The 144179-nt window shown below is 34.0% G+C and overlaps 1 protein-coding gene across 1 annotated transcript; it reads right to left on the bottom strand.

Annotated features, from left to right (window-relative positions):
- Nucleotides 1–126605: 126605 nt before the first annotated feature.
- Nucleotides 126606–128733, bottom strand: PABPC4L (poly(A) binding protein cytoplasmic 4 like). The gene has a single exon (XM_010338347.3). The coding sequence runs from the start codon at nucleotides 128642–128644 to the stop codon at nucleotides 127532–127534; it is 1113 nt and encodes a 370-aa protein (XP_010336649.2). The 5' UTR covers nucleotides 128645–128733; the 3' UTR covers nucleotides 126606–127531.
- Nucleotides 128734–144179: the final 15446 nt, after the last annotated feature.

Here is a 144179-nt window from a genome sequence, read left to right as displayed (position 1 = left end):
TTAATACTTTCTTCCACTTAGAGAAGAATCCTAACATTAGATTTACCTTATTAATTTTGCTTAATAAACATTTTTATTCATAGATAAAAAAATATAAAGGTTGAGTTTAGTTCAAACTGGTTTAATTAAAGGAAGTAATGAAAACTTGTCTATAAAATTCCAGGTAAAAACCATCGTACGGTGAACATTAAAGTAGGAGTATTGCTCCTATTTGGAACAGGAGTCAAACGTAAGATTATTAAATTCACCGAGCACCTTCTGTTTGCCAAGTATTATTATACATTGTTTTTTTAGCAACAGCCTTTTTTGGTAGATAGCACCTATATAATTTCTGGTATGTAGAAACAGAATATCTAATTAATCAATAATTTCCTCAAGATAGATTTGTTTATAAATGGAAGAGTTTAAATTCAACTATCTCTTTATCACAAGCTCATAATTTGAGACATCATTATGCCTTCTCAATTCCAGGTGCTTAATTAGTAAGATTTATTTTCTCATTTTAAATATTCTTAACACTAGATATTAAATGATTTTTATCTAGATATATCATCTAATGCTTTTTATATTCTTTGTAGACCCAAAGACATATATAATTTGATTCTATCCATTTTTGAACTCACGCTTTTAAAGTAACAGATAAATGACATAAAAATCTATTATATTAAAGACTGAGACAAATTTAGATATTTTAAATAAAAAATAGACCATTTAATATATACTTATAAATTTTCAAGTCTATTAAGGAATAAACAATAATTTAATTGTATTCAGAAAGATGGGCAATGAAATTGCTATTTATATTTCCTGATATCCCTTATTTATGAAATACAGATAAAGATACATATATACATATGCACACATGTAGACTGACATATTACAGCCCTAGTCTCATAATTGTGATGTCACGTAATGGCTGTGATAAAAATGTTCCATACTTCAGGTAACTAAAATTACATGACAAAGTCAAAATAACACTAGTGTTACTTCTAATTTTGTGTTGTATTGAGTCATGTTTTAAGAAAATTGAAAAGCTTTTGCTCTTTTATTTATGGTTGACACTGGCAAAAGCCTCTACTCAAGTGTAATGAAAATGGTAACCTAATAAAATTGAACAGAAAATTGAACTCTTAGGTCTGACATTACTTGCACTGATCTCCAGCATAGCTGGCATCTGACCAATTTAAGAATAAGAATGAAGGAGTGCAGAGTCCACAACTGATATTGATGCATATATTTAATAATTCCCCTCAAGAGCATATAAACTCAGGCATTAGACAAATGTGTGCTTTGTCTTCTTGGATCTTCATTTTTACAATTTATGATTTTAATCATGATTTCCATGTATAAATTTTGATGTTCATTGACTCTCCCTTGGTTTTAGAGGTTTCTAGGTCTCCTCAGTTTTCCAGTGCAAAATATATAACCTGGACCTTTATTTTTTTCTTAATTTGGAGATGATGTTCTCATTCTATAAAAGCAGACAATTTTGACACAACCAGTTTTGTACAACTATAAAGACAGTAAGGAGGACATTTTTGTATGGTGTTTATATACAATGTTTTAACTGCCTAATAATGTGTTCAGAAGAAATATTTGACTGACTTCCAATCTATTTCTAAACTTTATCCAGCTGGTGTTTCTGCTTCTGTTTCTCTCTCTTCTCTTGTCTACCACCATGTGAGACATGCTTTCACCTTCCTCCATGATTGTGAGGCCTCCCTAGCCACGTGGAACTGTAAGCCCAATAAACCTCCTTCTTTGTAAATTGTCCAGTCTCAGGTGTGTATTTATCATCATTGCATGGACTAATATACAAGATTTTATTATCCAAATTTTTATAGAATTTTGATAATTAGTAAAAAGTAACCAGAAAATCTTGATGGTTTGGGAACTATAAAACAAGGAAGATCAAAAAGAAAATCAAATATGAAATATAAAACTATATAAGAAGTAATAAAATTGCTATTTCGTATAAAATAATGACAGTAAAATCCATACTCAGAAGAAAAAATACACATTGCAATGTAGTCATTAGTAAAGAAAACAGAATAAAATAGTTTAACAATGGGTTATAATATTTAGAAAACTACAAAGTACCAAATGAAATTAGGTAGGCTAATGATATTATAAAGATAAAAGCTAAAATAAGTGAAATAAATAAATATGCAAAGTATGCATACATTCAAACTCTGATTTAAAAAAAATACTACTTAAAAAGTGGTTTGCATTTCATCTCATAACAGTTTCACCTTCTTTGTAAGAGTAATGTATTTTACAGGTGATTTTGCTATTGTCTCCTTCTTCACTTCTGTCTTCCATACATTGACATACTCTGGTAAGTTTTCTCTGATTTTAGATTATACACAATCCACTGACCAGTTTGAAGTTATCTACTCAGCTTAGAATAATCCTTTCTCTTTAATAGAGTTGTAACTGCAAACAACAACTGGATTCCATTTAGATAATTACTATGCTCTAGGTAATTATCTATCTATCTATCATCTATCGAGCTATATTTATGCATATATACACACCTGTGTGTGTATGTATGTGTGTGTGTGTATGTATATATATATATATATATATATATATATATATTCTACTCTACATATAATGGTTAACATATATGTATGTGTGTGTATATACGTGTATACATATATGTGTAGGTGATTTTACCGTTCTACATTTTATAGAATAGTCTACTATTTTTCTATAGTATAAATCACACAAATAAACCCTGGCAGGTTCATTAGGAGATGTTCCAGAAGAAGGCATTATCATAGAAGATGGCAGCTAAATGTGTGTTACTGCTTCTGAAGACCTTTCAGTGGGACAAGCCATGGAGGTGGAAGACAGTGATATTGATGAAACTGACCCTGTGTAGGTCTAGGCTAATATGTGTATGTTTAAGTTTTTAGCACAAAAATTTAAAAAGAAAAACAAATGGAAAATTTTTAAAATAGAAAAAAATTATAGAATAAGGCTATAAAGGAAGTATTTTTATACATCTATATAGTGTGATTGTGTTTTAAGCTAAGTGTTCTTACAAAGGAATCAAAAAGTTCAAAATGTTTAAGAGTTTAGAAAGTAAAAAAGTTACAGTCAGCTAAAGTTAAATGTAGATTAAGTATGCAATGTTTGTAAAGTCTACAGTAGGTTACAATAATGTCATAGACCTTTATATTCACTCACCAGTCACTCACTGACTTATCCAGAGAAACTTTCAATCCTGCAAATTCTATTCATGGTAAGTGTCCTAAACCAGTATGCCATTATGTTTTCTTTTATGTCGTATTTCTACTCTACTTTTTCTGAGTAACACAAACACCATTGTGTTACAACTGTCTACAGTATTTACTACATTCTGTATAGGTTTTTAACCTAGAAACAATAGCTATACTATATAACCTAGATGTGTAGTAGGCTATACCGTCAGGTTTGTGTAAGTACACTCTATGATATTTGTACAAGAATAAAATTGCCTAACATTGCATTTCTCAGAACCTATCCCCACTGTTAAGAAACACATGATCATATTACAATACAAGATATAATAAACATTTTGGAAAATTAGAGAAATAGAGGTAACCAATTCAGTTTCAGGGGTTAAAAAAAGACTACTGAGCTGATGCCTGAACTGTGTGGTTGAACATAAGTAGCATTTAATCAAGCGCAAAATATGGGAGAAAGTCATGCTAGACAGCATAAACCTGTATAAAGGCCCAGAGGAATGAGAGAGAAGGTCATTTTCAAGCACCTATAAATAATCAAAAGTGTAGAGAGAAGAGGGTGCCATAATGGAAAAGGGAATATAAATAAGACAGGCAACAAATTATACTCAACCTTTTGCTGTGTGTAATAGGAAGTCACAGAAAGATTTAAATCTGATGTTATGATAAGTTTTAAATTTAGAAGAACACTTTGGAAGTACTTTGGAGGACATGGAGTGGGCAAGAAGCAAGTGGAAGCCATTTGAAGTTTCTACTTGAAACAAGGTGAATAGCTGAGTTAAGCAGGGGAAAATGGTAACAGGAGCAAGAGGATGGATTTTGGAGGTCACCAGGAGTGGTTCTTCACAAGGACAAGTTGGATTCACTTTCAGAGACTCTCTTCACACCTATCACACAGGTAAAAAATGTGAAATATTTTAATGGTCCATTATCAAGGTGCGATAAACATAAATACTGGCAATCAGCCTGGGGATGTAACAAACCATACCACTCATGCACCTAGAAGGTCATAATACGCAAACTAAATGTAGAGGAAGGGTCAGCCCATAAAAGGAAATAAAGTTTCATTTTTGTGAAATCAAACTTAAGCAGGGAAGGGGACAGGGTATAACCTTATAAGGGAGGTGGTGAAACATCTGGCAAGATTGTATTCCCATGATACTCAACTAATGGGGAACTAGGAGGGACTTGGGTGTTAGGAGATAAATTACCTGCTGTAACTGCCACCAGTGTGCCTGCCTACCAGATATCCAATCTTGAAAGAATATCATTAAAATTCTCACTTCCACTGTTCTTTATGTCTCCAAGTACATTCTTTGGGTTTGGATGGGTGAATATGTGTTTCTCACAAAACCCGTTCAAACTTTTATGGGAAGACAAACTAGCTAATATGTGTCAAAGCACAATAAGAAATTTAAAACTATAAATATCTTTGGTATTGATCTTATTAAAGTTACACTAATTAAGGTTAGTCATTAAAATGAATTATCATCTCTGCCTTTTATAATGCAAATGATATCCATCCTTTGTTATCAAAGAATTTTATAAAATTTTAGATAGAAGACAGTTGCCTGCATATCAGAAATTGAACATTCCTTTTGATCACTTCAATTAGAGCTCCTTTCCATTATATTGGGAATGAACCACTGTGTACTCTGCTTCAAAATTAATCATTTCTACTTTCTTGCTGACGTCTCCTTTCTTTCTCCACTTTCCCTTTGTATTTTCAGCTCCTCTTTCCCTTCTTTCCCAAAGAACGTTTTCAAAGGAGTGATACAGACTAAGAATAGGGACGAATACAATTACTCAGAAATCAAAATGTATTTATTCATTGTTTACTTGATACTTACAATAGGCTAGGCACTGTGTAAGGTCATAGTGATCAAATAGTGATGAGGTAAACTTGGCTTCTGTCCTCATTAAGCTTATAGTCTACTATAAAAGGTAGTCAATTAAATAAGTGGTGATCTGATTGCATGTACCTGTGTTTAAGTAGAGAGAGGAGGAAAATGAAAGGAAGAAAAAGAGATAAGAAAGCCAGAGACTTTGAGAGGGTCTTTGAAATTCTATGGAATCATGTAATAGGAACCAGACAGCTGTGTCAACCATCACAGAAGAAATTTTGTTCAGAAGGAGATCTGGAATAAGAGAATTTATTCAGATACCAGTGAGAGTCAGAGGGATGAAAATTTCTCCAGAATAAGGGAATAGCTTTCTTGAATATCATGCAGAAGAGAAAATAACAGCTTCCAAGAATAAAGAACTCCAATTTGGCTGAAATACAGCGTGAAGGCAGAAATAGTAAGGTTTTGCTACTGGATGTCAAAATTAGTATTGTGATACTACACGAAGAATACTGCCAGAAGAATAACATAGGGATACCAAGATACACTTTAAAGCAAAACTTCACCTTATTAAAAAACATCTGAGTAAGAAAAATATTTTCAATTATTATCACATCTGTGAATCTAGGGAGTATGAAACTGATTGGAAGAGGAAGGAGAAAATGGTATTTTTATAGAATTAAGTAAATATTTATACCAAAGAATATATTTGATTAGATAAAAAGATAATGTGCTGACTGAAAACTAACTTTAAATGCTTGCATATAAAGGGAACATACTATACTTGAAAAATAAACATATAATTGTAGCATAAGTGTATTATCTGCTCATATACAGAGGGTTCCACCCTCAGCAATAAAGACAGAAAGTGCAATTAATAGGCAGAAGTGGCGTCAAGCACTGCAAAGCAGAAGCACATCATTTCCACATGGCAGGACCTCCATTATCTGCAGACCTGTCATTCACGCCCACTCAGGAAGTTAACTGGTAATGTTCAGAGAAGTTTACAATTTTAGGGCCAAGTGGAAGAGTCACATTACATGTAAGTAAATTGCCTATCAGCTTACAATGTTACAAACTCTTCAAGAAATGATGCAAAGGGCAAAGGAAAAGTGACTAAAAGCCCATTGACCAACCATGCTCTAAGACACAGTATCTATTTTTAAGTTACAGCTCTTTAATGTTTTTCAAGTACTTAAAAAATGTGTTAGAAAATCCACACACTCCTTTGTTCAGAATAAAGCAACTGGAATCAGTAGAATCCTTTAAAGCATAAGAGAAAATACCTAACCTACTGACCAACTGAAATTTAAGTTTGTGTGGACCTATCTATTTTAGTTACTTCCTTATTTCTATCTATGCTTCTAATAAATTGGCTATTTCTGTTGTGCTCAAACTACTATTTGGTGTCAAGAAGTGTTAGGCAAGAACAAAATAATGCTGTACTTTTAACAATAAAAGTAAAACATAATAATAGTAATAAGATGCACAAATTTATTTTCAAATTAAGAAATATATCTTACTTTTATTTTTAAAGCACCCAACCAGATCTCAATAAAATTTCAGTATTTTTTCCAATTATCTATTCATCCAGTAGTTCTTCATTTGATATACCTTTTCTCTGTTAGATTGCTTTAGGAATTTCTTCCTCCATGGTCAGCAGCCTACTCAGATACAACAGGGAGAACACAGGACTCATCTCATTATGGCAGGAGTGTCAAGATTACATTTTAAGATGGAATAAGAGATATTGGAGGAAGAAATTCCTAAAGCAAGCTAACAGAGAAAAGGTATTACTCTGTCTTACTTTCTGGAACATTCACCTTTAGAGCTCTGAATCTAAGTACCTCAAAGAAGTTAAAACTGCAAATTTACTCATAAGGAGAGACCACATGTGAAAGCCAGAATAACTATATGAAATGATAAAAATGCCCAGGCAGCTCCCAAACCCCATCTTCTCCAATTTTCCAGAGTTTCAGCTGCAGCAGCCATATATCTGCAACCATGTGAGAGATCCTGAGCCAGAACTGCTCAGACAAGCTCTTTTTTTTTTTTTTATTACCTGACCATAGAAACCATGGCAGTTAATAACACTATTGTTGGTTTAAACTATTAAATTGGGGATGAGTCATTATGCATCACTAAAGAAGCAGAGAAAACACTGAGTTGATGTCAGTGTTCATAGATGCTAAGGTCATAAGCAGGAATGGTTTCTCTCAGTATTTTTACAATTTAGTTGGAGGAAAAAAGTCAATAGATATTTTTAAATGACAATACAATGCAAAGAATACAACATCAAAGTTAAGCCCATCATGCTGTGAGATTTCTAAACAATTGTAGGGAGAGGCAATGGCCCCTGAGCATCCCTGCACATTCTTGCTGTATATGCCAGAAATACATTTTCTGGAGTTGGGTTTACAGCCAACAATGATCAGGGATGAAGTAATAACTCTTCTCAAAATAAAAGGCAGCTTTGCTTTTACTTCCTATAAAACATTCCAAGCTCAGCATTTTCCTCCTGTAATATAGCCCATTACAGGTGCAGGCCATCATCTAGGCCAACCTGTGTTCCCCTACTGGGACTTAGAAGGCCTAAGGATAATGGTGTCAGCAACATGAAAGTCATGCTGCTTTCTCCACCATGAGTAATAAACTCCTTTGCCCCTGACCCTGTAGTGTAAGTGTCCTGCCTTCTGCCAGTACTCATGAGACAGTGACAATCTAGCCTGTTAGTTTGTAAGTAGGTTAAAATTCCAGACCTTGTGGAGTTCCTGTAAAGGATATCTCAACTTTCCTTGGAAAGTCATAGAACAATTCAGCAAGCAGTCATAGTTGAACGTTACAGCTTTTCAGGTCTATGTGTGACAGCACACTCCATTTTCATGGTTACATAGGCTGCCTTTTGATTAAAGAGAAACTAAAGCTAACTGATTTAAAATGTAATTTTATAAATGATATTTTATGATAATACAAGGTCATGATTGGAGTAATTAACAGTCTAGGACAACACTTAGGTTGACAAATTTTTTAAATTAATTTTTATCCTGGTTAAAAAAATTAAATTTTCCCTTACTGCCAATATTTTTAAATTTAACTTATGCAGCTAGATTTCATTTGTTGGCATTAGATTTCACAGGGAGATTTCTCCTTTTTCTTCACTTGCTTAAGTTCACCTTCCATTTGAAAAGTATATTCCCTAGTTTTTTTTTCAGTGGAATAGCATGTTCTCAATTAGTAATTGACAATTATCATCAGCTTTTAAAGGAATGTGGCTGTCTCTTAGGAATTGTAATATGATTCATCAACTTAAATGTAGACTGGGGCAAAGTGGTTAAAGCAATTATATAAAGCAAATTATTGGCATCTTAAAACAATATAATAGTTTCTCGTATAGCATGCTTTTTTTCTAAAATAGTTTAAATTCCTCACAATTGAGGTATTATAGGTATTGATCGACTTACAACCTATGCAACTTATGACCATTCGACTTTACGACCACAATCACTAGCCACTATTGCTCCGCATCTGGCAGTGCAAACGTTGCCCAGCTGGGCCTATGACAGTGTGGACCAGCTTCTGGCAGCACTACCATCTCCACATGCACCATTTCAACGGTTATCCCAGACTTGGTACAGCAATTTGTGTTTTGTGTCTTGGATATTTTTCATCAAACCCCTCCCAAGATGTCTACCAAGAGGAAATTGTCTTTGTCTACGCCTCAGCCTGCCAAGAAGGAAAGAAAGGCCATCGATCTCGACACAAAAATGAAGGTAATTAAGCAGTACGAAGGAGGAAAGAAAGTGAATGTGATCGCACGTGATACAAAGTTATCACACTCGACTGTGTCGACAATTTTGAAAGATAAAGAAAGAATTTGTGAAGCTGTGAAAGATTCTGCACCCATGCGATCAACAGTTATAGCAAAGCAACGAAGCGGGCCCATCTCACAAAATGGAGAAATTGCTATATATTTGGATGGAAGATCAAATTCAAAAATGGACACCATTAAGTCTTTTTACTGTGCAGATGAAGGCGAGAAGTCTATTTCAGACTCTGAAGGAGCGTGCTGGAGAAGATTACAGTCAAGAATTTGTAGCAAGCACTGGCTGGTTCCAGAGATTCAAGAAAAGATTCCAAATGCATAGTGTTTGAGTGACTGGAGAAGCAGAGAGTGTGGATGAGGAAGGAACACGTAAGTTTGTTGATGGTCTGGATGAATTAATTACAGATGAGGGATATCTAGCAGAACAGATTTTCAATGTTGTTGTAACTGAATTATTTTGGAAATGGATGCCAGCATGCACTTATATTCACAAAGAGGCCAAAAGCATGCTGGGATTTAAAGCATTTAAGGATAGGCTAACTCTGCTGCTTGGTGGACACATCGCAGGGTTTAAGCTGAAGCCGTTCTTAGTTTATCACTCAGACAACCCGCGTGCATTCAAGAATGTTAACAAGCACACACTGCCCATCTACTTTCATTCTCAACATAAAGCATGGATGACACAAGGATTGTTTGAAGACTGGTTTATGAACTGTTTTATTCCTCAAGTTCGAGAATATTGTTTGGAGAAAGATATTCCTTTCAAGATTTTATTGCTACTCGATAATGCGCCTGGACACCCACCACATCTAGGTGATCTCCATCCAGATGTAAAATTTGTTTTTCTTCTGCCAAACACGACTCCACTCATCCAGCCTATGGACCAAGGTTCGATTGCTACATTAAAGGACAACTATCTCTGAACCACCTTTGCTCAAGCAATATCCGCTATAGATGCTGACTCAGAATTAACATTGTGAGATTTTTGGAAACACTACAACATTTTGATATGTATCAAGAATATCACTACCACCTGGGAGGCTGTGACGACAAAGTGAATGAATGGCATCTGGAAAAATTGTGTTAAGCACTATGTTAATGATTTTGATGGATTTGACAGTGAACCTAAAACGATTTGGGAAAAAAATAGTAAAACTCGCTAAAGACCTTTCTTTGGAATGTGAAATGGAAGATATCGAAGAGTTGCTAGACAAAGAATGCAGAGAACTTACAAATGAAGAGCTAATCGAACTGGAAGAAGAAAGAGTGCAGAAGAAGAAAGAAGAGAAGCAGAGAAAGAAGAGGAGGAGCTAGAAAGAAAGTTCACCACTAAGGGATTATCAGACGGTTTATCTTTACTGAATAAACTTCTTACACATTTTGAAGCAATGGACCCAAACTACGAACAATTTGCAAGGATTGAACGGATGGCGCATGATGTGTTTCGTTCGTATCGTGAAATTTATGAAGAAAAAAAACACAATTTAGACAAAGCTCATCATGTTTATGAAAAAACCAACTCCAGTAACCCCAACTGCTGCCTCAGATGACGCCATCAATGATCCGCACCCAAGCACCAGCGGCCAATAAAATGTTTCATACATGTTTATATATTTTGATATGTTTTGCAATTGGGAAAATGTTTCCTATGGTATTTTTTACACCTCTATTTTGTATTTTTGTATGCACCTTTATTTTGTAATTTTGTATGGTTTGCAAATATTAAACCAGTTGTACTAGTAATGCAGTGTTTTACTTAAACCTGACAAATGTAAAAATAAGAAACAAAATGATGTAGAGATGATACAAATGGCATAAAATGAACAAAGAAAATTATACATAATAATGAAGAAATATGATAAAATATGACTTAAAGATTTTTATAACATCATTTCACAGTACCGTACATATAGCCTACTCAACTTACGACCAAATCGTGTTATAACCGGTCTGTCGGAACCAATCGTGGTTGTAAGTCGAGCACTTGCTGTAGATATAAATGCAATATTTGTTATCAGTGATGAGTCTTAATATTATTACTGTATAGTAACACTATGTTTTATGCTTGAATTCTCAACTACATGCTTATGAAATTTGATATATGTTTCTTAAACTAGTATTGTCACATAATCACATGGAAAATGTTAATGTAAAAGTTTTAAAGCAAGTAGAGAACTGTGCAATTTCATAGCACCAATCTACATTTTACAAATTAAAAACAAGTAATAGTGATTGGTCTCCCAATATCACACAGCAAGTTAAAGGAAGATCTACATTTATAACATGTTTTCTGACTGCAAACTGACATAATTTTAAGTGATTTTTTTTTAAAGAGAAGTAGATATGTTCTTCCTGCTCTTGCACATATCTTATACATTGGTCTCATGTAATTATAACTGATCATTTCATTTAAAAAAAAAATAATAGTTGCCTTCCAGGTGTAGGGGAAGTAATAAAGGAATGAAGAGATAATAATGTTTTATTTTTTATAAAATATTTGACTGGAGCATATAAAGTTATTTAGTCACAATACTATGCCAGTGTATTTTTATGTAACCTTTTTATATTAAAATTTAAAGAAGAAAAGTACACAAGTCTTACAAGTCAATACATTTTACCCTGCAAACACACCTAGTAGGCATCACACCAATCAACGTGTCAAACATTACCAAGCACCCAGAAACACCCCGTGTACCCTCTCTTTATGTTCCCCAAAATATATTCTCCACTCTGACTTCTGTTACCAGAGATTAGTTGTACTCTTTATATTTTTGAGGACTATTATCTAAATAATTTCATATAAAGTATCCTCTTTTATGTTTTGTTTCTTTCTTTTAACATTATGTTTTTGGAGATATGTACATCTAGTTCTTGTAGCAGTATTTTGTAAACATCTATTGTGGCATTCTGAGGGACTAGATCACATATTTAATCCTTTAATTCATTCTAACATTAGTTGTAATGATTTGAATTTGGAATGTTTTAAATACTGCTCTGGGCATTCCTTCACATATTGTCTACTACATATATACATTTATGCACTTCTGTTGGCATTGATCTTGGAGTAGAATTTCTAGGACACAGGATATACATAAACTCACTATCGTTTAATACTAACAGTTTTAGGAACTAGTATAGCAATTTGTACTGCAATCAGAATTATGTGAAGGATCCCCTAGCTCCAAACCCTAACCAACACTTGCTATTGTATTTTTGTTTTTAATTTTTTTATTTTTCATTTTAATTATTCTAATGAACTAGAGTGATTTTTTACCATGGTTTTAATTTTAAATTATCTTCCATATATGGGCTATTAATGATAATTAATATTATATGCATTTAATACTTCTAAAATTATTGCTAATATTATAAGCTGTAAATATTCATTTATATTTAATCACTTATTTATATATTATAGAGTTCTTCATTCCTTCTACTTGTAGGTCCTTCCAAGATCCTTCTATTTATGCCTTAAAAATTGTTTTATGAAGGGCCACTGGAGAGCAAACTTATTTGTTGGTTTGAAATGTCTTCATTTTAACATCATTTGAGAAGAATGATTTTATCAGGTATATACTTCTATCTTCTTTCAAGATTTTAAACACACTATTACATAATCTGCTTTTGTCATTCTCATTATAAAGTCAGCTGCCAGTCTAATATTTACTTCTTTGAAAGTCATGTGTCTTTTACTTTCATTTAGGTGACTTTGAATATATCTGTTTATGTTTGTTTTTTGCTGTTTTACTGAGTGTCTAGGGTTTGTGTGTGGGCAAGTGTGTGTTTTGTATTTATTCTTTTTGGCATCTGTAGGGGCTTGATACATTTTAAAATCTTTTTAAATGTATTTTTTTCAAATTGTTTCTCTCCTGTCTCATCCATACAGCTATATTTATATTTATATTTATTCCAAACTTTTTCACATTTCTAAATATGTCTTATATTCTTTTTGTGCTTTATTTCCATTCATTTTGTCTCTTATGTTTTTAATTCTGTAAATTTTCTACAGTTCTATGTTCTATTTATTAACTCTCTATCCAACTAACATAATATGCTGATAAACCGATATGTTAAGTTCTTAATTTCAACTATTAATTCAAAGAATTTTAGGATTCTCAATTCTTTATGATTCTTTATAAATATCAACTCTCATAAAAGTCTCGACTTTGTCATCTCTTTTAAAAACATATTAATTATAATTATTTTGTGGGTCTATGATAACCAATATCAAGATTACCTGTGGATCTGTTTATATTATCTTCTTTTTATTATTTACTTATTTATTTTCAGTTCATGTCTTCTGTCAAGTTTTGTAACATTTTAGTGAATGTTGGACATTTTGACAATAAGTTATAGAGATTCTGAATGATGTTGCCATTACCCAGAATATATACATATATTTTTTTAATAGAAATTTTTCTCTACAGTTAGAGTAGGGGCAGATGATATTTATTCAAACAGATTGAGATGGTGTAAAGATAAATTTAAAGTTTGTAAATATGACTCTATTAGCAGTTATCAATTTCCCTAGAATATAGCTTCCCATATGTCTCAATTAAATACCTGAGATGTTCAGCATCCATTCTCCAAGTGAAGCCCTATTCTCCTTTTTGTTTGTTTCCCACAATTCATTGAACCTGTCCACCCATGCTCAACTTCCAGCTCCTACGCAAGTTAGAATTCAACAATTTCAGGCCGGGCGTGGTGGCTCAAGCCTGTAATCCCAGCTACTCAGGAGGCTGAGGCAGGAGAATTGCCTGAACCCGGGAGGTGGAGGTTGCGATGAGCCGAGACCGTGCCATGGCACTCCAGCCTGCGTAACAAGAGTGAAACTCCATCTCAAAAAATAATAATAATAATAATTCAACAATTTCTTGAGGACTAAAGCCATGCTGAATATCAGTGTTATTTCTTTGTGGTTCCCTTTACTCCAGGATTATGAGCCTTTATTATTAATGCATCTCTGAACACCAATATTTGTTTCAAAATTTTATTTATTTCTGTTTAGTATCAATGCACTGTGTGGCAAATCAACAAATATCCTGTGAGGAAAAAACAAAAGGCAAGTTCGCCATGATGTGTTTCCTTTAATTGTGAAATCTTGGCTTCCATGTCCTGTCTTGGTTACCCCATACTAACTTCAAACTTATAATTTTTAATTTTGTAATATTTTCATCAATTTTCATAGTAATTCTCAAGAAAAATGTTTCAGTTGACACAACTGCACTACTTATATAAAGAAGTAAAAATCAGATTCACTTGTGTTTGGTCAACAAAGGCAGCTGTCATTTTTTATTATTTCTTGGTTTAGCTTCAAGATCCAATCTTGAAATGTCAATTGAGTAAGAGCAAATATAATTACACTATCAAATCAACTTTCAATTTAAGTTTTCTTATTCCATTATACTAAAATAATGATTTTCTTATATATGATATAAATAAAATAATGATATCCTATATATATATGACTCTATTGCCTTAAAGAATATCTGCCATCTGGGGCCACCATTGCCGAGACAGTTCTAACTATGCCCATATAAACAGGACTGCAGGGAAGAGCACAGGGCAGCTGGATGGAGCCCACAGCAGCTCAGGAAAGCCTCTGCAGGCAGACAGTGGCTAGGTGGGCTGCTAGCTGGGTGGGGCGGACCTGAAAGAAAAAACAAAAAAGGCAGTAGCGCAATGGAAACTCATAAAACCCCAACTCCCCAGGACAGAGCACCTGGGAACAAAAAGCTGTTTATGAGTTCAGCTGCAGCAGATCTAAACGTACCTGCCCAGCAGCTCTGAATGAACAACGGAGCTCACAGCTCAGGACTTAAGCCCCAATAAAAGATAGACTGTCTCTTCAAGTAGCTCCCTGACCCCCATAGATCCAAAGAGTCACCTCATAAAGGAGAGAACAGACTGACAGATTGTGAGCATCCTTCTGGGACAAAGATAGCAGAAGAGGAAACTGGCAGCAACCCTTACTGTTCTGCAGCTGCTGCAGGTGATCCCCAGGCAAGCAGGGCCTGGAGAGGACCTCAGCAGTCCTACAGCAGAGGGGCCAGACTGTTAGAAGGAAAGATTAAAAAAAAGAAGAAGTAACTTCAGCATCCACGAACTAGAAGCTCACTCAGAGACCCAATCTGAAAGACAGCAACTACAAAGACAACAGGTGGATAAACCCACAAAGATGGGAAGAAACGAGCACAAAAAGGATGAAAACTCCCGAAACCGAACACCTCTCCTCCTAAAAGGGATCACAACTCCTCACCAGCAAGGGAACCAGACCGGATGGAGAAGGAGTGTAATGAAATGACAGAATCAGACTTCAGAAGGTGGATAGTAAGAAACTACAGTGAGCTAAAAGAACATGTTCTAACCCAAGGTAAAGAAACTAGGAACCTTGGAAAAAGGTTGGAAGGAATGCTAATGAGAATGGACAGCATAGAGAGGATTGTAAGTGAATTGATGGAGCTGAAAACACAAAATGAGAACTTCATGAAGCATGTACAAGTTTCAACAGCCAAATTGACCAAGCAGAAGAAAGGATATCAGAGGTCGAAGATCAACTCAATGAAATAAAAAGAAAAGGCAAGAACAGAGAAAAAAGCGCAAAAAGGAATGAATGAAATCTTCAAGAAATGTGGCACTATGTGAAAAGACCTAATCTACATTTGATAGGTGTACCTGAATGTGATGAAGAGAATGAATCCAAGTTGGAAAATACTCTTTAGGATATTATCCAAGAAAATTTCCCCAACCTAGCAAGGCAGGCCAATATTCAAATCCAGGAAATACAGAGAACACCACAAAGATATTCTTCAAGAAGAGTAACTCCAAAGGACATAATCGTCAGATTCACCAGGGTTGAAATGAAAGAGAAAATGCTAAGGGCAGCCAGAGAGAAAGGTCAGGTTACCCACAAAGGGAAGCCCATTAGACTCATAGCAGATCTCTCAGCAGAAACCCTACAAGCCAGAAGAGATTGGGGGCCAATATTCAACATCCTTAAAGAAAAGAACTTTCAACACAGAATCTCCTATCCAGCCAAACCAAACTTCATAAGTGAAGGAAAAATAAAATCCTTTGTGAACAAGCAAGTACTCAGAGATTTTATCACCACCAAACCTGCTCTACAAGAACTCCTGAAAGAGGCTTTACACATATAAAGGAACAACCAGCACCAGCCACTCCAAAAACATACCAAATGGTAAAAGAGCATCAACACAATGAAGAATCTGCAACAACTAACCAACAAAACAGCCAGGTAGCATCAAAATGACAGTATCAAATTCACACATAACAATACTATCCCTAAATGTCAATGGACTAAATGTCCCAATCAAAAGACATAGAGTGGCAAATTGGATAAAAAGCCAAAATCCATCAGTGTGCTGTACCCAGGAAACCCATCTTACATGCAAGGATACACAAAGGCTCAAAATAAAGGGATGGAGGAAGATCTACCAAGCAAATGGAGAGCAAAAAAAGCAGGAGTTGCAATTCTCATCTCTGATAAAATAGACTTTAAAGCAACAAAGATCAAAAGAGACAAAGAAGGTCATTACATAATGGTAAAAGGATCACTGCAACAAGAAGAGCTAACGATCCCAAATATATACGCACCCAATACAGGAGCACCCAGATACATAAGGCAAGTTCTTAATGACTTACAAAGAGACTTAGACTCCCACACAATAATAGTGGGAGACTTTAACACCCCATTGTCAATATTAGACAGATCAACCAGACAGAAAATCAACAAGGATATCCAAGACATGAACTCAGACCTGGAATAAGCAAACTTAATAGACATTTACAGAACTCTCCACCCCAAATCCACAGAATATACATTCTTCTCAGCACCACATCACACCTACTCTAAAATTGACCAAATAATTGGCAATAAATCACTCCTCAACAAATGCAAAAGAACGGAAATCATAACAAACAGTCTCTCAGATCACAGTGCAATCGAGTTAGAACTCAGAATGCAGAAACTAACTCAGAACTGCACAGCTTCATGGAAACTGAACAACTTGCTCTTGAATGTTGACTGGATAAACAATGAAATGAAGGCAGAAATAAAGATGTTCTTCGAAACCAATGAGAACGAAGACACAACATACCAGAATCTCTGGGACACATTTAAAGCAGTCTCTAGAGGAAAATATATAGGAATGAGTGCCCACATGAGAAGAAAGGAGAGATCTAAAATTGACACCCTATCATCAAAATTGAAAGAGCTAGAGGAGCAAGATCAAAAAAAACCTCAAAACCTAGCAGAAGACAGGAAATAACTAAGATCAGAGCAGAACTGAAGGAAATAGAGACACAAAAAACTCTTCAAAAAATCAATAAATCCAGGAGCTGGTTTTTCGAAAAGACAAACAAAATAGACAGACTACTAGCCAGATTAATAAAAAAGGAAAGAGAGAATAACCAAATTGATGCAATAAAAAACGATAAAGGGGATATCACCACAGATTCCACAGAAATCCAAACCATCATCAGAGATTATTACAAACAACTCTATGCACATAAACTAGTAAACCTGGAAGAAATGGATAAATTCCTGGACACCTGCATCCTCCCAAGCCTAATCCCAAAAGAAGCCAAAACCTTGAATAGACCAATAACAAGGTCTGAAGTCGAGGAAGCAATTAAGAGGCTACTACCCAAAAAAAGCCGAGGTCCAGATGGGTTCACAGCCGAATTCTACCAGACATACAAAGAGGAGCTGGTACCATTCCTTCTGAAACTCTTTCAGACAATCCAAAAAGAGGGAATCCTTCCCAAATCATTTTATGAGACCAACATCATCCTGATACCAAAACCTGGCAGAGATTCAACAAGAAAAGAAAACTTCAGGCCAATATCCATGATGAACATAGATGCAAAAATCTTCAATAAAATACTGGCAAGCCAATTGCAACAGCATATCAAAAAGCTTATCCACCATGATCAAGTAGGATTTATCCCAGGGATGCAAATCTGGTTCAACATACACAGGTCCATAAATGTAATTCACCACATAAACAGAACCAAAGACAAAAACCACATGATTATCTCAATTGATGCAGAGAAGGCCTTTGACAAAATTCAACAGCCCTTTATGCTAAAAACCCTCAATAAACTAGGTATCGACGGAACGTATCTCAAAATAATAAAAGCTATTTACGACAAACCAACAGCCAATATCATACTGAATGGGCAAAAACTGGAAGTATTCCCTTTGAAATCTGGCACTAGACAAGGATGCCCTCTCTCACCACTCCTATTCAATATAGTACTGGAAGTTCTAGCCAGAGCAATCAGGCAAGAAAAAGAAATAAAGGGTATTCAAATTGGAAAGGAGGAAATCAAATTGTCTCTATTTGCAGATGACATGATTGTATATCTAGAAGACCCCATTGTCTCAGCCCAAAATCTCCTGAAACTGATAAACAACTTCAGCAGAATCTCAGGATACAAAATCAACATGCAAAAATCACAGGCATTTCTATACACCAGTAACAGACTTAAAGAGAGCCAAATCAAGAACGAACTGCCATTCACAATTGCTACAAAGAGAATAAAATATCTAGGAATACAACTAACAAGGAACATAAAGGACCTCTTCAAGGAGAACTACAAGCCACTGCTCAACGAAATAAGAGAGGACACAAACAGATGGAGAAACATTCCATGTTCATGGTTAGGAAGAATCAACATCGTGAAAATAGCCATATTGCCCAAAGTAATTTACAAATTCAACGCTATTCCCATCAAGCTACCAATGACCTTCTTCACAGAACTAGAAAAAACCACCTTAAACTTCATATGGAACCAAAAGAGAGCCTGCATTGCCAAGTCAATTCTAAGCAAAAAGAACAAAGCAGGAGGCATCACACTACCGGACTTCAAACTATACTGCAAGGCTACAGTAATCAAAACAGCATCGTACTGGTACCAAAACAGAGATATAGACCAATGGAACAGAACAGAGGCCTCAGAGGAAATACAACGTATCTACAACCATCCAATCTTTGACAAACCTGACAAAAACAAGCAATGGGGAAAGGAGTCCCTGTTTAATAAATGGTGTTGGAAAAACTGGCTAGCCATTTGCAGAAAGCAGAAACAGGACCCCTTCCTGACATCTTACACCAAAATTAACTCCAGATGGATTAAAGACTTAAACATCAGACCAAACACCATAAAAACCCTAGAAGAAAATCTAGGCAAAACCATTCAGGACATAGGCGTAGGCAAGGACTTCATGACCAAAACGCCAAAAGCAATGGCAAAAAAAAAAAAAAAAAAAGCCAAAATAGACAAATCGGACCTAATCAAACTCCATAGCTTCTGCACGGCAAAAGAAACAAACAGTCAGTAGAGTGAATCAGCAACCAACAGAATGGGAAAAAAATTTTGCAATCTACCCATCTGACAAGGGGCTGATATACAGAATTTACAAAGAACTAAAACAGATCTACAAGAAAAAAACAAACAAGCCCATTCAAAAATGGGTGAAGGTTATGAACAGACACTTTACAAAAAAAGACATACAGGAGGCCAACAAACATATGAAAAAATGCTCATCATCACTGGTCATCAGAGAAATGCAAATCAAAACCACATTGAGATACCATTTCACACCAGTTAGAATGGCAATCATTAAAAAATCTGGAGACAACAGATGCCGGAGAGGATGTGGACAAATAGGAACACTTTTATACTGTTGGTGGGAGTGTAAATTAGTTCAACCATTGTGGAAGACAGTGTGGCGATTCCTCAATGACCTAAAAATAGAAATCGCATTTGACCCAGCAATCCCATTACTGGGTATATATCCAAAGGATTATAAATCATTCTACTATAAGGACACATGCACATGAATGGTCATTGCAGCACTGTTTACAATAGCAAAGACCTGGAACTAACCCAAATGCCCATCAATGATAGACTGGATAGGGAAAATGTGGTACATATACACCATAGAATATTATGCAGCCATCAAAAATGATGAGTTCGTGTCCTCTGTAGGGACATGGATGAACCTGGAAACCATCATTCTCAGCAAACTGACACAAGAGCAGAAAATCAAACACTGCATGCTCTCATTCATAGGCGGGTGTTGAACAATGAGAACACATGGAGATAGGGAGGGGAGCACTACATGCTAGGGTCCATTGGGGGGAAATGGAGGAGGGACGGGAGGTGGGAAGAGATAGCATGGGGAGAAATGACAGATACAGGTGAGGAGAAGAAAGGCAGCAAACCACACTGCCATGTGTGTACCTATGTAACAATCTTGCATGTCCTTCACATGTACCCCAAAACCTAAAATGCAATTAAAAAAATATATATCTGTCATCATGTACCATGATTTTATCACTTAATTTTTTTTCATAAGCATTTACATATTTTCAGAACTTGAAAATTATTTTAGAGACTTAAAAATTATGCAATATGCTTATTAATCATTATTTTTAAAGCAATTTTTAAATATTAAATTTTATAGTCCTTAACCATAACGATGAGCATCTTAAGTTAGAGACTTCTCTCACTTACTTTTATAGTTTTGTACACCACAGTCTTAAAAATATGGAAATTAGATCAAAAGAAGTGAACATTTTAAAAATTTTCTATATAATATCAAATGCATTCAAAAATGTTGTAAAACAGTTTCTGGTTCCATCACCAGCAAATATTTCACAATTTTAAAGCAAACTTGATAGCATTAGTTTCAATCATTAAAAGGGAACTCAATTTAAAATGTTATCCAAAGTCTCTCTAATTTGCTTCTCTTTTGTTATTAATACAGATAAAAATATTTCTACATTTTTTTCAATTTCTATATCTTCTTTCCATCAATTGTTTATTTACATACTTTTTCTACTTATATATTGATGATATTATTGTCTTCTTTTAGTTTAAGCTGTTTTGTTTATGTCAATATTTATATATACATATATTAAGTCTTCATCATAATTTTCCAAATATTTACTCAGATAGTTACTAAAACTTCTTAGTGTTTGTGCAATTAGAAATACAGACAATTCTTATCATTTATAGGAGTTATATTCTATAAAGCTGTCACATACACTAAACTATACAAAACATTGCTCCTAGAGGAAATACAGGGTTAGGTCCCTGTGAGCCTCTGGTCACAACATTTTTATCACTATTGACTTGTATTATGTGTGTGTCTATTAAAGGTATCTCATTTAATATATATTGTTGATTTATTAACATTAAAGTTCATGGCTTACAGCACTATCACTCTTGCTTGAATAAAAGTAACTCAACACACATGTTTTCTCCATAAGTTACCTTGTAAGCTTTATGTGTTTAGAGAAGTACTAGACAGCAACTCAGAACTATGCTTAGACACCATTTTAATTGGAATAATTACCAACAAAAAGCATGCAAATGAAAAAAAAAATGTGGCACTAAGTAGATTACCAAAAGGATAACTGTTTATAATCTGAGAGCTGAAACAATAACTCAGGAAATCACCTTATTAAACCTCAGCCAGAAAGATGCCTGTCAGATGACTTGAATGTTTGGTGTGCTGCACAGTTTCAAACAACTGTGAATGTGCCATGAGCATTGATTTACTGGTTACAAATAAATTTTAGCTAGTATACAGATTTACAAATGTTGAATCCATGAATAATAAGAATAGACTGTAGACTGTACAGAAATTCCTGTTATGTATTTAAATACAAAAAGCTGCAAGGCAAATACAGAGAGAGAGAGAAAAAAAAAAATCTTAGTATCTTGTGACTTGTGAAGAAAGCCTGACTAACGTTATTTTAAATCATTATGATAAGTTTAATTTTTAAAAAATGCCTAAGAGAAAGGCATAGAATAATCTCAGATGTAAGCTTATTTAATATTTGGTAGTTCTTAAAAAAAAAAAAGAAAAAGAAAAGAAAAGAAAGAAAGAAACTGTCAAAAGAGGTGTAATGATCTCCAGCCAGACTACCAGATGCAGAGCTGTAATTGAAAAAAAAAAAAAAAAAGTTGGGTTTATTGACTATTGCAGTGAGAGTGAACACACACTATTGGGAATTTTGTGATGTCTCAGAAAGAAGTGTTCAAAAGTACTTACAAGATTTGACCTAATGTTAGATAATTTTTGGAGAGAGTTCAAAGTGATACGTTCTTCTGGATTGAATGCAATCAGAAATCAGAGGTAATTCTATGGTTGACCATCTTAGTAAATATTATCTAAATCATGGTAGGAGTATTGTGAGCCTATAGCTGTAATAAGTACTGTGAAAGTTGATCACGTACTTGTCTTTTTTTTTTTTCTTTTTTTTTGTCATATCCAACTAAAACAGAGTCAAGAGTCCAAGAGAAAAAAGCACACAGTGTACATAAGATCTCCTTGAATGTAATTCTCTGCAAGCCTGGCTCCTAAAGCTGTCTGCTCTAGTTGGAAGTCAGTTTTATCTAACAGCTACTGAAACAACCTGCTGCTACTCTATTCTTTTTTTTTTTTTTTTTTTTTTTTGAGATTGAATCTCACTCTATTGTCCAGGCTGGAGTGCAGTGGCGTGACCTTGGCTCACTGCAACCTCCACCTCCTGGGTTCAAGCGATTTTCCTGCCTCAGCCTCCTGAGTAACTGGGACTACAGGCATGTGCCACAACACCCAGTTAATTTTTCTATTTTTAGTAGAGACAGGGTTTCACTATGTTGGCCAGTATGGCCTCAATCTCTTGACCTCATGATCCACCAGCCTCGGCATCCCAAAGTGCTGGGATTACAGGTGTGAGCCACCACACTGGCCTCCTGCTACTACTCTAAAACTAGTTTTACCCACTTCCTTCACTTACCAATCGAAGCTTGCCAAGTCCCGAAAACTTTACTGGTACAAATTAAATTTCTTATAAATATTATACAACATTTCTCTTTTTAATAAAACCTCTAACCTTCTCTTTGTTCTTCAGACACATGGAAGATCATTCCAGTCTGTGTGCATGCTCCAAATTGCAATTTTTGCTTTTCAAATAAAATGTTGTAAATTTAGATTTCTTTCTATATTTTGACTTCAGTGGTACACAGGCAGCAGCCATTCTTCCTGGATAAGGAGATGCATGGTTATGTTTATGGCTTGAACAATTTTCTTTCCCTTATCTAGGTTCAGTCATAATGATAAAGTAGCCTTACTTTTGATGTATCAAATTCACAGAGTGGCCTGGTGCTATTATGGCATTTTTACAAAATTCACATATTCAACAGGAGAGGACAAAGACCTCGCTGTGAGCACCAAGCCATCTCCTAGCAACACCAAGCCTCATGGATGCGAATGGCAGGTAGGTACTGATGGTGAAGGGCTGTTATGTCTTCTTTCTCAAGGATACAAAGCACTAAAAGCACTCCCAATAACTTACTGTGTCATCTTTACTATAATATTATATGTTATTGAAGACCAAACAAGTAATCTGATCTGTGTATATAGGAGCTGGTAGTAGAAAGACGAAAGGACACAACCTGTATTAAGATAGATTCCTAAGCAAGAAACAGCATTTTGAAAAAAAAATTGCAAAATCATAAACTATTCACAAAGTCCTTTTGCACAATTTTCTTACATCAATGTAAAACATTTTTTGAAAAGAAAAAGAAAAAACATACTTACGGAAAAAAACAAGAGCTCTATATTGAACCTGGGTACTCCTCCTTTTATTTAGCCAATTGCCTGCTTTAATTTCTGTACATGTTTCCTTCAAAAATCACCATCCTCCTCTTAAAAGGATAGTATGAATTCTATTGTGTGGAAGTTAATTTTCCAAATTCTTGGATGTACATTTTGCTATAAACTGTTGCCTGGTTTAAGAAACTATGTATGGAGGCAGTAGTTTATGGTGAAAATTAAATAATTAAAAAAAATTTTTCTTATACAAAATAATAAACAAAGAGTCATGTTGATATATATCAGTGGCCAAAATATTTTTATTAAAAAGCAGATATTGTTATTTTGAAATATGTGAATATATATCTGTTATTGTAATAGTCATATCCAAAAATGTGTCTTTAAAATGTACATTAGTAAAAAAATGAAGTCTTCGATAGTGCTCCCTAAAAAGTAAGAAAATCACAAGTTTCAAAATTAAAAGCTAAATTGATAAAGACATTCATTTGAAGTTTTAAAAAACTGTTGAATTGCATGTGTATTCACCCCCCCACACACACACATACACATTCACACCTAGCACTATTAACACTTAGAAGTGCACACCAGGCTAAACACACATACTCTAGAGCTAAAGGGTACAGTGCCTCGGTGAATAGTAGGTAACTTTCAAGTCAGTAGGACTTGATGACATTTGAGTAGATTTCTGATTATTAAAACTATTTGATATTTGTAGGTCTTATAGTCTAAGTAAATCGATAACATTGTTTTATTTCCTATGCACTCAAATACAGGAGAGTGTGGGAGAGAGAGAAAATGCGTAATGTGACAGTCTCATATTTCCTGCTTCATATCATTTACCTACATACAAACATTAGAGCTGAATTAGAAGTGCCCCTGGGCACATGTGAAAATTCAACTTGAACTTACATATCTATCCCTACTGTCAAACCACTGAGCTTCCATGGCTAAGTCTCAACTTCCAGACCTGGAATGACCACAGAGACTAGTTCTTAGCCTCAGCTGATAGAATCAACATCCTCACTTATCAGGGTTCTTTTGAATATGCTTTCTGACACTAAATTGTGAACTTCCTCAAAGTTTGTTGTTACTTCCTATGCTTATTAAAGAGGCCCTGGTGGATATTTTGTTACCAGAGGCATTTAGACATATTTTACTGAATTTCTAGTCTTATCAGTCACACTTCCCTTCAGGTTTTTTCCTCCCTGTAGCCTATACAATTTCAAAATTTCAATATATATATATTTTTTCCTTAAAACAACTCCCATTCAGATAGACAGAGTAGTGTAAGGAGACCCACACTGTGAACTTTTGCTCCAAGAACTGCCACAGAAACATAAGAGGAAAGCCCAGAGACCCCACAGACCCTTTGAAGAAGTTAGATTGCCACTGCAGGCTCTGTGGGACAGCTAAGGAACTATGAATTGGCTTGCTTTCTAAGCTAGGAGGCTTGTAATCTGGGGCAAGTTCTCAGCCTTGCTCACTGGCTGCATGAAAATAAAATCGATGTTGTTGGGGGCATGGTGGGCGTGAGACTGGCCTTTCGGGCTGAGGGCTGCACGGGAGCAGGGTGAGGTCTGTGGCTGCTGACTTTCCCTGATTTCCCTGGTGACCTAGCTGACACAGCAGAGGCAGCCATAATCCCCTTGGGGACATAACTCCATTGGCCTGGGAACCACACCCCTATCTCAAAGTAGCAGCAGCAAGCCCCACTCAAAAGGAGTCTGAGCTCAGACAGTCCTAAACTTGCCCCCACCTGAGGGTCCTTCTCTACCTGCCCTGGTAGCCAAAGACAAAGGACATAATCTCTTGGAAGCTCAATGGCCCTGCCCACCACTTAACCCTAGGGCAACCTTGTATCTTCCCTATACAACTGTAGCTGATGTGCTCTTCAAAGCCCCAATTCCTGGCTAGAGAACAATTAACATAAAACCAGTGTAATAAACAAAAATACAACTGAAGACCCTCGAAGAGTCCACTTCACTCCCCTGCTACCTCCACCAGAGTAGGTCATGGTATCCATGGGTGAATAGGTGAGAGGCCTGAAGATGGCTCACATCACAGGACTCTTTGCACATACTCCCCAGTATAACTTCAGAGCCCAGAGACTCTGCTGAGTGGTCAGATCCAGAAGAGAAATAACAATCACTGCAGTATAGCTCTCAGGAAGCCCCATTCCTAGAAAAAAGGGTGCATCAAAAGAGCACCCATGGGACAAAAGAATCTGAACAGCAGCCCTTGAGTCCCAGACCTTTCCTCTGACATAGTCTACCCAAATGAGAAAGAACAAAGAAAATAATTCTGCTAATATGATAAAACAAGCTTCATTAACACCCACCAAGAGATCACACTAGCTCATCAGCAATTGATTCAAATCAAGATGAAATCTCTAAATTGCCAGAAAAAGAATTCAAAAGGTCTATTATTAAGCTAATCAAAGAGGCACTAGAGAAAAGTAAAGTCCAACTCCAAATTAAAAAAAAAAAAAAAAAAAAAAGAATTGGTACAGGATATAAATAGAAAAATCTCCAATGAAACAAAAAGCATAAATAATCACAACTTCTGAAAATCAAGGACACACTTAGAGAAATGCAAAATACACCGGAAAATCTCAATAGAATCAAACAAGCAGAAGAAAGAACTTCAGAGCTCAAAGGTAAGGCTTTTGAATTAACCCAATTTGACAAAGACAAAGAAAAAAGAATTTTAAGAAATGAACAAAGCCTACAAGAAATTTGGAATTATGTTAAATGACCCACCTAAGAATAACTGTTGTTCCCAGGGAAGAAAAGAAATCTAAAAGTATGGAAAATATATTTGAGGGAATAATTGTGGAAACCTTCCCTGGTCTTGTTAGAGATCTAGACATTCAAATTAAAAAGAAGTTAAAAGAACACACTGGAAATTCATGGCAGAAAGATCATTGCCTAGGTACATAGTCATAAGGTTATCTAAATTCAAGACAAAGGAAAGAATATTAAGAGCTATGAGGCAAAAGTGTCAAGTAACCTATAAAGGAAAATCAACAGCAGATTTCTCAGCAGAAACCTTGCAAGCTGGAAGAGACTGGGGTCCTATCTTTAGTCTCTTTAAATAAAACAATAATCAGCCAAAACTTTTGTATCCAGCAAAACTAAGCTTCATAAATGAAGGAAAGATAACAATTGTTTTCTGACTAAAAAAAAAAAAAAAAAAAAAAAAAAAAGTGCTGAAAGAATTCAGCACTACCAAGCCAGCACTAGGAGAACTGCTAAAAGGAGCTCTAAGTTCTGAAACAAATCCTTGAAATACACAAAACTAGAATCTCATTAAAGCATAAATTTCACAGGCATAGAGAACCAGCCCTGTATCCCCCTTGTGTACCCTGTGTTAGGTGGCAACAAAGGAATGAGAAAAAGACAGATTAAGAGAGATAGTGGGTCCAGGGGGCCATCACTCATTACTTTGGAGGAGACAGTGAAGGCCCCAAGCTCTGATCATCCACACTACTTATTGGTTACAGTCACTTTGATCTATAGTGTAGGGGTGGAGTGATAGTGGGGAGAGGATGATGTGATGTGGATTGAATCAGTGAGCCAGAACTGAATCAGTGAGCCAGAACTGGTGTGTCATCCTAAGGACCGGTAACAGTGGTGGTTTAGGAGTTTCACAAAACAAGAACACATGTGGTTATCTTATTATCTATATGTACTTATTATCTATGTGCAGCTGATGAAACTCAGGCCTTACAAGGAGCCTACAAGTCTGGCTATGTCATAGTGCTACAAAGGGGTTTCACATCCTTGAGCACAATGTTTATGGTAACAGAGTCTAGGTCAACCTGCACTGGAACATGAGGCATGGAGAGGCTTTCCTCCTCAGAGGGCCTCCTGCAGGCTTCCACAGTTTGTTTCTCCTTGTTTACATGTTACTCATAATCAATTTATGTAGGCACTCTGTAAGTACTTTCTCCTTTCTGCTTTTCCCAACAATAGGATGTACAAGAAAAAATAAAATAAAATAAAAGTCCCACATACAAGATGGAAAAAGATACAAGGCATTCAGGAAATAAATAACAGGATGAATAGAAGATAATCTCATTAAACATCTCAATAATATTGTTTAATGTAAATAACATAAATACTTCACTTAAAAGATGCAGAATGGCAGAAGGAATAAGAATTCACCAAACCAAGTGCCTGCTGTCTTCAAGAGACTCACTTGACACATAAGGACTGAACTCACCAAACCAAGTATCTGCTGATTTCAAGAGACTTGTCTGACACATAAGGACTCATAAACTTAAGATAAAAAGGTGAGAAAAGACTTTCTATATAAAGGGACACCAAAAGCAGCCCAAATTACAATTCTTATATCAGACAAAACAAACTTTAAAGCAACAGACATTAAAAAAGACAAAAACAGACATTGTATAATAATAAAAGACTAGTCCAACAGGAAAATATCACAATCCTAAATATATATGCACCTAACACTGGAGCTCCCAAATTTATGAAATAATTACTAATAGACCTAAGAAATGAGATAGGCAGCAACACAATAGTAGTGGTGGACTTCAATACTCCACTGTCTGCTCTAGACATGTCATCAAGACAGAAAGTCAACAAACAAACAATAGACTTAGACTATACCCTAGAATAAATAGATTTAACAGATATTTACAGAACATTCTACCTAACAACTGCAGAACATACATTCTATTCATCAGCACACAGAACATTCTCCAAGACTGACCATATGATAGGCTACAGTACAAGTCTCAACAAATTTATGAACATCAAAATTATAACAAGTATTCTCTCAGATCATAATGGAATAAAACTGGACATCAACTATAAAAGGACACCTCACAACCATTCAAATATGTGGAAATGAAATAATCCGCTTCTGAATGATTGTTGGGTCAACAAAGAAATCAAGATGGAAATTTTAAATGTTTTTGAACTAATGATAATAATGACACAACCTATCAAAACCTCTGGGATACAGCAAAAGTGGTGCTAAGAGGAAAGTTTGTAGCGTTAAATGCCTACATCAAAAAGTTTGAGGCCAGGTACGGTGGCTCATGCCTGTAATTCCAGCACTTTGGGAAGGTGAGGTGGGCAGATCATAAGGTCAGGAGTTCAAGACCAGCCTGACAAAAGTGGTGAAACCCTGTCTCCACTAAAAATACAAAAATTAGCCTGGCATGCTGGTGCCAGAACCACTTGAACCCAGGAAGCAGAGGTTGCACTGAGCTGAGATTGCACCACTAAACTCCAGCCTGAGTGACAGAGCAAGAATTTGAAAGAGGGCAAATAGACAATCCAATCTCAGGTCATACGCAAATAAACTAGAGAAAAATAAATGAAATACAAACCTAGCAGAAGAAAAGAAATAACCAAGCTCAGAGCAGAACTAAATGAAATTAAAACAAACAAAAGATAAATGAAACAAAAAGTTGGCTATTTGAAAAGATAATTAAAATAGATAGACCATTAGTGAGATTAACCAAGAAAAGAAGAAAGAATATCCAAATAAACTCAATTAGAAATAAAATGGGAGACATAACAATGGATACCACAGAAATACAAAAGATCATTCAAGGCTACTATGAACACTTTGACGCAGATAAACTAGCAAGCATAGAGAAGAGGGATAAATTCCTGGAAATACGAAATGCTCCTGGATTAAACCAGGAAGAAATAAAAACTCTGAGCAGACAAGTAATAAGTAGCAAGATAGAAATGTTAATTAAAAAGTTAACGACTTAAAAAAAAAAAAAAGGGCTAGGAGCAGACAGATTCACAGCTGAATTCTATCAGATATTCGAATAGTTGGTACCGATCCTATTGACACCATTACAGATATAGAGAAAGTGGGAATAATTCCTAAATCATTCTATGAAGTATTACCCTAATACCAAAACCAGGAAAAGGCATAAGAAAAAAAGAAAACTATAGCCTGCATAGCCAAACAAGACTAAGCATAAAGAACAAATCTTGATGCATTACATTCATCAACTTCAAACTATACTATAAGGTTATAGTGGTAAAAACACCATAGTACTGGTGTACAAATAGGCATATATACCAATGGAACAGATTAAAAAACCCAGAAGTAAACTTAAATACTTAGAGCTAACTCATCTTCAACAAAGCAAATAAAAACAAAATTGTGAAAAGACACCCTATTCAACAAATGGTGCTGGGATAATTGGCAAGCCACATGTAGAAGAATGAACTTATAGCTACACCTCTTGCCTTGTGCAAAAATCAACTCAAGATGGATCAAGGATTTAAATCTAAGATCTGAACCCATTAAAATTCTAGAAGATAACATTAGGAAAAACCCTTCTAGACACTGACTTAGGCAGTGGCTTTATGAGCAAGAACACCAAAGTAAATTCAAGAAAAACAAAGGTAAATAGATGGAACTAAATTAAACTAAAAACTTCTGCACAGCAAAAGAAACAATCAACAGAGTAAAACAGGCAACCCACAGTGGGAGAAAATCTTTGCAATCTATACATCCAACAAAGGGTAAATATCCAGAATTAACAAGGAACTCCAACAAATCAGCAAGAACCAAACAATCTTATCAAAAAGGGGGCTAAGGACATGAAGAGTAAATTCTCAAAAGAAGACCAACAAATGGCCAAAAAACACATGAAGATATGCTCAACATTACTAATGATCAGGGAAGTGTAAAACAAAACCATAATGTGATACCACCTCACTCCAGCAAGAATAGTCATAAACAAAAAAAATTAAAAAATAATAAATGTTGGCTTAGATGTGGTGAAAAGAGAACACTTTTACCCTAATGGAGGGAATATAAACTAGTAAAACCACTATAGAAAAAAGTGTGTCTATTCTTTAAAGAATTAAAAGTAGATCTATCATTTGATCCCGCAATCCCACTATTGGGTATTTACTCAGAGGAAAATAAATTATTATACAAAAAAGATACTTGCACATACATTATAGCAGTACTGTTTGCAATTCCAAAAATTTAGAACTAGCGCAAATGCTCAACCAATGAATGATTAAAGAAAATGTGATATATACATACACATATATGTGAGATATATATATATATATATATATATATATATATATATATATATACACCATGGAATACTACTCAGCCATAAAAAGGAATGAAATAATATCATTTGTAGCAACTTAGATGGAATTGGAGACTATTATTCTAAGAGAAGTACCTTGAGAATGGAAAACCAAATATCAACATCATATATTCTCACTCAAAAGAAGGAAGTAAGCTATGAGGACCCACTGACATAAGGATGATACAATGGACTTTGGGGACTCTGGAGAAAGGTTGGAAGGGGGTAAAGGATAAAAGACTATACACTGGGTACAGGGATGGGTGCACCAAAATCTCAGAAGTGACCACTAAAGAACTTATTTATGTAATGAAACACAACCTTTTCTGCAAAACATATTAAAATAATTTTTTAATTAGAATTTCTTTGACTGTGACTAAGTCACTGATAATATGAGAATCTGAATATAAATTTTTGTTGTGCCTTTTATTAAAGTGGTCAGACTGACTTTTTAAAAATCGTGTTTGCTTAACAATATAAAAGATACTATTCTCAACTTTTAATTTAAATATTACATTGAAAGAAAAAAACTATTCTGCCTATTTGAGCCATTACATATACTATTTAATAAAGTCAAATTGTGGCATATGTTTAGGTAACTAAAATAGAGGATGTTAGCTAAAGTGAGCTGTAAATTTATATATTACAATCCATTTCATCTTCATTTTTATGATCTAGCTAGCCAAAATAGCAATCATAAATATATATAAATAATTATATAATATGCATTTTATATGTAAAATATATTTAATATATTATATATTTTAACATATAAAATATAATGTAAATATAATATACTTATGTATAGATACTAAAACAAACAGAATGTGGTTCTTGTGCTCTGACTGACAGAAACTGGATTGCGAGTGAGCTGAATAAATTGGCTGAAAAGTCAGTATAACAGAGTGGGATTAAATTCAATGGCATAACTTGGAATTTCAAGTATGGGAACCAGAAATCAATATAAGAAAGATCTGTGTTTTAAATTGTATAAACAGTTATTGAAGCAAAGAAGAGCATCCAGAAAGAAATCAGAACTAGCAAATTAATACAGATACTAAACAATAAAATGTTTGCCGAAAGGTAATTTGTCCTCTTGAATCTCAATAGATTAGGCTAATCATTGGTAAGACACCACTAATTAATAAAAAAAAAAAAAAGAAATACATTGTCTTGATGTAGAAAATACATTACATTAGAAAAAGAAGCTGCTCTGCTATCTGTTATTATTTTGTTGTTGTTGTTCATGATTTTAAGGGGTAAGTAAGCAAGTTTTCTGATATTTTCTCATTTTTCTCTACCATCTGCTTCTTAAATGCAGCAATGACCTCGGTCTCTCTCCTCAAATACACAAATTGTACTTTGTTGGTACTTTCTGAAACAGTCTGTACTCCCTTGCTTCCATTTATCACTTTCAGTCAAATGTTTATCAAACCTGCATCTCACATCTTGAACTTCAGTTCATGTTCCCAAATGCCTGATAAACATCTACATTAAAGTATATTAAAGATAACTCAATCTTCACATATCCTCCACCAATTTTTGAAAAAAAATTTCGATGTTCTTAAAAATAAAATACAGCAGAAAAGTAAAATACCCACATTCCCTATCATTTGATTGAATCTCAACAAGTATTGTGGTATGGGTTTTACCACTTTTTATTTTTAAGCAAAATTCTGAAATTATTTTTTTATAAAAATAGCATGTTTCCATAATAAATATTTCAAGCATTTCAAAAAGTATGAAATAAAAGTGAAATATCAAACCAAATCCCATGACCCAAATCAGGAACACTGAGCACCATTGCAGAGAAATAGTATAGATTCCAACCTTACCACTCTTTATTTAACACAATGACACCTTTACCAAATTCAATACTTAATCATCTTCTATCTGAATAGATGTAGTGGTTAGGTAGACAATCTCCCGTCCCACCCAGAAGAGCACAAAGGTGCTTTATTTATTGAGCTCGTTCACGTTGAGCCAGTCTTTTGGTCAGTTCTATTCCTGCATGGCCCATATGCTGGTTATAAACTTCTCAAGGTATTTTCTCCTTCAGATTTGGTAGGCTTGTCACATTGTCTTCTGACATTCATTCTGTTAATCTGTTTGGTTTTGTTTTTAAAGAGAGATTTGAAACAATTATGACAATTTTTACCTGTGGAACAATTTGTTTTCCCACCTAGATTGCCAAATATTTATCTTTTTATTTTCTTTCTCCAATCTCAGTTTCGTTAAAGTTTTTAAAAATTTAACTTTCTTTATCTTTGTTAAATTTCTCAGTTTTATTAAATTCCTTAGGACTCTTTTAAATTATTTAGATGCAGTTATTTTCATTTTAAGAAAATACTTTTTATTTATTTATTTTTTTATTTTGGATATCTGCATTCTAGAAACGTATGATGATATTCCTTTATTTGTTCCAAATGTTTTGCTTTTAAATGTATTTGCAACAACTGTGATCATCTTAAGCCTTTCCACTCTGACAGTGACTTGATTTTTAGTGGCTTATCTTCTCATTATTTTCCTTTCTAATTTTGAAGTTCAAATTCTCTGACACTGAGATTTGCTATGATGACTATGTAAGAATTCTTGTCATCCTTCCCATTGAGGAGTTTATTTTCTCCTCTGAGCCATACTTTGAGGCTAAGTATGCTTTAGAATGGATGATGAGAGGAGGCAAAAATTTTAGTTGAGTTGATAAAGCTGTGGTCTATTTTAGAATAAATGGGTTATGCTTTTTCTTCTGGTAGTTTTAAAATTATCTGTACTAAAGTTCATTCTCATAAATGTCAAGAGCAAGGAAGGAAGACCAATTTTTATGTGATCCCAATTATTTACCCAGTTTAAGAATAGCCCTTAAGTATTGACTTTCTTCAGAAAAAAACAAAAATTTCCTTCATTTGCTTTCCCCGTTATGCAGACATATTTGCAGAAGTTCTTTCCACTAATTCTTAAACAAAAATGAAAAAGCAAATAATATGTTTATCTCCAGATTTAGAGAAAATATTAATAAGAATATTTAGGATACTATTCAATTATGCATTAACAAGGAGTAGAGAATATACTTCTCCTCTACTCAAGGATCTTCTACAATGAAATCCAATGTTTAATAGTGTAAGACATTAGCATATTCTCCTTTTTAAAATTATCACTTGAGTTGCTTTATATCATTTGATCTTATCTTGTTTAGCTTATTTCACTGGGATTCAGGAAGGTCAAATCCCAAGACATAGTTTCAAATAACATTCTTAGCCTGGATTTTCAAACTTTAATTATTATTTATTCCAAGCAGTTTTCCATTTATGCTGATCTGAAGATATCACTGTTCTTCTAGTCACAAAAGTCAAAAACCCTGGAGGGAGTTCTTTTTTATTACTTTTTCTTGTTCCTTTACAAATCCAATCAGCCATCAAAGTACATCAATTCTAAGCCTGATAAAACCTTGATGGCTCTTGATATTTTTTTGTCTCTGAACTATATGTTCATAATTCAATCCTATATTCTATTTATAATGGACTATTATGCAAACCTCCTAACTAGAATTTCAACCCTGACCTTCTAAAATAATGTAAAAATAAGCCTGCATTGATACCCATTATGTAAAATTTATCTTATTTCTCTGTCTAATTATAAAATCTTTCATGGCTTTTGTGTTAATAAGAACATTTCACAAATTACACACCTAATCAGGGACAGAACTGGGATTTGAGCCCATATGTGAGAAATTTGATTTCTGTTCCCATTTCCATTTATTTATGTAATATAAGCCAATATATGCATAGTGGATGCTTCTGTTTTTAAACAGTTACAAATAAAAATGCTTTATGAAAATCTATACCTAAAACAGCATTCAAGACAATTTATTTTTAAAATCCAGCTTTTAAAATTAGATGCCTTAATTATAGTGTTGCTCTGTCTGCTTTCTGACTTACTACCAAAGCCTAGTAAAAATATTTTGTATTAGAATTTTAATGAGAATAACTATGCTTATTCATTACACATTTAGTAATGTTGAGAACCCTGATCAATTGGGAAGAAAAATAAAATGAAATTATTCATTTTCTCACAACTCAGTAGTCTCACTGGAAGCCAAATTATTAGGATATCTAAGTGTTATATTGCATAAAACACTCTGTCTTGTTTCTCTCAATCAGTAACTCTAGTGATTACTTAATAATTTTATGCACCAAAAAAGTAAGACTGTTTTTATTTATTGGTTCATTTTAGTATAGGTGAAGCACTTCAGAATTTTTTCACCTAATATTTTCTTTTGATATAAATGCTTTTTCAGTGGTAGGGGATCTAGAATTTACTGCTTTAGAGTTGCATGTATTTTCCAGTGGACAAATGGTATTCAATTTTATTATGCATTCTAATTTTAAATTTTCTTTTGAAATTATAAAGCTACATTTGGACCAATATGTGTGTAAGTAACGTGTTCTATAACCTATTATGTATATTCAATAATGTATGTCCTTTAAAATAAATAATAAAAACATCTTGCCCTTTGAATAGCTATAATTCTCTTTCAAGGAAGATATAAATTTCTAAATCAGCTTTATGTTTACATTATAACTAACTTTGCTGCAGACATTGGATTTTCAATACCAAATCTCTATTGTCTAAATATTCAAACTGACTAATATCAGATAGTAAAGGATAATAAGGAAATAGGTTTTACTAAGAACCCAATACATGGCAAACTGTATGTCAAGCCTATTTCATTTATAATATCATTAAATCCTAAAAAAAGAAAAAAATCCTGTAGATAAATACTTCATAAATGAGGTTGTTGAAATTCATACAGAGAATTAGAAATGAATGCAGCTAATAAATGACGAAGGAAGAACTGCAACTCATGTCTCAAAGATTCCAAAGCACAAGTTATCTGCATGACTTAGTGAAACAAGAAAGGTTCCCTTGTCCCCCTGGCAAGGCATGCAATGGGGGTGTGACTTGCTTCTTTAATGTCCCACTGCTCAGATCTGTAAAGGAGCATGCAGACTGACAGGCTGTGGGGCTTCCATCAAATTACAATGTCTAGATGTGAACATTTACTGCTCCTGGAGCCCCAGTGGGCGTGTGTTACAGGGTGCTCCCTTAAGTTTGCCAAATATAGGCAGCTCGTGTTACTAGCTCAGTTAGACCCTCTATCTTGTTGCAAGGACAGAGGGCTTTCTGTATCCAGGGTTCCTGCCTTGGTGTACCTGAAGAATTGGATCACACGTGGGCTTGGAGAATGAATGCAGTTTTATTGAGTGGAATTAGCTCTCCCCTAATGGGGGAGACAGAAGGAAAATGGGTTCCCCTGGAGTTGGGCCACTTGGTGACCCGGCTCTCCTCTGACTGCCCTGGACAACTCTGCCTCCTCCCGCAGGTCTATGACCTGCTAGAGTGCCAGTGCCTGTCGCTGTGCTCTTCTGCCGGCCTCCTCCTCTAGAAGTCCTCTCCACTACCTGCTGCTTGTGTCTTCTTCTGCTGATGTGTTCCTCAAGACGTCCAGCCACTTGTCTGTCTGCTAGCTAGGGTCTTAGGTTTTATAGGCCCAGGATGGGGGTCTGGCAGGCTAGGGTGGTCATGGAAAATGCAACATTTAGGTGGGAAAGCAGGAGTACCTGTCCTCACTTACCTCGGTGGGGGTGGAGCCCTAGCCAGCGGCCCACCTTTCCCCTTACTCCCTTCTGTATCATTTAAAAGGACCACTATCTTCATCTTCCCTTCACATTAGTACATGGTCATGTGGTATAAACAAGCAAAAATGTTATCATCCATAGATGTACAAGCAGACTGCTGATCTTGAGAGCTTAGGAAAAGTATACAAAGAAAGCAAGTGGCTCAACACAAAGGCTAATAAATACACTCTTCTCAGAATATGTTTCATACATTCAACTAAAGTTTGCTAACTATCCAATATTTAGTTTTGAAAATATGAATTTTAAAGCTACTTACTTTAGATCCCTAACCTTGAAGTGATATTTGCTCAATCTCAGATCAAATGAGTTAGATAATGGTTGGCTCATGATAATAGAATTTTCAAGCAACCACCTTCTGGTAGACAGGGGAAATCAAGTAAATATATACTGATTTGTGACATGAAGCAACGAAGCATTGTTGCTGATGCTAGAAATTGACAACAATCAATCAAAGTGACATGTAGCAATTAGAAACAAGGTAGTTGTAATTGAACAAATGTGTCAACCAGCTTATAAATGAATGGGCAGTCACAAATAGCTACAAGACCTAAAACACTGCATCTATTCATTAATCAAAGGACAGATTTCATAACTATACTCTGTAATAAGCCTTACAAATAAGGTCTACTTTATTATTCAAGTATTATCTAGGTAAAATAAAATAGATATATGTAGTCATACATAATTAATGTGCAAAGCTATGTTTTATAGGAGATGTTCTAATGGACTAAATAAAATTAATATTTATTTATAATAAAATAACATTCTTTTATTTATTTATTTTTATTTGTAGAGACAAGCCTAGCTATGCCCAGGCTGGTCTCAATTGCTTGTGATTCTTCCACCTAGGCCCAAACAAAGTTGCCATGGTGTGAAAAGTTTCAAACAATTTTATCTAGCATTTTTGCAGCATGGAATATTGGATTTCTTGAAAATAAAGGATGTTTCCTATAAAATAGTGCATTTTCAATCATAATAGCAGGACAATCAGCAATTGCTTATGGTGATACATTTAAATAGGAAACATACAAACTAATACCTTTTTCATTGTGTTAATTTTATTATTTAGTTCATAAGAGAGTTTAAAAATGACAGATAATGTTAGTAGCAAAACCAATTCTAGGCTATTTTGGTGCTTTTTCTTAAGTGCTATTCAGACCTCCGTGGTCAAAGAATACACAGCTTTAGTTATGTAGAATAAATAAACTGAAATATCTAACTTAAAGCATTAGGACTATGGCTAATAGTATTGGATGGTATTCTAGAAATTTACTATGAGAATATATTTTAAGTACTTTTTCCACACACACAAAGTAACTATATAAGAAGATGGATATGGTAATTTGCTTGACTTTAGTAATTATTTCAGTATGTACACATATATCAAAACATCATGATGTATACCTTAAATATATACAATAAAAATAAATTAAAAAATAACTTTGGAGACAGGTCCAAGGGGAAATTAAAATATTTGTATAATAAATAATTGTCAATGAATTTCTCTCTCTCTCTTTTTTTTTTTTTTAAGATGGGGTTTCACCATGATGGCCAGGCTGGTCTTGAACTCCTGACCTCAGGTGATCCACCCACCTTGGCCTCCCAAAGTGCTAGGATTACAGGTGTGAACCACCGCGCCCGGCCCTGTTAATGAATTTCTCATCATACAATTTCATATGATATACCTCTACAACCATTTAAACATTTAAAATATGATGGTGTGCAGCACACAATGATGGCTATCAGTCATATTGGCTTTACTGCTTTTATTACTATAATGCATAATAATGTAGGGTAGAGTTAATGTTAGTAAAATGTTGCTTAATTCATTGTTTCACATAAGAGTAGAGAAATAGACTCTAACTATGAATTTTTAAGCAAAAATTTTCATCAAATATTTTCAAACCCTGATCTACATTGTTTATTTATAGGAGACACAATGTGTATATGCTTTTATTTATTTGTAATGATATTTAGGTGTTTGGACTAGTTTGATTATGTTGAGCATAGTTTTGGACAATGGAATGCACTTGCAAGGTGACTCGATGGTATTAGTGGATATGTGACCATTGATTGTTGGAAATAAGTAAGTCCTTAGGAAAAAAAAAATGTAGATTAAACTAGAACATGACCCAGAATTCCTATATCTTTTTAGAGCTCATTCTGCTTCAGTGTATAATACTTGATTCTATCATAAATATTAGAATTTGGTAATAAAACAAATATGTATAGATTTGAAATTAGGATGTGCAAATTTTATTCATGAGGAAGAAAATTGGAATAAAATTATTCACTTCATCTTTCATACAAGCAGAGAATGAGCTAATGGAAAACAACATTGTACAATCAGTGCAAAGTAACTCTTAGAAAGAGATACTTTTCCTGAAAATGAGCGACTATGAAACCACTACAACTGTAGATAACCCAAGTCATGCAGCTCTTAAACAGCCAGCACTGCCACCTCTGTGGAAAAAGAATTCAAACTACTCCCTATGGCTTTTTTTGAACTGTGTCTGGTAGAAAGAGGAAACTGATAAGCAAAATGTATTCCCAGTAATAATCCTACCAAACATTAAAAGTACAAACTTGGATAGAAAGTTAAAAACATCTATGCTTCCTTTCATCACCTTGATGAACTATAGTTTTCAAAGATGAGAAAAAGAAAGTAAATAGATCTCTCTCTCTCTCTCTCTCTCTCTCTCTCTCTCTATATATATATATATATATATATACACATACATATATATACACACATATATATATATACACACACACATATAACTATATATTATAATTATTATATGTAATTATAACATTTTAATGTCTACTGAATTTAGAGGCAAGTAGTCTGTATGTTTCAGGCAATTAATGTTGCGTTATTGTTAAATTTTTACAGGTTTCCTAACCAATGTTTAGATCTTAACTCAAAGCAATTAAGCCTTATTTATTCATTTTATCTTCCTTTTCCAAAATTCACTGCACGTAATCTTAATTTGCACTTTTACTTTTTCTTTATTTTCATATATTTATAAATGTCAGCCACTAAGGTAATGAAGAAGTTGAGAGCCTTTCCTTTAATCACATAGAGGCCATGTTAAAAGGTCATCAAGAATGGAAAATCCAGGCACATTCTGAAACATTGAGCACTGTGCTGCTAACTAGGTCTGATAGACACATAAAAAAAAAAAAATCTCATAAATGCAAAAAAGCATTCCAGAACAAAAGATTGTCACTTATTTCTTTGAAAAATAACTGTCTGGCTTATCTGTCTTTCCTCACACTGACAATTGCGTTCGTAAAAGCAAAAGATATACAATATGGATTGAAAGGTGTATTTCATGTTTATGCAAAAAAAAAGTGAATTTATAATAAATGAATAGTGTGATGTAAATGAGAAAAAATACCTATATGCCACAGGAAGCTCTAAGAACTAACAAGTGAACTAAGTAGTCCCAAGTTTTTCAAAGATTAGCAGTTCTTGTGCAGTAGCAACAACAGATCATTGATTTAGAAAACACTGTAAAGTTTTTTTTTAAACCTATAACCACAATACCTATTTTTGCATATCTTTTAAAAAAGATCTCTTTTGGTTAGTCACATGTAAAGCTGAACGTATCAGAAGAAAAGGCTGTCATCCAGCAGAGGGCAATGAAAGGGAAAAGGCACATTTTATCCAGGTAAAACATAATCAAACCTTATAAATCTATGTGAATTCTTTGAAGGATATTCATAAACATATTAATTAGTTGGCAGTTATCAAAAGTGACAAATTTACTCGATGTCTTTAGGATTCACATGTAAAAATAGCACAACTAAAGAAACATCTATTGATCTTATATTATTTATAAGAAAATATTCTTTTTTTGATATGTAAAACTGTAATTTTTTTTTATACTTTAAGTTCTAGGGTACATATGCAGATTATGATTCTATGCCCCATTTCAATTTTTTAAAATATGTAATATAATACCACATGTTCCCTGTTGTCAAGAAATATAATCGAACGAGACACATAGGACATATCCACAACTAAAAATACTGCCTGCCAAATGATTATTAGAATAATTAAGGGATATATAAACTGAAGGAGTACTTAGAAGAAGAAGGAATTTACAGTGTTTCTAATATGAAGACTCAAACAATACCTCTTATTGAGTCAGAAAGAATTCCTTTAGTAGGAAGTTTTGGTGCAAACAGAAAAAAATTAATAATGAAAAGACACTTATATAAAAGAAATGACAAGCTAGCATAAAGCTTTTGCAATAGCTATTAACATATTTTTTCCCAGTTCGTTCTACTTCTATTATCACAGTCCTTAAGGAGCTGTGGATATGGGCCTTTGTCTAGTCTAGTCAGTGGCTCTCTCTTCATCAATTTGACATACTTTTTTTGGCACAATGCTTGATTTCACTGAACTCTTTACATGAGAGTCAGAGAATCTTTCACCATAAAATACTACAAACCTCCTGATATTTCAGAAACTATACATATGAATGAATGAAATGCATGAAGACTATCTCCCTCAAAATATATATTATAAAACGTCAGAGTTTGTATGACAAGCTCTATTGTACTATTTTACTATCATGTAATAATTCTACTAGATTGATGTTATAAATACTGAGAAGATATATATCCTAATAACATATAATAAATATATGTATGTACATATGTAAATGTATGACATTTACTATGTCTGTACCACAAATATACTGTATATTATATAATATCTATATGCACATAATTGTGTATATATTTATATATAATATTCATATATATATATATGAGACTTGTGCCTGCAATACTCCTCTGTGAACTGAAAATACATTTATTTCTTATGGAGCTATAGCAGTTACAAGTGAATATGAATTACTTTAAATGAATAATATTGACTCACCTTCCATAGCTACATGACACTAGAAAATACCAATGCTTGATTTCTTTAATATTTAATAAATAACAACATATAAATCTTCAATATATAGTTGGATCATGTATTGTTCTGTTTTACCAACTCTGTCAACTTTAGTTCATGTATATTCAGAATGATCATTTGTATAGTTCGTTTAATATCAACCATGTTTATAATTGGTTTGTATTTGTTGTACTTGTTCCTGCTTTTTTAAATTATCTTATTCTCATTTCCTGTTCCTCTTTGATTTTCACTGCAAACTGCCTCTCCAGTTTTAATTAACCATTTTTCTTCTCCCTATCATATCAATATATCTTTTTATATAGTTTTTTACTTGCTGCCCCTAGAATGTGAAACATACATGTACAAGCAATCTAACTCTACTTTTAAATAAAACTACACCATTTTACATATAGTCCAGTCACTTATTACAGGGTATTTCCAATTCTTCTATTCAGACTAAGTTTCTACTTGTTTTTTAGCTTCCCTTATAATTGTTTTGCTGAAAGCTGCACATAGTTTATCAGAGAATAGAAACCAAGTAAAGTAGGCCTTTAATGTGAAATTTTACATTAATCTGACTAGGGCTTGGGCTGTGTTTAATATTTACTGTGGCTGTAGGTGGCAGAAGTTTAGTTTTCTCTTGTGTCTTAGATATTTTTTCTCCTCTGTTGTCTTTGAGTTTCCTTTAGAACTCCTGTAGTGCAAATCCATTGTTATGGCATTGGAGCCTTGCTGATGTTGTGGTATGGGGAGGGCAAGTGTTTTATAATCATATGTTTAACTCTCAGTCTTTTAGAAGACCAACCAGCCTTACTAATGTTTTTTTTTTGTTTGTTTTGTTTTGTTTTGTTTTGTTTTTTGTTTTTTTTTTTTTAACTGCCAGATGAAACAGGAAGGCTAGGAATGATGCTGGCTGAGTGCTGCTCTCTCAGATCCGTAAGGCTCTAATAGAGATTTTCTTCCTGCAGAGTAGGTCTTTGTTATGGAGAAAATTTGCCATATTTCAAAGTAGTTATGTTCCCCGGGCCCTGCCAAAACTATTAGGGTATATCGCTTGGCTTTTCATTTGCAGGATCTGGTATGGTTCCTGAAGGAAAAACTCCACAAAAGTTTATTTCCCTATCCAGTCCCCAATACCAGACACATACAAGACCACAGTTCCCAGGCATTTCTTTCTTTTATTCTAGTCCACACTTACTCCCAACAATTCATCAAAATTAATATTCAAGTTTTCTGTCTCTTCATGGTTCCTTTGGTTTCTGCTCCATTAAATCTGACCTCAGTTCTGTCTCTCTAGAACTGCTTGTATGTCTACTTTCCAGGGGACTAGTCTTCCCTGTGACTTGAATTGCCTGGTAATTCTAAGAAATGTCATTGATTTTTAATTTGTTTAGCTTTTCTCTTGTTGTAAGGTTGGGTGTGATAACATCCATTCTCTTTACATGTTGTAGAAAAGCAGAAGTCCTGAAGTCCTGTGATTTTTAAGTTGTGTGTGTGTGTGTGAGATGGAGAGCGAGCGAGTGAGCAATAAGAAAATTTTAAGCATAAGTCCAATGATAGAGCATCTTTCTCAGGTCTAAGAATGATGCTGAATATTAGAAATGAAGACATTTTCAGTTGGGAAAATATTAGCTCAGTATATATCCTTAAGGGTATGCTTATATGCAGACCTTGTGAGGACAATAAATCACTGTCAACCTCCAATATTATTTGGTAGCAGAAAGCACATAGTATTTATAGATAGGGTTTTGGGTAAAAAAATAGTTCTCAAGGTTCTGAAATATCACTAAACAATGCAGAAATGAGATGAAGACATGGCAATATTAAAGTTTTCAACTTTTTTAAAAATAAGGCACAACAATTTATTGTTAAGAATAGGCAATTTCTTTCAGATAAAACTACGGTAATGGGTCTTTTAGTTACCCAAAGGTCCACAAATATGATTTAATTGAAATTGTGAGATCTAGAGACACAGAAGTTTCAAAGAGCTGGGAAATCATTGCTTTGAGGAAAACTGAGGCATGTGGAAAAACTGAATTGTATTTAAAAAACATGCGGCCAAGTGCAGTGGCTCATGCCAGTAATCCCAGCACTTTGGGAGGGTAATGTGGGTGGATCACGAAGTCAGGAATTCGAGACCAGCCTGGCCAACATGGTGAATCCCCATCTCTACTAAAAATACAAAAAAAAAAAAAATTAGCCAGGCATTCTGACAGGTGCCTGTAACCCCAGCTACTCAGGAGGCTGAGGCAGGAAAATCACTTAAACCTTGGAGGTGGAGGTTGCAATAAGCTGAGACCCCACCACTGCACTCCAACCTGGGCAACAGAGCATGACTTTGTCTAAAAAAAAAAAAAAAAAAAGAGAGAGAGAGACAGAAAAACATGCTATTCTTAGAATTAAGAAACACTGTTGGAAGAGATGGAATAATATGCAACACCTTAATTTCAATTGTTCTAGTTTGGTTAAAGAAGTCATGAATAGATGTTCTCAAAGACTCTAGGCTAGTGAAACCTGTGGTCTCAGGCATATACCAAATTACAATTTACTTGTTGCAGAAAATTTAGGATGCTTCCAAGATTTCACTATAATTAACAGCACACTGATAAAGTGTGTGTGTGTGTGTGTGTGTGTGTGTGTGTGTGTGTGTGTATTCATCTTTTCTCAGAACACGTGTATAGACGTTTATTAACTAGAACAAGTAATGTGTTGTCAGAGACATTTTGTGCTCCTGGATATAATATAATTGTCCATTGTGAGTGTAATTTGACAACAAGAATGTACAAAAGGCAATATCGGTTTCTCAAACTTATTCAGCCGTAAAGAGAACAGTCAGATAATATATGTTAACACAGAATGCTCAGAGTCTTAAACTTTTCATCTTTTCTAACTTTTTTGATCATTTCTTTTTTAAACTGATTGTTTTTGGTTACTAAAAGGTTGCACATACAAAGGTTATTTTATGCTTTCTTTTATAAAATTATTATTCTTTCTCAGGCCAAACTTAATATTAGGGTATATAAGTCTTATTTGTTGTTCAATACATTGAGATGATTTGTTACTTATTTAATGTTAGATTTACATGCTCTAAACTATGGTTCTCAGTGTGTGAATTGTCTTTGATTTTGAGATTCATATATTTATAATACCACTGATAACATTTGGATGTTTTGTCCCCTTCAAATCTCATATTCAAATGTGACTTCCAGTGTTGGAAGTAGGGCTAGTGGGAGATGTTTGGGTTATGGGAGAGGATTCCTCATGAGTGGCTTGGTGTTTATTTCACAGTAATGAGCGAGTTCTCACTCTATGAGTTGACATGAGACCTGGTTATTTAAGAGTCTTGGCTGGGTGCTGTGGCTCATGCCTGTAATCCGAGCTCTTCGGGAGGCTGAAGTGGGTGGACACCTGAGGTCGGGATTTTGAGACCAGCCTGACCAACACAGAGGAAACCTGTCTCTACTAAAAATCCAAAATTAGCGGGGCATGGTGGCACATGCCTGTAATCCCACCTACTCAGGAGGCTGAGGCAAGAGAATTGCTTAAACCCAGGAGGTGGAGGTTGCAGTGAGCTGAGATCACATCATTGCACTCCAGCCTGGGCAACTCTTCAAAAAAAAAAAAAAATCTTGCACCTCCTCCCTCTTCCTTGCTACCTCCATTTCTATGTCTGCTCCCCCTTTCCCTTCTGACATGATTGTAAGCTTCCTGAGGCCCTCACCCAAAGCAAATGCTAACACCATGCAGCTTGTGGAGTCTGCAGAAGTGTGAGACAAATGATTTTTTTTCTTTGCACATTACCCAGGCTCAAGTGTTTTTTATAGCAATACAAATGGACTAATACAACCACCATTTTAAATTTTTAGCTAGTTGAATATATCAATCACCTCTGTATCAACTTTATATGTTTTGCTGATGCTCAGGAACAATTTCTTATGTTATAACTCTTAAATATTCTCTTGTGTTTATCTCTGGTTTTGTCTCTTTATATTCCTTATTTAACTTTCCAACTTCTCTGGAATTTGTGTTTGTTGATGGTGTTACATAGAAATTTGAATACATTTTTTTCCTCAAAATTACCCAAAGTCTTGAACAACCTGAGAAACACTTAATTTTCTGCAATTATTTGATAAATCACTCATTTAAATAATCATATTTTAAATATATCTAATATAATTTGAACTTCGGTGCTCTCATGATCCAATCTTTATATTGTTTCAAAGATATCATAATCAAAGCCAGAAAGCTTGATGAACAATGAAAAGCTTTACTCTAAATCTCCTTAAAGATATTTTTCTAATGACATCTCATTAAGCATCCTACTTATTCAGCTCCTCACTCTTAAGTTTCCACTCAAAGAAGATACTAAGACATCCCTCTCATATTCCCCATCATTCTGTGCTCTTGATCCCCAACACACACCTTTATGATTCTTTTCAGAACATCATATATCACCCTAATGACATTTTCTAGACACTTAATATTATTTCTGTGTTAGTCAAGAGAAGCACACACGGCCTACTAGAAAATATAAAGCATTACTTGCTCTCATAATTATATTTCTAAAAAAGACATAGATATAACATATTTTATTTGTTGCATGTAAGTGCTAGCATTCCGTTCTGAGATTTCTATTTGATTCCATTAATCTATTCTGTACCCATAAAACTTTATAATTGTCATACCTTTACAATTATTTGTTAAATCATATTGTGCCACTATGTTCATTATCCTCCTGTTTAAATTGCTTTGTCATTGTTTCTCGTTTGTTGTTTCACATAGATTTTTAACATATTTGTTCAGTATTAATAAATACTCATTTGAAGTTTTTGGAAACTTATATTAACTTAGTACACAAAATTAAGATAAAGGCATAGCTTTGTAATACTTTTCTTCTAATACATGAGCATACTATAGCTTTCTACTGAGTTGAATTTTATTTTATTGACATAAATATAATTAATAGAAAACATAAAAATTGGCAAAGATAAAAAGCTGATAGCCCTGTACAATTTTAATGGACACTTGTGTAATAGGAAGTAGAATTTAATGAGGTGGTTCAATTTATAGCCTGAAAAGAAAAATTCAGTCTGTGTATATTACTATTATTCCACTTAGTATGTTGAGTTATTATTTTTACATATCCCTTGTTTAGTAAAATAAAATAATGAAACTTTACCAAAATGATCCTCACCAAAATTTTGTAGAAACATTTTTCAGTATCTTACTACAGAAAACACCTAATAGAAACAGAAACTAAAGGAAAGTCTTTGAGGGAAAAGTGTGACGATTTTACATATGAAATCCTTAATAGATGTATTTGAGTGCATTTTATTTGAAAATCAAGAACATGGGGAAGTGAAAAAGTTGAAGTAAATTAAAAGATGACTAAATATCCAATAAATACTCTTATTTTATCAGTAATCAATGCAAGTGATATATTAAATTTTGAATATTTTTGAATGTCTTCATTTTCTACATAAATAATGTCATTTTCAGTTGTATTTTCCTCTTGTAGAAAATGAATATCAAGTCTCAGTATTGTTTAATTTTATTTTGTTATATTGTCCTTGACTAAAACCTTCTGAGCAATGTTAAAAAGTGGCAAAAAGAGTTGCAGCCATATTTTATTTATTCAATAAATATTTACTAAGTTTATCTTATCCAAGAAATATTATATTGATCCAGTTCTCAGGAAATCTACATTTTAATAGGAAAGATAATTTATAAATAATAATATAAGCAATGTAATTACAAATTGTAAATTATAGATTGGGTTGTGAGATAAAGAACACAGTAAACTTTGAATTTCATATTAATAAATAATTTTGTTTTTAAATTTTTTATTTAAAAAGTTTATAAGAATTACCCATGTATTACATAGTACATACTTGCCTTAGTACCTTTTATGTTTCTATCACAGAATTCCACAGACTAGGTAATTTATAAAGCTTTTCCTTTATTCCAAAGTAATAATAACTTTTAGGTAAGCACATGATCAACTAGAATTAAAAACTAACTTTCCTAGTATTTTTCATAGACAGATATGTCCGTGTGTTTACATTTCAATTAAATCGGTTTAAGTAGAAGTTTTGCAATCTTTCTGGGAAATATCCTGATGTGATATTTGGGACACATTGTCCCTTTCTTCTTCTATTTATTGGTCCTGCTGCTTGAAATATGGAATGTCCAGAACTCATCTTGAACGATGAGTAGCACAGCCACACAGAGATGCTAAGGCTGAAAGCTAGAAGGAGCTTGGATGCCTGAGTGTGCTATGAAATAATTTCTTCATCCTAGATTTGTTACCTCTGGAGTTTAACAAGTGGAGAAAAATATTCAACTTAAGCTGCTATTATTTTCATTCTCTGTAATTTGTTTCTATGTGAATCCTTCCTCATACTCTCTCCTATCATGTGTCTCCTCTTTAATTTTGTTTTTCTTTTCCATTTTGCAGCTTCATTCACTAGTCTCTCCTTTCTTTCACAAAAATGATAATTTTACTTCATTTTCATTTTATCCCTTTTTTTAAAAAAATAATTTTATTGTGGTAAAAATGCATAACACATACTTCTTTAACTATTTTGAATTGAACAGTTCACTGACATTAAGTTCATTCACATTGTTGTGCAATCATTGCCACCATCCATCTTCATAAATCTTTTTTTGTTGTGCAAAATTGAAACTCAGTACACATTAAACAATATAATTCTCTATTCTCCCCTCCTCACATTTCCTGACAACCACCATTTTACTTTCTGTCTTTCTGAGTTTGACTACTCTATGTACCTAATATAAGTGAAATCATACAGTATTTGTCCTTTTATACTTGGTTTATTTTACTTAGAATATTTTTAAATTCTTCCATGATGTGGTATAAATAAGAATATCAACTCTTTTTAAAGCTGAATAATATTATTTCATTGTACATGTATATTACATTTTGTTTATTCATCTACCAATGGACACTTGACCTTCTTTCACTTTGGGCTATTGTGACTACTGCTGCTATAATCATTGATGTACAAATATCTGTTCAAATTTCTGCTTTCAATTCTTTTGGCTATACGCCCAGAAGTAGAATAGTAAAATAACATGACAATTTCATTTCTACTTTTTTGAGGAACTGCCACTGCATTCCACAGCAGCTACAATATTTTACATTCTCACCAGAAATGTACACAGGTTCAAATTTCTTCACATCCTTTTTTTCTGTTTTTTGATAATGTTCAATGTAATAGGTGTGAAGTGGAATGTCATTATGGTTCTTATTTATGTTTCCCAAAGCTTCAATGATGTTAAATAGCTTTCAAGACTGTATTGGGTATTTGTGGTCTTTTTGAAATTCCATATGAATTTTATTATGAATTATTAATTTTCACCAAAAATAATATCATTGAGATTTTGTTAGGGACAGCATTTAATTTGTACATAACTGAATAATGTTGAGATCTTAACAAAAAAGTCTTCCCATCCATTATCATGAAATGTCTTCTATTTATTTGTGTCTTTTTTAATAGCTTTCAGCAACATTTTGTAGCTTTCAGAGCACAATTCTTTTACTTTCTTGGTTAAATTTATAAGAATTTTTTCTTTGTAATGTTATTGTAAATGAAGCTGTTTTCTTAGCTATTTTTTCTAATTAATTTTCAGTGTATAGAAACACAATTGATTTTGTATGTTGTTTATTGTATCCTGCAACTTTGTTGAATTTTATTAGTTTTTAGCATTTTTTGTGGACTATTTAGGGTTTTCTTGATAGAAGATGCTGTCATTTGTTAACAAAAATATATTTACTTCTTGCTTTCCAATTTGGATGCCTTTCATTTATTTTCCTTTCCTAATTGCTCAGGCTAAGAATTCCAGTACTCTGTTGAATACAAGTTGCAAAAGCATGTATTATTCTCTTCTTCCTAATCTCAGAAGAAATGCTTTCAGTTTTTCACTATTGCATATAATGTTGTGTGGATTTTTCATACATGCTATATTATATTGAAATAGTTTCCTTCTATTCCTAGTTTGTTGAATTTTTTATTTATCATAAGATTGTTGAATTTTGCCAAATGCTTCCTATGCATTCATTTAGATAGTTATTTGTTTTCCCCTCCATTCTGTAATCTTAGGTATTACATTTATCAAATTCCATATGTTGAACCATCCTGGCATACTAGGAAAAAATCCCATTTGATCACAGTGTATAATTATTTTAATGTGCTATTGAATTCCCTTTGCTAGTATTTTTTTTGAGAATTTTTGCATTGATATTCATCTAATATTGGTCAATAGTTTTCTTTTCTTGTAGTGTTTTCTCTAGCTTTGATATCAGGGTAATGCTGACTACACAGAAAGCATTAAAATGTATTCTTGTTCTTCAATATTTTCAGAGCTTGAGGATTGACATTATGTTTTCTTCAAATGTTTGGTAGACTGCACCAGTGAAGCAATCTTGTCTTGAGCTGTCTTTGTTGAGAATTTTTTTATTACTGATCCGTTCTTTACTAGTTATAGGTCTATTCAGATTTTCTATTTCTTCATAATTTTAAATTGGTAGTTTCTGTGTTTCTAGGAATTTGGTCATTTCATGTAGGCTATATGATTTGTTGATATTTCATTGTTGATATTTATTATAATATATAATATTTTATAGCTGTATAATTATTGGTAGTATTACCAATTTCATTTCTGATTTTAATTATTTTTGTGCTCTCCTTTCTTAAACAGTCTAAATAAAAGTTTCTCTATGTTGTCAATCTTTTCAAAGAACCAATTCTTGAAAGTACTGACTTTTCTTTATTGTTTTTCTATTTTCTAAACTACTTGTCTTTGTTCTAAACTTCATTATTTTTGTCTTGTACTAGCTTTGTATTTAGTTTGTTCTTTGTCTAGTTTCTTCAGGTATAAAATTTGATTTTTGACTAGAGATCTTTATTCCTTTTCAATATAAGTATTTATAGGTACTAATTTCCTTCTTAACTGCATTTCATAAAGTTTTATATGTTATTTTTAATTTCATTTGTCTTAATGAAAATTTTCTAATCTTTATCATGCTTTCTTTTTGGCTCATTGGATATTTAAGAGAATGTTGTTTAATTTCCACATATTTATGCATGTTTTCATTCCTCTTCTGACATTAACTACTAGTTTCATTTCATTGCGATTAAACAAGATAAACTGTATAATTTTAGTATTTTAAAAAGTTTAAATATTTTTTAATTTAAAAAATGTATTAAAGGTTTCTTTGTACCCTAACTTTGGTTTATCCTGGAGAATACTCAATGTGCTCTTTTCATCCTTTAATTCTTCTATTTCTCTTTACTTTATCATTTGCATAAGACGTAGCCAAGGCTATACTCTTTCCATTTATTACATTTTAAAATAAAATTACTTTAGCTTACCTGAATTTTAAACAATGTGAGCTGATTTGTTTATAAAGGAGAAAAAAAAACATGTATACATATCATTTTGCATGTATGTTAGGATTTTTTTACATTTTCAACAGTTCTTAAACATATCACCCATTATTGTGTGTGCGTGTGTTTTTTTGTTTTGTTTTGTTTTGTTTGTTTTGTTTTTCTTTTTTTTTTTGAGACAGAGTCTTGCTTTGTTGCCAGGCGCCAGGCTGGAGTACAGTGGTGCAATCTTGGTTCACTGTAATCTCCATATCCTGGGTTCAGGCAATTCTCCTGCCTCAGCCTCCCTAGTAGCAGGGACTACAGGCGCACACCACCATGCCCAGCTAATTCTGTATTTTTTAGTAGAGACCGGGTTTCACCATGTTGGCCAGATCTCAATCTCTTGACCTCGTGATCAACCCACCTCAGCCTCCCAAAGTTCTGGGATTACAGGTGTGAGCCACCGCTCCCGGCCACCCATTATTGTTTTTAATGCTGCACACTCCTGCCAGATCTTCACTCATTTTTAAAGAACTACTGAAAACATGAGTAAGACCACTCAGAAGAGATAACCTTAACTTTCAAACTTGAATAATGTATAAATTAAAACTCAGTGCTTCTAATGTGTGAGTTTTCTACACCAAGCAATTCTCCAATTTTTTTTTTTTTTTCCTGTGGATACCAACTGGTGTCCCACAATTTAGTTCAATTCTGCCACTAACTACCCAGAATTAGTAAAGATTCCATAAGGCCAGCCATGTTACTTTTCCTGCTTCAGATTCTAGTCACTAGAATTGAGTGACTAGGACACACACTTTTTTCAGTCTTGGCTATAAGTTAGGGTTTCCCACAATCCCTTCCTCATCTTGTATAATTTACTAACAGCTCATAAAACTCAGGGAAACATTTTACTTATGTTTGTCAGTTTATCATAAAGGACATTATAAAAACATACAAATGACATCCAGATGAAATGGTACATAGCATGAGATCCAAAATTCCCAAACAAAGGAGCTTCTGTTCTTGTACAGTTGGGCTATGCCACCAACCAGCATGTAGATAAACTCACCAATACAGAAGCTTTCCAAATCCCATGCCTTGGGATTTTTATGAAGGCTTTATCACATGAGTGTGATGCATTATCAATTCAATATTCAGGCTATCATCCCTCCCTAGAGAATGGTGCTGGGGCTAAAGGTTCTAAGCCTGAAAACCTCCACTATGCCAGCCACCCTGAAGCCCCAAAGGAGCTGTTACAGAGTGTTAACAGCTCTTTCAGTCCTGTCATCTGCAACCTGATGAATGAGGATGTGTGGTGCCCAGCAGCTCAATCTCCTACTGCTCAGTTAGCGGGACGTGTGTGTTATAGGGTTATAGCTCTGTTCACATTTGGTGTTTGGAGGGGCCCAAGTTCTTGTCCCACATTCAAGAGTAATTAGGTTAAGCTGACATCTGGTGGGTGAGCAAGACGAAGAGTTTTACTGGGTGACAAAACAGATCTCAGTGGAGAGGCAGACCCAAGTTGGGCATCCCCTACCAAAAGTCGGGTAGCTTCCCCAAAGTGTGGCTGAGTCTGAGGTTTCTATAGCCAGAGGATGGGAGGAGGTGCTGGCTATAGGTAGCATTGCAAAAAGCAACATTTAATTGGTTGAAAAGCATTATTCAGAAAGAACCAATTAGGAAAAAATAGGCAAACAGAAATAGAAATTTTCACTCTGGGTCATGGGTGTCATCTGTAACCAATAGCCTTAGCCTTCAAGCTTCAGGCTGTTTTTGGCTCGAAGCTGTGGTTTTACTAGGGACCTACTTTTGTCTGCTTAAAACTTGTCTGCCTCCTGGTGCTATCAAAAGGCTTGGCCTTTCTGATGTCTAGCCCCCATCTTGAGTTATCCAAGAGTCCAACAGGAGTTAACTCATTAGGACAAAAGACATTCCTATCACCAAGAAAGCTCCGACGGATTTAGGACCACTCTGTAAGATGAACTTATTATCTCCATTACTCAGAAAACTATAAGAGTTTTAGGAGGTCTGTGTCAAGAAATCGGGTAAATGACCAAATACGTATTTCTTATTGTGTCACAGTGTGTTAAAATTGTCAGGTCTCCCTGTGCAAGCCTGGAGCCTGAAAGTCTGAAGTCCTGCTTGCCTTAGCTGATGTCTCCCACACCCTGCCTGTGTTTGCCATTGTCCCTGATCGTCCAGCAGAGCTTCCCACAAGTCCCTCACCCAACCCTGCCATCTTAACTGTTCTTATGATAATGTAAATACCTCTCACCGAACCCTGCCATTGTAACTGAACTTGTATACTCCTTGTCTCTGCCCCCCACCACTGTAACTGAACTTATTTTGCAACACCGCCCCCCAAAAAACTACCCAAACCTATAAAACCAACTCCTATCCCACTGCCCTTTGCTAATTCCCTTTTTGGCCTCAGCCCACCTGCACCCAGGTAAATTAACAGCCATGTTGCTCACACAAAGCCTGTTTAGAAGATCTCTTCATTCAAAGCATGCATTTTTCAACAAAAATCACCACATCCAAAGTTACTGATTATATTTTAATTCCTAAACAAACACATTCCCAGGCATAATTTACTTGTGTCTTTCCATCCTCCACTGTTTTAAGTGACGTAAAACAAATATATTAAATAAAATCAACTCTAAGGAAAAAAAGCAACCCTGTAACTCAGTTCTAAGCCAATTAGAGTTTATAAATACAAAGATTCATTAATCACCTGAATTATAAGAAAAACTTCAAATGTTTTTAATAATTATGATAAATAAAACAAACTTTTTAAAGTAACTTCAGTTGTTTTCCTGGAATTTACAGACATGGCCAAATTTCTGTTTTATGAGGATTTCTGTTTTCTACCATAGGAAAATAGGAAGACTTGGGTTTTTAATGTATCTAGTTTTATTATTATTTATACATTTCACATGCATATTTTACTCATGACAACTGAAATGTTAAAAATGTAATATGCAAAATAGCTCTTCTGATGACAACTGATTTTATTTTGAAAAGATCATATGCCTCAATCCCTACGGTAACCTCTCAGTCAAAGGCTGAAATAGTACAAGATTTGGATGCCATGTCATATCAGAATTCAAGACTTGTTTATTTTTAAAACTTGTTATAGTAACATTTTCTTTGTAGTTTTTAAGATCACTATGAAATTCCCTTGAAGATATTTAAAAAAATACTTGACCATTAGAATCAGTTGACATAAGCTAGCAATACCTTTGCAAAAGAAATGAAGTTCAACTGAACAATTTTGATAGGTGAAATATTAACTTCCTTATTGTTATCCCCTATACCTATCTATTTTCTAGCACTTGGAATCAACATTTATTTGGATTTTCAATAGGTAAATACATCTATTAAATAAGCTCTGTGTATTTATTACCCACCATTAAAACAATCGATTTTGCAAATTACACTTTAAAAGACACAAATTTACTTTTAATATGTATCTGTTGATGTCATAAATCATCATATTCATAATTAAATTGTCATCCAACTGAGGCAGGGACACAGAAAAAATAAAACACCTTAATGAGCTTTCTCTGAGTCATTGCCTACCAGGTTAAAAAAAAAAATTCAGTCTTGTTTATGTGAAAGAAATATTTCTTTAAACCTACTATAAACTAGTGGATTTACAGTTATAATTATTTTTCTCATTGACTTCTCTATTATATGTAGGATCCTGCTGTTATTCAGGATTTGCCTTTTGATCTATTTTCATCAGACTGTTTTCAAATTACATTTGCACATCTCAATTTGGTTACATTAAAATTATTTTTAATCTGAAATGTATCTTTTAGTTATTTATTCTAATCTGAATCATTCTGCCCTTATTTGTGTCAAAATTCATGCTGACTTCTTTTTCCTTGTTTATGATTTCTGAACTAACTTTCATCCATCTAATTAAAACTTTTGTGAAAGACAAAACGTGAAATAAATACAAGGAGGCAGGCTGAAGTTATCTGAAATGATTTCAACATCAATGATGTAACTTTCTATAGTACTCTCAAGTCCTGCAAACGCAGACCCAAAACAAATAAATTGCTTGGTCTTTCCTGAGTATAATTAGTATTTATTTATAGGTTGATCCAAAAGTAATTGCTGTTTCTGTTATTGAAAATAATAGTATACTCTGGTGACTTGATGAGCCTATCTGACAGTTAAAGATGTTAGCAAAATGATTCCACTGATAATCTGTTATTTAGAACACTAAATAAATATTGTTTGAATGTAACAAAAGATTTAGAAAGAAAGGAAACAAAACTAATTACAGACTTTACTCCAATTAGAAAAGAAAAAGCATAAATAAAAATTATAAGAAATTGAGACTAACATAAACAGAGTCAAAGAAAAGGGATAACTCTCAGAAAGATGTTGATAGCAATGAAAACAGATACTAAACACCCCTTCCCACATAAAGACAAATCAAGAACTATTTCTTAGTTTTTCTGTCCATATACAGCCTGTTTTCTTTCTATGAAGCTCTGCAGTATTGCTGAGTGAGTAAATCAAATGTAAATGAGGGTATTGAAGTGTAAATGGAGACCCAAGAGGTGAGAAAATGTTATGCTAATAATCAGAGAGGTCTCTGAAGGTCATGGGAGAAAAGTACATAAGGGCTACGATAAAGTTTTTCATTTGGTCTCTGAGACTTGCTAGAAAATTACACTAATATAGATGAAACGCAGATTCCTAGTACTCTCTAAAATGTCTGTTTATATAAAATAAATAACATGTTTTTCTACAATTTCACAGACAATATAATTCTTCAGGCCTATAATTAATATTCATTACACCAACTATATTAAACAAGTATATCCCTGTCATTAGACATTTGAAAATATTTAATCTTGAAAGTTTAAACTATATAGTGAAAAAATTATTTTAAAAATGGTTCTAAACACACACCTTACCATGTGTTGAATATGGCAGTGGTAATTTGATATTTATACATCCAATAATGAACTAGTCAGTAGCTATCATTTTATAAGATATTAACATATAGTTGTGGATTTGCTTTGTATTAAACAAATGCTTTTATATTTGGAAAATAAAATTACTAAAATATACATGCATATTTTATTTACTCATGTTGAACAAAATTCTGATACTTTGTTTTGGGTTTATTTTGGCTTTGCGTATCATTTATTAACATAATAAATTTATTAGCAAAATAATATAAAGAGAATATGTACATTTCAAGTGTATACATTCTCATGTCTAATGAACATATTACTTATGATAAAATAATAAAAATATAAAGCACATGAAAGATGCAATTAAAAATGCAATAGTGATTTTAAGCATTTTTTTCTATATAAGAAATTATTATGAAATAATAATTTATCAAATAGAAATGTTGTGGCTTTTTCCCTCTCTGAGTTTGGAGAATGAGAAAAAAATGGCACACAGCAGCTTGTTCTCTCCTGTTGTTTAGCCGTGAGAGGGACTATTTCAGCTCTTTTACTCCCACCGTAGGCAGCTCAGCAAGCAGGAGTGTTACAGCTGTTTTGCTCCTGTAGTTTGGTGAGTTCCTGGTTCTTTCCCATGACTGAGAGGAATATGGTAGATGGACACTAAGGAGTGTGTAAGGCAGAATGGAATTTTATTGGGTGACAGAAAGCTCTAAGAATCAAGAGAGTACCCAAGAGGAGGTAGCTGTGAGGCTGAGTCCAGGGTTTTTATAGGTTTAGAATAAGAGAGTGTGTGCTGATTGGTCCATGGGTGGTCTTGGAAAAAGCACCATTGGACTGGTTACAGGGCATCATTCAGAAGGAACCAATCGAGAGAGTGAGTAAAATGGGAATGGAAGTTCTCACTCCAGTCATGGACTCTGTCTGGAACTAGCATCTCAGTTTTCAGGCTTTAAACTACCCTTAGCTTGAAGGCCAAGTTTCATTGGGGACTCATCCTTGTCTACCTAGGAATTTGTCTGTCTCCTATCACTATAAAAAGCTAGAGACATGTTAATTCAATCAGTGGTGTGATTTATTTTTATCTTGATAGAAATACAAAGAAAGCATTGTTGTAACAAAATAATACACTTTCATACCATACATCAGCATTTCTCAGGTAACTGATTGAGCTGTTTATTTCATTCATATATGAACTACATGTAGATTTCAGCTTGTGTTAGCAATAAGTCATAATTTCATATTTTTAATCACATGCTGGCCAAATTCAAACTCAATTGTTTGTCAGTTTTAATTTTTTTTAATGTTATGGAAATAATATTCTCCCGTGAGTCTTAGTTTTAGTTTGAATTTAAAGTAAAGGCAATGTTTATCAACAAATGCTGCATGATGTTTAAATTTTCTTTAATTTAACTTAAAGATGAGCCTACAAATGCTATAAAAATTAACTATTTTGCTAATATTTATTTTTGAGGAGACATTTGAGAAATTTATCTGGGAAACTGAAGTCAAATATGTAATCAAGGGGTTTATTACATAGGAGACAATATTTGAGTAGATTTACATAAAACCCAAACATTCATTACATATGTTCATGAACTAAAAATAAAACAACTTGAACTACTATTCTATCAGGATCCTAAAATGAATTACACAGATGACTACTATTCTCGATAACATAAGGATTTAGAAATTACCCCCTCCTTTGGTAGTCAATGGTTACAGATTATAGTGTGTGTGTATGTGTGTGTGCACACACGCATGTGTGTGTGTTTGTGTACTTTTTTTCTATAAGAAGATATTAAAATAAGTATTTGAATGCCAATAATTGGTTTGAATTTCAAATGTCATTGCTGGAGATGTGGAAAAATAACAGGAAAGAAAAGGCAAGTCATAAAGGATACATTACAGTCATCTATCAAGGTGGATACCAGGAACTTAATCCCAGGGAGATACTCTGGAAAATGGCAGAAAGTCACACTTCACAATCTCACTTAGGAGGCATGGGACCTGGTATATTTATGTATTATTTCCTAAGATGATTATCTGAAGACTGCTCCTAGAGTGGTGTGAATTCCGTAACCCATTCATTCCTAGCACTCACAATGCACAGAGAGCAGCCTTCTGTGCTTTCAGAACAACTCCTCAGGCACCAAGATACAGAGATTGGTACTTCCAAACTAGCCATAATTTACTGAATCATTCCAAGTATGTGGGGAAGGCTTTGCTATAAATACTACTATCTTTACCTTATATTGCTCAGGATCCCCTCAGGCTCTCAATTAAATTCATAGTTCATTTAATGTTATTTATCGGATATCCCTTTTTAAGGGATGGTCAACATTTTTTTTTTTTAAATACAAACGAACACAACAAATCACAGGATGATGGATAGTAGGATAAGCATTAGCTCTGCTGTTTCACTGGGTCCTGAGTGTGGCCACAGCTGATGTTCTTTATATACATCTTTTACTGCTCATATTAGATTTCCCTCAACTTGTGTCAGCACTTTAGCTAGTCCAGAGTACTTTCCCAGTGTGACAAATTACACTTTCATGCCTGAAGGTTCCAAACTTTTGGTTGCCAATTAGTCTGTCAGATTGTGTCTTATGCAATTGTCATTTAAGGTTTGATTTAATGGAAGCACTGAGGTAGTGAGGGACTGTGTTAAGGAACAAAAAACTTCTCTTCCCCAGTCCACAAGGGATACGGTTTCAAAGGCAGGAATTTCCCAGCGCCCTGCCTCTATCAATGTCCCCATTCCGGAACTAAAGTTCTTTGTCTGGCTTTCCCTGGCAAGGGCTAGGTAGAAATTCTAGGTGAGCTGCTTTGTTCAGAAAATCCGCCAAAAGCTCTGGGAGAAGGGGGCTCTGATTGTAGGGCAAACAGCTAATCCAGTATCAGAGTCGAAGATCAATCACTCCAGAGGAAGTTTGAAAGAACTCCTCTCATTGGAGGAGAACATGAATGGTACAGAAATAACTTTAGCATTAAAACCCCGCTGCTCCTTACCTATACATATATCTCCTCAGGATTCCCCTACCATGGCAGCGTAGGAGCTCTCTGTCTCTTTTTCTTTGTTTCTCTCTCTGCCTAATAAAATTGCTTCTTTGCTAAAGTCTTTAGTCCAGGATATTTATTCAAACGGTAAGATCACCTGGCCTCCAGTGCCCCTCCCCCCATTCTTGGGGTACAGAGGTCAAGGACCTGGGCAGTTCGGATCAGGGGGAACTGAAAGCCTCTTCTGCAGCCTCCGCCCCCCACAACAGTAACCCGAGGAATTGTTTTAGCTCCAGACATATTTCCTCCTATCCTCATTACACAGCAACAACCCTACCTTCTCATAAAATTTATAGCCTGTTATCCCTGCCAGTATACTAACTCCTTTAAAGAACTAAGTTGAGTAAATAATTTTTTGATAGTATCTTTAATATGTTCTTGGCTAAAAGCATCCCTCTTCTCGTAACAAAGACCTATATAAATTCCAGAAGGCCGAAAGTTGCTCAAAAAAGCAAAAATTACTCAATTGCATCACTGGGGAAAATGGTGGGAAAACACTGAGACATAGGCACTCTATGTATCAGAAATATATTCAGTCCATAGTATTCTAGGGACATTGTATTCATTGTTTCTCTATCTTTGCCATATTGAGGATTGCTTATTCCAAAGCACTGTTCAACATAATTAGGGTCAATGTATTGGCCTTTGAATAGAAGTGCACTGCAGAAAGAAAAGGAAAACACATACCCACTACCAAGTCTAAGCAAAAATGGAGCCAGATACACTTAAACAGGCAAAGAAGACGTTTTAATTGAAGAAGACTGCAGTAAGAAAAAAAGCTGAACTCCACTCTAACAAAAGATGGGAGGGCTTTTAAACACTGAAATGAACTAGTGGGAAAATATTGGAGGACTTTGAGGCTGAGGTTGATCCATGGCTTGAGTCCAGTACATTGATTTATTTCTGAGTTTCTAAATATTTTTCTCGGTGATTATCCTATTGGTTTAGTAATTGTTGCCCAATGAAAATAGGCTCCTACCCTCCCAGAGAGATTAGCAGACAGGGGTTCCGACTCCTTTGATGTTTACATTTCAAAGACATTGTTCCCAGGTCCTTGAAAAGGACATTTCCTGGGTTATAAAACTGGTAAGGGTCAGCAGATTTACACATGTTTCAAAGTGGCAGGAAAAGAATACACAATGGAAGATTTTTCATAGCAAATGCTATAAGACTAGGCAAGTCAGGTGTTCATGGAAAGAAATCTGTCAAAAATTTAGGCAAGCTATTAAAGAGTAGGTGAATATATGAATCCAGTAAAAGTAAATTATTAACCATTCAAGGGTGAAAAGGATCCAATGTAGTCAATATATCACACAGTGGCTAGGTGAACTTTTCAAGGGATGCTAGCATACCTAGGGCTAAAGTTTAGCCTCTACTGCTAATTGGTTAGCATTCAGGCATGGCAATATCCATTACTGGAAGAGGGAGAACGTACTGGGCCCAGGAATATTTACTGGGCCCAGGAATATTTACCAGTTCTGTTAAGGCCATTCCTTTCATTAGGAAAAAGACTTAGCTTTACAGTAACTAAGGACAGATCATTGTTGCTGTTTTCTGTTCTTTTATCCTTTTTGGTTCTTGGTTTTACCGTATGGCATTTTTAGCAATGCTATAATTAATAAATACAGGGTATGCCTTTGTTGACTTATGCAGATATATCTGTAATACTAATTTCTACTTCCGTTCTTGAGTCAAATACACATATACTGATAACTTCGCAGGTAATTTTGATAGAGACTGCCAAATTTCACTTTAAAAAGATTAGATTCCTACTTTTTTGGTGTATGAAATGATCAACTCAATTAATTTGATTAAGCCATTTTCAAGAGAAAGATCATACTTTAATGGCCACACTATTTAGGTTCACCTGGACTCCTGGTGCATAGATTTCCCACGTTCCAACCCAAAACATGAAACCTCCCCTACTCTTGGAATTCTTGAACTCATGGGATTTGTGTTAAAGTTACCAACGGAGTTCAATTAATTACATTAAATCCTGACCCAATTGAAACATATGCACACATATAACAAGTTCCTTTCTAGAATGCTTTTAGTGACATTTTTTTATGCTAGTATAAACTCAAAATACTTCAAGCAGTTAAAAGACATATTAATTTTGGTATATTAATAAATGAAACATGATACAGCCATGAAAATACATGAAACAAAGTAAAACTTCAAGCAAAAATAGAAGAGATTACACAAACATGTAAAGTGGCTGAAATCGGATCCAAATAAATACATATGATATAATTAAGTTTATATAAAGTATAAAGTAGCCAAAACAATAATATTATCTTAGAATTCAAGACAGTGCTTATTTTGGGGAAAGGGGTGCTAGGATTGGAAGGGGCATGAAATAAATTTCTGAAAGACAGGCAATCCCCTGTTCTTGACCTGTTTGTGATTACACAGGCATTTATGTTAGAAATATGGAGCTCCCTGTGCTCTACATTCTTTAGTCTATATGCATTACAATTGAAAGTAAAAAATAAAAGAATACAAAATTAAGGTCTCATAGTTGCACATGCTAACCATTATATACCAAAATACGGTTACAATTTTCCCAGCACTTTATAAATATTGCTTTACTAATTTTTTTCTTGGTGTCGTTCATCAAAAAGATCATATTATAATGTCTTGAGAATAAAATTGAGAGGTGTGGAAAACTTTTCCTGATATAAACTTTGTCCATTAAATATTATTTCTGCTAATTTTATTTCAGAATGGTAACTTACAGAGTCATTTATATCTTAATATCTATTTATTCATAACATATATAAATTTATCAGAATACCTACATTTAAACAGTATGTTTCATCTGATCTTTTCTAACATTTTGTCAATTATTTATTTTATTAACTCAAAATAAACAGAATAGAATTAACCATTAGTGAGGACACCTCAAAGTTCTAAAGTTTTATCATGTGTTTTTAGAATAAATTAAGTCACCATTTTCACTGCAAATTTTAAAAACTTTGAAATGACAAAGGGAAAATTGGACAACAGAACAATATGTAAAATGGTAAGTTAATTAAAGCTTATTATTGTATAATAACATTCCTGGTAAATTCCCATCATGAAATTAAAAACTTTATTATCAATTAAATTTTTTTGCAACAAATAAGTGTAACATACTTTTGTATTTTCATTGATTTGTTCATTTTATACCCATATCAATTTAGATATTATTTTTAAACAGCTTTTCAAGTCTTTTGTCCCATTTTCTAATGGGTTGTCATTCTTTCATTTATTGATTTATAAGAGTGTCTTATATAATCTGAAATCAGGTATTTTGTCAGAGATATTTATTGTGACTATTTTTCTCCTTTTGTGGTTTACACTTTTTTCCTAAATGTTTTGTTTGCTAAAAATAAATTACCTGTTGTAATAATATTTTTGTTTAAGCTTTTAGTTTCTATAGCTATGAGAGATACTATTAATATATTTTAATATTTTCAGATTTTAGTGTTAAGAATGTGTTCCATTATAAAATATGTTAGGAAAGCACATTGCAAGTTTAGGTTTTTTGAATAACTTCATGTAAAATCCTTGAGATTTCCTTCCTATATATTTGGAAAATTTGACTAAAGTGTCTGGTCCTAGAGTGTTCTTTATGAAAATATTTTAGTAATAGACCCAGTTTCTTTAATAGGTTAAGACATTTTAGCTTTTCTATTTTATGTGTGTGTCAGTTTTTTAAGTCATGATTTTCAAAGACTTTGTAAAATTATTAAAATTTTTCATTGTATTGAAACAGATGTGTTTATAATCTTTGGTTATTCACTTATTACTGACTATAGGATCTGAGTAATATCTGTTTTTACTCATCACTGATGATGTTTTTCTCTTGGTCAGTTTTGTGAAGGTTAATTAATCATAGAAGTTATTTCAAAGAACCAACTTTTGGTTTTGCTGACTCTATTTCATTTGTTGTCTATTGATTCTAACTTTAACTTTATTTCAACTTGGATATGTTTTATTTTCTTTATATGTATGTGTTAGTCTGTTTGCATTGCTATAAAAGAATAACTGAAACTACATAATTTATAAAGGAAATTATATGGCTCTCGGTTCTTCAGACTGTACAGGAAGCACAGTGTCAACATCTGTTCCCAGTGAAAGCTGTAGAAGTTTCCAATTATAGCAGAGGTGAAGGGGAGCCAGTGTGACATGGTGAGAAAGGGAGTGAGAGAGACAAGGGGGTGGTTTTAGAGTCTTTTAAACAACCAGGTCTCCTGTGAACTAAGTAAGAATTCTCTCATCACCAAGGGGATGGTACTAAGCTATTCTTAAGGGATCTCCCCTGGGATCCAATACATTCCATTAGACCCCACCTTTGACATTGGCATTGACATTTCAACATGAGAGTTGGAGAAGACAAAGATCCAAGTCATATCAACATGTATTTAAAATAATAATTTTCTCTAAATACTGTATGTGAATCTCACAAACTTTAGCATTCCTTATTTTTATTATTAGTTGGAGTTATTCCCAAATTTTCTGTGTGATTTTGTCTTGATCAATGTCTTATTTAGAAGTGAATTGCTTAATTTTCTATTGGTTGGGTGTTTTCTTACCTTTTGTTATTGATTTCCAACTTTATTCCTTTGCCATAAGAGAATCTTACCTGAAAAATTATAATCTTTTAAAATTTATCCAAGGCATATAAATTTTGATTAATATTCTGTGTACACATCAAAACAGTAAAATCTGTTATTGTTAGATATAGTGATTTTAAAAGATCAAGTACATCAATTAGGCTGACTTTGGTATTACTTTTTAAACTTTTTATAACCTCACCTATTGTTTGCTTGTTCTATCAGCTATTGATAGAGATAGATATTTCTATTTCATCATTTTTTTCTGTCAATATTTTCAAAATATCATTATGTTATATTGTTTGTGAATAAGATGTTTCATTTAAAAAAAGCTTTCCAATGGATTAACATTTTATTATTATTGTAAAATACCTCTTTATCTCTAATAATAATTCTTGTCTTGATATTTGCTGTGTCCAATATTTGTACAAATAAACAAGTTTTCTTTATCTTTTTTCCCATTCTTTTTTCACTATCACTCTGTATTTTTAAATGAAGATATGTCTTTTATAAATAGCAATGGCTGCAATTTTTGTTTTGCAAAGCCTGACACTGTAAGTTTTAATTAAAATATTATTTTCTTACATGGAATTTAATTACTGTTTTGCTTTATAACTACCACTTTTTTATTACTCTTTTATCTACTCACATTTTATTCATTTTTTTCTCCTCTTTTGGGTTAATAAAACATGTTACTTTTATCATGTCATTATTTTCTTTATTGCCTTGTTAGAAATAAATTCTTTCTCATGTTTTACTAGTTAATAATAATATTTAACATAGATGTTACACAAATTAGTGCATTTGTGTGTACTTCTCATTTATCAATGCTCAGATGGTTCAAGAAGCATAGAATTATTTAAATTCATTTACCCCTCTCCATCCTCTCTATATCATTTTCAAGACATTTAATTCTGTATATATTAAACCTCAGGTAACATTATTTTTATACCATTAGTATTCACTTTTATTTCTGCCTCTTTTCTTCATTCATTCTGACATTTACACATTACCTTTAGGAATAATTTTCTTTCTTTATGAATATATTTCTTTCATATTTCTTACAATGTAAGTTTGCTTACAGTAAATTATTTTTTTTGCTGAAATGACCTGCATTTCACCTTTTTAAAAAATGTTTTTACTGAATATGTACATTTAGCTGTGGGTCGTATAGTTTCTATGAAGTTATTTTGCTTTTTAATTTTTTTGGGGGGTGATTTTGAAATATTTTTGCCTTTCATTTTGGACAGTTTTACTATCATGAGTTTTCTTTGTTGTTGTTATTGATTTGTTTTATGTTCTGATCTTGTTTACAAGTCTTGTATGTGTTTTCCTTTTTTTGGGGGGGGGCAGATGCTTAGAATAGAAACAGCTATAGAATATGCTAAATGTATGCTATATTCTATATAGTATATAGCATAAGACATACCTTACTTTTATCATTTTATTATTTTTCTGTGTTATCTTATTAGAGTACATTATTTCTCATCTTCCAGTAGTTAATTGTAAAATTTAACCTGAATATTAGACAAATGAATACATTCATGCATACTTCTGATTTATCAATGTCTATCTTTATATATATATAGATAGATAGATATGCTCTAGAATATGCTAGAAAAGTGCCAAACTGCTTTCCAAACTAATTATTCCATGTGCAATATGTGAAGGTTTTAATTTTCCACAACCTTGGCAATACTTGTTATTGTCTTTCTTCTTATGATAGTCATTCTTTAGATTTAATCTTTTCATTAAGAATTTGACTTTAATTTCCCCAAAGACTAATGCATAGCACACATTTGACTCATATTTGGTTACAGTTATTGAAAACTAATATTGTTAGAGTTTCCTAAATTATTTCCCTTTTTTTACCATACATTTTTGAATCTATTCATAAAATTCAACTTTAAAAAAAATTAAATGCTATCTCTTTAGAATTGTTTCACCTGCATAATCTGTTGAAAATTTTTACAGCTAATTTTCACTATTAATTTTATTATTTAGTATATTCATAATTTTGTTTCCTATTGTCAATATATTCATGAAATGTACAGTATCTCAGATAAATATTTAACATAAATGTATTATAGATAATATTCAAAGAATAAGACTATACTCCATCTTGTTCCTGAATCCTGTGTGTATTGTTATTTAGCAAGTGATAAAAGAGTGTTACAATAGTTACCCATAACCTACAAAAAGATACCATTATACAATGTTAAATTGATTTATGTGTTAGCATTCCAGATGGCCCTCAACTTATGATGGCTTGACTTGCAGTGATTTGGCATAAATGCAATATGCAGTCACTAGAAACTGTACTGTGAGTTCTCATAAAACCATTCTGTTTTTCACTTTTAGTACATTATTCAATAAATTACATAAATTTCCTAATACTTTATTATAAAACAGTCTTTTTGTTAGATAATTGTCTCCAATTTTAGGTTAATGTAACTGTTCTGGATATGTTTTATGTACGCAAGGAAACAATATGATGTTCTATAGGTTAGGTTATTAAATGCATTTTTGATTTAATATTCTCAATTTATAATGGGTTTATTGAGATGTAACTTCACTGTAACTTGCAAAATATTTGTATTCCTCTGATTTAAAAAAATAGTAATATATACAAAAATTGTAATTGGCAATTTTGGTGGATTGAGGAGTGGTCCTCGAAATTCATATCTACCCAGAACCTCATTATTTAAATTTCTTAGGAACTAAGATCTTTGCAGTATAAATAATTAAAATAGTATTACGTTGAATTAGGATGTGCCCTAAATACAGTGACTAATGTTCTTATAAACAGAGTAGAGGAGTCACATAGACATGGAAAGGAAAGAAGGTTATGAGATGATGGATTTAGATATTTGAGCAATGTGACAATGTGACAAGTAGCAAAGGAATGCTAAGCATTACTAGGTCTACCTGAAGCTAGGAAAAGGTAAGAGAGGATTTGCTAATGACTTTAGAAAAAGCATGGGTGTGCTAACACTTTGATTTCAGATTTCTAGCTTCCAAAACTGAGAGAGTAAGCTCTTACTGTTTTTAGTCAAGAAGTTTGTGGCATTTTGTTATGACAGCTATAAAAATCTAATACAAAGATATTTTATAAAATGCTCTTCAATCACCTTGAATTTTCATTGAATTGTTGTTAATAAGAGAACTAATAAAATTGGAGGTAAAACATTATTTTTGTTATAAAAGGTTTTCATATCTTTATGTTTTGCCTAAACTTATTCACAAAATAGTTTATTCATGTGCTGATTTTTTGGCTTTGATGTTTTAGACATTTTAGTGTCTAAGTGGCCAGTGATTTTACAAAGAAACTTAGCAGAACTGCTATTAAAATAACAAGTGATAATTTTTCCTGGCCATCCAAGGTTGCTCACACCAGCATACGAACAAGGAGAAAAAAATGATTTATTGTACTGGCAAATTATTCTATTTATCTTGATTATCAAAATTAAGTGTGTTGCTATACCACCTAGGCAGGAAAAAATGTGTCTGATAACACAGTAAGATTTGCCATATTTGCTTTCACATTTTTAGTATATTTATATAATTGGTTCATAGAGTTCTTAAGAAACAAAAAAATGAAGCAAAACATTATGTTGATTTACATTTAAGTTATTTCAAATTATTTAATTTGATTTATAGGGTTCATATACCAACTACAGGACATTGTCCTAGTCCATTGTATATTACTATAAGGAAATATCTGAGGCTAGATCATTTATATTAATAAAAAAAAAGAGGTTTCTTTGGCTTACAGTTCTTTTTCAGGCTGTACAGGAAGGATGGCATCAGCATCTTCTTCTAGTGAAGGTCTCATCTGCTTCCATTCATGGAAGAAGCTGTAAGAGAGACAGTGTATGAGAGTTCATATGGTGACAGAGGAAGAAAAAGAGAGGTGGGGGGGTGTTAGGTTCCCCAGCCTTCTAGAGAACCAATACAACAAGTACTCACTTGCCACCCCCTAGGAAATGATTGACCTATTTTTGAGGAATCTTCCCCTGTGACACAGACACTTTCTATTAGGCCTCACCTCCAACACTGGGGATAACATTTCAATAAGAGATACGAGAAGATGAACATCCAAACTACAGCGTTCTGACCTGCTCCCCACCATGTCAAACTCATGTCCTTCTCAGATTGAAAAAAACAATGATCTCTTCGCAATAATCTGCAGTCTTCCTACATAAACTCGAGAGTGCAAAGTCTCATCTAAAACTCAAGGCAAGTTCCTTACAGCTGTGAGCCAGTAAAATCAAAACAATTTACTTCTAAGACACAATTATGGTACAGGCATTGGATAAACAATGCCATTCCAAAAGGCAAGACAAAACTCAGCAGGGCAGACATTAAATCTTAAAGCTTCAAACTAACCTCTTCGAATACACGTCTGACATCCTTGGAACAGTTCTGACATGGGTGGGCAGCCCTACTCCCATGGTTTTACTGGGTACCACCCACATGTGTCTTCTCACAGGTTGGAAGTGAATGTCTACAAGTATTCTAGGCTGAGGTTGCAACCTACTAATGGCTTTACCATTCCGAAATGTGGAAGGAAGTGACCCCATTTCCACAGCTCCACTAACCAAACCCCTGGTGAATACTCTCTAAAGTGGTTCTGCCTCTGTGACAGACTTCTGCCTGACTCAAGCTTTCTGATATATCCTCTAAAATCTAGGTGAATGTTATCAGGTCTCCACCACTCTTACTTTCTGGGCACCTGCAGACTAAATACTATGGGGAAGACAGACTTACAGCTGATGCTCTCCAAACTCTTCCAAAATCTCCCCATTGCCCAGTTTCAAAAGTGCTTTCACATTTTCAGGTACCTTTACAACAACATCCTTCCTTTGGTACAAATTTACTGCATTAGTCTGTTTTATGCTGCTAAAAGAAATATTTGTGGCTGGGTAATTTATAAAGCAAAGAGGTTTTGTTTGGCTGACCCTCCTCCCTTATGCACAAGAAGCATAGGATCAGCATGTGCTTCTGGTGAGTGTCTCAGATTGCTTTCAGTCATGGTAGAAACAAAAGGAGAGCCAGGTGCAAAAATCACATAGTAATAGAGAAAGCAAGAGAGTAGAAGGGTGGTGCTAGCTTATTTTATTATTTATTATACTTTAAGTTCTGGGTACACGTGCAGAACATGCAGGTGTGTTACATAGGTATACACATGCCATGGTGGTTTGCTGAATCCATCCCTCCATCATCTACATTAGGTATTTCTCCTAGTGTTAACCCTCCCCAATCCTCCCACACCCTACTATCCCTCCTCTGTCCTCCCACGTCCCTGCAGGACCTGTGTCCGATGTTCCGATCCCCATGTCCATGTGCTCTCATTGTTCAACACCCACTTATGAGTGAGAACATTCAGTGTTTGGTTTTCTGTTCTTGTGTTGGTTTGCTAAAAATGATGGTTTCCAGCTTCATCCATGTCCCTGTAAAGGACATGAACTCATCTTTTTGGCTGCATAGTATTCCATGGTGTGGATGTGCCCCATTTTCTTTATCCACTCTGTCTTATGATGGGCATTTGGGTTGGTTCTAAGTCTGTGCTATTGCGAACAGTTCCACAGTAAACATGTGTGTGCATGTGTCTTTATAGTTGAATGTTTTATAATCCTTTGGGTATATACCCAGTAATGGCATTGCTAGGTCAAATGGTATTTCTATTTCTAGATCATTGAGGAATTACCACACTGTCTTCCACAGTTGTTGAATTGATTTACACTCCCACCAACAGTGTAAAAGCATTCCTATTTCTCTACATCCTCTCCAGCATCTATTATCATCTCCAGATTTTTCAATGATTGCCATTCTAACTGACATGAGATGATATCTCAATGTAGTTTTGATTTGCATTTCTCTAATGACCAGTGATGATGAGCTTGTTTTCATATGCTTGTTGGCTGCATACATGTGTTCTTTTGAAAAATGTCCGCTCATCTCCTTCACCCACTTTTTGATGGGGTTGTTTTTTTCTTTAAGTATTATTTAAATAAATACTAAATTTATTTAAATAAATAAATTTATTTAAGTTCTTTGTAGATGCTGGATACTATCCCTTTGCCAGATAGGTCAATTGCAAATGTTTTTTTCCCATTCCGTTTGTTGCCAGTTCACTCTAATGAGAGTTTCTTTTGCTGTGTAGAAGCTCTTAAGTTTAATTAGATCCCATGTGTCTATTTTGGCTTTTGTTGCCATTGCTTTTGGTGTTTGAGTCATGAAGTCCTTGCCTATGCCTATGTCCTGAATGCTACTGCCTAGGTTTTCTTCTACGGTTTTTATATGGTTAGGTCTTATGTTTAAATCTTTAATCCATTTGGAGTTAATTTTAGTATGAAGTGAAAGGAAGTTTCAACTCTAGTTTCAACTCTCTGCATATGGCTAGCCAGTTTTCCCAACACCATTTATTAAACAGGGAATCCTTTCTCCATTGCGTGTTTGTGATAGGTTTGTCAAAAGACAAATGGTTGTAGGTGTGTGGTGTTACTTCTGAGGCCATTGTTCTATTCCATTGGTCTGTATCTCTGTTTTTGTACCAGTACAACGCTGTTTTGATTACTGTAGCTTTGTATTACAGATTGAAGTCAGGTAGCATGATGCCTCCAGTTTTGTTTTGTTTATTGTTTAGGATTGTCTTGGTTATCCAGGCTCTCTTTTGGTTCCATATGAAGTTTAAGGCGTTTTTTCCCAATACTGTGAAGAAAGTCAATGGTAGCTTGATGAGAATAGCATTGAATCTATGAATTACTTTGGGCAGTATGGCCATTTTCATGATATTGATTCTTCCTAGCCATGAGCATGGAATGTTTTTCCAACTGTTTATGTTCTCTCTTATTTCTTTGAGCAGTGGTTTGTAGTTCTTCTTGAAGAAGTCCTTCACGTCCTTTGTTAATTGTATTCCTAGGTATTTCATTCTCTTGGTGGCAATTGTGAATGGGAGTTGGCTCATGATTTGGCTCTCTGTTTTTCTGCTATTGTGTAAAGGAATGCCTGTGATTTCTGCACATACATTTTGTATCCTGAGACTTTGCTAAAGTTGTTTATCAGCTTAAGGAGATTTTGGGGCTGATATGATGGGGTCTTCTAAATATACAATTATGTCATCTGCAATTACAGACAATTTGACTTCCTCTTTTTCTAATTGAGTTCCCTTTATTTCTTTCTTCTTCCTGATTGCCCCGGCCAGAACTTCCAATACTATGTTGAATAGGAGTGATGAGAGAGGGCATCCTTGTCTTATGGAAGTTTTTAAAGGGAATGCTTATAGTTTTTGCCCATTCAGTATGACATGGCTGTGGGTTTGTCATAGATAATTTCTATTATTTTGGGATTTGTTCCATGGATACCTAGTTTATTGAGAGTTTTTAGCATAAAGGGCTGTTAAATTTTGTCAAAGACCTTCTCTGCATCAATTGAGATAATCATGTGTTTTTTGTCTTTGGTTCTGTTTATGTGATGGATTATGTTTATAGATTTGCATATGTTGAACCAGCCTTGTATCCCAGCAATGAAGCCAAACTGATTGTGATGGATATGCTTTTTGATGTGCTGTTGGATTTGATTTGCCAGTATTTTATTGAAGATTTTTGCATTGATATTCATCATAGATATTAGCCTGAATTTTTCTATTTTAGTTGTGTCTCTCCCAGATTTTGGTATCAGCATAATGTTGGTCTCATAAAATGAGTTAGAGAGGATTCCCTCTTTTTGTATTGTTTGAAATAGTTTCAGAAGGAATGGTACCAGCTCCTCTTTGTACCTCTGGTAGAATTCGGCTGTGAACCCATTTGGTCCTAGACTTTTTTTGGTTGGTAGACTATTAATTGCTGCCTCAACTGCAGATTTTGTTATTGATCTATTTAGGGATTCAATTTCTTCCTAGTTTGTCTTGGGAGGGTGTAAGTGTCCAGGACTTTGTCTGTTTCTTCTAGATTTACTCATGAATGTGCATAGAGGTATTTGTAGTAATCTCTGATGGTAGTTTGTATTTCTGTGGATATCCCCTTTATCATTTTTTATCGTATCTATTTCATTTTTCTCGTTGCTGTTTTATTAGTCTGGCTAGAGGTCTACCTAGTTTGTTGATCTTTTCAGCTCCTGGATTTATTGATTTCGTTGATGGGTTTTTTGTATCTCTATCTCCTTCAGTTCTTCTCTGGTCTTAGTTATTTCCTGTCTTCTGCTAGCTTTTGAGTTTGTTTGATCTTCATCCTCTAGTTCTTTTAATCATGACATGAGGTATTAATTTTAGATCTTTCCTCACATCTCTTGCAGGCATTTATTGCTATAAATGTCCCTCTAGACACTGCTTTAAATGTGTCCCAAATATTCTGGTATATTGTGTCTTTGTTCTCATTAGTTTTAGAGAACATCTTTATTTCTGCCTTCATTTCATTATTTATCCAGTAGTCATTCAGGAGCAGGCTGTTCAGTTTTCATTTAGTTGTGCAGTTTTCAGTCAGTTTCTTAATTCTGAGTACTAATATGATTGCACTGTGGTCTGAGAGACTGTTATTTTTAACAGCAAGCTCTGGAAGGAGCTAATAGACCAAGAACTCATTCACCTCTTACACTAGGAAGGTGATTAATCTATTCATGTGGGAATGGCTCCCATGACACAAACATTTCCCATGAGGCCCCACCTCTAACACTGGGGATTACATTTGATGGTTATGTTTAAGGGGATAAACGTTGAAACATGATGGATTTCCTTTCAACTCATTTTTATTGTAGCTTATCTCTATCTTTTTTAGTACTATGTCTTCAATATTAAGTATAAATAAGGTATTATTAGCAATATAAAATTCATCACTCTTCCTTCTTTTTGTCTTCATAATGCTTTCGATTTCCTGAATCATCACTTTTAATGCTTGGAGTTAAAGTTAAGATGTTGGTTTTTCAACTATATGTATTTTTTTGAAATATACCAATAGACCGAGAATATTATCCATGTAAATGCCCCTAAAGGTTAGAAAAAATGATATTTAATAAGTAAAAAACAAATTAAAATTTTGAATTTGGTAATAAAAGATTTTTATCTTCAAGGTTTATTTAATTGTTCATGTGATATTATTTATTTAATTTGAATAAGGGTCACCTTAGCTAAAGGCCATATGTTTTTTGATATTTTTCCTCCCCACATTAAATATTCTGTTTTGTTTAAATACAAACATATTTATTCTCTATTTTATTTTATTTTCTTAAGGCAGGTTCCTGCTCTGTAGTCCATGCTGGAGTCCAGTGGTGTGATGTTACCTCAAAGCAGGCTTGAACTCCTGTTTTAAGTAATCCTCCTGCCTCAGCCTCCAGAGTACCTGGGACTACAGGTATGTGCCCCTATGCCTAATTTTTTTTTTTTTTTTTTTTTTTTTTTTTTTTTAGAAATAGGGTCTCACTTTATAAATATATTTATTCTTAATGGGCTTTTGCTACTTTGTGCATGTTTTAAAGTCTATATAAGATTATTACCAGATAAATTAAAAGAGGATCTTTACATTTCAACCAATTCCAAAGAGGAAATAAGAAGGTATTGAATCCTGTCTTGTCTTAAAAAGCAAAACAGGACCCTAAAGGAGCTAAATTGGCATCAAGGAACCAGGAATACTGCATAGTAAATATAATCTATTTTGTTTTCTATGTAAAAGTTTAAATATATTCATATAGGAAACTGACTCCCTAGAAAATTCATTATCTTTATAAAATATTATGAAATATGCCTTATAGAAAACTCTATTTCAATCTTACCTATATATTATTTTATAAAATAGGAAGATGTTAGAAAAAGTATGGTAATATAAAGGGATTAGACTAATGATTGCTTACTCTATTCAGGAAACTCCAGTCATTCAAAGCAGTGGATTATACCATCAACCACATTTTCCCAACTTACACATGAACTTTAACACCAACCAAAGGGAATAACATACTGTTCTTTTTAGATACCACATAATCTTAACAGATTAACCTCCCAGAAAGTTGTAGAAGATTTTATTTGCTTTGTCAAAAATATGCTTCATGTTTAGACATTTGGCATCAACTTCTTGTTGTTTAAAAGCATGTTTTCCTCATATTCAGTAGCTGAATAAATGATCACTGATGATATGAATGGTGAATTTATCCAAGATCTTACAACATCCCTACCTGAAGTTTTTCTGAACTGAGATGATTATTCCTAGATTACTTGTAAAGATGTTAACTCAATGGGGAAAAAAAAAAAGAGATTAATTTATGAATAACAATAGATATTGTTAAAATAATTTTATGGAAAACCAAAATTAATTAAACCTTTAAGTCAATATATGAGAAATACGTAATTAGCTGCATTTTTCCTAACAGAATCTTTGGAATGAATACATTGAGTTATATCAAAATTTATGAAGTTTTCTCACATATTTCTCATTGTAATATGTATGAGATCATCAGTATCAACAACAGAATTGGCAAGATTATGGATACAGAAGACCAACCTATGCAAAGAACACTTAAATATTTATAATCTTTTGCATTAGCCCCCAAAATTTCTAAACTTTTGTACAGTCTTTCTCTGAAGGAAACCTCCCTACTCAACACCTAAAATTTCATTTTAGTGCCAATCACAGAAGAGGACATACATTTATTAGAATAAATGAAGCAGTAAATGACTGAATACCAAAAAGATAGTTGTCAGCATAAGATTGGCTTTATGGGCCGGGCATGGTGGCTCAAACCTGTAATCCCAGCATTTTGGGAGGCCGAGGCAGGTGGATCACTGGGTCAGGAGTTTGAGACCACTGTAGCCAACATGGTGAAACCCAATCTCTACTAAAAATACTAAAATTAGCTGGGCATGGTGGCACATGCCTGCAGTTCCAGCTCTCAGGAGGCTGAGGCAGGGGAATGGCTTGAATCTGGGATATGGTGGTTTCAGTGAGTCAAGATCATCCAGTCTGGGTGACAGAGTGAGACTCCATCTCAACAACAACAACAACAATGACAAAGATTGGCTTTATACAACACATATTTGAGTGATTATGGGACTCATTTTCTTTGAAACTCATCTAATAACAGACTAAAAATCTTTAGAAAAAAATTCTAGATCAAGTTAATGCCATGTGAATAACACCACAACATAAATGTACTATCATATTAAATATACAAATAATAAATAGAATATGAAATCTATCTATTTATCTATTGATTTATTGTGTTTTGTTCTCATGAGATCTCCTACTTTGGCTATAGAAAATAACTATATCTGTGAATTTAAGGTAAAGTATATGTTTATGGGAAAAGATGTTGTGAATCATACTCTTAACATCCCTACACTCTTCAACTCTGTAATATATGGTACCTATATTAGGATGAAAAATATACCCTTTTTGAGCTTTACTTAAATAATGTCCTTTTCAACCACTTATCAACAAAACTCTAAATTTTATACTTAGGCAAAGTTTGAATTCCTGAATACTGTATTTTCTTAGTTCCTGCGAAGATTCCTATCACTGGTTTTTTTCCTTAATGACATTCTCTACATTTGAATAACAAAATATATATAAGACCCATTATTGTACTGATACTTATACTTAGGAAGTATCTCCTTAATGTGAAGATTATAGGAGAACCCCTTTTTTGGAATCCAATATTAAAATACACACACACACACACACACACACACACACACACACACGCACGCATACTCACTCACTGAATAGTCAAGCTGTGTCATCTCATTTCAAGAATAGAGAAAAGTTTCCAGGTTTGCCACTTGTCAAACAGAGTAGTAGCAATATTTCTGTAAACAGAGTAAAAGACAAGGCAACAGGTGACCCTTAATTATGGCATAAATGTTTGAATGACTGAATCTTCAGGTTCCATTTGATAGTCTTAAATGGATGTTTATGAACATATATTGAGATATTCCAGTATCATCACAATAAATTTTTGGAGGCAAGAATGTCTGCAGTTATGTGGGTTAAAAGAGGGTTCAGTAAACTCTTTTTGTTACATTTATTGTGACCATGTTTTTAATTGTTAAGCTTGGGTATCCTGAAAAAAACACAAGCTTCACAATCAACATTTATTTCATATTACTTTGACAAATGCACTACACTTGTTAAATATTAGGTTTCTTTTCTTCCTTTTAACCACTGCAACTAGAGATTTTTTTTAATAAAATATCAGGATAAATAAAAATAATTACGAAAATGATTATACGACTTATTTGTAACCAGTTTATTTAGTGGTTAAAGGGCAGATAATAACTAAAAAGTAAAAGGAAACAGACAATAAGAGCAATACAAACATTTATGTTTGAGTGCAACTGGGTCCACAATGTTAAAAATAAGAAAGTTATAAACCCACAGATGGCCCTCAAATTGAGCACATTTGTAATATTTAAAACCAACTAATGTTGATAAATAAAAAGAATAAAGTTATCCCATGTTAATAAAGTTTCTGTCATCAAACTCTACCTAGGTAACCCCTCATTCAGGCCCATCTTTTTGTTCTTTACACCATTTATTTGTTCCATAAGCATAATATTTGTTTACTTCTTATTCACGCATAAGAGTTGTGTTGGTGATATTTTTAAAAGAACAAAACACAGACCTACTTTCAAGTGACTCATCAACTAATTTGGTGTGTTGCATTGTCTGCTAAGTCCCCCAACAGCTACTGATATCTATATTCCTCTCTTTCCTTTAGTAGTAGCACTGTGTTTTTATGTATAACATGTCTGCCTATATAAAGAGATTCCCTGCTGCCTTACAGAAGTATAGACCTACCATTCTCTCATCATCTTGTTCTCCCCTTCACCCTATTCCCTAGCTACTAAGGAGATAGGATAATAAAACTTGAAATAACAGCGCATTGGAAGCCATGTGAAAAAGGCAGATCAACAATGTAGAAGGCATTCAGATCCCTACCTAGTAAAGCTGCTATGTTGGTCTAAAGCTCTTTACGCAAAAGGGAACTATATAGTTTTGATTTTAATCCATGTTCTATTTGGCCTTACAACAAAAAGACTTATGTCTTAACTAATATATGAAGATATTACATAAGTAAATAATTCTTAATTTTCCCAGGCATAAACATTTTTATAACTAATATTTTAGAAACAAAATTCATAAATAGTATAGCTGAGCATTACATACATTTAAAAATATTATAAACCTAATTGTAATGTAATAAAAATATAAGAAAAGTAATTTATATTAAAATTATATTTTAAAATATAAAATTTGAGAAAACCTGTATTATGTTTAAAAATGTAGTGGGTCACTGCTTATATATATTTATAATAATGTAAGAAGGGTGCAAGTTTTCTATTCAACAGGAAAGAAGAAAGAAAGAGAGAAAGAGAGGAAGGAAGAGAGGAAGGAAGGAAGAGAGGAAGGAAGAAAGACAGGGATGAAGGAAAGAAGGAAGAGATGAAGGGAGGAAGGAAGGAAGGAAGAAAATGAGTGTGAGAGGGAGTGAGGGAAGGAATAAAGGAAGAAAGAAAAGAGAGAGAAAAAGGAAGGAAGAAAAGAAGGAAGAAAGGAAGGAAGGAAGGAAGGAAGGAAGGAAGGAAGGACAGAAGGAAGGGCAGGCAGAGGTTTCAAGGTATCATATGTCATAGAATGGGGTGACCAAAAACATGTCCCCTAGCTTAAAGTCCTCTGACATCCTCTGACTCTAATACATTTAGAAAAAATTCATTGATGATCATTTCATTACTAAAGAAAATACAAAAAGTAAAACAAGAAGCTATAGAAAAGTGTGAGACAACCTGAAAATATAGATGGGAAAATCCTCAACAAAATACTAGCAAACTGAAACCAGTCACAGATCAAAAATCTAATACAGCATAATAAAGTGGGCTCTATTCCTGGAATACAAGGTTGGTTCAACAAAGAAATCAATTAATTTGCTTAATTACATAAATAGAACTGAAAACGAAAACCACATGATCACCTCAAGGGACCCAGAAAAAAGTTTTTAATAAAATTCAACATCCCTTCATTTTAAAAACCCTCAACAAATCAGGCATCAAAGAAACATATTTCAAAATAACAAAAGCCAACAAACTGAACAGGAGAAAGCTGGGAGCATTCTTTTTGAGAGCCAGAAAATAGATAAGGATACCCACTCTCACTACTGCTATTTAGTATAGTACTGGATGTTCTAGCCAGAGTAATCAGGGAAAAAAAAAAAAAAAAAAAAAAGAAAGAAAGAAAGAAAGGGCATCCAAATAGGAAGAGTAGAAGTCAACATATCTTCCTTTATATAAAATATAATTATATATCTACAAAACCTCATAGTCTCTACCCAAAAACTCCTCAATCTGATAAACAACTTCAGCAAAGTTTCAGGTTACAAAATCAAAGTAAAAAAAAATCAGTAGCATTTCTTTACACTGACTGAGTGTAAAATTGAGAACACAACCTAACTTACAATAGTGACAAATAAAATAAAATAAAACATCTACTAATATGGCTAACCAAAGAAGTAAAAGATCTCCAAAAGAAGAACTACAAAACACTGCTGAAAAAAATCAGAGATGGCACAAATAAAAGAAAAAAACATTCTATGTTCATGGATTGGAGATAGAATCAATATCATAAAAAAATGCCATGCTGCCCAAAGGAATTTACAGATTCAATGTTTGCTATTCCTATCAAATTCTCAATGTCATTCTTCATGGAATTAGAGAAAACTATTGTATAATTCATTAGGAACCAAACAAGAGCCCAAAGACTCAGAGCAATCCTAAGCAAAAAACAGAAAGCCAAAGGCATCACACTACATGATTTGGAAGTATATACTATAAAGTCACGGGAACCAAAACAGCGTAATACTAGTACAAAACGACATATGGGCCAATGGAACAGAACAGAAAACTCAGACGTAAAGCAACACATCTACAAGCATCTGATCTTTAAGAAGGCTGACAAAAACAAGCAGTGGGGAAAAGATTCCCTATTCAATAAATATTGCTGAGATAACTTGTTAGTCATATGTAGAAGAATGAGACTGGATCCCTTCCTTTCACCATATACAAAAATCAACTCAAGATGAATTAAAGACTTAAATATAAAATGCAAAACTACAAACACTCTAGAAGGAAATCAAGGAAATACCATTCTGGAAATAAGCCCTGGAAATAACAGATTTCATGACAAAGATGCCAAAAACAATTGCAACAAAACAAAATTGAAAAGTGAGACTAAAGAGTTTCTGCACAGCAAAAGCAACAATCAAGAGAATAAACAGACAATTTACAGCATGGGAGAAAATATTTACAAAATATACATTCAATAAAGTTCTAATATACAAAATCTATAAGGAACTTAAATAATTCAACAAGCAAAAAACAAACAACCCTCTTTAAAATGGGCAAAATGCATGAACAGACATTTCTCAAAAGTAGATATACACCTGGCCATCGAGCATATGAAAAAATGCTCAACATCACTAATCATTTGTGATGATGATTAGTCACTAATGGCTAATGCCATGCAAATCAAAACCATAATGAGAAACTATCTCATACCAGTCAGAATAGGTATATTTATTAATAAGTCAAACAATGACTAGTGAGGTTGCAGAGAAATGCTTATACACTGCTGGTGGGAATGTGAATTAGTTCAGCCACTGTGGAAAGCAGTTTGGAGATTTCTCAAATAACTTAGAACTACCATTTGACCTAAAAATGACATCACTGGGTATATATCTAAAAGAAATAATTCTATGAAAAAGACATATGGATGCATATTTTCATTGTAGCACTATTCACATTATCAAAGACATGGAATCAACCTAGATGCCGATCAATGGTGGGTTGGATAAATCAAATATGCTTCATACATACCATTAAATACTACTCAGCCACAGAAAAGAATGAGATCACATTATTTGCAGCAACATGGATGTAGCTTGAAGCCATTATCCCAAGCAAATTAATACAGGCACAGAAAACCACATATTAATATTGCAGGTTCTCATTTATAAATGAGAGCTAAACATTGAGTACACAATAACACTAAGAAGGGAACAACAGACATTGGATCCTACTTGAGGTAGAGGGGGACAGGAAAGTATGAATTGAATAATTACCTCTGTTACTCCGCTTACTATTTGGGTGACAACAAAATCATTACACCAAACTCCACAACAACAATATTCCCATGTAACAAACATGTACCCCCATGAAACTAAAAGTTGGAAGAAAAAAGAAAAAAATATATAAATAGTTAATATTAGATTGTTCTTTTCTAAATTAACAAAATATATGTTTTCAAATGTCTACACTCATGGTAAAATCTAATCTACATCTTTATCAATAGTGAATAGTGTACATTCATACATTCATGTGCTTATTCATCATTGATTTAAACCAATATTTGTTGGGGGTCTCCTCTGTCTAGAAACTCTGCTAGTTTCCCCAAGAGAATAAATAAAAATTGCAGCATAAAATAAAAGAATAATTGTGAGGCACACTTCTGGTGTCAAGATAAAATTATATTTAGGAAAACATGTTGATATGTAATTTATATTACAGTTTTGGAGAAAAATCACAAAAATGTAGAATTGCAATGATATGAAACATTTCAAAATAAACTGTATAAATACATTTCAATATTATTCCTATTTTTCATGTCTCTGCACATTTAATAATCACATTTTATTAAAAAAACTTTGCTAAAATTATTTCAGATCTCTTCTTATGTATATGCAGTTGGTTTTATTATAGTAACTACACTATAAAATAATTTTCCACTAAATATGTATTTCAAATGTATCTCTACTTTAGCATATTTCCAAAGAAGTGAGTATGAAACTGGTAACAAGGCCTAAAGTACTTTAAAACACAATATACATATGCCTCAAATTAATCTTGTAGGTTAATTAATTTTTTTCTCCAAATGTTGGTTTACATATTATACATTAACTTCACATAAATCAGTCATTCAATTCAATATTGCAAATTCATACTGAGTTAAAAATTACACTTTTTAAATAGCAACCACATGATAACAATATATTTATTACCAAATCAATATGTTTAATCCTCGTCAAATTTCAACCAATATGGAAAGCTTTAAAATCCTCATCCTCATCAAATTTCAACCAATATGGAAAGCTTTAAAAATTCCTAAGTGTAAGGCTACTTTCTGTCACATAGTTTTTAGCAATTCCTTGAACTTTAATGAGATATACTCATTTTCATATAGGTTAGTGAGTCTATTTCAATTAGCAAATGTATCTGAAAAATTTATCATACTATTTTTTATACTTTGTTTTCAATTTTTCATTCACTAGAAAATTCAATAAAAAAAGTTAAAACCAAATCTGTTTAGCAAATTATTGTGGTTCAAGGTATAAGATGAAAGTTTACTAAAAAAAAAAAAAAAATCTATTATTCTAGAAATTACTATGCATTTTACATTATTATAGACATTGTACATTAATAGCCTTGTAACTTCATTGATTTGTGAAGTCTTTCTAAAAGATTCTTGGCAAATATGGGTTATTGATGACAAATGCAATAAGTTGCTAATACTCTTGGTATTTATTTTTAAATTGGTTGTAAACTTGTGTCATCCACTAATCTGAATTACTGTTCTATGTGTTATACAATGTTATTGCAACAGGGAATTTTTTTGTGAATTAATTTTAAAGATTTCAAACATTAACAAAGTATCTGTATTACAGACTTTTAGTCTAAATGACATCTCCTCAGCTGGGTGGCTTATGCCTATAATCATAGTAATTTGGGAGACTGAGGTGGGCAGACTGCCTTAATTCAGGAGCTTCAGATCAGCTTGGGCAATATGATGAAAGCTCATCTCTACTAAAAATACAAAATTAGCCAGGAATGGTGGCACATGCCTGTAGTCTCAGCTACTCGGGAGGCTGAGGCATGAGATTTGCTTGAATCCTGGAGGTAGAGGTTGCAGTGAGCTGAGATCTTACCACTGATGTACAGCCTGGGCAACAGGGCCAGACACTATTTAAAAAAATAAATAAATATAGATAACATCTCCTCTTTTTTTGTTCCTTTTTAATTTATATACGATTTGCAGTTTATTATATACCTAATATTTTGCTTTATCATTGATTCATCTATAAACATTGCCTTTGCACAATCAGAAGAATAAATTACTCACTTTTAAAACTTCACATTTGTCTGGTCAGATTATTTTTTTCTACAATGTTGTGTGGTTCATCATATTAAAATTTTGCATTATTTGTACTTTATATATAAAAGAAAATAAACCTTGCTTATTCTGAATTTAAGTGTTTTTAAACATTCCAGTAAGAGTAAGATATGTTTTATATATTTCTTAAGTTTCAGGATTACGTGAGTGACTGTACTTCTTTTTAAACTTTGCATTTAATCTTAACATTTTTGTTGCTTAATTTGAAAAATAAGTCAGTAGATTACATTCATGATATTAATTTTCAGGTGAAGTGACAAAACGCTATAGCAAAACTTTAACCAAATACTGTAGATGCTTTTTCTAAATGGTTAACATTCTTTATTAAGGTCAAAATCACCATTATTATACAAATAAGATAACAAAGTGATACTAGTGATGTCAGTGTAAAAGCTGCAATGACAATTCACATACCACAAATGGTATTGCCAGAGGTGACACGATTTTCAAAATGTTGAACTACTCTAGGTTAAGTTTCAAAGAAGCAAAGTACCATCTCCAAATAATTTATCCAGTACTTAAATTTGATGGACATAAAAGCCATGTAAAATTTATTTTATATTTCTGTGTAAAGTGGAAGGGTATATTTAAAGCAGATGTCTTATTCAAGTCATTGTCTATTACATAACTATTTTTCTTACAATAATATGTTATCTATTTTCCTATTCTTTTTCTCCCCCGTACACACAGCTATCTATTTCTAATCATTATCTACTTCGAATCACTCTTTTTCTCCATTTACAAACACACAAACACACACACACACACACACACACACACACAGACATGCACAAAAGCATGCTTTCATATACACACGGTCTGAATGTAAACTTCTGAAAGAGAAACCATGTCTATCTTCCTCATTGTTCTATCTTCTATACATTGTTATTATTCAATAAATATTTGTTAATTAAATAAATACTTTTTATTTTCATCATTTTATTTAAAATAAATGTACTGTCCTCTAAGTGAATTACATGTCATCACTTAAAACACAAAGTTATTACGGCAAGATTAGATTAACTCAGCTAGAACATTGCAGTATTAGTACTAGTAGCTGTCTTCCATGGTTATTTTATTGTTAACTACCAAAAAAAAAAAAAAAAACCAGCATTTAAATAGAAGATAAATATTTTTGTAATCCGAATTACTAGACTAAAAGTCAAATGAGCTGACTCTAATAATTGTACACTATTTTATTCACTTACAAGCTTCAAAAAATGAATAGCTCTTAGTTTCTCAAGTAAGAAACAATAACATAAAAAGCATTGCATTCAGAATGAGCCAAGGCACCCTTTGGCAGAAATGTTGAATTACAGTTTGCCTAAAGAATACTAGTATTGCTCACGTTTGCATATTTAGATTAATAGTACATTTCTACAAGGTTTGTGCTGTAATTGGAACTTAAGTAACATTTGTAAAGTGTTATCTGTCGGAGCCTGAAGAGACCCAAAGAGAATGTATGTCATTATGCAAAATTACTAATTAAGTACAAGTAATTTAGCCGATAATTTACATGTTCATTTTATAATAGAAATTATTTAGTTTTAAGGTCCTCTTTGTATTTCTAAAGTAATCTTGACCCAAGGGATCACAGACTGTTAAGAAGAAGTATAAATTATAGAATGAGACATATGTTTAACTGACTCATAGAGCTTTTGTTGTGGCTAATGATTCTTCTAACAGTAATTGCATAAGGGAAAACATTTTCTTTTTAAGTAAATAGTGCTCATTACCTCTGAAATCTACTGTCACTTGACAACATTAATTTGGAAAAATTTCTACCTTCTTGATTAGCTCTCCAAGGATATTCAGCAGCTTTAAATTAATATTGATCAAACAGAAACCATCATATCCATCAGCGTTCTTACAAACGTGGATGCAGGGAAAAAATAGTATTTCAATAGATTCTGGAAAGAGAAACAATTACTTTCATGAAACATACTATAAATTATTGAAGTATACTGTAAACTATCAATATAATACTAGAATGAGTTATTTATTGTGTAGCTATTCATACATACTAGATCCATATATAAATCTTAAATATTTCAGTAATGAAGTTTGCATTTGCATAACCTAACTTTGGCCATATTGTGTTACAAATTGTTATCCCATAACGACACTGGAAAGAAATGAAATATTTTCTTCCCAAACCAGCCCATTTTAAAATCCAAATCATCTGAAAGTTCCATGAAGGCAGCAATACTGTTTATTTAATCTGCTCTAGTCCACGAATGCAAAACAGTGCTGAGTAACACTAATTTAGATGGCAATTCCCTCAAGTTATTCTCTCTGTTTTCTTTAGGTTTAATATCTTGTTGGTTTTAAAATAACTTTAAAAATTATATGAATTCAATTTTTTTTCATTTTTATTGATGCATATATTTAATGCTGTTGAATTTTTTTCTGCTGATTACTTTAGCTGTATACCAAAATTTTGATAAGCCCCATTTTACGTTTGATAAATAGTCTAGATTTATTTGTTTCCAGTTTGATCCCAGAGATGTTTAACACTGTCCATTTTAATACTCTGTGGAAGAATTTTTTGTTTTTCAAATTTGTTACAAATTATTGTTTTATTGAAAATTCAGAGAATGCTCTTAGTATTATTATTTTTTTTAAGTATTGAGTTTTTATGAATATCTTGGCTGTACTTCAGAGAAGTATAGTATAATATGGGTTAAGCTTTCAATATTGTAATATAGTATCTAAATTATTGATGACAAATGTACAGTACTTCAATATCTTTATAAAATTTTAGTCCACATGATTTGCCTTGCATTGATTTTTATTTTTATTAATTTCCTTGTACAGTTCTTTTGCAGCTTCAGTTGGTGTTTAAAGAAAGTCACTGATATGTTGCTATTTGCATAAAGATTAATAGCTGTTACAGCTTCACTGAGAAATATTGTTTTTAACATTATAAAATATTTCATCATTATATACTCTATCTGGCATAAATTATGTACATTTGGATATCAAGATGTTAAACCCTACTTCACTTCAATTGCATTTGAGTAGTGCATATCAATACATCCTCCTATTTTGATCACATTTGAAAGTTGTTTTTCAAGTCTGTCACTGCAGAAGGTGGAATTTTGGGTTTTACATTTCTAGTCAATAAAACCATTTTCTTCTTATTGGTGATATAAGCTCATTTTATTATACTGGAATTAATATATTTGGTCTCCATTATCTTATATTTTTAATGTTTTATTCACACATATGTATGTCATTATGTGGTCACTTATTTGTTCTCTCTCTCCCATATATTTTGGTATTTAGAAAGTTTTGCAATTTTAGAGTAATGGCTACATATATAACATTTACACTAAAGCTTTTTAAGAATATCCTTACTCCTCTCACTTTTTCAGATTCTATTGTTTTCCTCTGTGAGTGAAATTAAATTTAACTGAGATGCTTTTCTTCTTCCTCCTCTCTCTCTCCCCACAAATCCGATTTGAAGTAGTATTTTTCACTCCCAGTTATTATCAGTAATTAGTGAACTGATTATCCTTTCCATACACTTTCTTAATTTTGTAAACCACTATTATTTATGTTACTTTTTCTAAAATGTCAGAATATTTAACCTACACATACTTTATTGCCTTCTTTATGTTTGTTAGTCATTTCTCCATAGATAAACATATATGAAGTGTTTAGCACCAAATTTTAAGTTTAATTGTTTTTATATTCTACAGACAATGTTCTAGGTAGGAGTTATGGGAAAAATATTCCTTGAGTTTTGACATATTCTTAAAGTCTGCCTTTACACAACAAGGTCAATTTAGATGGATACAAAACCTTTCTGTTACGATTTTTTCTTCCTTAGAACCTTAAGCATATGATTAGATTTTTTTGGCACAAAACATTACAATTGAAAAGGCTGGTATCAATCTTCTTTTATTTTCTTTATAAGTGACTTGAACTTTTTGCCTAGATACTCAAAGAATGTCTTTTCCTTTGCTTTAAAGCATAATAGCTTTGCTGGAATATTTCTAGGTGCTAGGAGTCATCCACTGTAGATTGATTTTATTAGGTACCAGAATATAAATATGATCATGATGCCACTTAATGATGGGGATACATCCTGAAAAATGGCATCATCAGGCAATTTTGTTATTCTGGGAACATCATAGAGTGTATTTACACAAACTTAGATGGTGAAGCCTATTATACACCCAGGCTATACGATATAGTCTATTGTTTTTAGCCTACAAATCTACACAGCATGTTACTGTACTGAATACTTGTAGGTAATTGTAACACAATGATAAGTAAGTATTTGTGTATCTAAACATATCAAAACATAGGAAAATCAAGGTAAAAATAGAGCATAAAGGATAAAAAAATGAAACACCTGTGTAGGGTGCTTATTGTGAATGAAGCTTATATAAAGGGAAGTTTCTGTTGGTGACTCAGTGAGTGAGGGGTGAGTGAATGTAAGGGCCTACAATGTTAATGTACACTACTGTAGGCTTTATAACACTGTGCATTTAGGCTACACTAAATCTATTAAGTTTTTTTCTTCAATAATATGTTAAACTTAGGTAAATCTACAAGCATAGCAGAGCACAATGGCCAAACAGAGCCCATCAGTGACTACCCTCCTATAGGAACACCCAGTTAAATAACTATTCATGCAAGAAATTACCTTCATAGGAACCGGAAAATCAGATGAGTAATCATAGTACCCGGTTTTAACATAATAACAAGGAAAGAGGCATTGAAGGGGATAGGCAGGACAGTCTTACATTGCCTACATGACCCCTTCCTCAAGTCCATACAGTGCAGCACAAAGAGAATCTGTGTGCTTAGAGGAAGGAGAGTGGGCATGGGACTTTACATTAAAACTCAGTGGTACCTTATCATAGGGCACAGGACAGAATTCTGCTGGTGCACTTAGAGGGAACATTTAGACCAACACTGGACCAGAGAGGAATCCTCCACTCTAACAGGAAGAAACTGAGTCTCAGCCAGCTTCACCATGGGCTAACTAGTGTGCCAAGGGGACCCAAATAAATCTGAGTGTCAGTAAGGCCACAAAGACTGCAGTTCCTGGGCAAGCCCTGGTATTGCACTGATTTTGGAGGCAGTGGATATGGGGAGTGACCCAGAGCGGCACCAGCTGCAGCAGCCCGTAGCCATGGGAGTGCCTGCATCAACCCTCTCCCAGTTTCAAGATAAGTAGCTCACTGGCAGATTCCTTCTTAGGGGAAACAGAGGGAAGAGTACAGACATAGATGATTTGTCTTGAAATTTGGGTATAAACTCACACACAATAAAGTAAATCACTAAGCAGATTTCTAAAGCACCAATTCTAGGGTTTTACTCCTGCATGGTGTTTCTAGACCCACCCTGGGAATTTGCTGCCCTAATGGAATAGACTTAGTTGCAGTAGGATTCACCACCTGCTTATTAAAATGGTCCTGGGCTTGGAATAAAAATGAGTGGCAGCCAGGTAATAGTGGCCACAAGCCTTGGACAAGGTTTAGTACTGTGCTGAGCTGGAAAAAATATGTGAGTGACCACTGTGGTGTCAGCTGTGGTGGCCACGAAAATGCTCATATTACCCGTCACCAAACTTTAGGAAGCCCAGTGCACAGACAGATCCCTTCTGATTGGGGAAAAGAGAGGGAATAGATCAAGAGACTTTGCCTGGTATCCCAGACAATTCACTGTTATCTTCTTCAGGTTACCCAAGTTTATATAATTAGGAGTCTATAGAGTCACAGTGTTCCTATGCTCTGTGCTTAAAGAGCTGTAGTGACCACAGAATTAGGTCAGAACACTCAGGTGCCTTTGAATTCATGCAAAGAAGGACAGGTACAAACAAGCTCAGGCTGTAAATATTGTAACAAATCTCTGATTCTTCAAAGCTGAGATATTGATAAATGTCCACAAACATCAAGAACATCCAAATCTACATGTGGTGGCTCATGTCTATATTCCCAGATACTTGGGAGGTTGATGTGGGTGAACTCTTTGAGGTCAGAAGTTAGAGAACAGCATAGTCAACATAGTGAGACCTCATCTCTCAAAATATTAGCCAGGTGTGATGGTATGGGCCTGTATTCCCAGCTACTCAGGAGTCTGAGTTGTGAGGATTGCTCAAGCCTAGGAGTTTGAGGCTGGACAGAGTGAGACCCCATCTGTAAAAATAAATTAATTAAAAAAAAAAAAAGAAACAAATTCCAGAAAAATTACAACATCACCAAATGGACTAATTTAGGAACCAGTGACCAATCCCGGAGTGACAAATATGTGACCTATTAGACAAATAATTCAAAATAGCTGTGTTGAGGAAGCTCAATGAGCTCCCAGTTAACACCAAGAAGGAATTCTGAATTATTTTAGAGAAACTTAACAAAGAGATTAAAATATTTAAAAGTATTAAGCAGACATTATAAAGCTAAAAAAAAATTCAATTAACAATCTGAAAAATGCACTAGAGTCTCTCAACAGCAGAATTAATCAAATAGAAGAAAGAATTAGTAAGCTTGAAGGCAGGCTATTCAAAGAAATAATAACACAGAACCTTATAAGAACAAGGATAAACAAAGTATCCTAACAGCAGAAGGAGGAGAGCAAATACAATATAAAGAAGTTAAAATACATCTTGAAGCAGACTTCTCAGCAAAAAACTTAGACATCAGGAAACAGTAGGATCACATATTTGAAATGCTGAAAGAAAAAGGAATTCCCAACTAAAAATGTTATTTCCAGCAAAATTATCCTTCAAACATGAAGAAGAAATAATGATCTACTGGACAAACACAAGCTGAGGGATTTGATCAACAGCAGACTTGTCTTACAAGAGATGCTAAAGAGAATTCTTCAGCTTCAAAGAACAGGACATTAATGAGCAAAAATAAATCAACTGAACATATAAAACTTACTGGTAAAAGTAAGTACACAGACAATACTGCATTTCCTAGGCAAGCCATGGTATTGCACTGATTTTGGAGGCAAATTGTAGCTGAAGTAAAAACTCATATATTTCATAGGAAAACTAAAAGACAAACCCATCAGAAATAATACCACAATTTGTTGAGACTGTACAAATATATAAATAGAGTCAGCAAATAATTAAAATGTGGGGGGATGGAGTTATAGAACTTTTTTAGTTTTCTCTTGTGTTTTCTTTTCTTTCTTTTTTCAATTGTTTTCAGTGATCAAAGTTTAGTTTTCATCAGTTTAAAATAATTGGTTATAAGTTTCAATGTAATCCCAAAGTATAAACCTTAAAACAGAGACATAAGAATAAAATACAAGGAATTAGAAAACACTAGCAGAGAAAATAACTTCTAAACAGAGACAAGAAGGAAGACAAAAAGAAAGAGCAGAACAACAAAACATCTAGAAAAGGAATAATAGAATTGCAGTAGTAAGTCCGTCTGTAGCAATAATAACATTGAAGCCACAATAGGAAAAGCAGACAAAGAAGGTTATTATTTAACTATAAGAGGATCAGTCCAACAAAAATATATTACAATCCTAAATATATATGTAGCTAACGCCACAGATTCCAGGTCCATAAAATAATTAATACTAGACCTAGGAAAAGAGATAGACAGCAACACAAAGTAGTAGGGGACTTCAACACACTCCACTGACAGCAGTAGACAGATCATCAAGGTGGAAAGTCAACAAAGAAACACTAGACTTAAACTTCACTCTAGAACAAACAGAACTAACACCTATTCACAGAACATTCTACTCTAGTATTGCAGAATATACACACTTCTCATCAGCACATGGGACATTCTCCAAGATAGACAATATGACAGGCCACAAAACAAGAAGAAATAAATTTTTAAAAATCGGAATCCTATCAAGTATCTTCTCAGATCACAGTGGAATGCAACTAGAAATCAACTCTAAAAGGAAATTCAAAACTATATAAATACATGGTAATTAATCAAATCTGCTCTTAAATGATTTTGAGGTTAACAATGAAATCAAGATAAAAATTGAAAAATTATTCAAAGTGAATATTAACAATAAGACAAGTATAAAGACCTCTGGGATACAGAAAAAGCAGTGCTAAGAGAAAAGTTTACAGTGATCAATGCCTACATCAAAATGTCTGAAAGTTTACAAATTGGCAACCCAATATCTCATTTAAATGAACTAGAGAAACAATAACAAACCATATGCACACCAGCGGAAAAAAGAAACAAAGATCAGAGCAGAACTACATGAAATTGAAACCAAAACCAAAAATTACAAAAGATCCATGAAACAAATATTTGATTCTTATAAATGATAAAGTTGATAGACCATTAGCCAGATGAATCATGAAGAGAGGAGATTCAAATAAGCTCAACTAGAAAAGCAAATAGAGACATTCCAAATGACACCAAAGAAATACAAAAGATCATTTGAGACTACTATGAATAACCCTCTAGACACACAAACTAGATCATCTATAATAAATGAATAAGTTTCTGGAAAAATATAACCCTCCTCGCTTGAATCAGGAAGAAATAAAAATCCTGAATACACCAATAATAAGCAGTGAGATTGAATCAGTAATAAATAACAACACAAAAGAGCCCAAGGCCAGATGAATTTGCAGCCAAATTCTACCAGACATTCAAAGAATTGTTACCAATCCTATTACAAATATTCTAAAAGACTGAAAAGAAGGAAAGCATCTTTTATTCATTCTATGAAGGCAGCATCACACTGATATTAAAGCCAGGAAAGAATATAAAAAAAGAAAACTGTAGACTAATATTCCTACTGAACATAGACACAAAAATCCTCATCAACATACTAGTAAACTGAATCCAACAGCACATCAAAAAGATAATTTCACCATAATCAGTGGGTTTTAGCCCAGAAATTCAGGGATGGTTCAATATATGCAAGTCAATAAATGTGATTTATCACATAAATAGAATTTAAGACCAAAACCATATGATCATCTCAACAGATACAGAAAATACATTCAATAAATTCCAGTATCTCTTTATTATAAAAGCCCTCAACAATTTAGGCATAAAACGAACATACATAACATGGTATGTCATGTATGACACATCCATAGCCAACATCATAATTAATGTGGAAAAGTTGATAGTATCCCCCCTAAGAACTGGAACAAGATGGAGATGCCCACTTTTACCACTTCTATTAAACAAAGAAGTGCTGACTAGAGCAATCAGGCAAGAGAAATATATAAAAAACATAAAAATTAGAAAAGCAGGAGTCAAACTATCTTTGTTTTCCAATGATGTAATTGGCTATGCAGAAAATCCTAAAGACAATTCCAAAAGACTCCTAGATTTTATAAATGAATTCAGTAACGTCTCAAGATATAAAATCCATGTACACAAATCAGTAGCATTGCTTTACACCAACAGCAATCAAGCTGATAATCAAATTAAGAATGCAATTCCTTTTACAATAGCTGAAAAAAAAGAAAAGAAAAGAAAAAAGAAATACATTGAAATAAGTCGAAAGAGTTTTACAAGGAGAAATACAAAAAGGTGGTGAAATAAATCATATTCTATATAAACAAATATAAATACATCCTATGCTCATGTGTTGGAAAGATATGTATTGTAAAAATGACCATACTGCCCAAAGGAATCTACAGATTTAATGCAATTCCTATCAAAATGTCAAGACCATATTTCACAGAATTAGGAAAAAAAAATGCTAAAATTCACATGAATAAAAAAAATAGCCCCAATAGCCAAAGCAATCTTAAGCAAAAGTAACAAACTTGGAGCCATCACACTATCTGATTTCAAACTATACTACAAGGCCACAGTAGCCAAAATAGCAAGGTATTGGTTTAAAAAAAAAAAAAAGTAGATACATAGACCAATGGAACAGAATAAAGAACTCAGAAATAAAGCTAAATTCTTAAAACCAACTGATTTTTGACAATGCACACAAAAACATAAACTGAGTAAAGGACTCCCTGTTCAACAAACGGTGCCAAGAAAACTGGACAGCAGCCACATGCAGAAAAATGAAGTTGGAGTCTTACCATATACAAAAATCAACTCAAAATGGATTAAAGCTTTATCCATTGATGACTTAAAGATTTATTTAAAACCTAAAACCATAAAAATAACACCGCATGTTCTCACTCATAGGTGGGTGTTGAACAATGAGAACACATGGACACAGGGAGGGGAGCACTACACCTGGAGTCCGTTGGGGGGAAATGGGGGAGGGACAGGGGGGTGGGGAGATGGGAAGAGAGAGCATGGGGAGAAATGACAGATACAGGTGAGGGGAAGGAAGGCAGCAAACCACACTGCCATTTGTGTACCTATGCAACAATCTTGCATGTCCTTCACATACACCCCAAAACCTAAAATGCAATAAAAAAAAAAAAAATCAAACTATAGGGCAGAGCCAAGACGGCCAACTAGAAGCAGCTGTGATTGGAGGTTTCCATCAAAAAGAACTAAAACAGCACGTGAATCCTAAAAAAAAAAAAAAAAGAAAGAAAGAAAGAAAGAAAGAAAAATTCTAAAAGGAAACCTAGGAAAAACTCCTTTGGACATTGGCCTAGGCAAAGAAAGTATGACTAATATCCCCAAAGCAAATATGACAAAAAATAAATAAATAATTGGGCCCTAAGTAAATCCAAAAGCTTCTACATAGTAGAAAAGTAATCATCATAGTAAAGAGAAAACCCACGGAACAGGAGAAAATATTTGCAAACTATGCATCCAACAAAGATCTAGTATCCAGAGTTTATAAGGAGCATAAATCAGCAAGCAATAATAATAATGATGATGATAATAATAATAAACCCCTCAAAGGTGGGCAGACTACATGAATAGACATTTTTCAAATGAAGATATACAAATGATCAACAAAATGAAAAAAATGCTCAACATTATTAATTATCATGGAAATGCAAATTAAAACCATATAGAGAAACCTTCTTGCCCCAGCCAGAATGATTATTGAAAAATCAAAAAACAATAGATGTTGGCATGAATGTGGTGAAAAGAGACCTCTTACACACTGCTAGTCAGAATGCAAATTAGTACAATTCCTGTAGAAAGTAGTTTGGAGATATCCCAAATAATTCAAAGTAGATCTGATATTCAATCGAGGAATCCCTCTACTGAGTATCTACCCAAAAGTAAAGAAGTCATTGTATCAAAAAGTACCTGCACATGTATGCTTATCATAATGCAATTCACAATTGCACTAGGCACAAACCTAAGTGCCCATCAACTGGTAAGCGGATTAAAAAAAAAAATGTGGTATACACCATGAAATACCACTCAGCCCTTTAAAAGTGTGAAATAAGGTATTTGCAGCAACTTGGATGGAGGTGAAGATTATTATTGCACGAGAAATAACTCAGAAATGGAAAAACAAATACCTTATGTTCTTATTTATAAGTAAGAGCTAAGCTATGGATATGCAAAGACATACAGAGTGGTATTAATGGACACCAGAGAGGCAGAAGCCAGGAGGATTAGAGGGTGGTGAGAGAAAGAAATTACATATTGGGTACAATGTATACTACTCAGGTGATGGGTGCACTAAAACTTCAGGCTTTACAAATATAGGGTTAGAGTTCATCTATGTAATGAAAACCCACTTGTATCCCCAAAGCTGTTGAAATATATATATCTATAGATAGATAGATAGATAGATAGATAGATAGATAGATGATAGATATAAATATAGAAAATAAATCAATAACATAGAAATAAAAATAAAAGAAAGCAGTTAATCTTCTTCCTGAAAGCTTAGGGATCCCCATCTTGATCAGTCCTCAAAAGAGAAAATTCCTCTAAGCCTTCAGATGTCCCAGAAGAAACTAGGTTTTACTGACCTGGCTCTGTTGCCTACGAGGGTCTAGAATGCCCTGCCTTGGGCACCACCCACTTGAGCAGGTCACACCAGTATCACTTTCCTTTCGGTTAGGGTTCCAGGATCTATGTTCTATGCCTTGGGAACATAGGAGAGGGCAGATGTAACAGAGCTGATTTTCTTGGGGAACAACCAGAGGAATGTGGGAAGAAAAGTGAAGGAACAGACCTGAAATTAGGCCAGTCTATCTGCACTGATTTTGTCCTTTCCCATTCATTCCAGAGGGCTCTGAGAAAAAGCCACTTAGATCCAGAGGTGCCCAAGTTAAAACCCTTTAGTGTTCTCTGTGCCTCATGCCCACTGTCCGTCCCTCATTCACTGACCTGCCATGCTGGCCTTTTTTCTTTTCCTTAAATGTATCAGATTCTTACCTAACTCATACTGGTCTTCTCTTTGCTTGGAGCACCCTTCAATCCTGTGTCCTGTCTAACTTCTTTCACTGGGCTAAATTCTGTTCAGCTTTCTGTTCTTGGCTTAAGTGTTTCTTTCTCAGAGATGTCCCTTTTGACCATTTCGACTCTAAAAAGTAATCTAATTGAATGGTAGAACACAGAGGATGTTTAGGAAAATGAAACTACTCCGTGTGACACTGTAGTGTTATATACACGGCATTATACATTTGTCTCAAGCCACAGAATGTACAACACCCCGAGTGAACCCTAATGCTAACTAGGGACTGTTTACATTAATGATGTATTACTATAGGTTCATTCATTGCAGCAAATGTGCCACTCTAGGGGGGGATATTGATAGTGGGGGTGGCTGTGCATGTGGTAGCAGAGAGTATTTGGGAAATCTCTGTACCTTCATCTCAATTTTGCTGTGATCCTCTACTGTTCTAAAAAAATAAAGTCTATTACAATAAAATAAATAAATGAAAGTAATAATAAAAATAAAAATAAATAAATAATAATATTAACTGTAAGTGATCAAAATTCTCCAATAACAATATATAGAGTGGCTGAACAATATATAGAGTGGTTAAAAGGAAAACAGGACTCAAGTATATGCTTTGTATAAGAAACTCAATCCATTTATAAGGACACATATAGAGTTACAATAAACAAATGGAAAACTATATTCCATGCAAAGGAAAATGAAAAAACAAAGAGCAGGAATAGCTACACTTATACTAGAAGAAATAGACTTTAAGACAAAATGCACAAAAAGAGATGAAGAAAAATAATTACATAATAATAAAGGGGTCAACTCACCAAGAGGATATAACAGTGGTAAATATATATGCACTCAATGTTGAAGCACCCAGATATAGAAAACAAGTATTATTTGAGTTGAAGAGAGAGATAGGCCCCAGTACAGTAATAGTTGAGAACTTTAACACCCTACTTTCAGCATTGGATATATCATCTAGACAGAAAATAAACAACAAAACATTGATTTAACGGACACTTACAGAACATTTCATCCAACAGCAGCCTACTTCACATTATTCTCTTCAGCACATAAAACATTCTCAAAGATAGCATATGTGTTAGGCCACAAAAGAAGTCCCATAAATTCCAGGTCCCATATATTCCACTTTTTTGACAAGAGTGTTATTGATTTCTTGTTATGAAGTCAATAACAAGATAAAATTGAAAACTATGTAGACACATGTAAATTAAACAACATTCGAATGATCCGAGCATTGGGACAATGCATACATTAAGAGGAAAAGTTTTTAAAATATTGAAACAAATAAATATAAAAACACAGCATGCCAAAATCTATGGGATACAGAAAAAGCAGTAAAAAGAGAGATATTTATAGCAATAAATGCCTACATCAAAATAGTAGAAAAATTTTAAATAACTAAAGATGACTCTAAAAGAACTAGGACAGAAAGAACAAACCAAACCCCAAATTAATAAAAGAGAAATAGTAAAGATAAAAGCAGAAATAAATGAAATTCAGACAAAAAATACAAAAGAATTGCAAATGAAAGAAAAAGTTGCTTTCCTGAAACAATAAAATTAACAAACATTTTAGTCAGAGTAACTAAGAAAAAAAGAGAGAATATCCAAATAAATAAAATCAAAGATAAAAAGAAGACATTACAAATGATACCACAGAAATGTAAAAGGATCATTAAAGACTATTATGAGCAACTATATGCCAATAAATTGAAAAACTTAGAAATACATAAATTCCCAGACACATAAAGCATACCAAGACTGAACCATAAAAAATCGGAAACCTGACTAGACAAATAACAAATAACAAGACAGAACCAGTAACAAAAATTATTCTATCAAAGAAAATCCTAGGATCTGATGGTTTTTTAGCTGAATTTTATCAAACATTTGAAGATGAAATAAAATCAATCATACACAAACTATTCCAAAAAGTTGAGAATGAGCAAATACTCTCAAACTCATTTCATGAGACCAGGATTACCCTAATGTCAAAATCCAACAAAGATACAACAGAGCAACAACAAACTACAGACCAATATTACCAATCAAACATAAATGCAGAACTCTTCAATAAAATACTAGCAAACTGAATTCAACAACTATTCAAAAGACCTTTAACCATGATCAAGTGGGATTCTTCCCCTAGATGCAAGGATAGGCCAACATATGCAAATCGATAACTGTGATGGATCACATCAAGACAATACAGGGTAAAATATATACGATCATTTCTTCTGATGCTGAGAAAACTTTTGATAAAATTCCACATCTTTTTATGATAAAACCTCTCAACAAACTGGGTATAGAAGGAACAAATCTCAAAATTATAAAAAGCGATATAAGACAAACCCAGAAATACTATCATACTAAATGAGGAAAAACTGAAAGCCTTTCCTCTAAGTTCTGGAACCCAACAAAGATACCCACTTTCATCACTGTTATTCACAAGAGTACTATAATTCCTATCTAGAGCATCCAAATTAGAAAGAAGTCAAAATTATCTCCATTTGCTGCTGATATGATCTTATATTTAAAGAAACCTCAAGAATCCATCAAAAACACTTAGAACTGATAAACAAATTTAGTAAAATGTCAGGAAACAAAATCAACCAATGAAAACCAGTAGCATTGCTATATGTCAACAGCAAACAATCTGAAAAAGGAAAAAAAAAATCCATTTGTAATAGCAACATATAAAATAAAATATCTGGGAATACACTTGACCAAAGAAGTGAAAGTTCTCTTTTTTTTTTTTTTTTTGAGATGGAGTCTCACTCTTGTTACCCAGGCTGGAGTGCAATGGCGCGATCTTGGCTCACCGCAACCTCCGCCTCTTGGGTTCAGGCAATTCTCCTGTCTCAGCCTCCTGAGTAGCTGGGATTACAGACACACGCCATCATGCCCAGCTAATTTTTTGTATTTTTAGTAGAGAAGGGATTTCACCATGTTGACTAGGATGGTCTCGATCTCTTGACCTCGTGATCCACCCGCCTCGGCCTCCCAAAGTGCTGGGATTGTAGGCTTGAGCCACTGCACCTGGCCGAAAGTTCTCTATTTTTAAAACTATGAGTCATTGATGAAAGAAACTAAAGAGGATAAAAAAAAGTAAAGATATTCCATGTTCATGGATAGGAAAAAAAAATTGTTATTATATTTATCATATGCATTTTACTTTTTTATTTTTTTAACTTTAATTTAGTTTCAGGAATACATATGCAAGTGTGTTACATAAGAAAATTGCATGTCACAGGTGTTTGGTATACACATAACCCTGTTACCAAGGTAATAAGCATAGTAACTGACAGGTAGTTTTTCTATTTTCTCTCTCTACACTCCACACTCAAGTAGACCTGTGTCTGTTTTTCCCTTCTTTGTGTCCATATGTACTTAACATTTAGTTTCCACTTATAAGTGGGTACATATATATGTTGTGGAATATATATATATATATATATATATATATATATATATATGAAAATACATGTGTTATATTTGGTTTTCTGTTCCTGCATTACTTGGCTTAGTATAAGGGCCTCCAGCTCCCTCTATGTTGCTGCAAAGGACATGATCTCATTATTTTTAATGGCTGTGTAGTATTCCATAATGTATATATACCACATTTTCATTATCCAATCTATCATTGATGGACCTTTAAGTTGGGAAATTTACAAAGAAAAAAGGTTTAATTGCCTTACAGTTCCATTGGCTGCATAGAAAGCATGGTTCTAGCATCTGCTCAGGTTCTGGGGTTATTTCAGGAGACTTAAAATCGTGGCAGAAGGCGAAGGGAGAGCAAGGTGCCTCACATGGTGGAAACATTAGCCAGAGACAATGAAGGAGGAGGTGCTGCTCATATTTAAACAAATAGATTTTGTGAGAACTCACTATCATGAGAACAGCACCAAGGGGAGTGCAGTGGCATGATCTTGGCTCACTGAAACCTCCATCTCTCAGGTTCAAGCAATTCTCCTACCTCAGCCTGCAAAGTATCTGGAATTACAGATCCATGCCACCATACCTGACTAATTTTTGTATTTTTGGTAGAGATGGGGTTTCACTATGTTGACTAAGCTGGTCTCAAACTCCTCACCTCATGATCCACCTGCCTCAGCCTCCCAAAGTGCTGGGATTACAGGCACGGGCCACTGCACCAGGTCATATGCATTCTTTTGAAAAGTGACTGTTTGACTGTTCATATATTTTGCCCATTTTAAGTGGAATTCTTTATTGCTTGATAATGTGTTTAAGTTCCTTATAGATTCTGGATGCTAGCTGTTTGACAGATGCATAGTTTCCAAAACAACAGCCAATATCATACTAAATGGGCAAAAGTTGGAAGCATTCCCCTTAGAAGCAAAACAAGACAAGGTTGCCCACTGTCACAATTTCTATTCAATGTAGTACTGTAAGTCATAGCCAGAGGAATGAGGGAAGGAAATGAAAGGCATATAAATAGGATGAGAGGAAGTAAAAATGCCTCTGTTTGCAGATTGTGTGATGCTATATACACCTAGAAAAACCCAGCCTCTGTTGAAAAGCTCCTAGATCTAATAAACGACTTCAGCAAAGTTTCAAGATATAATGTCAATGTACAAAAATCAGTAGCATTTCTATATACCAAAAACATCCAGCTGACAGACAAATCGGAAAGGCAATCCCAGTCACAATAGCCACAAAAAGAATAAGGTACCTAGGAATACAGTTATCAGGATTGTGAAATATCTCTACAATGAGAATTACAAAACAGTGATCAAAAATCAAAGATGACATGAGCAGATGTCAAAAAAAAAAAAAAAATTCCATGCTCATGGTTAGGGAGAATCAATATTGTTATATTGGCCATACTGCCCCAAACAATTTACATCTCAAAACTATTCCTATAAACTACCAATGACATTATTCACAGAATTAGAAAAAAAAAAGTATTGTAAAATTCCCATGGAACCAAAAAAGAGCTCACCTAGCCAAAGCAATTCTAATAAAAAAGCACAAAGTTGGAGGCAGCACGTCACCCAATTTCAAACTATACTACAAGCCTACAGTAACCAAAACAGCATGGTATGGGTACAAAAACAGACATATAGACGACTGAAACAGCATAGAAAGCCCAGAAATAAAGCCAAACACCTGCAACCATGTGATCTTTTGATGAAGTTGACCAAAACAAGCAATGGAGAAAGGACCATTTAATAAATGATCCTGGGATAACTGTCTAGCCATATGCAGAAGACCGAACCTTGACTGCTTCCTTAGACCATATGCAAAAATCAACTCAAAATGGATAAAATGCTTAAATGTAAAACCTAAAACTATATAAACTCTGCAAGATAATATAGACAGTATCATTCCAGACATAGGTCCTGGCAAAGATTTCATGATGAAGATGCCAAAAACAATTGCAACGACAACCAAAATTGGCAAATAAAACCTAATTAAACTAAAAAGCTTCTGCACAGTAAAAAACTATGTATATTGCTTAAAAGTCAGTACTACCCAATGAAATCTGCAAACTCAATGCAATCTCACTCAACATATCAATAATATTCCTCACAGAAATATAAAAAATTAAAATATATATGGAATTACAGAAGACTCAGAATAGTTAAAACCATTCTGAGTGAAAAGAACAAAGTTTCAGACATCATATTATCTAACTTCAAATTATAGTACAAAATTCCAGTAACCGAAACAGCGCGGTACTGGCATTAAAACAGACACATAGAAAAAAATGAAACAGAATAAGGAACCCAGAAATGAATCCATGTATTTACAGTCCATTCACTTTTGGCAAAGGTGGCAAGAACATACATTGAGAATAGAACAGCTTCTCCAAAAAGTGGTCCTGGGAAAACTGGATATCCATATGCACAAGAATGAAACTAGATGCCTATCTCTCACCATATACCAAAATAAAATCAAACTGAGTTAAAAACCTAAAACTAAGACCTAAAACTGTGAAACAATTTAAAAAATGGGAGAACACTCCAAGATATTCATCTGGGCAAAATTTTCTTAGGTAAGAAATCATAAGCACAGGCCACAGAAGCAAATATGAACAAATGGCATCATATCAAAATTAAAATGGTACACAGCATAAAAAAAAATCAACAAAGTGATGAGACAAGCCCAGAATTGGAAAAAAAATTGCAAACTATCCACCTTACAAGATTTTATAACCAGAAGTTATAAGATGCTCAGAAAACTACACAATAGGAAAAAATATAATAATAATGAGATTAAAAATGGATAAAAGGTCTGAATAGACACTTCTTAAAGGAAGACAAACAAATGGCGAACAGGTTTTTGAAAAAATGTTCATTATCATTAATCATTAGATAGATGTATATAAAAACCACAAGGAGATGTCATCTCATCCCAGTCAAAAAAGCTTTTATCAAAACGACAGGCAACAACAAATGCTGATGAAGATGTGGAAAAAGAGAAACTCTTGTACATTGGTGATGAAAATTTAAATTAGAAGAGCTACTTTAGAGAATGCTGTGGAGGTTCTTGAAAAAAAAAGAAGAAAGTGAAAATAGAACTACCATATGATCCAACAATCCCACTGGTGGGCATACATCCAAGAGAAAGGAAATCTGTATATCAAAGAGATATCTGCACCCCCATGTTTGTAACAGTACTATTCACAATAGCCAAAACACAGAATCAACCTAAGTATCCATCAGTTAATAAATAGGTTAAAAAAGTGGCAAATATACACAGTATAAAAAAAAAATGAAATCCTATCATTTTCAAGAACATGAAAAGAAATGGAGGACATTAAGTTAAATAAGAGAGGTACAAACAGACAAATATCACATGTTCTCACTCATATGTGGTACATAAAAAAATATTGAACTCATGAAGATAGAGAGTAGAATGTTGGTTACCAGAGGCTGGGAATGGTAGTTGGCAGGGAGGATGAAGAGTGGTTGGTAAATAGGTACAAAAATACAGTTAGATAGAAGAAATAAGATGTAGTGTTTTGTAGCAAAATAAGATAACTACAGTTAATTTATTATACATTTCAAAATAACTAGAAGAGTGAAACTGAATGTTCCTCACACAAAGGAGTGCTTGAGGTGACTGATGCATAACCCAATTGCCCTGATTTAAACATTACATATTGCATGGCTGTATTAAAATACCACATGTACCCCATAAATATTTATAATTATTGTATATACATAACTGAAAATAAAATGTTTTTATAAAATTTAACCTGATATTACTGTAACTTTTTTACTTTTAAAGATTTAAATTTGTTAACTTTTGTGCTCTTTTGTAATAACACAGCTTAAAACCTAAACACATTGTACAGAATGTTTAGTACAGCTCTACAAAAATAGTTTCTTTATATCCTTATTCTACAAGCTTCCATTTAAAAAAAATATTTTTTATTTTACTATTATTTTTAAAATCGAAGGAATAAGCACACATTATCCTAGACCTATACATGGTCAGTATTATTAACATCACCATCTTCTACTTCCATAACTCATCCCGTATCTCACAAAAAGTATGGAGTTATCATCTTCTATCACTACATCTACTTCTGGTATAGCTCCTGAAGGACTTGTGCTAGGCTGCTTTTAAAGTTAATTTGTTTTAATAAGTAGGAGAATATTCTAAATGAATAAGAAATAGTATAGTAAATACATAAACCAGTAACAGTTATTTACTGTCAAGTATTAGATACTATATATAATTGTATGTGCTATACTTTTAGTCCACAGCCAGTACAGTAGGTGTGTTTATACAAGCATCGCCAAAAACAGATGAGTAAGCCTTGTGCTATGACCACTATGACCATGTTATGGCTGCTACAGTGACACTAGGTGACAGTAATTTTTTGGATTTATTAGAATCTTATAGGACCACCATTGTATTTGTAACATAATATTGATCAAAATATCATTATGTAGCACATGACTGTATATGTATTTATGTTTGTATTTGTGTGCATGCATGTGTGGTGTGTATATATGTTTATATGTGTCTGTGGTTTTTCCCTTTTGGTATTATCTGCATAACTATTCATTATTGTTTTCCTTTTTGTTTAAACTTCATTTCTACATTTTTTTTTCTTTTAGATTTCATTTATTTCTAAGATGATCAGAATTTTTTTATTTCATCTTGTCCGATTTTATTTTTTATTTATTAATGCTTGGCCACATCACATACATGGGGAATGGCCTATACTTTCATTCAGAACAGAATTGAGGGAGCAAAAGGTAAAGTTAAATAATGTTAAGGTCCTCTGACCAGATCTTCAAACATAGTAAATATGATGGTGACAGTTTATATAATTCCATGGATATTCATGCCCTTTTAAGGACAAAATATTCATACTTGTCAAAAGTAACTTTGAGTATCTAAACAGATCTAAAAAGCATAAAATGTAAATAGAACATTTGTTTGAAGACTTCTGATATTTTTACAGAAATAAGAATAATTAAAATGTGAATTGCATGTGTGCTATGTCAGCCTCTGTAGACTTAAGCTGTTATTGTTCTGGTTTGTTTTATGATTATGCCACCCAAATGATCTGACAGTTTTATTATTTATTTATTTATTTATTTAGAGACAGTGTCTTGCTCTGCTGCCTAGGCTGGATTGCAGTGGAGCAACCTTGGCTCATTGCAACTCCTAACTCCAAGGTTCAAGCGATTCTCTTGCCTCAGCCTCTTGAGTAGCTAGGATTACAGGCATGCGCCACCACATGTGGCTAATTTTTGTGTTTTTAGTAGAGACAGGTTTTGCCATGTTACCCAGGCTTCTCTCGAATTCCTGGCCTCATATGATCTGCCTGCCTTGGCTTCCCAAAGTGCTGGGATTACAGGTATGAGCTACTGTACCTGGCCTGATCTGACAGTTTTAAAAGAAGCAATTAATAAAATAGATTTCCTTAAACAATTTTGAAAAAGATAAGGCAAATCCTAGGCTGCAGAGTAACAGGCAATTGAAAATACCTTCAAGAACATATAACAAATAGAAGAAAAACAATCAAATAGAAAATTGCAAATGCAAAGTAATCTTAACTGCAATCTGTTTCCAAGTAAATCCAAAGTCCTGAAAGACTACAAAGCTTTTACAAAGATGTTTAAGCTAAGAATAAATTTCTACCTCTATTTTGGGTGGAAACCATACTTGATGAATGGTGACCTAGAATCTTCAGCTAATTTCATGGTCACAGCTTGAAGAGGTAAATCAGAAAGAAAATAACATCTTTCAAAAACTATTTTTTAACAATAAAGTTAGAAATTATACTCTTAAAAATGTTACAGGTTAAATGTCAGCATACCTGAAACTGTGAATGTATTAACTTGATTTTTTTCATGATATAATTAACAGAAAACTCAAGATATGTTAATAAATTATTATAATATATAATCATTGTGATTTATGTCATTTATAGAAATAAATTATATTTAACTGCTCAAAAGATAAAGACGTTGAATAATTGGTTGTTGTGTTATAAGTGAATGTAGAGCCAAGTGTGGTGGCTCACGCCTGTAATCCAGAACTTTGGGAGGATTGCTTGAGCACAGAAGTTGGAGACCTGCTATGGCCACACAGTGATCCTGTCTCTACAAAATAACAACAACAACAACAACAACAACAATAATAATAATAATAAGCAGATGTAGGAACACTTAAAAATAATCAGATTTAGGGTGAGGTCAAGATGGCAGACTAGAAGCAGCTCATGTGTGCCTCTCTCATGGAGAAGAAACAAAAAGGCTATTGAACACTAACTACAGGCTGATCATCTGAAAAAACATGTTAGGATCCATCAAGGCAGCAGGGGGGACACAGAACAAAGAGGAGCAAAGCTGAGTACTAGCATGTCTGGACTCAGCACGGAGCCAGGAGAACCTCTCCAACATAGGAAAGGGTAAGGGAGTGAGGGCGCCCAGCGTGATTCACACTCCTTGCAGGGACCTGTGCAAGACTGGGAATAAGAGAATCCCCCTGGCACCCCCATTCCCCCACTGCACGTCTAAACTGAGGCAGAGAGGCACCTGGATGGTTTGCAGGGGCAACTCACAAGTCCAAGGAGAACTTTACAAGCCTTGAGCCCTGCAGCATACTTATACTGGTACCTTAGCCCCAACAGAGGCACCAGTTGTGCCTTGAAAAAGATTGTTGTACCCCTAACCCACTTTCCAGATACGGCTCTGTGCCAGCTTCCAGCCCAGTGGTCCTACTTAGGCCCAAACTTGCCTGGCCACTCCCACCACATCCTCACCACTGGTAACCACATGGGCAACCCATGCTAGAGCTTCTAGCCCACTTCTGTGTGAAATCAGCTGGAGGGCACATCTTCCTGTTGTCTCAGGAAAGACCCAGACAGCAGATTTGGTGATCTCATCCACCCTCACTGCTGATAATCAGGCAGGCCATTCTAGCTAGAGCTTCTGGCCCAGCAGTCCCACTTCCATGTGAACTCATCTGGTAAGCACAGCTTCATATTGTCCCAGGAAACACCCAGATGTCAGAGCACATGACACCACCTTCCCCTAAAACTAGAAACCAAGCAGGCAAGGCCTGCTACAGCCTCCAGCACAGTGGTCCTGGTTCTGTAGGAACTCAGCCTCCTGTCCCAAGAAATACCCAGACTGAAGGGCTCATGACCCAACCTTCCCCCACTATTAACAGCCAAGCAGGCAACACTTGCTAAAGTTTCCAGCCTACTAGCCCTGCTTCTGTGTAAACTCAGCTATAAGGCACAGTTGCCTGTTGTCTTAGGAAATGCCTAGACAGCAGGGCAGGTATTCCTACCTATTCCTATTTCTGGTAGCCAGGAAAGCCAGACCTGCTAGAGCTTCCAGCCCAGTAGTTCTACTTCTGCCTGAAGTCTGAGGGTAGGCACAACCTTGTATTTTCCCAGGAGGCAAACATACAGCAGATTAGGGCTGACCTGACAAGGATATGGCTTGTTTGTTAACTCAGGCCCCTGCCTGTGAGAACTCATGAACTAGAACACCCCACATAAGAAATATGGGCATGGAGAGTTATTGGAGGAGGCTTCTTCAGGACCAGGAGTGAACTAGAATTGAAGAGAGTAAACCTAACCTACCATATAATAAAATCAACCACCACTGGCATTAAAGGAGATAAAAATAAACAAAAAGTCCACCCATAAAACAATAACTTCAAAAATAAACAAATATTAGCCCACACAAATGAGTAAGAACTAGCACAGCAACTCTGGCAACTCAAAAAGCCAGAGTGTTTTCTTACCTACAAATGATTGCACTTTTCCCCCAGAAATGGTTCTTAACCAAGCTGAAATGGTAAAAATGTCAGAAATAGAATTCAGAATGAGAAGCAATGAAGATTACAAACATGTAAGAGATAGTTGAAACCCAACCTATGAAATCTAAGAATTACAATAAAACAATAAAGGAGGAAGGGCCCAGTGGCTAACACCTGTAATCCCAGCAATTTGGGAGGTTGAGGCAAGTAGATCACCTGAGGTCAGGAGTTTGAGACCAGCCTAACAAACATGGTGAAACCCCATCTATACTAAAATACAAAAACTAGCCAGGTGTGGTGGTGCATGCCTGTACTCCCAGCTACTCAGGATGCTGAGGCAGGAGAATCACTTGAACCCAGGAGGTGAGCAGAGATTGTGCCATTGCACTCCAACCTACGTGAGAGAGTGAGACGCTGACTCCAAAAAAAAAAAAAAAAAAAACCACACACACACACACACACACAGGAGATGAAAACTCAAATGGCTATCATAAGAAATCACCAAATGGTTCTGAAAGAGCTGAAAAATACACTAGAAGAATTTAATAAGGCAATCACAAGTATTAATAGCAGTATTGATAGAGTTGAGACAATGATCTCAGAGCTTGAGAACTGGTTCTCTGAAATAACTCAGGAAGATAAAAATGAAGGAAAAAAAAAAACAATAAAGACTGAAGAAACATTTGAAAAAAATGTGATTACGTAAAGACACCAAATTTATGACTCATTGGCATCCCTGACAGCAAGGAAGGTAAGCTAAGCAAGTTACAACACTTACTTCAGGATACTGTTCATGAAAAATTTCCCAACCTCACCAAGGGGACCAACATTCGAATGTTGAGGAAACATAGAAAACCCCTGCAAAATACTAAATGACAAGACCATCCCCAAGTCACACAGTCAACAGATTTTCAAAGGTCAAAATGAAAGAAAAAATGTTGAAAGACCACTAGAAAGCAGGGGCAGGTTACCTGCAAAGGAAATCATATCAGGCAAACAGCAGACCTGTCAACAGAAACCTTATGAACCAGACGAAACTGGGGGCCAATATTCAGCATTCTTAAAAAAAAATTTCAACGAAGAATTTCATATCCAGCCAAGTCAGGGAGAAATAAGATCCTTTTCAGATAAGGAAGTTCTAAGGGAATTCACTGCCAGCAGATCTGCCTTACAAGAGGTCCTGAAGGGAGTGCTAAATTTGCAAAAGAAAGACCATTACTGCCCACTACAAAAACATACTTAAGTACAAAGACCAGTGACAGTATAAAACAGATACACAAAGGATTCTGCATAATAACCAGCTAACAACATGATGACAAAATCAAATTCATACATATCAATGGTAATCTTGAATGTAAATGAGCTAAATATCATTAGTTCATTTTAAAAGGCAAAAAGTGGCAAGTTGGATAAAAATGGAAAACCGAACAGAATGTTGCCTTCAGCAGACAATCTCACACGCAAAAATAGCTATAGGTTCAAAGTAAAGGGACAGAAAAAAATCTAGCAAGTGAATTCAAAACATAAAGAGGCAGGGGCTGCTATTCTATTTGGTTTAAAGATACTCTAAATGAATAAAAATTTAAAAAGACAAAAAAATGCATTACATAATGGCCTTGATTCGACAAGAGGACCTAACTATCCTGCATATTTACACACCTAACACAGGAGCATCCAGATTCATAACACAAGTTAGGAAGACATATTAAGAGACTTAGATAACCGTACAATAATTGTGGAATACTTTAATACATCAATGGCAGTATTAGACAGATAATCAAGGTAGAAAACTAACAAAGGTATTTGTGACCTGAACTCCACACTAGACAAAATGGTTCTAATACAGAACTCTTCGTCCAAAAACAACTGAATATATACTCTTCTCATTGCCACATGGCACATACTCTAAAATTGTCCACAGAATTGGGCATAAAACAATCCTTAGTAAAATCATGAAGACTAAAATCATACCAACCAGGATCTCATAGCACAGTGCAATAAAAATAGAAATCAACGATAAACAAAATCACTCAATGCAATAATACGGAAACTTAGAAACCTGGCTTTTGAATGACTTTTGGGTAAATAATGAAATTAAGGCAGAATTCAAAGAATTATTTGAAAGTAATGAGAAAAATAGATACAACTCACCAGAATCTCTAGTACCCAAGCCAAAGAAGTTTTAAGAGGGAAGCTTATAGCACTAAACACCAACATTAAAAAGTCAGAAAGATCTCATATTGACAACCTAATATCACAATTAGAGAAACAATAGCAAACCATCCCCAAGACTAGCAGAAAGAAAGAAATAACCAAACTCAGAGCTGACCTGAGGAAACTGAGATGCAAAAAATCATACAAGAGATCAGTGAATCTAGAAGCTGATTCTTTGAAAGAATTAATGATAGATAGATCAATAGCTAGACAAAGGAAAAAAAAAAAGGAGAGATGATCCAAATAAACACAAACAGAGATGACAAACAGGATGTTACTGCTGATCCCACAGAAATACAAAAACCCTATAAGATTATAGAAACCTCTATGCACTCAACCTAGAAAACTTAGAAAAAATGTATAAATTTCTCAAAACATACAACCTCCCAAGTTTGAACCAGCAAGATATAGAATTTCTGAACAGATCAATGATAAACTCCGGAATAAAATCAGTAATAAAATGCCTACCAACCAGAAAAAGTCCAAGACCAGAATAATTCATAGCTGAATACTACCAAATAAATAAAGGAGAGGTAGTAACATTCCTACTGAAATTATTCCAAAATATTGAGGAGGTGAGACTTCTCCTTAACTCATTCTATGAGGTTAGCATCATCCTGATACCAAAACTTGGCAGAGACATAACAAAATAACAGATATTCAATATTCTTAATGAACATAGGTGCAAAAAGCCTCAATAAAATAAAAGCAAATTAAATTTAGCAGCACATCAAAAAGCTAATCCACCAGGATCAGTTAGGCTTTATCCCTGTGAGGCAAAGTTGGTTGCACATATGCAAGTCCATAAATGTGATTTATGACATAAACAGAACTAAAAGCAAAAACCATATAATCATCTCAATAGATGCAGAAAAGGCTTTCAATAAAATTTAGTATCTCTTTATGTTAAAAATCCTCAACAGACTAGGTACTAAAGGAACATATCTCAAAATAATAAGAGCCATCTATGATAAACCCATTGCCAATATCATGCCGAATGGCAAAAGCTGGATGCATTCCTCTTGAAAACTGGAATAAAACAAGTTTGCCTTTTCTCATCACTCCTGTTCTACATAGTGTTGAGCATCTTAGCCACAGCAATCAGGCAAGACTAAGAAATAAGAGGCATTTAAATAGGAAGAGAAAAAGACAAACTATCCCTGTAATACATACAATATGATTCTATGCCTAGAAAACATCATAGTCTCTGCCTATAAGCTCCTAGATATGATAAACTACTTCAGCAAAGTTTCAGGATACAAAATCAATTTATAAAAATCAGTAACATTCATATACAACAGACACATCCAAGCTGAGAGTCAAATCAGAAACACAATCGAATTCACAATTGCCATAAAAAAATAAAATACCTAGAAATACAGCTGACCAACAAGGTTATATTTCTACAACAAGAATTACAAAACACTACTCAAATAAAACAGAAGCAATTTACATATTAAATACTATCCATATCAAACAACCAAAAATATGCTTCATAGAAGTAAAAAAAAACTATCTAAAAATTCATGTTGAACTATAAAAGAGCCTTAATAAACAAGAAATCCTAAGTAAAAAGAAAAAAGCCGAAGGCATCATTTTGACCAACTTCAAACAATACTACAAGGCTACAGTAACCAAAACATCATGTTATTGGTACAAAAACAGACACACAGACCAGAGGAACATAACAGAGAGCCCAGAAATAACACCTCACACCTACAACGATCTGATCTTCAAAAAAAACCAACAAAAATAAGTAAGGGGGAAAGGACTCCCTATTATATAAATGGTCCTGGGATAACTGGCTAGCGAAACTGGACCCCTTCCTTGCATCACATAAAAAAAATCAACTCAAGATGGATTGAGGACTTACATATAAAGCTCAAAACTATAAAAACTTTGGAAGACAACCAAGGAAGTACTATTCTGGACACCGGACCTAGCAAAAATTTCATTACAAAGACACCAAAAGCAATTACAACAAAAACAAAAATTGACAAATGGGATGTAAATAAACTAAACAGCTTTTGCATAGCTTTTGCACAATACAACCAAGAAAATATTTGCAAACTACAAATCCAGCAAAAGTCTAATATACAGAATCCTATAAGAAATGTAAACAAATTTACAAGCAAAACCAAAAAACAACCCATTAAAAGGTGGGTAAAGGACATAAAAAGACACTGTTCAAAACAAACAAACAAACAACAACAACAACAAAACATACACACAGCTGACAAGCATCTGGAAAAATGTTCAACATTACTAATCATTAGGGAAATGAAAATCAAAACTGCAATGAGAAAGCATCACATACTAGTGAGAATTAGTATTATTAAAAAGAAAAACATAACAGATGCTTATGAGGCTGTGAAGAAAAGGGAACACTTATCATCAATTCTGGGAATGTAAATTAGTTCAGCTATGTCAAAATCAGTGTGGCATTTTCTCAAAGAACTTAGAATTACCATTCAGCCAAGCAATCCTATTATTGCGTATACACCCAAATGAATATAAATGATTCTATCACAAAGACATATACATGCTAATCTTCATCACAACCAATCATGACAACAAAGACATGGAATCCACCTAAATGTTCATCAATAGTAGAGTGGATAAAAGAAAATGTGGTACAGATACACGATGAAATACTATGCAGCCATAAAAAAGAATGAGAAATTGCCTACCAACCAAAAAAAGCCCAGGTCCAGATGGGTTCATAGCCGAATTCTACCAGACATACGAAGAGGATTTGGTACCACTCCTTCTGAAGCTATTCCAAACAATACAAAAAGAGGGACTCTTTCCCAAATCATTTTATGAGACCAACATCATCCTGATACCAACATCCGGCAGAGAATCAACAAAAAAAAGAAAACTTCAAGCCAATATCCATGATGAACATAGACACAAAAATCTTCAATAAAACACTGGCAAACTGATTGCAACAACACATCAAAAAGCTCATCCATCATGATTAATTAGGCTTCATCCCGAGGATGCAAGGCTGGTTCAACATACGCAAGTCTATAAATGTGATCCACCACATAAATAGAACCAAAGACAAAAACCACATGATTATCTCAATAGATGCAAAGAAGGCCTTCAACAAAATTCAACAGTCCTTTATGCTAAAAACTCTCAATAAACTAGATATCGATGAAATGTATTTCAAAATAATAAAAGCGATTTATGACAAACCCACAGCCAATATCATACTGAAAGGACAAAAACTGGAAGCATTCCCTTTGAAATCTGGCACAAGACAAGGATGCCCTCTCTCACCACTCCTATTCAATATAGTATTGGAAATTCTAGCCAAAACAATCAGGCAAGAAAAAGAAATAAAGGGTATTCAATTAGGAAAAGAGGAAGCCAAATTGTCTCTATTTGCAAATGATATGATTGTATATTTAGAAGACCGCATCGTCTCAGACCAAAATCTCCTTAAACTGATAAGCAACTTCAGCAGTCTCAGGATACAAAAATCCATGTCCAGAAATCATAAGCATTCCTATATACCAATAACAGACAAATGGAGAGCCAAATCAAGTGCAAACTGCCATTCACAATTGCTACAAAGAGAATAAAATACCTAGGAATACAACTAACAAAGGATGTAAAGGACTTCTTCAAAGAACTATAAACTACTGCTCAAGGAAATAAGAGGGGACACAAACAGATGGAAAAACGTTCCATGCTCATGGTTAGGAAGAATCAATATTGGGAAAATGGCCATACTGCCAAAAGTAATTTATAGATAAAATGCTATCCCCATCAAGCTACCTATGACCCTCTTCACAGAACTGGAAAAAAACAACTTAAACTTCATATGGAACCAAAAGAGCCCACATAGACAAGACAATTGTAAGCAAAAAGAACAAAGCTGGAGGCATCACACTACCTGATTTCAAACTATACTACAATGCAACAGTAATCAAAACAGCATGGTACTTATACCAAAATAGATATATAGATCAATGGAATGGAACAGAGGCCTTGGAGGCAGTGCAACACATCTACAACCAGCTGATCTTTGACAAACCTGACAAAAACAAGCAATGAGGAAAGGATTCCCTGTTTCATAAATGGTGTTGGGAAACTGGCTAGCCATGTGCAGAAAGCAGAAACTGGACCTCTTCCTGACACCTTACACTAAAATTAACTCCAGATGGATTAAAGACTTAAACATAAGACCTAACACCATAAAGACCCTAGAAGAAAACCTAGGTCATAGGCATAGGCAAGGACTTCATGACTAAAACACCAAAAGCATTGGCAACAAAAGCCAAAATAGACAAATTGGATCTAATTACACTCCAGAGCTTCTGTACAGTAAAAGAAACAATCATTAGAGTGAATCAGCAACCAAGAGAATGGGGAAAAAAAAATTGCAATCTACAAATCTGACAAAGGGCTAATATCCAGAATCGACAAAGAACTAAAACAGATTTACAAGAAAAAAACAACCCCATTCAACAGTGGACGATGGATATGAACAGACACGTTACAAAAGAAGACATATATGAGGCTGACAAACATATGAGAAAAATGCTCATCATCACTGGTTATTAGAGAAATGCAAATCAAAACCACATTGAGATACAATTTCACTTCAGTTAGAATGGCGATCATTAAAAAAATCTGGAGACAACAGATGCTGGAGAGGATGTGGAGAAACAGAAACACTTTTACACTGTTAGTGGGAATATAAATTAGTTCAACAATTGTGGAAGACAGTGTGGCAATTCCTCAAGAACCTGGAAATAGAAATTCCATTTGACCCAGAGATCTCATTACTGTATATATATTCCAAGGATTATACATCATTCTATTTTAAAGACATATGCACATATATGATCTTTACAATAGCAAAGACCTAGAACCAACTGAAATTCCCATCACTGATAGACTGGACAAGGAAAATTAAGCACATATACACCAGGAATACTATGCAGCCATAAAAGATAATGAGTTCATGTCCTTTGTAGGGACATAGATGAATCTGGAAACCATCACTCTCAGCAAACTGACACAAGAACAGAAAATCAAACACTGCATGTTCTCACTCATAGGTGGCTGTTAATAATGAGAACACATGGACACAGGGAGGGGAACATCATACACTGGGGTCTGTTGGGGGTAAATAGGTGAATGACAGTGGGGGTAGGGAGTTTGGAGAGGGATAACATAGGGAGAAATGCCAGATATAGGTGGCAGGGGGATGGAGGTAGCAAGTCACATTGCCATACTTTTGCAACAATCCTGCATGTTCTGCACATATACCCCAGAACCTAAAGTGCAATTATATATATATATATATATATATATATATATATATATATATATATGAATGAGATAATGTCCTTTGTTGCAATATAGATAGAGCTGGAGGCCATTATCCTAAATGAAATAAAGCACAAACAGAAAACCAAACACCACATGTTCTCATGTATAAGTGGGAAATAAACTTTGAGTACATATAGACACAAAGAAGGGAACAACAGACAATAGGGCCTACTTGAAAGTGGAGAGTGAGAGAAGGCAGAAGTTAAGAAAACTACCAATCAGGTACTATGTCTATTACCTGGGTGACAAAATAATCTGAACACCAAACCCCTGAGACATGAAATTTACTTATATAGGTAACTACACATTCACACCTGGAATTTACCTCCAAATATACAGCTAAAATAAAAGTTGGATGTAAATGTATTTCCATATATTTGTTAAAAACAGGAATTAGTATTGTTTTATTAAAACTTAGTAATATACATCTAGAAATAAAACTAATAAAGATATGCAAGAATTCGACATAAAATCTATAAAATATTATTGAAAAAGACCAATATATTAATATTCATTTTCATGATTAGAAGGGTATATTTTAAGAATTTCAGTTCTCCTTAAATTTATCAAAAAAAAAGCCATGGTATCAATAAAATCCCAACAAGATTGTGTGTGTCTGTGTGTGTGTCTGTGTGTGTGTGTAGAAGTTTACAAGTTTCTTATGTGTGATTGTAGAACTTAACATGTTGATTCATCATATCTATGGATATTCATAAAGCCAGGCATAATCAAGACAAACTAAAGTAAGAAGAAAAAGATGAAAAATGTCCATGACCTGAAATGAAGATATCTTATAAAGTAATAAAGATTGTATGACACTGGCAAGGGATAGACAACTAGACTAATGGAACAGATTCCAGAGACTGACCCAAACATTGAACAAATAGGAACATCTGATTTATGGCAATATATGATTCAGGATACTGCAGGAAAAGGGCAAACTTTTCAATAAACAGTACTGAATCTGCTGAATGTCTAAATGGAAAAAGTAAGACACATCACTCTGACATCCCATTGCAACAAAACATAAACTCCAAGTGTATTGTGTTTCTAAATGTAAAATATGATTTTAGAGATCACAAGAAAGACAAGCTACAGACTGGGCTCCCTCCCCACCACCACTGGCAAGCACTGATTTTCTTATCTCTACAATTTTGCCTTTTCCAGAATGTCATATAGTTGGAATTATACAGTACATAGCCATTTCAGATTGGCTTCTTTTACTAAGTAATATTCATTTAAGATGCCTCCATATCTTTTCACGGCTTGACAGATCATTTCATTTCAGTGCTGAATATTTCACTGTGTGCATATATCACAGTGAATTTCTCCATTGAGCTACTAAAGGACAACTTGGTGTGAACAAAACTTTTCACTCCTTTGTGCAGATATCAAGGAGTGTGATTTCTGAATAATATGGTACACATGTTTAGTTTGGGAATAAAATAGAAAACTCTCTTACAAAATGGCTGTGACATTCTAGATTCTCACAAGTAAGGAACGAGAGTTCCTGTTGTTGTGCATCATTGTCAGAATTTGATGCTCTCAGTGTTTTGGATTATGGCTATTCTAATAAGTTTATAATAATACCGCATTGTTATTTTTATTTGAGAGTCTCTATTGACATCTGTTCATATGCTTATTCACCATCTGTTTATCTCCTTTAGTGAGATGTCTTCGCCTATTTTTAAAATCAGGTTATTTATTTACCTATTGTTGAGTTTTAATAGTTCTTTCTATATTCTGGATAATAATCCATTATTAGATGTCTCTCTCATTGTGTAACTTGTCTTCTCATTCTCTTGACAATGTATTTTACCAAGCAGAATTTTTCAATGCAGTCCAGCTTATCTATTATTTTGTATGAATTGTGTCTTTGGTATTGTATCTGAAAGTCATTGTCACTCTCAAAGTCATCTAGATTTTCTCCTGTGTTGTCTCCTAGAAGTTTTAGAGTTTTGCATTTAAGTCTATGATCCATTTTGAGTTAATTTTTATGGAAAGTATAAGGTCTGTGTCTGTATTCATTTACTTACATAAGCATGTCCAATTTTTTAATTAAATTTGTTGAAAAGACAATCTTTTCTTACTTGTATTCTCTTTGTACATTTGTCAAAGATCAGTCAACTATACGTGGTTCTATTTGTGAGCTCTCTATTCTGTTTTAATTGTCAATTCTTTTCTCAAGAATTCTACCACATTGTCTTGATTATAATCACTTTATAGTAAGGCTTGAATTGGGGTAGTGTCCTCTAAATTTGTTTATCTCCTTCAGTATTGTATGGGCTATTCTGGGTCTCTCACTTCCCCATATGAACTGTAGAACCAGTTTGTAAATACCAACCAAAAGAAAGCAGTGAAACTTTTATTGAGATTGCACTGGATCTATACGTTAATTTAGGAAGCATGATATTGTGATAATACTGAATTTTTCTAACTATGAACATAGAATATTTAATCAGTTTTTCTTTATCAGTTTTGTAGTTTTCCTCATATAGATATTCTACACATATTGTTATATTTATAACTACATAATTTTAAGCTACTAATGTAAACAGTGATGCATTTTAAAGTTAGATTTCAATTTGTTCATTGCTGGTATACAGAAAAAGAATTGACTTTTGTGCATCAAACTTGTATCCTGCAACCTTGCTATGATTGCCTATCAGTTCAATATATTTTTTTGTTGATTCTTTTAGATTTTCTGTATAATGATCATGCCATCTGTGAATAAGCATCATTTTCATTTATTCCTTCCAAACTTGTATACTTTTTATTTCTTTCTTGAGTTAAATTTTATCAGTTAGAACTTCCAATATAATGTTAAAAAGCAATAGTGGTGACAGGGGACATCCTTACCTTGTTTCTGATCTTGAAAGAGAAGTTTCAAGTTTCTTACCATTAAGTATGTAACAGGTACAGGTTGTTTTTTTATAGATTTTTAAAATCAAGTTGAGCAAGTTCCTCTTGTTTCCTGGTTTGCTGATGTTTTATGTTGAATGGATGATACTAGATGAAGCAATGAATATATTTCAGTGACATCCAGGTGATTGATGGTGTTGTTGAATTGAATTATGTCTTTACTAATCTGTTCATTTTGGATAGAGAGGAGGTGAAATCTATAATAGTAGATGCACAGATTTTCATCTATATTTTCTTACAATTCTATTAGTTTCCATCTAAAATATTTTGACATTCTGTTTTCAGGCATATACACATTAAGAATCAATATGCATTTTTGAAGAATTGACCCCTTTATCATTATGTAATGCCCTTCTTTTTACCCTGATAAATTATTTTGAAGTCTGCTTTGTCTGATATTAATATAGATACTCCTACTTTCTTTTTATTAGTGTTAGTAGATTTCATCTCTTTACTTTCTTCATTCCTTTACTTTTAATTTACTTGTGATGTTATATTCAAAGTGAGTTTCTTGTCACAAGATAGACTGCTTTTTTTATAAACTCTGATAATTTCTGTCATTTAATTGGTATCTGTAAACCACTGATCTTAATTTTTGTTTAATTGTATTAATTTAGATCATATTTGTTTCTGTTTATTTGATGCTCGTGTTTTCCCCTCCCTTTGATGTCTTCTACATTTTTACTAACTTTTATAATTTTAACTGAGCATTTTAGATAGTTCAATTTTCTCTCCTTCTTGGCATATCTGTTATATTTCTTTAATTTTTTTTTCTGTGTGCACGTATATGTGTGTGTGTGTGGTTGCTCTGGAGATTACAACTAATCCAGGTCCACTAATTAAAGAAAACATACACGCACTATACCAATTCAGGTGTAATACAAGGGCAAGTGGGTAATACAATGCCCAGTTCATGAGCATACATAATCAGATGCACTGTTGCTATAATTATTTTGCACACATTTTTATTTGGTAGATCAATTAAAGATAAGATAAATTAAATTTTTATTTTATCGTCAGTTATTCCTTCATCGATGCTCTCCCTTTCTTTGTGTAGATTTTAATTATTGACCTGTAACATTTCCCTTCTCTACGCAGAACTTCTAGTGTGTCTTGCGAGCCTGGTGTACAGGCAATAAATTATCTCAATTTTTGTTGTTTTAAGCAAGTCTTTCCTTCTTCCTTCACTTTTGAAGAATAATCTTCAAGAATAGAAGTTCTAGGATGGCGAAGTTTTTGTTTGATTGTTTTGTTTTCTCTCAACACTTCTTCTTGAGTAAAGTTTTCATTCTACTTATTGCTTGCATGATTACTGAGAACTCAGATGTAATTTGTATCTTTACTCTCCTCTAGATAAGATGTAATTTTCCTCTGACTTCTTTCAAAACTTTTTTTTTATTCCTTATTTTTCTGCAGTTTGAATATCATACTTCCAGGCCTCTCTTTGTGTGTGTGTGTGTGTGTGTGTGTGTGTGTGTGTGTGTATGTGTGTGTGTGTCCTGCTTGGCACTCTCTGAGCTTTCAGAACCTATTTGCTTATGTCTCATATTAATCTTGGAAGATTTTTAGTCATTATTGTTTCAGATATTTCTTCTGTTTCATTGTCTAGTTCTTCTTCACTTAATGTTTTCATTATTCATATGTTACATCTTCTTTACTTGTCCCATAGGTCTTGAATAATTTTTTTGGTCTTTTCTTCACTGTGTTTTTTACTTGGGAAGTTTCTATCAAGATATTCTCAAGCTCAGGGAATTTCTCCTCAGCCTTATCCAGCCTACTAATAATGATTCCATCAAAGGCATTCTTTATTTCTGTTACAGTGCTTTTGATCTCTTGAATTTCTTTTTTATTATTTCTTAGAATTCTCATCTCTCTGCATACATTGTCCATCTATTCTTGCATATTGTCTACTTTTTCCATTAGAGCCCTTAACATATTAACCAAAGTTGTTTAAATTTATGATTTGATTATACCAATATTGCTGTCATATTTGAGTCTGGTTCTGATGCTTGCTCTATCTCTTCAAACTGTATTTTGCCATTTGTTATACCTTACAATTTTGTTGATAGGAAGATATTTATCTATATTTATATATATTTGATAGGCAGATGTGTACACACACACACACACACACACACACACACACACACACACAGAGTTCCTTTTCCCATGCATGTATGTGTTTATATATAGTTTCTTTTACCCTATGTATATACATTCTCTTGAAGGTAGGCCTTATTAAGTATAACAGAATATGGTCTTCTCCTTACCCGGTAAGAACTATAAAAATAATTTAACTCTATTCTTTACTGTGAGAAACTGGGACAGCTCCTGAGATAGCTCCTGAAAGTAACCTCACAAAAGTGTGGGGAACCCCCTCAAGGACTGTGTCTGCCTGCAGTTTTGATCTCTCAGGATCATCTATATTAAGCCATCAACAATACAATTACAGTTTATATTTTCCTACTTGACTGCAGGTTCCCATACAGGTTTCTGCATGTGAGCCTCTGTTCTGCTAAATTGTGATTCCCTGTATCTGTCTATCTGCTTCTCTAATTTTGGAGACAGTGGTTTGCACTGACACCTATTTCTCTGACATGTCTAAGAGTTACTGATTTTTCAGTCTGTTAAGTTTTTCAGTTTTTGTTAGAATGAAATGGTAACTTTGAAGCAGCTACAGATTGATGTAGAATCTCTCATATTTTTAAATGACTTGTATACATACCCTTCAGTTCTTGTGTAGTTTGGGGCTTTTTTTTTCTATTTCTTTAATTTCTATTCTCAATTTCCCTCTGCTTTCTTCTAATTCCTGTCCTTTTCCCAATTTCTAGAGATAAACATTTAGCTCATTTCTTAGCATTTTCTTTTCTTTTATATACATTTTAAAAACTACAAATAAACCACAAAGTATGACTATAATACTTCTCATAAGTTTGCATAGTTTATATAATCACAAAATACACAGACACACACACAAACCTATATATGGAGACAGTCTCGCTCTGTCACCCAGGCTGAAGTGTAGTGGCACAATCTCAGCTCACTGCAACCTCCGCCTTCTGGGATCAAGCCATTAGCTTGCCTCAGCCTCCCAAGTAGCTATGATTATGGTGCACCTCACCATGTCTGGCTAATTTTTGTATTTTTAGTAGAGACAGAATTTCTCCACATTGGCCAGGCTGATCTCAAACTCCTGACCTCAGGTGATATGCCCACCTTGGTTTCCCAACGTGCTGGGATTACAGGTGTGAGGCTCTGCACCCGGCCTCAATTCAAAACACTCTAAATGTCCATTGTGATTTCATAGTATGTATCTTAATTTCTGAGTCTATAAGGATTTTCTAGTTATATATTCTTCTTGATCCCTAGTTGAACTGCATAATTGTCAGTAGAAATATTCAGTATGATATTCATTTCTGGAAATGTATTGTGGCTATGTTTATGGCTCATTATTGGGTACATGGTTGAAATTATTTCACTTATACATAAAACTAACGTGTTTGGCAGTTGTTTTCTCTTGATTCTATATATGCCAATTTGGTCCATTTATCCTACTCTATATCTTTATGGATATTTTGCTTGCTTATTCTATACATTTCAACCAGACAGAAAATTAAAAAGGAAATACATGATTGGAACAACAGCATATGCCAACTACACCTAACACATCTATACAGTACTCCAGACCATAACAGCAGAATGCACATTCTTCTCAAGTGCACATGATTTTTCAGAACAAGCCATGTTAGCTATTAAGTCTCAATATTTTTTTTAAAGGATTGAAATAATACAATGCTCATTAACCACAATGGAACATTATTAGAAATCAATATCAGGAAATAATTGGGGAAATATAAAAAATATATAGAAGTTAAAAACAAACTGCTAAATCAGCAATGAGTCAAAGAAGAAACTAAAAGTGAAATTAGAAAATACTTTGACTTCAATGAAAGCAAAACACATGCCAAAGCAGTTTAAGATCAATGAAAACAAAAACACAACACAGGAACGTATTAGTTGCCCCTAGAGCAGTACTGAAGTGATTGTATAGCTGTGAATGTCTATATTAAAAAAAGAGGAAAAATTTCAAATCAATATCCTAACTTCTCACCTTAAGAAAATACAAATAAAAAAAGTACACTAGCCCAAGGCAAGCAAAAGAAAGGAAACAGTAAACATTACATCAGAAACAAACAAAATTAAGAAGAGAAAATGAATGAAGCCAAAGGTTGGTTCTTCTAAAAGATGAACAAAACTGATAATGACAATGAGAAACTGTCTTTGCTTATTAATATAACCAAGAGAACTGAAAACATGTATTCATATAAAATCTTCTACTTCAATGTTCATAGCAGTATTATTCATTGTACTCAGAGTGAAAACATTCCAAATATCCATCAAATGATACATGAATAAAGCAAATGTCATTTATTCACACAAATGACTATTATGCAGTCATAAAGAGGAAGAAGTAGTGATACATGCTCCAACATGGATGTAAGTTTAAAACATTAAGTGAAAGAAAGCAGAAACAAAAGTTCATATATTATATAATACTATTTATACTACATATATGCACATATAAAAGGTTCAGAATATACAAATCCATAGAGACACAAACTATAGTATGGTGGCCAGGGGCTGTAGGGAGTGGAGACTGGGAAGTACCTCCTCCTTTGCATAAATTTTTGTTGTGAGGTGATGGAAATATCCCCAAAATAGATAGTGGTGATTTTGCACAACCTTGTGACTACATTAAAAACTGGTAAATTTATACTTGAAAATAGTTAAATTTATACTATGCAAGTTATATCGTGATCAAAAAGACATCTATGATAATTTTCATAGTGGCATTACTTGTTATAACGCAAAGCAACCCAAATGTTTATATAAAAGAGTAAATGATTTGTCATACAGTCACCCAACAATAATATGACAATAACAGTAAGCACAGTACTACAAAACTCAGTGGTATGACATTAATCTCATTAAAATATGCTGAGTAAAAGTATGTGACACAAGGATTCATGCTTTATGAATCCATTTGAATAAAGTTTAAGGTTATCAAGATTAATCTTTAGAGTTTAGCTAAATGAATATCCCTCATCAATATGTTGATTTGCTCCCTTTTATTGTCTATACTTTTTTAGTTCTGTACTGCTGTTGTGTGTGCACTTCATAAGCCAATACATAATAAAAGATTCAGTGAGAAGCACTGATTTGCTACTGAATATTCTTCCCTATCTCATACCTCAAGCTTTTAAGACTTGAAACTTACTTTATTCTTTTTATTATGCAACAGAGCTTCTTTCAAATGGTCCTTCTAGAATAAGATCTGATATCCAACAAATAAATATACCCATCCTATATCCTAAAATATGAAAAAGCAGAAATATGGAGGGAAATGAGCTGTTACTTAAAATAATATTTTTTAAAAACATAAATATTTGAAGGTGATCCATCTCAGCTTTTCCAAGAAACTCACTCTTCTTTTCTCTGTAACGCTTTTATATGTGATCTAATTTTGAAAAAAGTATCACAGTTTTTGTAGGTTAACATTCTATAGGGAGATTTCCTGTCCCTTGAGAGGAAAAAAAAAAGAAAGAAAAAAAGAAAAATACTTTCAATTTGAAAAGAAGATTATGTATATATTTTGATTTGGCTCCCAAATTCTAGACTGCCTATATGAGCCCAAATCTATGTTGGGCATCAATATTTAATCTAGTCTGGCTTTGGATGGCTTCTAATATTAGCAACTCCAGAAGCCTAAGTAAGAATACCAAGATCTTGCCCAAACACCTTGTATCACCACAAGAGTCCCTAGAGAGAAGTACAAAAGAAACATTAGAACTTTAGACTGATCGAAAAGAAGTACTTAGTCATATCCATATAATGTTCAATAAAATAAATTTTAGACTATTAAAAACCATGGATAAAAACTGTGGCTTAGATCTCGAAACCTAAAAATGTTCTATCACTTCCTGAACATAACTCGGAATTTCATGCTTTTATATAGTTACCTCTATAGTGAAAGAAATCTGAAAGAGACAGAACTTTTCAGGCCATATATTGGGTTAACAGTCCAGTCACATGTATTGAGAAAAAGAAAAGAGCAGGTAATTATTTGTAATAACTTTGTCAACTGGTAAATAAGGATTGATTAATGAGCCAGCTACTAATCAAAAAAATGACTTACGTTGCCTGTCTTGGGAGTGGAGGAGTTTTATTTTGCTTCTCTAATAAGTGCTATGCTGGCAAAGTAGAGAGGGAAACGGGAGTACTGAAAATTTGAAAGACTCTGCTTGAAAATAGTATTTAAGCTGGAAATTGAAAGATAAGCAGAAAAAGATAAGCAAGAATCAGATTAAGATTAAGGGAGTATTCCAGGCACTGGGAACAGTTTAAACATCTCATATATTGTAGATACTGGGATGAGAGGGTTCCTTCTACAGTAGTTCACACTTTTTCTGGCACTTGCATCTTGATTTTTCCTTGAAAAACAATCTACCTTTCTTGGTCAAGGATATTTTTGGTCAATGTTTGAATATGTCACCTCACGCTAGCTAATCAGTAAATCTCATTACCTTGGCTACAGTGATTGGTTTAGAAAAAGAATGTCACATAAACAGAAACAATAAAACTTGCACTGAGAATTCTGGAACAAAACTCTATTCCTGGCTACCTATACGTACTATATATATATATATATATATATATATATATATATATATATATGGCAATTAAATCCTTTTACCATATTTGTTTTTTCATAAACCAGTTGCAAGATTTTTCCAACATTACAATACACAGCATTCTATCTGTTAAAAGGTTAAAACTTTTGGTGAGGCAGGAATTATCCTGACACTTTTAAGAGTTGAAACAAGACCAATTAATTTCCAGTACATTGACCAAGGGAAATATAAGCACAAGAAAAGTTCAAAGAATACACAAGGACCAGAGAACGCAAGGTCTCCTAGACCACAGTAAAGATTTATACCTAATTTTAAGAGTAATGAAAGGCCAGGGAAGGCTTTTAAGCAGAAGAATGATATGATCGAATGTGCATTTACCAATATCTTTTGGGGTAAAATAAAAACAAATATTAAAAGTTGGATGACCACATAATTTCAGAACTGATGGTCTTTTAACAATTGCAATCTATACAATATAAATGTCATTTGTATATGAACTATATGTAAAATATTAGTGACTAGTGTGGTGAATAATGCTAGGTTTCTAATGCTTCCGATGGCAATTCAGTAAAATGTATCAAAATAATCTAGTTAAATTTTAAGATTTGGTTTGCATTCAAATTGAGGTATTTATTTGATTAACAAAGATTTGCTGGCATTACTATTATAAAGGCTTACTTTAACTTCAAGGAACTAGTATTGGCAACATATGAAAACTTGTGGTACATACGTATACTACTAGCACATGTACAAAGAAAAAATAAAATGTAAATCAAAATTGTGATGCCCTACATAACATCAGATATGGTTCTCTATAATAAGAAAATTCCACTGGAGATACTGATTTTAAAAACAAACAAAAAATAAATTACGACTAATATTCACTGAATGCAAAAAATAGTAATATCTGCCATGTCAGTGACATTGCCTTTGCAACTCAGATGTGCTATTAGTGTTTGGCGGAACTTCAAAATAGAGATTTTTAAAATATCTAAGGAGATGTAGATATAAATGGGTTAACAAAATCTGATGGAATATCATTTTACAAATTATGAATCTCTCTCAGAAGTTAAGGTGTTTTCTCTACTACAGGTAAGAATGCCACTAAGAAGATAAATTTCCTTCTCATTTGGATTCAATTGTTTCATTCAGGGCAACTGCAATTTAGTTAAGAGCATTCTGTGAACTCAAAAATACGACATGACCATGAGACAAAACTAACACAGAATTATACATATTTCCTCTGGGCAAACGTGCAAAATAAGCTGACTTTAATTCAAAGGCAAATGTATGTGTAACTCAGACTTGATTACACATATACTTGAGATATATGTGTGTGTGCGTACGTGTATATATATATATATATATATATATATACACACACACACGCACGTGCACACAGACACACACACACACACACACACACACATATGCTTCTCTATATATGTCAAAAGTATCCTGAGGTCATTTAATTTGCTCTATTTTTTGAAGTGCAGATTTTTTAAAATTATATTTTTCTTCTATTATTATATCCATATTTCCAAATGTACTATGAATAACCCAATTCTAAGCACTTGGCAGGTTAGTTGAATTTAACAACAAATTCAGAAGTGCCTTTGAAATAATTGATTATTCCTCATTAAAACTTGATATATGTTAGTGTTTTCATTTCAATTGTGAGCCCATGATTATGAGTAACTTAAAAAGGAAATAACAGTTCATACAGAAATTGGCCTTGCAAACCTGTAATACAAGTATCTTCACTAAAAAACACAAGCTATTTTCAGTTCATTCTTAAGAGAACTGATATTTGGAAAATCAGAAATACATTATAATAAATAAAAATCATTTTCAAACATGCCTTCACCTTTGAAATATCAAGATTTTATTTGACATTTTCTCAGTGGATATATAAAAATATTGAGAACATGAAAATAACAACATTAAATCACTTTAGAATTTTTATTTTTAAAAACTATAAATTCCTATTTGAAATTTAAAAGAAAAAATGTTAAAAGAATACTTTTCTTGAAATGGCTGTACATGTAAGCAGGCAACTACACAGCAGATGTGGCAGTATGTGTTGAGAAAAAGGCAAAAGTAGAAACAGTGGCTCCAGGCATAACTACCTACATCAGCTTTTACTGGAATGCTTATCAGAAAAGTTAAGGTTCTACTTATTTATTAAGGCACTTGGGCACAAAAGATTTATTAGTCTTTAAAGAATGAATCTCTATATTCAAATAAGATAACTTGCTATTACAAAGCACCAAAAAAATGAGAATGAACACAATTTAAATAAAGAAATCCATAGATCGTATATTTTTGTAAACTTAGTCATTTCTTACAGTAAATGCTAGAAATAAGCACTGTCTACTAAGAAGGCAATTATTGTGTTATTAAGCCATAGCTATATTCATCTACACATCTGATGTTATATACTATTAACTCCTTATATACATAAGAGAACTCAGTTTCCTGATATTATCTTGAAAATATATGTAAGCATTATCAAATATTGTTCAAATATTTGAACAGTTTTACAGATTTGCTTTTTCAAAATAAGATGAGGACTAGATTATCCAGAATAAGAAGTCAAGGCCAGGCATGCTTAATATATTTTCCAGTCTTCTTGTCTGGTAAATTTTTTAAGAACTCTCTGCTTCCGATATATATTTTGGTAAATACTTAACTAGTTTAAGAATTTATGTGAAACTCATATGCCAACTCTAATTCATTGGCTATCTGAATCAAGTATTTATCAAAATATATGCTATTAAAGATGGAAAAGCATAATATTTTTAAAAGATTTACTATAAGTCTTATATGATACTCTTTATGAACAAAAATTTTAGTTCAAAGCATTGAGAATATGAAATTCTGAAAGTTATAAGTACAATACAGATGAATTCTGTGGGTGTATATATATTTGTGTGAATATACATATTTAAAGTGTTCAAAATATTTTGAAGCATGACATCAAAAATTTTGGAATAAGCTTCAAAACTATAAAGAAAGTAAAATACCAGGGAAAAAGTCTAAAATGTTGTCATAATATTCAAAGAAATCTAAAAATCCATGTAAATAAAAAACTAACAGGAAAATAATTATGATCATGAGACATTAACTCATAAGAACGAAAATACAATCACTAAGTACAGAAATGCTGTTTAACTTTTGTAATTTAAAAAAGTGAAATAAAGCAGTGATGAAATAGTTTGCTTTACATATATCATGTTGAATTGACCAACTGCTTAAACAAAACCTCTTGTTTCCTGGAGCATAAGGAAATAGGCATTCTCCTACAATGACAATGTAAGTGCCAGAGGTTTTCTGGACAGCATTTAAGCAATATTTATCAAAATTATTTTTTAAAATTGATTCTATTTTAACCATTAATTCCATTTCTAAAAAACCTTTTCTTAAGAAAATAGATATATTTGCATATATGAGTTTGCAAGAATGTTAATCTCCAAGTTATTTATGATAGAGGAAGAAAGAATAAAGGAATAAATAATCTAACAACATATAAGTTCATCAAAAAGAAATTAGTTATATTTTGGTAAAGTCATTGAACAAAACATAAAAGTCACTCAGATTATAAGGAAATAATTACTGTGAGTATTAAGGTGGACCATAGCACATTGTCTAACTAAGACAGCAATTTCAAACAATATTTATAATATTATCCAATTTTTCTTAAATTACGTAGGTGTATATATGTGAAGGGATGAAAAAATTGGAAAAATATGCAACAAATTGTAATAGAGAATTGGTTGGCATAATACAATTATATGCTACGTCTTTTAATTTTTTTGTTGTCCATTTTTTTTCACTAAAAGAATTTTATTTTAAAAAATGTGCAAAGAATATAGATATAATTTCTATAAAAATAAAATGTAACAAGCTTTTCTCATTCATAAGCTGAAGTATTGCCAAAAACATTTTACTATTTATTTAATATTAGTAATATATGAAATAGAATATTTGAATAATAGAAATAAGAAATGACTAAGCCAGGTAAAAATATGAAAACATTAACAACAAAATCATTTGCTAGATAGCTTTGGTATGAATCAGAATTTGTAAAGCAATTATTTAAGTGTAAATATGTAACTCTTGCCTCAATTTCCAAATGGATTTGAAGCAGCATATTTTGAAAACCAATTAAAAAAAAAATCTTTAAAAAGTATTTTAAAAAGCTGAGTAATATAGATGAAAGGCAGGAGAGAAAGGAAAATAGGGGAATGGTTCTAAACTAAAAATTATGCTAGAAAACAGAATAAGTGATGTAACTTCAATTTATCAGAAAATTAGTGAGTTTCTGAACAATCAAAGCTAAAAGTAAACCTTATGGGTTACATAGCTGCCACAGTCTAATAAAAGATGTGAGTTGATAAAAATAGAGGAACTTACTTTTCTGAAACCTAAGAGAATATCACTACACAAAATAATATAAAAGAGATTTTAAACGTTTATAAACAGAATTTCTACAATCTGCATATATGATTTTCATATTAGTATCTGGTAAAAATTTAAGGCGTAATATTATGCTATATACGTATGAAGAGATTTAAGACAACAACAACTTTGGATCACCTGAGATGATACAGATTTACAACTTAAGGAATGTAGAAGTTAAGGTTTTACAGTGCAAGTTACAATTTAGATTAACTAGTAAGTACCTGAATTATAGTCAACTAATGGAAAGAATAACAAAACACATAAAGCTGATTTTTAGGCAGCATTAAAAAACCTCCATCATCTTAATTTAAACCATCAGAAAAACAAACATGTCAGGATATAAATTTAAAAGAATTTCAACTATATCTGAGTACTTTAACCATTAATTCAAAATCAAATTAGATCTTTAAATTTGTATTATAAATTTCTAAAAGTTTGATGTCTCAAAACTTGAAGGAAAAATTAGAAAATTTCTGTTGGTAAAAATACTTTGGAATCTTAAGGTATAAGAACTATTTTGAGCATATTTTCATAGAAGAAATTAAAGCTAGTAATATTACTAAAGTAATAGACATTCAAATAATTACCTCTGGTTCAAATACAATAAAAACATATCTATTTATACTTATTGCTATGAACACTGTATCAAAATAAGAAAAATTATACAATATTGAAATCAGAAAATGTGTCTTTGTAAAACGAACTAAGCTTCATTAATTTTTCCACAAAGATAAATGGCTTTGTATATTAAAAAAAAAACCTTTTATCACAGAGTTTACTAAACTAAGCACCCATCATGTGCAATATTAAATTTACTGAGGTCAGTTCAGACAGAGATCACTATCATTCCCCACCTGCTGCAGATTTGAGCTGGGAAGGTACTTTTTTTTTTTCCTAGTGTCTCTGGGCCAAGGCAATGCTAAGAGGTTTGGAGCCCAAGATGCGGCCATTCATCTCAGTCATTGCTTTAAGAGCATCCTCAGGAGAGGAGAAGCAGATCAAGCCGAACCCTTTGCTCTGCCCCTCTTCCTGCATTACCTTAACTCTGCTAATTGATCCAAATGAAGAGAATTCCTTTCGTAGTTTTTCATCATCAATGGTGTCATCAAGATTCTTAACATAGAGCTTTACCACCTGGCACCCACGAATTCGTTCGTTTTTCAGCTGCTCAAACATTTGCTTTAACTCAGCCTGTCGCTCAACTTTCTTCTGCGCCCGGGCTACAAAAATGAGCTGCCCATTTATGTCCCTTCCATTCATTTCTTCGACAGCCTTCTTGGCAGCCTCATGGCTATCGAAACTCACAAAGCCAAAGCCTTTGGATTTCCCACTGGAATCTGTCATCACTTTAACACTCAGAGTTTTGCCATATTTGCTGAAAACGTCCTTCAATCTCTCATCATCCATGTCACCTCCAAAGTTTTTGATGTAAACATTGGTGAATTCACTGGCTTTGCTTCTGAGTTCAGCTTCGCGATCTTGACGGCTTTTGAATCTGCCAACGAACACCTTGCAGCCCTGGAGCAGTTTTCCATTCATCTCCTCAATGGCCCTGTCTGCAGCACTCTGGTTCTGAAAGTGCACAAACGCATAGCCCTTGGAGCCTTGATCATCACTCATCACCTTGGAGGAAAGGATCCTTCCAAAAGCTGAAAAATGTTCATAAAGGGTTTTGTTATCAATAGATTTGTCCAGATTCTTGATGAACACGTTCCCAATTCCGGATCTCCTCAAGTAGGCATCGCGCTGAGACCACATGAGACGGATGGATTTGCCTTGTATGACGTCAAAGTTCATGGTGTCCAGCGCCTTCTGGGCATCAGCCAGATGCAGGAAGTTCACGTAGGCATAGCCCAGAGAGCGGCGGGTAAGCTGGTCCCTGCAGATGCGGATGGACAGCACGGGCCCCGCCGCGCTGAACTTCCTGAACAGCAGGTCCTCCGTGACATCCGCGTGCAAGTCACCCACATACAGGGAGGCCATGCGGTACTTGGCTTCTACGTCCATCTCCTCGTCCTGGCCGCTGTGGGCCTGCTCCCTGGCGCTCGCGGAGCACTCCCCGTGAGGGGACACGAGGCCACGGCTCTGGCCCGGCTGGAGCGCGGGGGCCTCCGGGGTCGCCGCACAGAGGCCAGGCAGCGGAGCTCAGGTACCACGCCTCCGGCTCAGGCAGCGCCCTCCTCAGAAAGACCCCACAGCAAACAGTCTGGCTCTCCCTGGGAGGTGGCAATAGAAGTGAAATCGAAAAGAGAGATGATTAGGACAAGAGGTCACTTCCCCTCCGACTTGTGAGAAAACTCCAAGTGGCGGGCTGGCCCTCCACCTGAGCATTCTGCACGGACGCCCTGGCCGCCGATTTCCGAACAAAAACAGGCCTCGCTGGGAGTGGTGTAAAGTTACCGCCGCTCAGGGAAGAACTCCGCGAGTTCTCCACAAGGCGCCAGAGGCCCAGCCGCGGAGTCTGCGCGGCGAGATGCCGCCCGGCCGAGACCCGAACCCGCCCGGTACCGGGTTCTGCAGGCGCCGCCGCCGAGGCGCTGCCGGGAGCCACGCGGGCCGCGGGCGTCCTGAAGACCCGGGGGGCCCCTCCGACCTCCCGACCCGCGCGGCGCCCGGAGGAAGGAGGCATGGGGGAAGGGGAGGCGGACAGACCGACGGACGGACGGCCGGCCCGACGCGCCCGGGCCGGGCGGGGACGGGGGCTCACCCAGGCTGCAGTCGTCTGCGGGCCGGCGGGCGGGCGGGAAGCCCGGAACTCGCGCGCTGAACTTCCCGCGCACTCGCTGCCAAGTGGGAAGTTTTCTTCTTAATATTTTTTTTTTTTTTTTTTGAGAACGTTTTTCTTCCCCCCGCCCCTGTCACTTGTTTCCCTCCCACCTCGGAGGGCTAAGCTGAGGAGAAGCAGGAGGCGGTGATTTGGGTGGAGAAACGCAGCCTAGGGGAGTGGCCCCAATAAACCCACCCGCCGGCAGGGCTTTGCTTGGGTCTGAGTGGAGCCTTTCCAAATGTGGATCAGGGCCTGTCACTTCCTGGCTTCAAACCCTCCAGTGGCTTCCTTAGACTTTTGGATAAGGTCCAATGTCCGCACCTTGTTCTATAAAGTTCTGCAGGATTCCTGAAATGTTCCAGCCTCAACTGCTGCTTAGTTCCCCTTACAAAACTCCAAGACACACTAGCCTTTTATAGAATCAACTTTATAAAAATGTGTTCTTCAGAAATGACTTTAAATATTCTTTCTTAAGAGAAGTGTTTTCTAAACCCCTTCTGACAATTTAGGTTTCCCTCTTACAAGCTCTTATACTACCCTGCACTTGCCTGGCCTTTGTCTAATTACAAAATATTGCATTTTGCGTAAGAGTAGAAGCCATGTGCACTTTATTCTCAGGGACTTGCAGACACAGGATGCACAATACTTATTGAACAAATCTTAGCTTCACGTTAGTTTTCACATCTGCCTACATGGAGGCAGTGGCACTTACCTTAGAGAGTATTTTAAGTGGGAAATGAAACAATGAAATCTATTAACTACTAGATTTGGAAATGTATAACACATCAGACACATGTGGGTTTCCAGTAATATTGATTTCATTTTCTTTAGCATTAAATAAAACTCCTTGTTATCATTCTACCAAATCCTTAAAATGTGAATCACAATGCATCTTAGGGTGTCAATAAGTTACTGATGATTCTGTTAAAGAGCCCCAGAACCTATGAAATCAACCTGTGGTCTCAGTAGTACTTGTTTACAGAAACAACGGCCAGTAACAACAAACAAGCCAGAAGAAAAGAACTCAGCTTGGCAGTGCTACTCAGACAGACCTGAATCCTCACTTCCTTATCATATTAAAATTTCTGCCCAGTGGGGAGAGATGCCCTTTGCTAGCCACATATAGTGAGTGCCCAGTGCAAAAGAAAGAACAAGACTGCACACATTTCCGTTTTCTCTGGAAAGCTCCACCTCTTTCCAGGAATTCCTACCCTTAGTCTCTACCTACCTGCTCTGAGAGACCTTAAAAATCTCCCTTCTCCATACCTCTGGGAAGAACCTGAATGGGACACTAAGTTTCTGCTCTGCTTAACAGAACCTTGTCGCCTTCTATTGGCTCAATGGCAAGAGGCAGTAAAATATTCATGTTAACTTACATATAAACTTGTTTTTCTCTTGTTTTTGTTTGTAATTTTTTTTAGGCAGGATCCCACTCTGTTAGCCAAGCTGAATGCAGTGGTGCAAACAGGGTTCTTTGCACCATGAACTTCATGGGCTCAAGCAATTCCTCCACCTCCGCCTCTCTTATAGTTGGAACAACAGGCACATGCCACCATCAAGTATTTAACAAAATTACATTAGTATATCATGTAGCTTTCAAATATCTATGGAGAGTTCCCTGAAGTGAGGCAACCCTTTGGTGATTTTTTTCAGCAGTGACTTATTTATGTGAAACCTGTATACAATTATCCCTATAATGGGAGTCATACAATTTGAAATGGTAATATGAAATTTGCTCCTAATTTTGTCTGAAGTGATCAGTAACACTATTTTGTCCCTGGAAGATATTCAGGCCTCCCTTCACTGTCCAAAGTTTTTATTGAAGAAAGAATTACCCTAGACTTTGTGTTTGCAAATCAAGACAGTTTCTGTGCAATCTCACATATATCCTACTGCACTTGGATTGGTGTCTCAGGCCAGGTGGAAAGGTCAATACAGAAAAAAAGAAGAAGAAATTCATTATTCATCTCTGGTAGACCCTGATGCTTTAAAGGAGTTGTTGAGTTGGTTGGGTCTAGAACCCTAATATACAAGGTTTACAGTGATACCCTGGTTTACCTCATCCTGTTACTTGAGGTCCTGTTGATAGTAGCCTATCAACAATAAATATGGGACAAATCAAGCAGCCTCAATTTCCTCCCTGGCTCTGTTGCTTAAAATGGCCAACAAAGTGGTATACTCATGGGAAAATTTACCCAAATACAAGATAACATAGAAATAAGAGGTGGATATTAATAGGAAAAAATTTTCCATGGTTCTTTTGTTTCTGTATGATTTATGAGCAGAATCACTGACTGTCATTTTTTTCAGACTCTCTTTTCTAAGTCTTTTTCATGGTAAACAACCAAGGAAAATTGACAGTGTCTCCAGCTAAAGAAAGAGTAAGCATTCATACTATTCCTTAAAAAAGATCTGTGATCCCCAAACTTAGATTTCCCTCCTTTAATGCAAACTACCAAATATATAGGTGTCATCTGGCTTTCTTCACATGGCATTGTGCTTGAGGAAATGGCACAAGAAAATGCTTATGTTGTTGTAAGTGATGAAGTTCTTTGACTCTGTCTCAGAAGTCTCATGTCTCCTAGCAGCATCCATGAAAGTGGCATACTAACTTGGTAGTTTGTAAGTAGGGTAAAAACATCAAAGTCTTCACAGTTGTTGACATTGAACAAATAAATGAATTAAGAATAATCTCTCATGCTTACAGCAGAACTCTCATGACTTTGAAAGAAGACTACATTTATTTTACTGGTATTATTTTCTCTTTTATCTGCACATCCTCATACTAAGCAGTACTCCTATATCCCTATTCCCAGTTATGGAAGTAGTAATGGACTTAAGATTTTATCAGTAACACAGGAAGCTGCCTGATTTGTCATCTTTCTTTGATCCCTCTTTCTTTTGTAAGTTCCCCATGTCACAAGTTTCAGTAGGTTTCTTTAGCTTCCTTGGTTGCTACTGCTCTTAGCAAAATTATCTTTAGTTTGGCAGTGAAATTAAAAACAAATTGGATTTAGAGAACATTCTTGGTGTTTTCTACTTCATCGAAAACTTACATTTTAGCATCAAATATGATGTTTAGCCTGTCCACAACAACCTAAAAGAAAGCCTTGAAAGTCTCCATAATATTCTTGTTTTGCAGTATCTGGAACACTTCATTTCAGTCTGTAAACCCAAGTATCTGCTAATATGCCCTACAAAAATTCTGGACATTTGCAATCTGATGATATAAAAGAATGTCTGGCTAGCTTATCCTATTGCCATCTTAACAGTGATAGTAAATGAACCCTTGGTGAATAGGGTAAAATACAGGGTTGACTGGAATCCTTCCAGGCTTTATCATTGCCTACATGTCACTTGTCTCTTTTCCCAGGAATGAGACATTGGAATGTCTTTAATGTCTGTAGTCTTAGCATTACTCATCATGGGCTCCCTCTCCTAATATGTCATGTAGAAAGTTTGCTGTATGGCTCATTCTAATAAACTTAAACTAAAAGGTACAGTCTTGGCTGGCTTTCTAGTTAGAAAATCTAGTTAGAAAATCCCTTTTTAAAATACACATAACTACAGCTGTCCTAGTGCTAAGATATTTGCTTTTTTAGATTCTTCTTTCCTAAAGTCAGGGATCACACATTCTAAGGCTGAATGTATACCTTAGCCTTAGAATGTATGATTCTAAGGCTATTACTGTAATAGTTTATAACAATAGTAAGTAGATTCAGGGCAATCACTTACTGTATCGGAGTTAAACAATCCCAAAGGAGAGACCTGATAAATACCAGCCTGCCTTTATATCATACAAAGTTCTGCAACCATGTGCAAATCTAGTACGTTACCAGAAAAAAAAATGCAGTCTTGTCTATAACCAATCATAATACCTTTCAAGACACATGGAGTCAGTCTCAGATGGAAAGCTAGAAGTTCTTTCTGACTGATCTCTCTCTCTTATTCCATATCTATCTTTATTTCTTCAGAATCCCCGGTTTATCCTTTACAACTGTTCATTTTCAGGGCCAGAAAAACCTGTTGTGCCTGGATCCTGATATTCCTTCAGGAGGAACACATGTAAAACAAAACAATTTTTTATGCTAATGTTGATTTACTCTTAATATTATAATATTTTTTAGACCAACACAATGTTTCTTCATTGTTAAAGACTCCACCCTACCAGGGGTGAGGATGGGAAGAATAAAATCCTAAAGTGATATAGAATCTGGGCCAACCACACAGTCATTTGGATAATGATTGATGATGGCCTGAATTAAGGCAGTAGCAATGGGAATTAAAATAACTGGGTTGTATATGTAAGAGTTCAAACTTGTATGTAACTTGAAGTTATCATTTGTTTCCTAAAATCACCCTGCTAAAGTTATAGTATTTAACTAATAAGAGTAACTACCTAATGACCATCATCTATGTCCCAAACACTGTAATATAAAGTATTAAACACAAGTACTCATACAACACCGACTATTAAAACAGTATTATACTGTTATATCAGCTTTACATAGTGATGCCTACTCATTTCTGGCAACAATCTTAAAGTGGATATTTTAGTCTAATTGTTTTTGATTTGGACATCAGACTCAGAAGCTTTAACTTGTCCAAGTAATCAGAATATTTTTAAAAAAAACAGTGAGTATTTTAGTCTCTGTCTCTCTAATTTTCAAAGTCATGCTTTCTTACTCATGCTTTTGTTTATACTGGAGTCACTTTAAGAATAACTTTGATGTCTCAGTGAACATGTCTTTCTATTTTTTAACAATATCTAAACTCCCTAAGCAGACATTTTTACGACAAAGCCAATATAAACAAAGTTTCAAGTAATTTTCATAGTTTCTGCCATTATTCTGATTCGTATTCCCACTTGTTGACTCAATGCAGTTGTCATTTACAATGCCCTGTATTTATTCTTTATACCTGTAGTCTCAATATTTCTCTAATTTATCTTCCTCTTATATCTTGACAACCCATCTCTCCCTCCCCTCAGATAGCTAATTAAAAATTTGCAAGAGGATATAATATGAGTTCCCAGTAGACAATGTGTCAAGGAGACATTGGAGGCCATGGATGAAGTGTAGGGAAATGCTGGAAAGATCTGCCACTTTGATAGACAGGCATTTTGAGCCAATAAAGTCCTTGGAGATCTCCCTGACCCTTTGGAATGCACATATGGATACAGCTGAAATCCTCTCCAGCTGTTCTGCTCCCAGAAGAGATATGGGCTTACTTTAGATGACCCCCAAAAAGCCCTTGACTCAGGAAAATTTCAGAGGAGATGATCTGGAAGGAGAAAGAATGTGAGAAAAGAACAATTTACAATAAATATGTTTCAGAAATATAATAAATTGATATGAAAGATTTTAGAAGGATTTGAAGAACAAGGTTGTTTCTCTAGTGATGTAGGCTAATCATCTTTATGAACTTTCTGGGATTCCTTTTGAATTTGTGAAAAGGCAATTATGACACATATAGTAATGTAAAATTATTTGATATAATTATAAAAGTCAACAATTACTGAATACCTACTATAAGCCATACTGTCTTAAAAGCACATTATGTAAATATCTCATTTAATTTTTATGAGACAGTATATGATAAATACTGTTACTAGCTCCATTTACAGATACAGGTAGTGAGGTTCAGTGTTTGAATAACTCGCCTTAGGTTATATGGATAACCTCAACATTCTCACTCCATGGTCAGTTCTCTTCTCAGCATCATTGGTGAGAAATGTCAGCAGTTAACCTTTCACTTCAGACACTGCTGATCAGTCATTTGTTTATATTTATTTTATTTTATTTTATTTTTTCTCCATCCAGGGTCCTACTCTATCACCCAGGCTAGAGCCAGCACAGTGGCACAATCATAGCTCACTGCAGCCTCACCTGGGCCTCACCTGATTCTCCCACATCAGCCTTCTGAGTAGTTGAGATTATGAGCACATGTCACCATGCCTGGCTATTTGTGTCCCTTTATTTTTGTAGAGATGAGGTCTCTATGTTGTGAAGGTTGGTCTCAAATTCCTGGCTTTAACTGACACTCCCATCTTGGCCTCCCAAAGTGTTGGGATTGAAGGTATAAACCACTGCACCTGACCTGATTGACCATCCCTGATGGCTATTTCTAGAGAGGTAGGGTGGTGATAATGTCCACCGTGCCCCTGGTTTTTTTACACTTAGCCAGTATTAGTTAACAGGTTCTCATACAGAACCTACCTACTTAACTTGCCTTTTTGCCTCATACCATCTCTCTGGTTTTTAAATCCTCTTTAATATTCTGACACCCATTATTTGACTGGGTGAGATCCACTGGAGATCCACTGGATTTTTGCCCTGGTCTTAAGGACATCAGTTTTCCTTCTCCAAGGGCCATCCTCTCTGCTCTTTGCCCATCTAACTCTCTTCAGCTCAACATTCATTGCTCTCTACTTCCTGAGTTTCAATTTTATCTACATTGTCCTCATCCCCCTTGCCCGCCCCAGTAAACAATGCAAAGTAGGCCAGGCCAGACATTCAGCTCCTCTTACAGCACAGGCGAAATGGGTATTTTGATTTAGAGACACCATTTCAATTGGCAGACATCCTAAGCAGTGACAACTTTTTTTAATTAAATGAGAGTATTTATTGATTTTTTTAATGTCGTGTGTATTTTAAAATGTCATCAACAACTCTCTGTTTCATCTTTCACTGACATATTTTGTCTTTAAAAGCATTTCAACCTTTTACTTTTCCACATGTAAACTGTACTTTATTTTCTCCACCTTTATTATTAGTATGTACTTTTTGTTTTATTGACACTTTAATCTTTTCATGGCCATTAAAGTATTTATTTTAAATTATTCTTTATTTCTACTCATTTAAACAAGGTATGCATTACCTGACCATTGACTTACCTCATCCTGTATGCCACAGTCTCATTTGTCAAGATGTAAAACCCTTCTAGTAACTCAGCTCCCAAAGAGAAATTCTTTAGTGTTCCTATCACATTTTTATTTTGCTAACAATCATAAAATTACCTCTCCTTTCTCTGTTTGTCTGATCTAAGCACTTTTGGCAATAACAATTCATTATCTATTATGAAGCTCAAAAATACTGCAAAAAAGTACAATTTTGCAAATCATAGTCTAAGATTATTATAGTTGATATTCGCCCTTTTTTAGCATTAGATGGTGATTAGATTGCTTTTTTCTTCTTAGAAATCTTAATTAATTGTTATGACTTATTTATAAATGAGAGTAGAAAAAGATAAAAATTGGGCTTATCATAAGGAACATATTTGGAGAAAAGAGATTTTGGCTTGAAAAACAGGAGATTCATGGGGAATCTTAAAATTGTCTTGGGAAATAAGTTTCAACTTAATATCTTTGTGTTAAAGGACAGAACTAGTAACTATTATATGAGGAACATTACAGCATAATTTGAGAAACAACTAAAAATTAGAAGAATTTAAAATTCCTTTGGGAGAAACTAAATAGATAATCTTTGAGATTGATTCCTCCTTTATTATTCATAACATATTTTACAATGTTATGGACGCATGATATAAAATAATTAGAATTGACCAAAATCTGTGGAAGTTTAAACTGTGTACAGGGATGTTTCATTTCTATGTGATGTTCTGAATAGTTACAGCAGAAATATATTTTTAAGAATGTTTCGTATTTAATCAGTACATACTGTTTTTTGTTGTTAATTACACCTTTTTATCTATTTATGGTCTTTTTTAGTAAATATGAGCTATAGACGCATATTCAACATTTTTCGTAAAATATCTATGAAAACAATTGTATTAATAACTATCATTAAAATTAAAATATGGTAGCAAAATTTTATTTGTACCTTATTTTCATTTTCAGATATACCAGGAAGGAATATCATCAACATGCACAATTCTTGGAACCTGCATTTAAATATCTTCAGATTACTTCAGTAAATATTCTTGATTTTTGCCAGAACAACTAGTATAATTCTTCTCTCAAGAATAGATTCTGGGTTTAGAAGAGCAAAAGTCTTCAAAAATCTATATGCACATTTTTTTCATTCATGGATATTTATGTGTTATAAACAGCTATATATTTTCATGTATATTTTCACATTGAACAGGGTAAAATGTAGGACATGTAAATGTGTATCTGAATGTTAAATCCCCTGTTATTTGAGGATATGCTATTCAAAGTGATTTTTAATACGTATGTAAAGTAGTTTTAATCAACTCAGACATGCTTCTAACAATGTTTGGTACTTGTCAAGCATTGTATTAAATACTGGAAGATAATGATGCTAGACACAGTTGTCACCCACAGGTACTTATAGCCTAATGGAAGGAGAGAAATAGACATAAATATCTAAATAAGTTATAATAAAATATTCATTAATATTTCTTGTAGTACTTATCCATTCACAAATGGTTTAATATGCTTCCATTTGTATTTTATTGTAATCATCAGTGGTTAATTGAGTAATCTTGGCAAAGTAGATGTCTAAGTAAAATTACTGATTAAATGAACAGCTACATTCCTCAAACAGTACCTTTTTTAATATTCAGCAAAGCTGATAAAGAGTATTAGTGAATAAAAATAAATAAAATGTATATTTTGAAATGTGTTGCAAATTATTGGTTAAAAATAGGTATATGAAGGATGACACTTAGATTTCCCATGTAAAAATTTTTGTTCCAAAATACTAAATTAGTCCCATAAACTACAATGTAGTACAGAATTAGTTGAAAAGAATTGTGAGCAGTTTATCTAACATAGAATAAGAAAATGAAAGCTCCTTATCTGTAGCAATGAAACATAAATGCATTTAACTTACAGTAGCCAACTCTGGCTGAGAAACAAACAACAAATTCCAAATATTCTTTCTATTGCCATGGAGATCTATTGTCCTCCAGCACCTTTCCCCAATACACTCTGTTCTAATTGTCCCTTCATACCCCTGATATTTATTTTATAAAGATTTAAGATTCTGAAGACTGACAGAAACATAAAAAGTTAAAAATAATTTATATAAGAGGAGATGAAATTGTGGCAACAAAAATCTGTGACTTCCCAAGCAATTTAATTAAAAATGTGTTTTGTTTTCCCTGAATGACAAAGTGTTAGGTCAAAAAAGCAGGCTTCAAAATGTCCACAAGATACCAGCGATTGGTATATTAACTTAATTTTTCTCAATTACTCACTCTCATGCATTATCTAATTTAACACTTCCACTCTTATCAGAAACAAATTAAGTCTATTAAAGATTTTGAATATGCTTTGTTGCCAATAAGTAGATTGTGATGGCAGGAGAAAAGAAAAGGAGTCATGGTATTTTGGGGGTTCATTGCAGAAGATAAAGGCCTTGAGACTCTAAAATTCTTAAAAGTTCTTAGTCTGAAACCCAGCTCAACACCTGTGAGCTATGTAACCATTGGTATGTCACTTTACCTTTGTCAGCCCCACATTACTAATTTGTAAAATTAGGTTAGGGTTGGCCCTTCCTATCTCACTCACTATGTTCAGCGTATATATGTGGAAGCACACACACACATACACACATAGTGTGTGAGATAGGAAGGGCTGACCCTGACCTAAATTTACAAATTAGAAATGTGAGGCTGACAAAAGTAAACTGATTTGCCAATGGTTACATAGCTCACAAGTACATATAGGTATATGTGTGTGTGTGTGTGTGTGTGTGTGTGTGTGTGTGTGTGTGTGTATACATATACACACACACACATGCACATATATATATAGAATTACACAAGCACACACACACACACATCACTATATTACATTTAATCCTTTTTACTTGAAATGTGCCTCGAACTCTATGATCTCATTGCAAATCTAGCCATACAACAGTTAAGTACAGTGGCTAACAACACGTTGAATGCTTGGTATGTAGAGTAGAGGAACTAGGAGCCTTCACTGAAAGCAAACAGTGAGGCTATTTTATCAATGTCAGTCGAATTATCTGGCCACACTTCAAACTAGTGAGTTAGAACTTGGATTTTCCTAACAAAGAGAATAAGAATCTATTCAGAATTCTATTTTTCTTTTCTGATAGAACAAATAATATAAAATGAAAGATAGATATCTGTCTTTATGAGGTAGAGAAGTTGTAAAAAAGTAAATTTAAAAAGAAAGAAGAAGAGAAGTGAGAAAAGCAATGATAGAGTAAAGTGGAAATGATCTTGATGGACCAGATGATTTATGGGGATTTCATTGAAGCTGTACAACAATTGGGACATAGTCAAGAGACCAGGGGGATGGAAGAACTCTTTGCAGAAGGTTAGGTTGGTTAAGAAAAAAGAGTACCATTACTCATCCTGTTGGCTGAGAAAAATTTCATTCTAAGTATCCAACTCATGGAATAAATACACAAAATCTTTTCTTCTCCCATGCTTTTTGAAAATGGTAGGATAAAGTAGACATGGAGTTTTGTCTGTGTTCATCTAGCACTGATTTTTCTAATAAGCACTGGAAAATACTATTATGTGGCCAAAAGCTTATTAGAAAATTTAAGGTGCAGAGCATAATTTGTATCATAGAATGGTACAGGACATAAAAAATTCACCCTTTCCTTGACTTACATTACAAACCCTTCCATTAAACAGAGAACCTAAGATTATGGCTAACCTCCCAAAGTAAAAACTCACAGAAACACAAATGAATTAATATATTGATTACTCAAACTAGGACATCAAGACAGAACATATGCCTATTACTGAGGACTTTGGAAAAAGGAGATCAAATTGCAGTCTAATGTACATACCCCTCTCCACTCATGTCCACTCCCCTCTCTTCAAGGTCTGTGCATTCTCCCTCCAGGTAGATTTGCCTGGGGAAAGTTGTCATGACAATATTTATGATGAGAATAATTTGGCTATGTTAGGTTACCACAAAAATCACCCATCCCAGGTAAAACCATAAAAAAAAAATGGTGTTATGTTTCAGAGCATCTTTGGAAAGCAGAATGGACTATGCCGACCACTACAGTCACACTGTCGGACTACAGTTCAATGGACTCAAAGTAGTTTCTGACCCCACACATGATATGAGAAATGGGATCTCTTTCTTAACAACACCTTTTATCTCTGGTTTTCCCTCACTAACAGGGGTTTTAATTAACATTGACTCAAAAGCTTCATATTTTATAAGATGTCAGAAATTAATTTAAATTTCTGACATCTGACAGTTGATTCTTTTCGACATTTAGAGAGTTTTTGTTTTGCTTTTCTGTCACAGTAATTGTAATTTATAAATAATTTATAATTTATAAATAAACTTGAAATATGCTCTTTTTTCATCTATCGGTGTAAGAAAATCAAATCAAAACTTGAAGAAAATTGTATATATCTGGCAAATGTACTCATTAATACTGCCGGCAACATTGTCTAAGTTTCCACATTAAACAACACAACAAATACAACTCCCCTTTTCACAGGGTTTACTCTAGCCAATGTATATATTCTCAACTTTACAGAAAAAAAAAAATCCTCAAAGCAGGATTGTGTGTAAAAACTTTCTCACTTTCAGTCTCCTAAATCTATGCACAGAATACTTCATGGCAACAAAGTAGTAGTTAGTAATAGTTGGCCTTTTAAATGTTTTCACACTTCTATCACACAAATTCTACAGTCAGGTTTCAATTTTACTTTTCCTTAGTCTCTCAGTAGCATTTCATACACATTTTTCCATTTCTTCTACCTAGGTTACTGTTTCTGGGTTCTTTTCCTTTGTCCTACCTCTAGTAAAATGTATTTTTAAACATATTTATTCATAATTTATTAAATATGATCAATAAATACATACTGAATGAAATTAAAGATGAAGATAAAACAATTAAAATCTATGAGTCCACATTATGTCGCTAACACAATAGGCCAGATTAACTAAAATATCCACTGTAAATCAGTTGTCTTACATTGTCTTCATTCTTGAGTGAAGCTGACAGAGTGGCCTTGATCTATAGCATTCTATAATAATTCCTTCATCTAAGAAAAAAATATGGCACTTGCTCATATTTCATTGACCAAAACTAATAATATAGCTCTGTATGAGTTCCTCAGGGAGAACATATATAATCCTCCAGCAAGGAGAGGTATCAATTTTGCTGAGCAGTAATACAATCAACTAACATATACGAACAAATAAAAAAACCCAAATGTCCAAATTATGACATTTTCCCCCGAAACTTGGTAATTAAAAAAAAATCAAGAATTTCTCTGTCTTTTAAGACCAACTGTAAATTATCTTCATTGTTGGAGAAAAACCCCACTACAGAAAAATGTTTACTAATAAATGTAGAGGGAATATTTGCATTTCAATGACAGATTCAGGCAAGGATTACAAATAAATACTAAAATGAGCAGACTATGTTGTTGGGAAACAATAGATGTTCAGTTCCAAAGTAAGATCTCACACATTTAATAAATTTAAAGTGAAACACTGTACCTGTAAATTAGAGAAGTTTGGAGGTTAGTATGAATAATCATAACTAATAAAAGCACATTAAATATTACCTTTCTCTCCTGTTGTGTTGCAGAATGAAGAGAGATCATTGCACATGAAATATTCATGCAAAAAAATGTTTAACTTGAATGCAATAAAGCCTTGTGACTTAACTTTTAGTTTAGAAGAATAAGGTTTTAAAGGAACATGGAATGACACCACAAGGGAACACTTAGATAAATTCACTGTGTGAGGCATTTTATAGAAAAACTTGCTAGGAGTTTTCAAAGAGTTAATATTATTTATAAAATGTAAAAGCTAAGAGGATTTTTTGGCATCAAAAATGACAAAGAAGACACTTTGGTGAATATGTTACATGAACTTTTATTGGACCCTCAGAATTATATAGCTATAAATATTATTTTGAAAAAAAGATATTTTCAATATAAATTTGATATTAAAAATGACTTCAGTAAAGTTTAAGGGTATAAGAATCAATATACAAAAGTCAGCAGCATTTCTATACACCAGCAATGTTCAAACTGAGCAACAACTCAAGAACACAATGCCATTTACAACAGCCATTAAGGAAAAAAAAAAAAAAACTAGGAATACATATAACCAAAAAGGTAACAATCTCTACATGAAGAAATACAATCACTGCTGAAAGAAATCAGAGTTGACACAAACAAATAGAAAAAATATTTCATGCTCATGAATTGGAAAAATCAATATCATTAAAATTGACATACTGCCCAAAGCAATCTACAAATTCAACAATATTCCTACCCAACTACTGTCATTTCTCACAGAATTAGACAAAAACTATTATAAAATTCATATGAAATCAAAAAAGAGCCAAAACTGCCAAAGGAATCCTAAGCAATAAGAGCAAAACCAAAACAATAGTTTGACTTCAAACTATTCTATAAGGTTACAGTAACCAAAACACCATGAGGCTAGAATAAAATAAACAGATAGACCAATGGACTAGAACAGAGACCCCAAAATAAAACCACACACTTACAGATGTCTGACCTTTGACAAAGTCTACAAAAATAAGCAATGGGGAAAGACTCCATATTCATTAAATGGAGCTGGGATAGCTAGCTAGCCATATACAGAGAATGAAACTGAACCCCTCTTTACCATATAAAAAATTAAGATGAACTAAAAACTTAAATATAAGACCACAAACTACAAGAATCCTAGAAGAAAACCTAGGAAATACCTTTTAGGACATCAACCTTGTAAAAGAATTTATGACCAAATCCTCAAAAGCAATTGCAACAAAACCAAAATTGACAAGTGGGACCTAATTCAAATTAGAACTTCTGCATAGCAAAAGAAATTATCAACAGATTAAACAGACAACTTACAAAATAGGAGGAAATATTCATAAATGATGTATAAAACAAAGGTCTAATATCCAGAATGTATAAGTAACTTAAACAATTAACAAGCAAAATCCAAGTAACCCTATCAAAAAGTAGGCAAAAGATATGAACAAACACTTCTCAAAAGAAGACATAAAAGTGGTCAACAAACATAGGAAAAATGCTTCACATCACTAATCATCAGAGAAATGCAAGTCAATACTACAACAAGATACTAACTTATACCAGTTAGAATAGCTACTATTAAAAGGTCAAAAAACAGCAGATGCTGGTGAGGCTGGAGAGAAAGGGGAACACTAATACACTGTCTATGGGAATGTTAATTAGTTCAGCCACTGTGGAAAGCAGTAGTGTAATTCCTCAAAGAGCTAAAAGCATAACTCTCACTTGACCCAGCAATCCCATTACTGGGTATATGCCCAGAAGAATATAAATCATTCTACCACAATGACACATGCATGCATAAGTTCAATGCTGTACTATTTGCAATAGCAAAGACATGGAATCAACCTAGGTGCCCATCAACAGTGGACTGGATGAAGAAAATGTGGTACATATGCACCATGGATTACTATGCACAGCTAATAACAAAATGAAGTTCAAGATAGGATACTTTTGTCAATATCAGTTTAAAAAGTTAACGTCTGATCTGGAATATACTTGCTAAAATAAGTATGCTTATTAAAATGTAATACTTTAGCATTTCTATTTAGTATTTGAATACAATTTTAAAATTGAATGACATTTTTAAAAAATCTAGGTTTTATTTTAAATAAGATTTTTTTTTCAAGTATTTGCTTTCAGATTGCCTAGCTGTTTATTTTTGTTTCTATTGCATTTCTGTTTGGGTTCTTGGTCATGAAACCCATGCCTAAGTCAATGTCTAGAAGGCTTTTCCAATGTTATCTTCTAGAATTTTTATATTTTCATGTCTTA

The sequence above is a fragment of the Saimiri boliviensis genome, chromosome 3 (assembly GCF_048565385.1).
Source record: "Saimiri boliviensis isolate mSaiBol1 chromosome 3, mSaiBol1.pri, whole genome shotgun sequence".
Lineage (NCBI taxonomy): Eukaryota > Metazoa > Chordata > Mammalia > Primates > Cebidae > Saimiri > Saimiri boliviensis.
The sequence above is the reverse complement of the archived record's forward strand: the minus strand, read 5'-3'. Positions and strand labels throughout refer to the sequence as shown.

Excerpts from the sequence above, each read along its gene's own strand:
- PABPC4L (XM_010338347.3), bottom strand. The coding sequence starts at position 128,644 with ATGGACGTAGAAGCCAAGTACCGCATGGCCTCCCTGTATGTGGGTGAC.